At 44.0% G+C, this 130542-nt stretch overlaps 2 protein-coding genes across 4 annotated transcripts; one reads left to right on the top strand and one right to left on the bottom strand.

The window, feature by feature from the left end:
* The first annotated feature begins 29322 nt into the window (after positions 1-29322).
* On the top strand, positions 29323-91596 carry ABCG1 (ATP binding cassette subfamily G member 1). 3 transcript variants are annotated; one of them, XM_075431513.1, is made up of 15 exons: positions 29323-29406; positions 32500-32743; positions 65500-65617; positions 66384-66516; positions 67936-67986; positions 71637-71782; positions 72485-72608; positions 73690-73804; positions 74446-74594; positions 74778-74879; positions 77348-77516; positions 78273-78373; positions 78710-78868; positions 80270-80388; positions 83042-91596. In XM_075431513.1, exons 1-15 carry the CDS (start codon positions 29365-29367, stop codon positions 83268-83270), a joined length of 2001 nt encoding a protein of 666 aa, XP_075287628.1. In that variant the 5' UTR covers positions 29323-29364; the 3' UTR covers positions 83271-91596. The 3 variants fall into 3 exon arrangements, with proteins under 3 accessions (XP_075287628.1, XP_075287618.1, XP_075287637.1); XM_075431503.1 differs by lacking the exon at positions 29323-29406 and adding an exon at positions 29849-29927; XM_075431522.1 differs by lacking the exon at positions 29323-29406 and adding an exon at positions 29889-29927 and having other exon boundaries at positions 32673-32743.
* Positions 91597-98626: 7030 nt separating this feature from the next.
* LOC104327748 (uncharacterized) lies at positions 98627-103348 on the bottom strand. The gene is made up of 4 exons (XM_009932694.2): positions 103171-103348; positions 101923-102069; positions 100179-100328; positions 98627-98820 (listed from the first exon to the last, which is right to left on the bottom strand). Exons 1-4 carry the CDS (start codon positions 103346-103348, stop codon positions 98627-98629), a joined length of 669 nt encoding a protein of 222 aa, XP_009930996.2.
* Positions 103349-130542: the final 27194 nt, after the last annotated feature.

Here is a 130542-nt window from a genome sequence, read left to right as displayed (position 1 = left end):
TTCTGCTCTTGTGGGAGAATGGGGTGAAAGGCTGAAATCAGTCCTAAGAAAACTCACAAAGATTTCTCTTATTTTAATTTGTATTTTTTTTGCTTCAGTATTAAATGTGTCGAATTGCAGAAATGAAATGAAGTGCCCTCAGCTGCATGAAATTTTTTTGCTTTGCAGTGCCAGTGTCCATCGCAGTTTGGAATGTGACTGAGGAAGCAATACAATTCAGCTGGACTGGTGGCAGGAGAGGCAGCGTCTATACCATCTCCCTCATGGATGGAAACCAGGAGATAAATAAAACCACTACAAAAGAGACAAAGCATATGTTTAAACATTTACTTCCCGGTCATGTATACACAATATCTGTGGCAGTATTACCTTGCGCTGAGAATAGCCAGACTTCAGTCAGTGTCCGAACAGGTATTTCCTCAATCATCCTGTCATTTCTTTTTAAGGAATGTGCTCTTAGAATATCTTTCTACAATATGATTTGGATTTGATGTCATAGACTATGATTCCTGTAAGCCATCTTTATTTATCTGACTCATCCCTTTACTTGGATGGGACTACTTGGACTAAACAGGAGTTTGCAAATGTAAATGCTTATTCTATAAAATTTCTGACCATGCTGTATTGTTGAACCAGATAATTCTGCACAAAGTCAAGATATTTGGGTCGAAACTTTAACAATAAATATTCTGGCAATGTGCAGTTTAGGTTATACATGCTTTTGTGAATGCAGGCAGTCCTCAATTGTCATTGTTCTCTTTCTAATTTCATCCTAGTACATAGACATTAGGATGGACTCTTTAATTGTATCACTGTACTAAATTGTAAGTGGTAGAACATTTGCTATACGTTTTCTTAAAATTTCAGATACACCTGCGAAGTGTCTTTCAGGAAGTATATACTCCTGGATGCTTACATCCTTTCCCTCAGCCAAATTCTTTTGACTAAACTTTTCGTATCATGTACAGGGCCTCCCAGGTGACATTGCCTTCTTTACAAGCTATTTAGGGACTGTACATATAATCTGGATCCAACATTTCAGCATCCAGGGCACTCAATAGGACATTCTTAGTCAAAATGTCTGTGCGCTGATGGTCATCATGTCATGGGTACCTCTGCAAAAAATGTTGCAGGCAGAAAGGAACTTGTTTTTCTTGAAAGATCTTCCTCTGCCCAACTCTGACCACACAAAAGCAGTGTGGGGCCCGTAGAGTAGTGCTGAGCCTGAGATCCATATCTGCCTCTTAACAAGGTTTACAACAAGTGGTCTGTTAAGTGTAGCTCTGTAGTTACAAGGTAAAAACTATAGCAGGTTCTCATCAACTCGTTTAGAAGCCATCTTGAAAGGCCTTAGGCATTTTTCCTCAGCTATTCCAAATTGAAAACAGTTCCAGAATTGCATTACTCTGATATTTGGAAAACATTATCCATGGCCAGCCTGAAAGTATCCGTGGCAAATCCATATCCATTTGCTTTTGTGCCAACATTGCCCTCTAACTTAAACAGCTCCTTCTCTTCCTTTCCTCATATTGTGTTCTCCCTCCCCAATACAATTACAAACTTGTGCTGCAGACAGTGCTCTCAGCCTTTGTTAGACTAGCCAAGCTATTCTTTCCTAGTTTCCTTTCCAAAGAAGAATTCTTCTCTGCCTTGGAGGCCCCCATCACTCTTCATTTTTTTTGAAACACAAGTCACCTTCCTTGAATGTGGGTAACTGGGATTTCACACAGACATACAGGTAAGCTTGGGACCATTGTGCTCACCATATCATTAGCATATCATTGTGCTTACCATATCATTAGCATTCCTGTCTCTACTGGAAATGTGTTGAACGATGCATCATATGACTACAAAGGCTTTTTTCACAGCTGCATCAGAGCTGTGATGAGCTCAGGCATTGAAGTCCTTTTCTCTTCCATGCTTGCACTGCCAGGTTAGAGAAGAAATTTTTAGTATTTATCCCTAAACGCACAGCTTTCAGGAAATGTCATTCCAGAGCTGCTGCTCCAACCGTGGTTCCGTCCAATACTTTCTGGAAGATATCTCAATTCTCACATGTGGTAATGACACCTACCAACTTTCTACCATCAGCAAATTTTGTGAGCAAACTCCTGCATTTTCTGGTAAGATCTAGAATGGAAATGTTGGACAAGTTCTACACCCAGATTGATACGTAATGTCCCTCTAAGCAGGGTTTCTTCTTCTAAAGCTACCCATTGCCATCTCCCTGTTGGTCAATTCCTTTACACAAATCTTTTTCCACTAAAAAAATACTATTTGGCACTGTATAATACTGCTTTTCTGTCATTAGAAGAGATCTGAAAGTCAGCTTGTCGAAGGAAGCTACTAGGTTAATTTGGTATGATCCACTTTTAATAAAACTGTATTGCACTTCATCATACTTCTCTGTGGCTGAGAAGATTTTCATGATTTCTTTTGATATCCTTTGAAATATCTAACTTCACTTTTGACATTTGTTACTTTGAGAAAATTTTCATGATTTCTTTTGATATCCTTTGAAATATCTAACTTCACTTTTGGCATTTGTTACTTTTTGCCAGCATTTCTGGACCTCTAAAAGATAACTCTGTTGCAACCTTTTCTTCTGTTCTCTAGTGGATTGTATGATTATTCTCAAAATCCTTCTAGGGTAGTTATTCCAGCAGTTAAATGTGGGTTTCCTTCTGAAGGACTTATCCTCTGTCTTAGGCTTTAGAACCACAAAGCCAAGGAATTCTCATCGTAATTTCCATTCAAATCTTTCAATACTTCAGTCTAGTGGCCTTCATTTATTGCTTTCCCTATTTAAAAAAACCCAGTTGTTTCCTTCTGTAATCTGAAGCCATCTGCCCTACCAGAAAAGTGTTTGTGAGCTAATTAAAAAGAGCAACAAAGACCAAGTCATCTGGATTTTAAGTGGAGTTAAAGATTGTGTCCTATTCTGTGAGGAAAACTACAGCTATACGCAATGAGTTAGCCATACAAAAAACTGAAGTACCACCCTTTAATACTATTTTGACCCATTATAAACAGTTCAGATTAGCCAGTCCAGACAAGCATACTGAGGTTTTTGAAACTCCAGGATGCGTATTGTTTTCAAATGAAATTGCAGGTGACTTTTACTTCTGAAAACTCTGTCTAGTTTATCTGAGTTGTACAAGCACATATCAGCACAGCCTATATTTTTAACTCTCATAAGAAGTTAGAGTTCTTAGCATTACCTTGGTGAAATTCTCAAATAACCACCTGCCCACCCATGGCCTGCCTCTCTTCTGATATGCTCCATTTTTATAACCTGCAGATGTAAATTCTCACTGGGCAAAAGGAACTGCTGCTTAGGTGATTCTTTGGCCATGGTTAAATGCTTTCTCCTATTTCAGTATAGAAGTATGGTGCACTAGGTGGAGCACAAAGAGGGGTTTTTCACCCCATCATTTTCTTACTAGCAACAATCAGCATGCACAGAGGCAATTCTCTTGATTTTTTTAAATTTATTTTACAGATCCTGTTTCCTGTTTCAACAGAACTGAGTTTTGCTTACCACAAAACACTGGCTGTCCTGACTTAAAATATGTTGTATGCTCATGTAAGTTCTATAGAATTTTAAAATTAGTTTATTCATAACTATAGAGTGTCATTTCACACTATAGTATCTTTCATGAGTGTTTTGCTATCTTGCTTTATTATGTCACTTCACATAGCATCTGAAGTTCACACTTTTTGGATAAGGAAGCTGCCTTCATCAAATTTCAGTGTCAGCTTCCAGCTCTATTTTTAGTCTGGACTTTTCTATGTAAAGCTTATTTCTGTTGGCTTAGGGCTCATCCACCTGCTCGGGAGGATTGAAACACACTCAGTGTCTTGCAGAATCTAATAGAATCTTGCTTCTGCTCAAAACAGTGGGAGAGTGGCTGTTGATTTAGGGAGTAGGATGCACCTTGAATAATATAGGAATGACTAACAAGTTGTGAGAACTGTAATGGTCAACAAATTTGAAAAGGAAGAAATTTAACTCTTGAAGGTTCAGAAGCCAGTGTGTTAGATACAATGACATGATACACTTTCTTATTATTTGATTAGTTTCTGTTTTTATCAATTAGTATAAAAAATACATGGGATAATAAAATTCAAAAAGCAAGTGTGGAGTGACATCTTGGGATTCACCTAATTGTTTCACTTTTTTTTTCCAGATTACCAAGCATTTGCCTGCAGCGTTCTGTTAAAAAGCCAGACATTTAATTATACGCTATATAATTCTGATAGTAAAGGCTACAAAACAATGTCTGAAACTATCAAAACAGAAGTAAGTTGCTGTAATCTCCTTTGTCATTATGAATGAATTAAGAACAGTTTTGCAATTAGCAACATCAGCCTCCTAGCTTCGTTCTTAAATCAAGATTGCGACAGGACAAAACAGCATAGGAAGCACAAGAACTGTCTTGACCGAAGGACAGAAAACATGTTTTCCAGTGAGGAGGGGTATGTTCCCTAACTCATTCTCAGAAGAAAGAACTTTAGTGAAGGACACTTTAAATTATATTTTTAGAAGTATAAGGAACGTCCTATTCTGTTCGTTTTCTCCCACCTTACTAAGCAGATGCCTATGGAGATAGAAGAAGAATAGTACTCAGAAATAACATTTCAACACATACTTGGAAATATGGGACCTTGACAAGTTTGTACTGTTAGTCCAGATCATTGTGATTTTGCTTCATGGTAATGGTTCCTGAACTGGAGAAGGTACCAAGGGGACCATATCAGGGGCGAACTGAAGAGAGAACATGGAAGCTTAGAGACAGTGTATGAGCCTAGTAAAGCTGACATGAAGAAGCAGAAATCTGTCATTAGCAGGATGTTAAAGAAAAGGAGTAATAATTTACATGCCTTTCAGGAATCCTGATATACATGAGCCTGTTGAAAGGTAAAACTACTGTAAGATTAGAGCAGACCACTTTTAAATAACTAATTATTTTTAGTGTGATTATCATACCTTTTAGCTATGAGTCTCCATGGATTTCATCAGCGGTAATTAATTTGTTCTCACAACGCCAACTCCTTGTAACCTTGTCTTATGACTGCTGGCATCTCCATTTTATGGACAGAAAATTTGCTTCAATGAATTTAAAAGGCTTCCTCCAACCTGTCTGAAGGCAACAGGAGTCCCTTTACTGCCTTTTAATAAGCTTTCATGCAGCCCCTGTGCAACATGCCAGCATGACTGTTATCAAAATTTTCTTTAAAAATGGCAAATCCAAGGACAGGCTGTACTACATGACTGAAAATGTAACCAGTTTCTGTGCTGGATTTTTTTAAATTTTGAATATTGAACTATCTCTTTTGATTTCCACAGTACTATGACTCTGTAGTTGTAGTTTTGAGATTTTATAGTTTCACCTGCATAGGCCAGGTTTCCTATTTAGACCACTCACTGTGATGAGGAAAAGAAAAGCATTTTTGGAGTCTTCATCAGAGAACAAAATGTGACATGTAGTTTGGGGTGGGGTTTTATCCTAGAGAGAAAGACTGAGTTAGACAAGTAAGCAGTGATTCAGAACAGAGTTTCTTATCATCTATGAAAAATAGTAATCTTTCAGACTTTTCAGGTAAAATATCATATATTTCCATGGCAAGAAGATACATTCTTCTTAGTGGGAAATAAAACCCTCGATTTTCTGTAAAGATCAGTCCTGGCAGAAATGTTTTAACCAGCCTTACTTGGAAAGGAGGCCTGCTTGTTCTTGCCCTATAGCCACACGAAAGCACTAGGCAAGACTTGTGGAGATATCAGTGTAAACCTGAAATCATTCCAGTTGGTGTAATGGGATTACACTTAGTTGATGCCAGAACAACTGAGAGACAAATCAGACCCTTGACTCTCTTTGCATAGTTATTCTGTAGCCTCATGATTTTGATAATCTGGTGATAAAAATATTTTAGCTGTTCTAAACCTCTAGCATCAAGTTCTGCGCTGGTAGTGTGCGCATGACCTTGCTTGAAGTGTAGTTGTACGTGTTAAAAAAGCTAGGGGACATTGAGGATAACTTCAGAAATGTTAGGTGCACTTTGTATATTCCAAATTTTGTACAGTTGGCTTCCCATATGGTTATGTAGCCTGTGGAGGAGGACAACTAGTTTCAATGCAGTATCCATTGACAGCTAGCTAAAAAGATTACTGCTTTGGAAGTCAAACTTTGATTTCATATTCTCAGTCACAGACTGTGTGTTGTTCCAGTATCCTCCTTCAGTAAGATTTTTAGTGGTATAGACAAAATATACTGTCATTATTCAGTTATTTGTTATTCCAAAGACATTACCTTGAAGGAATAAGTGCAGAAAATGAACATCCTGGTGTGTGTATGATATGTGCGTTCCCGCTCTGCCTCAGTTGACTGACACATGGAACAAATATCAATTTTGATTTACACAGGTTGTTAGAGAAATGCGCATTAAACTGAAAGATGACCACTTCGATATCGTTATGCTTGGATTCAGACCTGGGAGTGTGATTGCTTATTTCATTTCTCTACTACAAAAACAAGAGCCCATCGATGTGAATGTTATGCAGGCATCCTTAAGTCAAATATTAAAAAGCAAGTTTGGTGACCAAACTGAAGTAACTGTACAACGTAAGTGATGCTGAAACAGCCTCTCTGTGGTGGTGTGGGGATTAAAAGGTCAGATCTCCCGCTCTTCACAAAAGCTGATAAACTAGCTTCTTTCTTTTAAGAGACTGAAGTATTTCAGATAACCTATTCAAGCATTCACAGAACACATACTCCAGATATCGTGTAGATTATCGGTCTGTTTTAAAGAGCCACTGCACATACCCAGTTCCAGACTCAAAGGACGGGCTCTCCTCATATAGAAGGTTTTGCAACACAGAGTGCTGCAGAGATGCAGATAGGCAGGGAGGGAAAGCGGAAATTGTGCAGGGTAGTAATCCAAAATACAGTGTCTGTCATGCTCGTGGTAGCGGCAATGTGCTTGCTGCCTTAGGCTGCTGTGAGCTGGGGGCTTTTCACACAACATAGATGCTCCTTCTGCCCCTGTTAATAGCCTCTCTTTGTAAAATGCTGGCTAGCACTATAATTTAATTTAACTATAATTTAATTTATGTGCCTGTCCACTGTTTCTACACACATCTTTACCACAGAGATGAGTTATGTGCTACAGGACTTTCCCTGCCTTTATCTGGCAATCAGGAAGTTTTCTGGTTTTGGTCCATCAGTTTAGTTTTGGTTTCAGCGGACCATCTTGTGGAGCAAGACATGGGTAGGTGTGAGTACAGCTGGCAGACCAGGTCCTGATAAATTTCACAGAGTTGTTTGTGCAAGTATAAGGATGACAGTGAGGGTTACATTATGTACATCTCCATTTCTAAGCCCTTTTTCACACCTTGGAATGTGAAAACCTCTTTGTTGAGATACAGACTGGAGTTCTCTCCTCCCAGAACGTTCCAGATACTTTCCACCAAGCAAATCCTCAGAGCTGCTGATTATGGATGTCACCAATAGGTCACAAGACCTTCAGAGAGAGAGGACTCCATAAAATTTTCTTGTTAACAAATCTTTACTACATACAAAAACATTTTTATTATTATTCCAAAGTTTCAAACGTGCCAAACAGTAAAATGCAGCTGTCACTTAGGGCTCCAAGCTTTCTTACACCTACTTTTTACTGTTTCTAGCTAAAATTTTAAATGTGTTTTAAATTTCCAGCTCTGTCTGCTCAGTCATCAACTGGAAATTGTTCCATGTGGAAAGTGGCAGTCATTGTCCTTGGAGTTTTACTTGGAGTTGCTTTAGTGCTGATTCTTCTGGTAACACTGGTTTACATCTATATGAAGAAAAAATCGGGTAAATACTTTGTTGAACCCACAGGACTCCTAGGAAATTTTGTCTACAAGCACTTATAAGCCATCGGTTTCATTTACTTATTTTGAGTAAGGGGAAAAATTAATGTATTTGTTTTAAAATTGTATGTTTTCATATTAACTTAAGATAACTCTGCCCTTTTCTTCCCAATGTCCATCACCAAATCCCTGAGCTCCTAACCAACTCTAATGAATCACCCTTTTAACACTGCTCTCAGGTATGGAGTGGGGAATTTTCCCCATCTTACACGTGGTAGAGTGCAGCACAGGGAAACTTGTGTTCAAACTATCCACTACAGGTGTTGCAATGATTCCTAACCATTGACTATAAAGAGAGACAGGATCTGCACTGCTCAATGCTTTCTTACATTTAGATGACACAGCAAATGGAATGATGGATCTTAGTAGCTACGGCAGGTCACCTGACTACACAGCTGAGCCCAGAGTCATCCTGTTGGACTTGATGCACTTGGCCAAGGGTGATTCACCTCACCTGAGATATTTATCACCATATGAAGATGTCCCTTTCTCTCCAGTGACAGCAGAATGAGCCCAGGGCAATTAGTGTTCTAGCATGTGCAGGTTGCTTAGGAGTCTGAAGGGAAGTGGAATAGATTTGGGCTATACAGACTTCCTATAGGAGTCTCTGGTGGAGCAGCAATTTGATCTGCAGGCTTCTAAATTCAAGGTTAATTTCTTTAATTGTTGGGCTATGAAGAAACAAATGCCTTTATGTGACACAATGCTAAATACAGGTGTGGTGTAATAGGAAATCGGTAACTGCATAGATTTGACATGTTACTATATGGGGGAAGGGATAGAAAGGGTTAATTTGAACTGAAGTATTTTACTTAATTATTTTTGCCTGTCAGAAATGGTTGATTGGGCAGGGATGTGTCATATAGTGCCATTTTGCCTTGTTCTTGATAATCCCAAAGTAGAGTCTGCTAAAAGCAACCTGAAGGATCCTGCGGCATGGACCAGACCTTGTGCTTCAGAGCAATGAAAAGAAATAGCCCTTATCTGTTTTCACCACTCTTAGCGGCAGTGGTGAAGGTATGGTCTGTTTCTCCTGTGGTGTATTCTTTCTGCTTGGAACACGTTGAACAAATGATAAAGGGCAGTATATCACTGTACATGTTTTCAGTAAGATTTATGTATTTCATCACAAACCAGTTCTCCTTGTGTCTGTGCATTATGTCTGTATGCCAATGCCCTGCGTTCCCGTGATGTTGAGGCCCTGGCTTATGCCTGCCAAACAGTTCAGGCCTTTTGTCTTTGCAGATTACATTATGGTTAGTTGGCGTGGGTAGGAGTAAGGAGGTGTCCAGAACTGTCACGTGTTGCGGGACACCAGCAGAGACAGGACCTCAGCAGAGCAGTGGTTCACAAGCAACTCTGCTGTCCTCTGGGTGCAGCCAGTGTTAGTTTTTTTATACCTCCTTTGCTGCGCTACATTATGGCTTCCGGAGGAACCTTGCCGAGGACCCTGGTTAAGCAGAAGGGTGAAGCCAACTTTTGTGCTGGCGTTACTGCAGAAAGGCTGATATAGTCCAGGCTGTATCACCACCCTGATGAGGGAAGTCATGTCCAGCCTTGCTCCTCTGCCCTTGGCTTAGCCTCAGTGTCACTGTGCGAGGCAAATGGGCTGTGCTGGTTGAGAAGGGCAGGCTGTGTGAGTACCTAGGGCATCTTTGCACACAAAGTTGTGTTGGCAGTTTATGTTCCTGTCTGGAATGTCATTTTCTTGTTTGCAGGGACCTATGCAAGAGGGGTCTTTCATGACTTGCTCTTTCTTTCCTTCCATGTTTGGCTGTCCTGCTCAGGTCTGGCGTATGGGGTCACAGCCCACCTCACTGATGGAAAGTCAGTGTGATTAATATTTGTTAAACATGTTCTATCTGGGTTTTAAACATAGCTAGCTCTGGTGTTATCTTCTCTGAGCAGTCACTTGACAATGTATACTGTCAGTGAAAATCAGTTCTCCAGTGAGCTGTGTTGAAAATACTAATGAGCGCTCTTGCTTACGTTGATACTGTTTTGGTTTTTTTAGGAGTCTACTTCGAATAGCAAACTCTCATTAGTAAACCTTTTTGATCCTGGCAAATAATGTTGAAATAAAGACCATGTACAGCAGGCTTGTACTATGGAATTGTGGGACTTTGTAATGCAAAATATGCTTAAACTCTCTGACGAAAAGTGGTATTTTATATGATTTTCTCAAAAATGCTTTACAAATAAAACCTCTATTTTTACAATTTTTCATTCTGAAGGTATCTGCTGTTCTTATTTTATCATGTAATTTGGAGCCTCTTCTAGCTGCAGGAGGGTGGCAAGCACTATCAATAACAGAGCTAACCTTGATCCAGTATACATTTATACAGAGGCACGATCTCCTTGAGCTAGGTTAAAGAAGGTCTAATGGATCTAGCCTTATTTTTTTCCCTGCTCCAATAAAAATCCCCCTATCACCATACTGTGGTGTCTAGACTCTGAGAACTGTCAGAAAATGAGAGCAGGAGTAGCCAGAGCTCCCCTTTCCACAGGGGACCGCTTCCTCGCTTCCAGGCAGCATTCAGACAGGCTCATACATGTTCCCTACTCAGAGAGATGCGGGCCCAGCAGTAGGACAGAGAGATAACTGGCCAACGGTAAGATACTCAGAGGTATCTAGGCAGCTGGATCCCGTTGATGCCAGTGGGATTTAAGCAGCCCCTACATCTTTGTGGGTCAGGGTCCATATGAGTGAGGAAAGGCACTTTGCCTGTTTCAGACTCAGTTTTTTTTTCCCTGGAACTGACTGTCATTATCACCCAGAACAACTTGAGCTTCTCTGGCTTCAAGAGCTAGGGATGAGCCGGTGCCTCAACAGCAGAACTACACAAGTCTGTTTCCCAGGGGTTGGCACCCTGCACGGTCTATACACTGTCATTTCAGTAAAGCACCTTCCCATCTCCATGACCCCTCCTGCCCCCAGTCCATGGTCATTCCACAGTGCCAGCTTTTCTCCCACGGTGCCTCTGGTCTTGCCTCCTCCCTCTCACCCTCTAGACCTGTGCAAGAGATGGCATAGTCTGGGTGATGTTTGAGCTTTCCCTTAGTGAAGCAATATTAAAAGCCTCTGGTGTTCACCATACTTCAGTGACCCCAGTATCCTTGAGACCTCTGAGCCTCTCTTTGAAGGCATCTACATGGTTTCAAGTTTAGTTGCAACTGGCCAACATTTGCAAAAGTTTTTTGGAAGGTCAACTGCTGAATAGACAGATGGGCTGGTAGACCGATTGTCAGCGCGGTCACACATGTCTTCTCTCCTTAGACATGTAGACTAATCAATATCTGCCTAAACATCAGTTTGGGAGTTACACAGTGCCCCAAAACTTTTCAAATGCATCTCCCATGCTGGGGATCTCTCAAGTGATTGGCAGCAGGGCTGCTGTGGAGCCTGCTGGGCAGCCTGGCCGTGAGAGGAACAGAGCCAACAAGGGTTAGTGGAGGCCATCATCTTCTGGGATGTAGCACCGTACTTGGCCCTCAGGTGCTGTTGTTTCCCATCTGAGAAGCGACCTGGAGCTCTCCTGCCTCATGTTGCTCTGAAGTCTGATGTAAGCGCCTCAGCCCTCTGCATGTGTTTTATCACTTCACTTTGATATAGGTAGTCAGAGTGTCTCACCAGTTATATGGTCTATCACGCAGGAGGAGAGAAAAGTGCTTTCAAATAGAAGAAATTCTGCAGATACTGATGCAGATGGGAGGAAGGTGCTGGCACAGCTCACCTGTGGGACTGATGGGATTTCCAGCCCAGGGGGATTCTCTACAAAACAGTAAAAATTAGAGGTAAATTGCTTAAGTTCATAAATGTGGAAGATAATAAACCAAGCAAGAAGTGGAAATTTAAAAATGTCAGAAAGTATACATTGTAGGATAGCATGAAATATGTTAGTCTGAAAGTAGAACACTGCGCAGCGCACACCAGCTGTAGCTTAATATACCACCCATTTTTTGTACAGACAGGAGGAATGTAGCCAGATAATAATATATTTTGCTCGTGTGAACCTCTGCAAGATATACCCTCTGAGCCTTTGAAATGGCATTCAGATGAGAGTATCAGATAAGATTCACCACATGTGTTAAACTTCTACTCTGTTTTGGAACAGTTCCAAGATTTTGATATTCTCTTTCTCAACAGCATTAGCTGTCTAGCCTCTGAAGAGGCTCATGGCGTGCTATTTTTCCCATGAGTATCTAAAGAAATATTTCAGCTTGCTATATAGAGAGTTGCTATGTCAGCTCAGAAGACAAGACCCACCCAACCCAGTATTCCAGCTCCATCTTTCAGATAACAGGCAATCTTTCTTTTTGGTGGGTCTCATCCTGCAGTGGGTGGTATGAGTCTCTGCTGTTCAAGTTCTTTGCTAGCTTCTAAATGCTAGTCACTTCAGCTACGCTAGGCAACCGAAGCTCTTTTGTGCTGTAGGGCCTGGGTCACATCTCTCTTCATGCATGTTGTGATCAAGGCCAAGGTCTTAGGAAATATTGTGTTCTGTTCTTATTGAAGCCAATAGCAATCTGCCAGCTGACTGCCTGGTGAGACTGAGGCCCCAGCCAGCCTCTGGCCTCTGTCCCGTCATGTGATGGCCCTAGAACTGCTTAGATGAGACTCAAGTCTTCTGCTGATCTTTAAATAATTTTGATTTTCCACAATTTATTATGCCAGTTGCTGTCAGTAACCAAAAGCTTTGCTCCAGCTTCATAGGTTATTAGAAGTTGTGATGAAAATGATGGTGTTATGGAATCAGGACCGTACCCATCTGTTGCACTGCATTCCATGGGCACAGGTGGTTCGGGACTGGATCTAGCCATGCCGTGGAAGAGCAGGCTGTGCAGCCACCGTCTTCTATCAGTTGGGATTATGTGGGCTAAATGCTAGGAATTTCCCTTACTGCCCTTGTCGTTGTAGACTTGTGATGGAAAGCGGGGCTGCCAGGTGCCAGAGGAATAGAAGGAACTGGCTGATGAACACAAGGAAATCACTGGGCCAGAAATTCGCACTGCAGAGAGCTGACTCTACAACATGCTGAAACAGACACTGAAGTGAGATGCTAAAGGATCTAAAGACACGAAATGGCAACAAGAGTGGGCAAAGCTGCACATGTTCTAAGCCAATAGTATGGCAATGTGTCTTATCTAAGCTTACCTGCTTTCTTACCTCTTCCCAAACAGCAAGAAAACACTAAGAATATCCTAAGTATAAGTTGACCTATAGACTAAGGAGTGCATGCATGCACTCAGCGTGGTCGGGAAAAATGAACTGCAGGAATTGGATCTGGGCAGGACCTTGGCAGCGGCTGTCAGGAAGCACACACACGGTGCAGAGGCATCAGACAGACAGTCCCTCCAGACCGCATTACCTGCACACGATATTGCCTGGCTTGACTGGGTCTGCAGCTAGTCCTGATGATTTACCTTGTAGTAAAGAACCTGCTCACATCTGCTTTAAAGTGTAATAGTGTAGAAATAATCTAGCAACAGAAACATTACCTTCACTAATCCAAGCAGACCTGCAACATTTTTGCTCATCTTTATGAGAGCTGGGTTGCCCCAGGACATTGCATTCTGGGGACCCAAATCAACATACTTGTTTAGCTACCATGGACTGACTCAAGCTGGGGCATCTGCCAGCTGGAAACCCAGTTTCCACTCTATGAGCAGAGCCAGGCAGCTCTGCTGCTAAAGAGGGGCTCGGTTTAAATGTTTTTGCTGTATAAACATGCCCATCTGCCAGTTGTTCCCAGTGTTGACTGGTTCTTTTAAGGACTCAGTTTCCAAACGTCTGAGAAATTTAGGGCTGTGGACAGCTTGTGGTTAGAAAGCTTGCAGTGAGTAACTGGGATCTGGCCAGCTCACGTCCACTTGGTTGTCTCATAGACCCAGTTAAAAGCCTGCCCTGGGCAACCGAAGCTCTTTTGTGCTGTAGGGCCTGGGTCACACCTCTCTTCACTTACTGTTGCTGTCTAGTGGACACCTGATCTTCGCATGGTCGGATACGTGTGAAACTGTGCTAGAAAATGTAGCAATAATAGATGTTTTAATTCACAGAAATGTAAGCTTTTGTTACTGGTGTTGTGAATGCCCTGTTTTAAGCTCACCATGATCCTGTGCTGGCAGAAACATTAGAGCAGGTTAGGCAGGATTATAGACAACTCAGAACGCTTTTAGGAAGTCTTCATCCCACCATGTGTTCAAGGTACATCCTATACGACCACTCAAGTCACTGAAGACAAGTTCAGCTTCCTTCTCTGCTGTTCTGTGCTCTTCCTGTTTGGTTCATGTTGTTGCAGTGAGTCAGTGCAGCTATGTGATCCCCCAGCAGATGTGCACAGTCAAGCCAAAAAATCTACAGGGTTAATTAGAAATGTGTGTGGGCAGACTTCAAAGCTATTCTAGTAGCAATTATTCCCTCTCCTACACATCCAACTTCATAAAAAAAAGGTGTTTTGTTTTGCTTTATGATGAGACTGGAGGAGCATAACATTACAACTGAGCTTCCAAAAAATCTTAGCAATACCTTAATTAGACATGGGTGGAAAACTACCTGTTCACAAAGGTATTAGAGCAAGAAAGTGCTGCACTGTGCAGCACAGCCACCAGATGGTGCTCCCCGTCCCCGTATCAGCTGCTCCAAGACCCGTTCGCACTAAAATCTTCAATAATTCATGAATTTTGGGGGCAGACTACGGGACGGGGCAGGCTGGAAGCTCACTTCCCTTTCAATGGCCTTTGCAATGCTTAAGGGCACTTGAGTCCTGCCTTCAAGCTGTCCAAGTGTCTTCTTTTCCAGCGTGTGACATAGATAGCATAACGGTTGAGAAATGAATACATTTCATCACTTTGAAGAGGTGACACAGAGCAAAGAGATGCTGGACAGGCCACTGGAGCTTCTGCTGCCTGCAGGTCACCTTGGCTGTGCCCTGGCAGCAGACTCTGTGGCCGTGTTGTCACAGGCACGAAGAGCCACGCAACTCTTCAGTTACACATGCAGTTAAGCTCAAGAAATCCCAGTGAAAAAAGGAAAGGGATAAAGGTGTCTGCGGGAATCTCAGTGTGATGCTACCTGTCTCTTTGAGTGCCTAAACACCAGTTTGAATCATAGTCCTGAACGCTGTGAAAACATTCAGAGAAAAAGGTTTTGATTTGTTTCCTCCAGGCATTCCTCTTCTGCTTGCTTTTTTATGTTCTGGGTCGATACGAGGTGAAGGGAGAACGGTGGGCAGCACGTCGGCAACGCATGACGGCAGCGGTCGGGGAGCAAGCAGCAGTCCCTTGCAGCCCGAGGCAGAGGTGTTTGCTGGGCTTTGCCAGTGCTGTTGTGCCAATGCAAATCACTAACTCATTGTCACTGTGGTCTGGTATCAATCGCAGCTCCTAAACTTTTATTTGTCTCATTGCAAAAATAAACCTCCTATTCTTCTGACTAAAAGCTTAAAAGTACATTCAAAAACTGAATTTGATTTCTCACATTCAGAAGGCTCTGCAGCGTATGTAATCTTCACCTTTTCAGCTGTTCCTCATGGAGATTTTTACATTGCACTCACTGAATCAGCAGCTTAACCAAATTAATATTAAAAAAGATAGAATTTTACGGGCACGGCCACATTATCTGTGTAAAAAACACCCTATGAATCAAAAATGTAATTAAATATTAGCTGTCAGCTAATTAAAATATGCAACATTCCAACTGTCATTTTCCATAACTATCACTAAGGTAATTTCACCTGTCTAATTATTCCTCTTGTCTAAGGAAATGGATAGCTGTGGAGTGCCAGCTATCAGTGAGCTTGCTTGCTCTTGAATATCACATACAAGAGCCTGAATATTGCGCCATTAGTTTTTAAATCCTAATTAGTGTTGAAGGAAAAGCTCCCTTTCCTTCACTTCTGCTAAACAGTGCCTAAATCCGTGACGGCTACTCGCTGCAGTCACCCCTGGAGCAAGGAGATGAGAACGCGTGATCGGCAATGTGTGGCAACAGGAGGCTCTCTGCCTGCCTCAGGTTTGTCACCGCTGTGTCACCCAGCCCACAGGGCAGCAATGTGCCACAAGCCCACAGCTGTGCGCTAGCGAACGGTGCTACGGGGCCAAAGGGATGGGCGGTGTGATCTCTCGGCTCTCCTTTCTGTCTTTCCAGAAGAAGTAGACTCAGGGAGAGCAGCTTGTCCTTGGCCAGGGGTGGGGACAGGGGGCTGCCACCTAGCAGGGCTGTCTGGGAGGAGTGAGCTTTGTCCCTCCCCAGAGATGCAGCTGTATTTGCTGTGTGATGTTGTGACAAGGATGAGGGCATTTGTCTTGCCTTGGGCTGGCTTCTTTTGTCAACGGAGAAAAATGAGCACCTTCAGGACATGATTCATCTGCCCTGTTTTAGCTGTCTACTTTAGATGAGATGGAATCACCCAGAAATATCTGTTTCTCTCCATTGACTCTGAAGGGAACCTAGAATAACACTAACTCATAAACACCTGCATCACAAAACAGTTGCAGGTGCTCAGACGGAAGCCCCCTCCCCAGCTTTCACCCCTTGGGAGAAGACACCAGCTCTGTCCATCACACCAACACCTGGTGGGGTGGGTCAGCAGCTGGGGTGGGTGTGGCATTATAGGCCTGGGCAGAGAGTTATATTGGGTCATGGAGAAAGACCAGCAATTTTTGCAAGCATGGGGAATGTTGTGACAGGACAAGGGGTAATGGTTTTAAACTAAGGGAGGGTAGACTAGACTGGATATAAGGAAGAAATTTTTTACAGTGAGGGTGATGAAACACTGGAATGGGTTCCCCAGCGTGGTGGTAGATGTCCCATCCCTGGAAACATTCCAGGCCAGGTTGGACGGGGCTCTGAGCAACCTGGTCTGGTTGGAGATGTCCCTGCTCACTGCAGGGGGTTGGGCTAGATGGCCTCTGAAGGTCTCTTCCAACCCAACCCATTCTATGATTCATTCTATGATTCTGTGAATTCAGCGGCAGCACCTAACTGGGAGCCTGTGGCTCTGCAGGGGCACAGCTGGCATAAGAATTTTTCTGTCTTCTCCCGGATTTTGCCAAAAACGGTCCACAGGGTCTACTTACCACAGCACCTTTCATGACTGGTGTCTTTTCTCCCTTTTTTGCTTCAAGTATAATTGGGATGGAGGTCTTACAAACGGGACTTTGGCCTTGGAGGAAGAAATGTGGGATAGGACATGCATCTCTCCTATCTTTCCATCCCATACCCCTCTCACCGCGCCTGTCAGGACGCATCTTGACCCAAATACAGACATGTCAGAGAAGATGTGCTGTGGCACCAGTGCACTATTGTGCGTACCCTTGTCTCCATCACAGCGCTGCAGCCTCCCATCCTATGCAGCCTGCATGTAGAGCTGCTGCCAAATCATCCGTATCAGCAAAGACTGGGCAAGCCAGAACCTAACAAAGGTATGTGTGTGTCTGGATTACGTGGGACGAGTGAGGGAGACAGAAAAAAAAGGATTAAAGCAAGGACAAGCTGAAAACTGCTTTACAGCTAACTCATCAGGATTTGTCAGTGCATACTGCTAGCGCCAAGGAAACTAGTTAAGGAGAGTTGTGACTGCTTTACTCCATCATGACAGATAGCTGCCCAGCCTTGCAAACTTGTGCTTCTGCATGGGGCCCCCAGCACAGCGAGGAAGCCGGGACGTGTTCTCACTGCGCAGGCCTGACAGGAGACGCCTGTTCTGGTTCTCGCTGTGTGCAACCTGCCTGCCTCAGGCAAGCAAAGCCTTGTGGCTGGCCTGTTGCTAATAACGAGTGTGGTCACGCTGCTCTGTGAACAACTCCCTCAATTCTAGCAAAAAGTGCTGAAAAACTCAGTTAGAAGAAAGAATGAATTTGCAGTTTATGCCATGCTTGAAAACTGCTTTTTCCTTGAGTTGTTCAGTGTCATGCCAGTAACTGGTTCCTGCTTCACTATAACAACTCGGTATTTGCTGGCTTGCCCTTAATGCCTTTTGCAACACGGTGCAAATGTATGCAAGATGTATTCACAGTTCACTTACAGGAAAATATGGTCTAGGCTGTCACTGCCAAAATAAAAAAAATCTAGCAAAGGAAGGGTCACTGTAAAGGGTAATCTGATTTTATTCTGCGTGTGCAATGTCAGAAATGATTGATATCTTAAATATGAGGAAATGGAGTTTCCTGCTTTGTCCTACAGCTTGTATTGCAATTGTCTCTGTCTCATTCTTTTCTATTAAATGATCTCTCCATGGGTAGCTGGGAACAGTCTCCCTTTTCATTCTCCACGGTGTAAAATGTAGTTTGTAAATATTTCATGATGACTTTAATCAGTTATTTTTTCACTAAGGTTACAAGCATCACATCTAATAATTTCTTTTTGTTGTTGACTACTCAGCTCTTAAAAGAGCTGGGGGAGTTGAGGGGCTTGAAAGAGAATAAAATGGCTATTCAATTTTGGAATTACCTCTGACACAGACTCAGAGTACACAACTGATTGTCATTTTTTCAGACCATTACACTGGAAAACTGCCGAAGTCAAATGGCTCTGCAGCGTCCTGCTTGTTTTCCTGTCAGCTTGCTCGGACTCTGGCTGGGGAGCTGTGGGTGCTGGCCTTCAATTCACCGCGCCAGCTAGGCTGGCGGGGAGATGGGCAGTGAAAACTTCCATCTATGACTTCCTCAAAGGTTCCTTCTTTCTCTAACTCTCTTCTCCTCTTCACCTTCCTCACCCAAAAAAAAAAGCTGCTACAAAACTGGAAGCGTGTCTTGAACAACATAATGCTGAGACATTTCCCCCCGCAGTGGGGTTATATTGCCATGTCCCTCGGGCCCATCCTCTTCAAGTCAGAGAAGATATCTGAGCTGAGATTGAGGAATTGCTGTGTTAGTTCAGGACGCTCAGGTCCCTGGTCTTGCCCTTAATGACACAGCCTGCTGCCACTGAGCATACGTTATACCATGACCATATGCAAGGAGCTTCTCACCAAGGGTGCTCTACATCTGGCAATTCCAGATGCTTACAGCACATGCACAGATGACGTGGAAAGCAGATCTGAATGGTGCAAAACAGAAAAAGAAAAGAGGGGTGTTTACTGTTTGTGTACTACACAGAGTGCACCTTGGTGGCAATAAAAGTAGAAAGATTTTAACATGGGAGATGTGCTGCATTCTGCAGCTGTCAGTAGTGAACCATTGCTGGAATTTTTAAAAGTACCAATCTGGTAACATTTACCAGCGTTGTGCCCAACACAGTGTAGCTAGTTACTTTCTGTCTCACTGGACTGGAAGCCAGTGGTTGCTGAGGGACCACTGATGCCAGTTTGCCCGTTTCCAAGCAAGGCAACAAGAGCAGGGTCCCAGAAGTGCTCTGTATACAGAACAGACCCATTGTGAACCTGACATGACTCATTACACTGCAGAAAATGGCAGAGTGATTTAATAAAATTTGGAAAGGAGCTGCTTGGTGTAAGTAAACCAGTGAAGACAAAGCAGTACTTTTGAGGCCCTTAGGATGGAAGATGATGCTACATAGCACTTTCTGGCACTAAACTTCTAAATCATTGGGCTGAATAGTTTACAGTTGTGATCCTAAAAATATCTCTACAGACAACCTTGATCACATTGAATAAAACTCGGAGTCCAAGGGAAACTTAATCATCCCTAAAAATGTTGCACCAGAATTCAGAAAAGCCTGGAGCAATGGCTGTATTAGGCTGGGGTCTGTGACACCAGCTCAAAGCAAAATAATAGAATGACTTTAATAATGAACTATAATATCAAACATGATGCATAGTGCCATGCGCTGAGAAGACTGTCCTTTTCTAGGTCTGCCCTAGCCAGATCAGCCCTTTTCTATGAGCAGGTACCAGCGTGATTTATGAAAATATATGCATGCTCACATGTGATATAGCTATATTCATTGATATAGCTGCTCATGCATACATTCATAGAGCTGCCCATGGTTTGGATGGGTGTACGCTTCACTGGATAAAGAACTGGCTGAATGGCTGAGCCCAGAGACTGTTGGGGAATGGAGTTAAATCTAGTTGGTGGCCGGTCACAAGCAGTATTCCCCAGGGCTCAGTTTTGGGGCCAGTCTTGTTGAACATCTTTATCAGTTATCTCGATGAGGGGATTGAGTGGTCCCTCAGTAAGTTTGCAGATCACACCAAGCTCGGCAGGAGTGTTGATCTGCTTGAGGGTAGGAAGACTCTGCAGAGGGATCTGGACAGGCTGGATCGATGGAGCGAGGCCAACTGTATTAGTTTCAACAAGTCCAACTGCCGGGTTCTGCCCTTGGGTCACAACAACCCCGTGCAATGCTACAGGCTTGGGGAAGAGTGGCTGGAAAGCTGTCCAGTGGAAAAGGACCTTGGGGTGTTGGTTGACAGCCGGCTGAACATGAGCCAGCAGTGTTCCCAGGTGGCCAACAAGGCCAACGACATCCTGGCTCGTGTCAGGAATAGTGTGGCCAGCAGGAGCAGAGAAGTGATTGTGCCCCTGTACTTGGCACTGGTGAGGCCGCACCTCGAGTACTGTGTTCAGTTTTGGGCCCCTCACTAAAAGCAGGGCATTGAGGTGCTGGAGAATGTCCAGAGAAGGGCAACGAGGCTGGTGAAGGGTCTGGAGAACAAGTCTTGTGAGAAGAGGCTGAGGGAGCTGGGCCTGTTTATTCTGGAGAAGAGGAGGCTGAGGGGGGGACCTTATTGCTCTCTACAACTGCCTGAAAGGACGTTGTAGTGAGGCAGGTCTTGGTCTCTTCTCCCAGGTAACTGGCGATAGGATTAGGGGCAATGGCCTCAAGTTGCGTCAGAGGAGGTTTAGATTAGATATAGGGAAAAATTTCTTAACTGAAAGAGCTGTCAGGCATTGGAACAGGCTGCCCAGGGAGGTGGTGGAGTCACCATCCCTGGAGGTGTTCAGAAAATGTGTAGATGTGGCACTTTAGGACATGGTTTAGCAGGCATGGTGATGTTGGGTTGACAGTTAGGCTTGATGATCTTAGAGGTCTTTTCCAATCCTACTGATTCTATGATTCTTGTGAGGTTTGACTTGGTATCCTACAACAACCTGTCCAACACCGTACAATCGCATAAAATAAGATAAACAGTTTAGCAACTGGTAAACTAACATACCTCAAGACAGTCATCACTAGGGAAGCTTCTAATGGGTGTGTTTTGATTAAGATTCCACTGGAGACAGTGTTAGGCCTGAAGTGATTAAATATTTGCATCGGTAATTCAGAAGTAAATATAACTCCTCTGCTGATTAAGGTGTGTGATTTATGCAGAATGGTAAACAAAGAGGGTAAAACTGTTGCATGCAACGATCTTGACTTCTTGATAAGCTTGACCCACTTAAGTGAAATGTATTTAAGTAGTTGACTGCACAGATACACTTTTTGGAATAAGGAATGAAGGTCATGCCTACAGAATAGGATGCTGTATCCCAGCAGGAATGGACTCAGACAAGAATTTGGCAATTGAAGGATAAGCAAATGAGCATAAGCTCCCACAGTTAAGCTGTGGCCAAAAAATGTTAATGGGATACTCGAATTAATAGCGCATAAGCAGGGCAGAAGTAAGGTAATGTTAACTCTGAACATGGTATCAGTAGGATCACAGCTGGAATGCTACAGCAAGTTTTGGCATCAACTGCTCTAAAGAGAGGCTGAAAAGGTATAAAAAAAGCCACAAATTATTAGATGGCAGGAGAAACTGCCTTATAGAAACCCCTAAAGAGTTCAGTGCATTTAGCTTATCAAAAAGAAGATTGGATACAACTTGATTATTATGCCTAAGCATCTACCTTCTTGGGACTGGGGGAGGGAAAAGTACCAAACTGTAAAGGGCTTTTTAACCTGGTTAATTACACATGTAAACAAATAGCTGAAAACTGGAGTAGACACATAAATACTGTACAAATTATTTTACAGTAAATGACTAACCGATGGAATAAACTATCCAAGGTAACTTTGCCCTTCTTTGATTTGGTACCTTCAGAAAAAATCCAGAATACCTGTCCAGAAGAGAGCTGAACTCCCATACAGGGTAACTGACCATGACTGAAGGACCAGTGGCATATGAGGCAGCAGACTAGCAGATGTGGCCTCTTAGTCTGAGATGTATCAGTCTATCAATGGCATAACATCTCTGAATGAGGAAAGGCTCATCATGAAAGGCTTTCATGTCAGGCCTGACCAAGGAAGCCAGGCACTACTGAGCACTATGGCTGCGAAGTTTGTGATGGTGCCAAATTATTTGCAGGGTTTCAAGTGCACCACTCTCAAGCCTCCATTAGCTGTGCCAGGGACTCCAGGGAGCTCATGTCTCCAAACTGACAGACCGTCATTCCGATAACCACGAAAAATTTGAGAGTAGTTCAGGGCCTGCAGTTTGGCTCCCTCACGGGTGATGACAGCTCTGCTTCCTTGGGAGGCTTCCTGGTGACCAGGCACCTTTTGCAGAGTGCACCACGCTCATTTCTTGTTTCTAGCTGTAATTTTGGACAAAAACATTACTAAGTACACGTAACAAGCAAACAAGCATGTACTAAGCTTACCAGCTCCTGCTAGACTCCTCTCTACACGTTGTCCTGGTAGGTGGCTGATACAAATGTGTTGGTGCCTTGTTCCCCTGTCAGTCTCATGCGGGCAACTGGAAGGAGCAGGTGGGACAACTTTTCCAAAGCCTTGTTGATAACTATACGGTTTTGAGGGATTTTGTAGCTCTATTCCGCTAAGCTAAAGCGGAACACGGAAGTTCTCTATGAGACTGAGACTCCAAACGATGGGGTTTGTTTCCTGGGAATCACGGTCATCATCTCTGTGCTGCAGGAAGTAAACGTATACATCTGCAGGGAGCGCGGAGGGAGGTGCATGTCCCTTATAAAATGATCTTTGCGATGTGCCAGACGGCACGTCCATGTGGAATAACTGAAGTTTCTCTTCTGAGCCTCAAAATGTCTCAGAAAGAGTCTAAAATCCCAAATCTTCTGTGCTTTCGCTGCCAAGCATGTACAAAACCACCTGAGGTGGACAGGGTTGGGAAAAGGACTGTTTTTCCTTATGAAGTGGACAGTTAGAGTGCTTTTTCTGCAGGCACAGTAACTGCTCCGCCTAACCTGCAGCAGGGGGTTTGAATCGGAGACTCCCGTCCTTTATAGCAGAGCTGCATATCCTGAGATGAAACTGCTGCCTGCATGAAGTTGTTCCGCTTCACACAGAAACCGAAGGGGAGGGTGAAATTCACATCCCTTCCGCAGTCGGCGTTTAACTGCATTTTCAAAGCAGAACAACTGCAATGGGAGAGATGCCCAATGCTTTCCCCACAGAATATTTAATCTCAGTGACTCAGACCTTGTCCTCTCCCAACGGGCCTGTCCAAAACCTTTCTTGAATCCGAGCAGAGACTGAATTGCAAATTTGCTTTTCAGCAACAGGATGAGTGCTCAGTAGCAGGGCTATTGGGTCTAATGGGATAGGCGTTATTTGCAGCCTTCTGTGAGAAAAATATGAGTTGGTGTCATAGCTGCGAATTCCCTTTGGAAACAGCTTTCAGGGACTAAGTCCAAGTCCTCCAGGCATGAGTCTTTCATGGCCATGTCCTTCTGCCTAACTTCTGCTGATGTCTGTGTATCCCTTTCCCAGGTGCTTGACTCTCTCCCTCGGCACCGTACAGGGAGCCTAAGCTGGCAAAGGATCTCAGAAGATTGGTGCCACATCTAATTTTCAAGTTGCCTTGTGAATTGAGACCACAGTCGTCTCATCACACTGCGAGAACATTTTCTTCATGTAACCTGCTCACAACAGGGTTGCTGAAGTTTTTCCCCTTGGCTGTCACTGTGTGAGTGGTATCGTTTGCTCCCTTCTGCCCAGACCCTGAAGCTACAGTCTGGGAAGGGGCAGTGTAGGGAGGCCTCATGCCCCAAACCCAGCCGCTCTTAGCCGCGATGTCCAGCCTTTAGTCTGAGGGCTGTGTCCACACGTCTGGTTATAACGATGGCAGTATGATTTGAGGGGGACTGCACTGTGGGAATGCAGAAATACGTCTGAAATAGCCTCTGTGCTGGGGACCTTCTCCCTAGAGCTCTTGTCTGCTTCCAGCATGATATATGGGTGACATCAAAATCTGCTATTTCTCCTTTCATGATAACTGAGGGAAAGTAAATCTACTGTGAGCGTGCTACGTTGACATCAATGGAAAGTAGCGAGTTCATATAAATTATGCTCAGTCTCTGACAAAATAACTCCATTTGTTTGAGGAAGAAGACTGACGATGTGTTTCCTTGCTCTCTCCTAGCATGTCTTGGGATGAGCTGGCAATGACAGCTGAGGGCTGCTTAGACACAGACTAACGGACCACCATCTCCTACAGAGCTGAGCTAACCCACTGCACCTACTATTATTTGTTTCCAGCGTTACCCGCCTCAGTTTGCTTGAGCCAGAACGCTCAGATAAATAACCTCGGTGTATCAAAGTGAGCACTGCACACCCTGCTGATTCCCATGAGTACAATAGAAAATAGCCATAGAAGTGAATTGCAGCTAAAACTGGTCAAAAATAGGTTGGTGTTTTGCTCTTGAATTTCTTGCCCTCGGATCTCAGAAGAGCGACATTTGAGTATCCAGATGTAAAAATACCGATAAAATCTCACGTAAAATAAGCGTGAAACTTTGTATTATTCCTGGAAATGCTAGCTGAAGACAAAAGTGGCGTAAAAACACACCTTAGGTGGTATGTGTCTCTATAACACCGGCCACGGCTATTCCAAGTTAGGTGTCTGGAGCCCTTCCCAGTTGATAGGAAAGCCAAGATGGATTCAGAATCCATTCCAAATCAAAGCAAATATTTAAGAAGGAAAGACTGAATTTACTTTTGGGGATGCCCTTTTCTCTCCACTGACTGAAAAAGTTTGCATGACTAGCTTAGATACCAATGTTCTAGGCAGCTAAAATTAGAGACAAATCCCACCCATCATACAGAGTATACCTAACCTGAAAGGAATGACTGATTATGTTCTTCAATATTAAATAGATCTGAAGGCAGATCTGTTTAAACTGACTGATCACATTCTTCTCAAATAGCATTATGTGAGTATTTCCAGTACAGATACGGAAGTATTAATGATATGTACAAAAAGACATGTCAAATTTGAGAGGGGTTATGACTGTTGTTCAATCAATATGGAAGGGGAACAACAGGAAGGGAGAAGAAAAATGTGCTCTAAGTCAGGGGTTTATTGTATTTTAGTAAGATGCTTTTTCAAATTTCCAGCCTGCTGCCAAAAAGTACAGGTGCCATCTTTTTAGTTAGAGACTGGGTGCAAAGCTGCTAAAAACTTCCCAGTAGTAAAGGAAAGCTTGATATGTCACTGATGGTTTGTTAGATGTATCACTTGAAAGCAATATGTATGTTGATGTCTTTCAAGTCCTAGTACGTGGGAACTTAAACAGAGAACAGTATCTCTTCAGTTAAAACAATTCTCTTCCGGTAAGACATTCGTCTTTTTTTCCCTGCTATGCTTTCCTTTCCTCTGTCCTTCATTTTTTTGAAGCACAATGAAGACTCATGGCTACTAGCTGCCAGAAACCCAGGCTCTCAGCCTTTCTCATGATCAGACCATGAGTTCTTCCTCGACTTCATCTTTAGGCTGTTTACTGATATTCTTTCCACTCTTATTTCACTAAACCTATGGAAATAAGTAGGTAGGACATAAGAAGAGACAAAGCATGTTTCAGAAACCATCCAAAATAGCATATATTTTCAAATGGCAAAGTGACACTCTGCCTGGGATAAACTGTTGTTGTTGGATTTTTATTTAGGTCAATAATTGCAAGAGCGCTTCACAGTGGGATGTTTCTTTGTGCTCTCAGCTCTTTTGACTTTTTAGGTAGATTTAGAAACATAATCCTGAAATGAAAACTCAAAATGTTTTTCTTTAATAAAAGTTAAAAAAAAAAAAGGACATTTTTCTCAAAAGCTCCTTAAATCTTTTCCATATAATTCCTTAAACTCTGCCTGAACCAGTTAAATTAACAGCAAGTTGGGAGTAGTTAACATCAAGGTATTTTTTAAATGAAAACTCCATCCACAATATTTTGCCTTTTACAGTTCATACTTTATTTAAATTTCTTTTATTTAGTTTAAATTAACAGCAAGTTGAAAGTAGTTAACATCAAGGTATTTTTTAAATGAAAACTCCATCCACAATATTTTGCCTTTTACAGTTAACACTTTCTTTTTCTCATCTGCCTCTTCCTCACTTCCCAGATGAACTTTCCCTACATGTTGTATCTCAGCAGCTAAGTCCATTCTGGCCTCTGTATTTCCCCAGGCTATACCACTGCTGTACGTGAACTAGTTCTTGTACAGAGACATCAGAGCTATCGGTGCTGCACTAAAATGCCTCCCAGGGCTGTACTGTAAATCTGCCCTCTCCTGACGTTCGTGTGTTTCCACTTTGCCCTGCCCTTCCCAGTGCATTCTGCTTGCGATGTCCTTTTTCTCTCCCGTGGGTTGCACCAGTCTGCTGTCGGTAATGCTCTACCCTGCTGTAAAGCCTGGAAGCTACTACTATTTCCTCATCTATTTTAGGAGTCAGAGTTTTGTCCCTGCCTGCTTGTCCTCACCTTCATTTGTAACTTCCTTTTTTTTTTGTCCTGGATTTTTTTTATCAAGGTTTTATATCTTTTTTTTTTTCTTTTTTCCCCACAGAGTTGTGCTCTTGATTTTTTTGTCTGCAGGGACCAGGGGATCACCTGTAAAGTTAATGGAAGAGTTAATGAGGGAACGTAGGAATGCAGGAGATTGCTATTTTTAGCATGCCTCATCTTATGTAATCATTTTTCCCTGTGTGGTATCAAAATAGATACCAAATAGAACTCAGTTTCTGAGAAACCTGTTTTATGTCTCAGTGTTTTACAAGAAGCTCCCTTAGATACTGATAACGCGGCCACCATGAAAAAAATAAGTCCTCAGGATACGACCATGTACTCTTGCTCAGGAAAAAGTCTCATGGGAGGTGACGGGAGCGGTGCTTAAGGCTGCAGGGTCGAGCCATCACTTGTCTTCGTATCATGCCTCTGTGCCACCTCAGTGGGTACCTCAGTAAGGGTAGTTTTCCTGTACACCAATAAAAGCCATATGGCAAATATGCAGTTGAGCTCACACTACTTCAGTCATAATATTGACAGAGAAGCCATCACTTTATTGATCAGGGGCATATAACGTCACACACACATGGTGCAATGCTACCCCTTACTCACTGCTGTCCTGTGCACGACGGGCAGTGACAGGACCTAGCTGGTGACGCAGGCGAGTCAACACAGATGGTGAAAGCCCTTAGGACCGTAAGCTGCTTACAAACGGGACTAAAACTTTTGCTTGTGCAGCAGATTTCAGTACTGTAAGTTTAAGTTTCGTTACAGCCTTTATGTTGATTTCCTTGCTTCCTCCAGAGCCTTTAAGAAGTTAAACCAGAGGAGAGTAAGCACTGTGCTGGGTCTGTATCACACACTCACTGCAGCCAGGGTATCTTCTGCTCCTTCTCTATTTCGTTCCTCCTTGCAGCTAAAATATGTGATGTCTTTATGCAGTTTGTTGTACCTGTTAAATGACTTAAACATACACAGCAGTATTTCACAGTCCTTTTCAGACCCTGCAGGGAGATAATACAGCCTCCTCAATGTTTCTAAGGGAAAATAAAGGAGACGAGCTTTAATAAATTTTAGGCACTATAGACACATGCTCCAAATCAAGTTAATTAAAACCCTGGACCCTCACTGGAAGAATGCTTCATAATTTCTCTTTATTTCTAACATTATTAGGTAATTGTATTATAAATTTCTTCTCAAACACAGTTCAAGCCTTCAATGAGGACTTCTGGATGGGCCCATCTGTGTTTGGTCTGCTTTTCCACAGCAGGTAGGCATTTGTTCCTCAACACATGAGTTATAAGTAAATAATTTTCCGCAACACCTACAGACTGAATCCAAGGTCAAGCTCAGTGACCCTCCACACTCTAGTCCTTGGCAATAGGATGCAGTGGATGGTAAAAGTTCGTATGTTTCCAAGGCAGAGTCTTCTCTCATTAAAGAGGTATCTACCGAAGGTTATTAGCACATTCAGGAGCGACAACCACATCAGGAAATCCTTGAGCCAAAAACGGCTGTAGGCTGGAAGAGAATCAGGGGACATCTGATACAAGCCAGCCCTTTGCTTAAGCTCTTTTTTGAGCATCCGTCTCCTGACCACTGCCAGGAGGGAGGGTACTGTGGCAGATGGGGCCCCATCTGACCTGGCACAGATGTTGTGTGCAGGAGTTCCCTCTCTGCAGTGCTGTGCCGCTGGCGGTAAATGCCCCTCCACAGCTCAGCAAGGATAAAATACTTACCTGCCTTCCAGGAGCTTTGTGAAGATTACCTCCATGTCTGTACAATGCTACATGAGCACCAAGCGTTATGGCATGCTCCCTGATTAGCAGATTCCTCAGAGATTATGAACTCCTGTATACAATGTTTCATAGATGCTCTGAATCCAATTCTCAGACCCCTGCTATAATTTATCCCTTCTTCCTGCTGCTTCCAGAGGAATAAAGAAGGAGTCCCAGCACATGCGTTAAACAGGCCCAGTGGGTACGCGACTGCAGAGCTGGTTGGTGGGTCTTCCAGCATCTGGCTTCTTGGTGAACTGGTTGGGCAGAACCCTCTGCCACCAGGCAGCATGGCTAATTAATTGGTGGGTCTTCCAGTCGCTGGCTTCTTGGTGAACTGGCTGGGCAGAGCTTTCTGCCACCGGGTAGCATGGCTAATGAATGTAACTCAGAACCTAGTCATGGATCTAGACTTGAGAAAAAACGAAGAAAGACGGGAACTCAGTGACAACCTTCCTTTCCCTCCAGTTCTCAACCACAACGCCTTGCTCAGCTTATAAATCGAGGGCGTGCGAGTCCCCGGGCCAGAAGAGCTGCCTCCTCCTCACACAGGCGGGAGGTCGCAAGGCCCAACAAGATGGTGCTTCCACTCCCCGCTCCCTCAGGGAACGCCATCCCTCGACCCCTCCAGGAGCTCACTCGGAAGCCGGACCCTGAGCTGTGGCAGTCGGGAGCGCGGAGCCAAGGCTCGGCAGCCCCCCTCAGCCATGCCCCCCGCGAGCGGCCTGCGGCCCCCAGCCCCCCGCGGAACGGCCTTGCCGCCCGCTTCCACGCAGGGAACGCCACGGCCGCCCGCGGGACGGGCTCCGGCCCGCAGCGGGACACGCTGCCCCGCGCCTCGCCACGTCCCCGGCCCCTCCGGCATCGCTCCGGCGGCGGGGGTGGCCCCAGCGCGGCGGGACACCGCCCCCCCCCACCGCCATAGACCCGCCCGCCTCCCGCAGCCAGTCCGGGCGGAGGGGCGGCACTCGAGGGCTCCGGGCGGCGCCGGCGGAGCGGGAGCGGCCGCCAGCAGCCGAGCGGGCAGCGGGGCACATGGCATGTCTGACGGCGGCTTTCTCCATGGGCACCGCTTTGGTGAGGCCGGGGGGCTGCGCGGCCGGGCAGGGCCAGGTGCCGTGCTGGGGCGGGGGGACGGGGACACGGACTGAGAGAGGGCTCCGCGGGGCGTCTGCCCGCTCTCCCTGAGAGAGAACCGGGGCCGGGCGGCGGGCCGGGGCTGCGTCCCGCCGGGGGCAGACGGGCAGGGGATGCGGGGCAGCCCCCGCTCGCCAGCGGGGTGTGCGTGAGGGGACGGCGGCGGATGGCGGGGCTTGACCGCTGGTTACCTCTAGCTAAGGCCGGGGGATTAGCGGCCGCTCCGAGCATGCTCCCTGCGCCGCTGCGCCCCGTCGTTCTCCAGACAGATTCGCGGAGGGACCGCAACCTTCGCGTAACGCCCGGGGCGAGCGGCACACGGGCGGGAGGCGGCCGGGGACGGGGCGGGCAGAGCCCGCGGGACCGTGGCGGTGGCGGGCAGAGCCCGGGAAGCGCTGCAGCTCCTGACGGGCGAGATGAAGCTGCGGGGGGAATTAAAGCTCCGCGAAGCCGGCCGAGACGTGAGCGCAGCCCCTGAGAGCGGGCGCTCTTCACTCCGGCGGGCGGGGGGTGGCGGCGGGCACGGCTGCGCGGCGGTCGGCGTGTGGAGGGGCGCAGGGTCGGCGGGCGTCCGCGGGGCTGGGAGGGGGCTTGAGGCGTGTTCGGGGGGCCGTTACGCGGGGCTCGGGGCGGGCCGTGGCCACGGGAGTTGCCCACCTCTTCGCAAGCGAAGGGGAACCCGCGGCTGGGAGCCGTGTGCAGCGCCCCGGGCGCTCCGGAGGGACCCTCGGCCACAGCAGGTAGTCCCTGGAGGGGGGGTCCCTACCCAGAGCAGGTGGTCACTGGGGGGGGACGACACCCTTGCCCACAGCAGGTGGTCCCGGGGGGGGGGGAATCCTCACCCACAGCCAGCGGTCCCCGGAGGAGGCAGGGGTGTGACTGAGGGCTGGCAGGACTCTGTCACCCTCTGCGGGTAACAGGCGTTTTGGTCCACTGGGTGATTGAAAATGGCTTTGCTTAGTGTCCCGGGAACAAAAGTCTCTGGCTTCGTGCTCGCAGATGATGAAGTAGGCAGAGGCAGGGAGCTTGTCCGAGGGGTGTTTCTCTCTGAATTGATCTGAACTCGAGAAGCTCTGGCCATCCCCTGAATACTCAAGGTGGCCTGCTCGTTGAATCTGATTTTTTGGATATTCCCTATGGTGTGTGAAGGTGCTCGGTGGTTTCTTCTTGTAAGTGCCAAAGGAAGCCTTGAAAACGTTCAGGAAAGAATATTGTTCTCTCGCCTTTTCTTGTTTTATAGGGAAGAGGTTCCCCTACTTCAATTGTTTGGTTCTAAGATGTTTCACATTACGCTTGTTATGTTCAAATTACACGCCATTACAGTCAGCTGCTTAAGAATTTGGGAGTAAGTGTTACTGGATACCTCACTTCTGAGTGAGTTGAGAACACAGTTAAAATAGCTTTCCTGAGAAAATGTGGTAAACGGAGCTGATTTTTACGTCCAGAACTTGGGGCTTGGGCTTGAAGGACCTGAAGGCACTATCTACATAGTGGTTATGTAGGACTTTTTTCTTTTAATGTTTTTCATCAGCGTTCATTGCAAGTGACTGATCTGAGCAGCACTGCTTTTGCAAGATGAATGGCAAGACCATTAATCACGGCAGCAAGGGTGAGAGTGGTGCAGTGAGGAGGTGGCAATGTGACTTCTTAGTTGCATTGGAGGACAAGTAGTGGGAGACAGCAGCATGACCTGCAGCTCATTAGTTGAGGGTGTTCAGCGCTGATGCCCTGAGTAGTGCAGCGCGTATGCTTTTCAAGGGATACCTTTGGGGAGATGTGAATTGTTGGGCATATGTGGCACCACGGAAAGACTAGCGCATAAGCCAGCTATAGAAGTCTTTTCCAAAACAGATCTGCATTAAAAATACTACATTTTCAAATAGACAGCTGTGCAGATGTTGGGTCCTGCTTATGACGTCCTCCAAACACCAGATGACAATGAACAGACTCTGAACTGTTCAAAATTCTGTTTATCTGAAGAAAATTAATGATTGTTTTACTTCTGGTCTTATACACATCCTGTTGACATTGGTGGAAGGTGGCCATGCAGGTAAAAGGAATGGAAAAGGTGCAGATTTTGTGCACATAATAAAAAAGAAGAGAAAGGCAGGTGGCAGGCCATTGTCGTCATCAGAAGAGGAGGGAAAAAAGATTCAGTCCAAAAAATGCCAAGTGGAATTGCACCGAGTGCTGTGATGGGTGAAGTGTAGTAAGAGTTACGCCTGTGAGCGTAAAGCATTGACCTTACAGTGTCAACAGTGAAAGTACTGGAGCAGGGTTTGATATGTTTATGTAGCTGAGAAGATTTCCATTAGGAATCACTGTCAAGCGAGGAAAGCGTGCAAGGATTTTGGGTGGAAAGCGCTGTGCTTTCCTAACAGACCTCTAGAAAAGAAGTTGTACTGTTCCAGGTTGCAAAGTCTCCACAACTATCTGTGCAGGAGCAAATAAGGCACAAAATAGTGCATTTCAAAATTCACAGAAATATAACTTGTGCAATTTCACATTCGCAGAAACATATTCTGATCCAGAGGAATAAGAGCTCTTAGACTTTTTGAGTGGTTGTCTTTTGAACTATCTGCAGAAATAGTAGTTCAGCCAGCTCCCTTCCCCCTTCAACTCTGTCCCAATACAAGCCCTGGAATCATAGTAACTAGAACCAAATTCTTTGAGTGCATGAGAAACCAAATACAATGGGGACTAAACTTACAAATGTTTTATGAATCTGGTGCAAGAGCTACTCTGTTCCAAAGATGCTAATGTGCTGTGTGTATGCCCACTGAGGGGAGACTGGTGCGAAAGGAGCTGTCCTTTGTGTGCTGAAGTGCAAGAGCTCTTTCATATCTTCTGTCAAGATGCTGGTAGAACAAACAAAAGATTGTTTTATTTTTTTCCCTTTTGCCTTTCAGTGCATTGCTGTGCTGGATTCTTGTGTTACTTAAATAATAATTCTTCTAATGCAGAAGGTTTTGAAACGTGTTCTTAAACAAAAGTCTGTGAACTTTGTCCTCTCTCCAACTTTTTTCCCATTAGAACGGCAGCAATTCTGCTTGCACCATGGCCGAGCCAAAGTCAGTGTGTGTTTCAGTGGATGAAGTGGTCTCAAATGGCACAGATAACCAAGATGTTCGACTGGTGAATGGACACTTAAAAAAGGTGGACAATACTCTCACAGAAGCTCACCGTTTCTCCTACCTACCCCGCAGGCCAGCTGTGAATATTGAGTTTAAAGAACTGTCCTACTCTGTCCAAGAAGGGCCGTGGTGGAGGAAGAAAGGTGAGAAAAACTCAATGTTTTGGCTAAAATACCAATGTTATTGCCAGTGTGGGACTCATTCAGGTGGAATGAGTCTGTTGTGGATGGCAAAGCAAAGGGAGCATATTTTCACAGTTGGGTTTTGCTTGGCTTCTTGATATACCCTCTGCTCCCCAGCGGGCACTGAGGAGCTTTCGTGGAGCCTCATGCAGTGGGGTGTACAGCCCCGTGTTCTCCTGAAACTGTAGATGGAGTAGTTCATACAACTGCTTGTTTTTGCCACCCAGTTCTAGAGTATCTGAAGTAAATGTAGTATTGATGTGCTGCCAAATATCTGTCCTGTGATCTTGCATGTCTACAATTTATTGTTCAGAGTGGGTAGAGCATGCGGTAGTGTAAAGATGGGGGTGGGGAGAAAGAGGATGCCTTTTTTACTTTTGCAATTGGCTGTTTTGTGAAATTTGTTATTTTTTTAGTACCCTTCCAGAACGGCAAGCATCTCAGAATTTCAGAAGGCATTTGAAACCAGGATAAAAATTATTCTCTTAAAGCGCTGTGTTTGGAATAGGAATGTCAGCCCATCCGTGTCTCTTGGTGTTCTACGATGGGTCTCTATAAGCTTATGGTTTCTTTTAACTGATGAAAACCCTGGCTCTTCTAAGGCTGAAGCCTGAGGTTTAGTCAAGGACCAGGATGCTCTTGCCAGCCACTTTGCTAATAATACACAGCAAAGAGTTCACAGCCTACAACACAGGGCACACCAAGAGGATACAGATACTGCATGTATCTCAGGCAAGTGAAGTGTTACCACTTTCCTCTCACAATCCAGTTTTACTTATAGCTGGCTCTGAGACAATTCTTCTGGTGCTGATTTACTGATAGGAGTAAGGAGGGCATATTCAGCTCTCTTCTTCATATGCTCTTGGTCTATTCCAGTTCTGAAAGGTGGGTGTAAGGTGGCTCTGTGCTTTTTCATCTGCTTTGCATTTGTTCTTTTTATACCTTCATCTGCTTTGTGTAGCCATGTGCCTCCTAGAGAGTTTTTGTTTTTTGTGTGTGTGTGACTAGTCATCTCTGAAAGAAAAACTAGGTCGTGCAGTAAATTCCTGATAGTGAAAAGAAGTAAGCCTGAGAGAAAATATTGACGTCTTCAGGAGAATTTTGTGTACTAAATGACATAATTGGTCTTCCTCAAGGAATTCTTTCTTAGTAACCTAAGTTGCTATGGTTGTGTGCTTTAGTTCTGTTGAAGAGATAAGCCCCTGCCAACTTGCCGCTCACCTGAGCCATACTTAATACCTGCACTTGCTCTGAGTCTATAAATCCAATGGCTTAAAGGTTGCACTTGAAATTGTTTCACAAAGTAAGTTGCTGTTGTCTGGAAGTTGTGTCATTATGACAACACAGAGGCTTTAATAGTCTAAAAATGTGTGGTATGAAAAACACAGGAGCTGTGGCTGTGGACGTGCTACTGTATATGGACAGCCTGTGCATACAATTATTCATTTGTTGAAGGATGTGCAAACTTGAGGCTTTAATGGTTTTCCAACATCAAAACTGTGTTTACACACACCTGCCTTTTTAAAATTATTTATTAAAATCCCATGTAGCCATACTGTCCATTGGAGAACAACAAACATTGGTTTGTCAGCAACTTCTGTACATTCAGAATTATTTTTCATCTTACCAGAGCAAACTCAAATGTTCAAGGTTCTTTTCCCCCCCAAAATGGAACTGTGCCAAAGTATCTCAAGTAAGATTTAAAAACTTGAGGTTTTGAACTGGATCTCTTTCTCATTGGCCAAAAATGATTGGGGCGTTCTAGACCAAGAATCTCTGTCCACATTTGCTGATGTGTCTGAGTGACTTGTCTTGAACAAGATGGTGCATCCTGGCAAAATGTCCTGCTGCTGAAAAGGACTGGTTGCAGCATTTAGCTCTAGAGCATTGCTATGACTGTGCCACTACACTGAGATTTGAAAGAGGGGTTTAAACTTTTCTGGCTATTTGTGAGCAGGAGTTCATCTTCTCCCTTCCTCACCTGGTCCTGCACCATATGCCTTTCCTCGGACCACTGAGGACAGCTTCTGAGGGGCTGTGAGGCTGCCAGCAGGTCTTGGCACGCTTCTGCTAGCCAAGGAACTAAAAAAGAGTCCGGAGGTGTGCGGTCGATGCCAAGCTGACTGTGAGCCAAAGTGTACTCTCACTGCAAGTAAGGGAAAACGTGTAATAAGCTACCTTTAGAGGACATGGCCAGATGGAGGAAAGTTGTTATCCATCTCATCTCAACATTGGTGAGAGCACAACTGCAATACTGTATCCAGTTTTGGGCCCTCCAGGTCAACAGAGATACTGGGAAGCTGGAAAAGGTCAGTCAGCAGGGTAGAAAATTGGTCAGGGGACCTGCAAAGAGAAGCTGAGGAAGCTGGGCTTGTTTGATCTGGTGAAGGGGAAGCTGAGCGATGATGCCATTCTGGTGCGTGCCTGGAGGGCTGTTACAAAGACAGTGGAGCCAAACTCCTGTCAGTAGTGCCAGCTGATACACAAGAGGCAGTGGCGACGTACTGCAGTTTGGGTGGCTTACGGTGGATGTTAGGAAATGTCCATTCACTGGGAGGCTGGTACAACACAGGGACAGGTCACCCGGCGACAATGCGCTTCCTCCATGCCAGAAGGTGTAGATTTGCCTGGGCAGAGCCACAGCTGACCTGATCTTGTGTTGCTGATTACCTTGCTTTGAGCCGAAGGCCGGACTGGGCAACCTCCAGAGGTCCCTTCCAAGCAACACCTCTCTGATTCAGTGAATTGCTAGCCAGAGTATAGAAACTGTCTATAAACAAACTTTCCTCCCAGCCATGTTCCCTACTGCAGAGGCTAACCCAATGTATTGGTTTTAATAACAGGGTTTTCTGTTAGAGAAATAGAAAACTGAATTGTCTAAATTGTCTCAAATGAAGGTAAGGACCAAACTGTCAGATTCCTTGAATTCTTTTAGTGGTTCTGTGGTAGAATTGTTCATGTGCAATTTGGGATATCTCTATTTTAAACCAGTGGGCTTGTAGATGAATACATTACGTGTAAAACTATTCTGATGCCTCTTACTGGCTTCTCCTCCAGTGGGAAACTGGGACTTTGCAGTAGGTTTTAATATGTCTCTGCTTAACAGAAGTGCAATATTGTGCCTTGAAACGCTGGTGGATGTTTTAGCTCTACGCTCCTTGTGGGTTCCCTGGGCCAAAAGGATCCATCATTGCTATGGTGTGAAATTTATAAATTCACTTTTTTATGAGAAGAACAGCAGAAAACATATTCCTGAAGGCACAAAATCCAGTGTAGGAAATGCAAATGATTTTTAAAAAACAATGAACTTGAATGCACACGCTGGAAAAAAAAAAGAAAAATTGGAGATACCTCTCAGTTCACATTATTCTTGAGTGCTGGTCATGGCAATGAGTGATAAGGGATGCTGTTATGAAAATGTGCCTTTTAAATTAATGGTGTTTCTATTCTGAAGCGGAGCTTGGAAAAAAATTCTGCTATTTCTACATCTTTCTTCATGGCTGTAGTGAATTAGTTAAAACCTTTCATGAGTGTTGGATCACAAAGGGAGAACTATAGTTTCCTCACAAAGACAATTTATGCCAGCATCCTGGAGAGAAATTCAGCTGAAGAGCAACAACAAAAAATGTACTCCCTTCATTAAAAATGGTATTGCAAAGTAACGTTAAGGTTAGGTTCTAAATTAACAAAAGGAGGAATAATTAGTAATGCTGCCATTGTGCTCTGTACTTAGCTGTGTTGTTCAGACAATGAAACTCATGGTATGTAACATCATTTACTTTTTATTAAGAGCACAAAGAAACATGAATTTGCATTGCTTGTCAACAACAAAGAAGCTAAATAAGCCATAGTAGACTTCAAATTAGAATTTTTCATTGATTTGTGTCTCAGCCTTAAAATGCCTAATTTATCTATTAAATCTCATTTTCTCTTTAAAAATAAGGAAGGGCGTTTTCGTTCTCAGATTTACATGATAAATGCTGTTCTACTCATTTTAATGAGGTTTTATCAGATTCATGGCAAAGACTGCTATGACTCTGGACCTGATTCATTCATGGTGTAATTCCTCTTGAAATCAGTGGTATTAACAGAGAAGGAATCTGGTAGGTGAGTCCTAGATGAAAGCGACTGTATCTGACCCATTCCGTTCAGTAGGAGTTCTTACCAGTGTGGGAATTTGGAAAAGGTTAGAGAGGTAGAAGTTTCAGAAGGTCTCGGGTGACTTTGGCGTTTACCCCATAAAGCTTTTAGGGCATTAGGCAACTGGTAGAATCAACTGTTTCTTCAGTTTTGAAGGAAAGAGGTTGATAACTGACTTAATCCAGGTCCTGTGAGGGTAAGGATCTTCCAGAATAAAAAATGTGTCTTGATCTTTGAATCCAGCTTTTGTTCAGGCGTGTCCCAGGGATCTCCTGCCGGTCAGCAAGGTTCCAGATTGGCATGAGAGAGCTGCAGGACTGCTGGAGCAGGGACAGTGTGTTGTAAGATTAAGATGAACTGGCAAAGCCAGAAAAAGGAAACTTCCACACACAAATAAATAATAGGTCTGCTTAAGTCCGAGAATGCCTTCTCCCTTCTTTTAGGAAGCGGGAGCCGGCTGACTTAGAGGGGAAGCCAAAGAGGAGAGTCCTCTGCTAGATCCAGTATGGGCTTCTTAAATGAAGAAGAGCAAGATCTGCAGAGCTTCAGAACAAGCTGTGGCAAAAATCTGAGTGTCTTGTCACAAAGCCATTTATATAAGGGTTGAAAAAGAGATCTGAAAGTAGATCTTATCTTGGCTGCTGAACTGTCTGTTTAAACTGCAGTTTGAAATGCAAACCACAGAAACAGATAATTGGTTTTACCAGTTTGTGGAAAAATTACAGGCGCGTAGGTTTTAATTCTGGGACTGCCTGAAAACTGTTTGCAAGAGGATTTCAGAGAAAAGTCAGTGCCTTAGCTTTCTGGCATTTTTGTTAAAAGTGCCATAAGGTAATCTGAATAGAATGAGTAGTTTGGGGATAAAATTATGGATAGTTGAAGTGTGAAGAGGGCATGGAAAGTACTTTGGAGCCTTCTGTCTTGGTCATATTCATTGGGTTTTACTTTGAAAAGGTACGTATGTTCTGTGTGCCCACCAAAGGACATTTGTCCTACTGTTTCTAGGTGTTTTTGTAATAATGTAGGATGGAAATGGAAATACTGTTCTTGCATAACTAGAGTGCATGCAGGAAGAAAGTAGTAATAAGTTGCCTATCAAAACTCCACAACAATTCAGGGATTACTTTTTTCCCCTCACACTTGTCAGTATTCATGGTTAATTAGGGAATGTTTTAGTTGGAAATTTCTCTGTTGTTATTTTTAGGACCATAATGACTCATTTGAGCTGCGTTTGAGTGTAAGTTCTGGTAGGATTTGGTCTTTAGTAACCTCTGAGGGAAAGGGCTCCAGCTGGTCAAAACACGGCTGGGTATTTTTATGAAGCGGCTTAGTAGCAACACAGAAATTTGTGCTCAGCAGAAAATGTGATATTTCTGTTATTTTGGGTTCGTTCTGATGGCTCAGACCCCGTGGAAACAATCAGCCAGAGAGGTGCTGTCGTTTCTCACAAGGTGGTTGCTTCACAGCTCTGAGATTCAGCACGTTGAACGGCAGGAGTGGAGGGAGGGGGGTGAAGGACCGGGCTTATTCTGGATGGCTCCGTCGTGTGCGGTGGGGAAACAGGGAGCCTTTGGCAGGTTGTTTGATATTCATGAAACACGAAAAGTGCCCGTGGCAGTCCGAGATAGTGTCGCCAGGACAGCTAGGTGCCTACATTGCAGCGGAGGGCTCTGTCTGTGGTGTTGGCACTGATCTCTGCAAAAGATGGGAACTTAACCCGCTGTCAAATCGTCAGCAGAGGTTTAAACAGGCTGGGTTTCGCTGATTTGCTTCGGTGCTCTGTTACGAATTAGTTCTGGTACGTGCTCTTGGGCAGACCTGTTTCTTTGCGTTTAGTGAGGCTTTTTTTGCCACATCCTTTCCGTGATTTCATTTAAAAGAGTTCACCAACACCCCCCCCCCCCGGAGATGATACCCAAAGACCCAAATGAAAAAGAGAAGGGTGGGGGGCAGGGAGGAGAGGATTTGCCCTCAATATTTGCTAATCCTGGCAGGAGGAGTCGTTAGAACCCAGCGCTGGTGGGCCGCAGGCGCGGTCGTGCTCGCGGTCTGTCCCGCTCGGCGCGGTTACTGGCGGGCAATGCCCTGCAGTAACCCGCGGCGGTGATGGAGCTCCCGCCGCCCGCGCCCTGGTTGGCTGCTCCGAGCGCTGTTGCTAAGGCGGGAGGGAAAGATGCAGAACGGTAAAGAGCAAAACCCACTTTCCCAGAGAGGGCTTGGGATTTGGGGTTTTATTTTTTTTCGCCTTTCTCTGACAGACGGGTTCTATTGTTTTCTTCCATTTTTGCTGGCTTTGTCTGAGAGCGTGTGTTCATCTCGGAGAGCGGGGTGTATGCAAATTAAGATGCATATGTTAGAAAGAATAAACAAGTTAAGCCGGTTGAAATGAACTGCGGTACTAGTAAAAAGCTCTTTAAGCAATTTTGTGGATTGTTTTTCAGTGACTCGAAATGTTAGTGAAATTAATGAAAACGAAACATGATTTTTACTAGAGGATTTCTAAATGCATGTTTCAACCTTGATAAAATCCATGCAGTTTTTCTTTTAACACTTAAGCTTTCTCAAGATGGTTAAAAATATACTGAGTAGTCACTGTTACTGGAATAGTTCACAGCGTTTTATTAAGTGATGTATAGCTCTTCCTAGCATCCTCTTGCATGGGTTGTATAAAACAGAGGTTATTGGGGACAAGTCTTGGTCACCCCCTCTGTCTGATTCTTCTACTGTTTCCCAGCTGAGTATGACCTTACTTCAGCATTACTTACTTTCCTCCATGTGGAACCCATTGATTTTGTTGTGGGTTTGTTTTGGGATTTTTTTTTGTACCTGGAGCTTTTTTTTTGGTAATGTATTTGTTTGACTCAGGGAGTTTTGATCACTGAGTCTTTGTGTGAGTAGAATATACTTTTCTTCTTTCTCTTGACCATATTGTTTATTAAAACTAAGCATTACAACGACCTGACTGTTTTTCATTCTAGCCAATATTTTAATACAATAAATTTTAATAGTTGCTGTTGTGGAAACTTGAGGCCAAGGGAGGAAGTTTTAGAGAGAGACCAATTAAAACATTTCACAATGAGTATGCCAGGGAAGTGGTGATGGCAGTAGTGATGATGAGTTGTTAGGTGTTTGAGCTATGGTCTCTCCTGTTCCCATCTCACAGTAAGCGTGTGTTGGGGGCTGGCTGTAACTCACCCTGACAGCCCTCCGCTACAACTTTTTGTACACTGAGTGGGATGTGATGAGATACTTTGCTGTCCTCTGCCTATATACAGTCATGTCTTGCTCAAGGTGTTGAGGAGGTAGAGGCAGCATGCACCATCATATGGGTGTACTTTTTTCACATTTCAAAGTAGAATTCGGTCCGTAGCCTGAAGGAAGATGAAGCAAGAGTCATTTTGCAATTGAAGGCTTCAGCCATCAGATAGTTGATCAGGATTCTCCATAACCACAGTAAAGGACAGAGAAATCACAAAAGCAACAACGAACAGAATCTAGCTCAAGAGTAAGAATGCTGTTAGAGTCCATTTTTACTTGTGTATTTATATGCCATTTTGGAAAGTGCCTTCTGGAAGCTCATGAGGTCTAAACTTACCTGCTTACTAAGGCAGGTCTTTTGTTCTCAGGGGATTTAATATCTCACAGTTCAGCTCTGTATTCTCTAAGAAGTTAGTTGCTTCACACTTGCCTGTTGCATTGTTCTTGTGGGTAAACTGGCTGGCTTTGGGAAGACAGAGTTCAGGGAACATGATACTACTCAAAATGAGGCAGATCCTCACAAGAAATACTCAACCGCATTGTAATTCACAACTGTACCCGTTAAACTGATGGCCAGCTTTGTCCTCTGCAGTGTCTGGTCTTACTATTAAAATTAACATCTCAAGACTTACTCCAAACAACACACAAGGAGAATCCCAGCAAAATTTATGTGATAGTTTAGCACATGGGAATGAACTGATTTAGATTTAAAATTAAAGCATTGCAAACTGGAGGGTGGGTGTTCAGTCTTAAGATGAAATGTCCTTGAGGCAATACCTGAGTGCATTAGCCGAAAATGCCATGCCTTATCCCCAGAACTTCTGTGACTTACACACGCTCGAGGTGCGTAAGGGTATACATCTATCATAAGACTGAGTTTTTGACAAAAGTAAGCTGGGAGTTTAGGTCAGCTTGCCATGATACGAAGTCAGAGAAGGTCCACCTGGCCCCATGTCCCTTCTCTGACAGCGAGCAGAGCTGGATGCTTGGGGAAGAGTTCAGGTGCAGGCAGGTGTGTAGTAGTGTTTCCCTGGGTTCTCGCAGCTTGCAGCTCAGAGGTTTCCTAAACTAGGTATAGTATCTTTGTGTTTACTAGCTCTGGATGGATTTTTATTTCATAAAATCGTTCACTTGCTCTGTGAACCTGAGCGGGCTTCTGGTGTTTGTGCTGTCACCTCACTATTTGCCTCCTTTTTCCAACCATTCAGCAGTAAAGTGAACAACAAGTAACCTGATAAAGATTACCTGAGACTCAAGGGTGAGGTTTCTTCATTGACTGACCACTGACTCCTACTCTTTTGTTTCCTGTTGCTTTATTTGCTTTCTCATTTATTTGAGAGGGAGCCATCTACCTTGTTGTCAGATTCATTTATTTAAGAGCTTAAGTAAAAGACTTCGTTGAAATGTGACATCCTGTTAAGATGACAAAATGGTCCTCTTTTTTTAGGTATTACTTCCAAGAGACATCACATGCAATTTATATTACCAAATCTTGTATCAGAGACTTTTGCGCAATATCTTTTTTTCTCTTTTAAAAGCATTGGGACAGTAACAAGCTGACATGCTAATGGTTCAGATTGCAACCTTTGAACCTAGAAGCTAGCAATTTTGTTTAATGCCGTTGGTACAGAGGACAGCAAAACCACCAGCTCTCACTGGGACTGCACCATGTAGAAAATTTAGTTCTCTAGTGTGAAGGTAGTTTACAAGCACAGCCTTGGTGCCTATGACTGACAAAGTCATCCTCATCAAGCCAGGCTGTAGCAGGCATCTTCTTCTTGATATCAAAGCCTGTTTTGATTAGGAAATGGAAAGACTGAGGGTCCCCAAAGCCATCCAAATGCAGTCACTTTTTCACCAACTTTCAAATACATGAAAAGAAGTTACGGTATAATAGGAATTACTGCCCTTTTCAACCAATTAACTTATTCATCCCCAAAACAACATGTTAAGTATGATGGAAAAGGGTCACGGTACAATAGGAGGACAAGCAATTTTGGTTGTTTTCAGTAACTATGTGACTCTCCATAGCTTCCTATAAGTAGAAGTTCTTATATATTTCATTTGTTCCTGAAATAATTATCAGGAGGCCTGCTAAAATATCCCATTGGTGATGATTCAGATATTTGAAAATGGCTCCCTTGTGAATTACGTGCTTTAGTGCAGATGTTTGAGTTTAATTTGGCCTTTGGATACTTGCTCTCTTGTAAGTGGTAGTATAAAATACAGAAAGATAGTGCTGTGTAAGTGTCTCTGGAATGAGGATAAAATAATTCTGTCTAGGAAATGGTGTGGCTGGAAACGCATGCTGCAATATGTCTTGAGTCACACTGCGGGAACCTTTGTAAGTGTGTTTCCCAACTGGACATTCTTGTTGCTGTTAGGCTTGTATTCTCATTTATAGTTCATTTAGACTTTCCTGATTTCAGGGGGAGAAACAGATGCACTCTGAAGACTTAATTCTCTTCAGAGAGGATAGGGATGAAGCCATCCAAATTCTTATCAGAAAGAAGTACGTGGAATTACATAATAGGTGAACTGAGTTAACTGCTTGTTTGTTCGTTTTTTGTTACATATGTGTTCCAGAGAAAAATAAATGTCAGAGACGTTGGCTTTTCAAGATAATTTACCATCTGCCTCGCATCTAGTATCTACACCCTATATCTTTTGTGTCAGAACCATGTTTCTTCCTGCTTTGCATGTACAGAGGAGTAACAAAAGTTGTTTATAATTGCAGTACATCTGCTACAGAAGAGAGGAGAAGATTGAACATAGCAGTGGTCAGGTTCCTGAGTAAATGAGAATGAGACCTGTGCTCTGTCTCTTGCTGATCTTCATAGGGTAGCCTTTTATGCTAGACAAGAGAAGAAAGGAATTTCAAATGAAGTGATGGATGCACCTAGTTAATATGAAATTTGAAGTAAAAAAAAATCTGAAGGTTTTAATATGCTTGTTAAGCGATGGAGTTAAATTCTGCCCTGTTGCATCTGTTTTGTGCTTGTGGAAGCAGTCAAGTGGATGAGGCTGCACCAACAGAGCATGGCTGGTATAATTTTTTTAGTCATGATCCAGTTACTACCTCAAGTCTTCAGAAATTAAACACTGTAATAGCACCAGCATAACAGGGCTAGAATTGGTAAATGAGTACACAGTTAAAAGGAAGGGTACTGAAGATAAACATATGCTGTTAGAAGAAGGGCAGTAATTTTGTCTGGGTCAAAAAGCCATGAACTTTAACCAGCTTTTTGAATATGAATATTGAGGCCTGACTGTTGAAAATAACTATTTGAGGCTCATAAAGCTGAAGCCTGTGGGTGGCTGTCGGGGACAGAGTTCCTCTTCCTTCTCCACTCGGAGAGGTGAAGGTCATATGCTGCCATCAGAGAAATATGAGAGTCAGAAAGACAAGGAAAAATGCGGAGGGATGCATCTGTGCACAGCTGGCCATGAAGTTACTCTCTTGGGTTTTGGTTTTGATTCTGAGTCTTGGAGAATTACTTGAAGGAGAATTTGCCCCAGAGGAGCCAACTGACAGTAAATAAATATTAAACATCCAGATGCTTGGTTAGAGACCTTTCTGAAAACCAGTTGGGTTAGATCTGATTCGTAATCAAAACTGAGAGTTCTTTACAAGAAGTTTGCAAGAGTTGCCAATTGTGGCGACTGTAAAACAAGACCACTGGTAGTAGTCGAATCTGATGGGGCTTCAGGACATGGGGGGATTCTTCCTGCCCCAGCCCAATTGGTACGTGGCAGGCTCGGTTCTGTGTTTACAGGTCCAGTCAGTAACAAGGCAGGGCACGTATTCCTTACAGGCACACACACACGTCCATGCATGCAATACACTCAGCCAGCCATATGGACCAGCACGAGGACAGAAGTGCCCTTACGGCGCCCACCTAAACACAGAGGACACTTGTGAAAACCTGACCACCGCTGATGGTTTGCTGCCGTTCTTCCCCGCTGGCTGCTTGGGGGTTGCAAACGCACACAAGGCAGGTCTCTCCACTGGTGCCTTTTGGACACTGTCAATCCAATCACTGGCTCAGACGTCGGCCTCCTCCAGTTGTTGGTACCTGGACCTACAAGCCCTCAGGTTTGCAGCCTCTCAGTCCAGTGGCTGACACTCAAAGTTCTGCTGCTCACCGGTGAGTCCACTGTGATATTTACTAGCATTCATGCACACAGGCTCATAGTAGAGAGTGCATTCGCACGGTAGATAGTTGGTAATAATGTTTAGCAGGAGTGTAGGTTGGACTGCAGTGATCAGGAGTGGGTGTACTGACTAGCTGCCTAATCACATGCATCTGGCCCCTTTAATCCCCTTTTCCATCCATTTTCACAGGCTTGTTTCTCCTTCGTCCTTGATCCATCCCTTTCCTTGACTTTGGCAATTCCCCTTAAACGTCCTGTGATAAGCATTTCTCACTCTCCATAATTCCTGTAGCCACCCTGTAGCTGGTTTTACACCATCCCAAACTTCTGTTGCCCCTGCATGAGGTGGTGAGTCCTATTCCACAGCAGGCCATCACTGCCTCTTGCTTGCACAGCGTTCCATGGAGAGTTTCCCTGTTAACTCATCTTGGTGGGCTTTCCTCCATGAACGGTGGTCCTGTTCATGGAGTGGACTAGATGACCCACAGAGGTCCCTTCCAACCCCTACCATTCTGTCCTTTTCCTTTGAGTGTCTTCAGAGTGGCCAATTCAGGGGGCTGCATTTGCATTGGGTAGGGTAGTAGGGTTGGTCCTCTGAGCCTTGACTCGATCTCTGTGCACAGTGTGACTGGCCTTTTATCATGTCACTGAGCAAAGACCATGTTTAGACCTGCTTGGCTGATTTGATTTTTCTCAGCTTTCTATTTAACAATAAATGAAATAATGTGGCTGGCCAGTCACTTGTTTAAGCCCATGGAAAGTTTCCCCATGATGTAAATCATCATTGAAGTGGAACTCACACGGGCACGTTTTTACCCTCACAAGTGAAAGTTTCAGGAAAGTTGTAACTGCAAAGAGGAATGGAGTTGCTGCCACTTGTGATTATAATAAATCAGGTTCTGCTGTCTTAAAGGCTGCATTATGACTATGTGTGCGAGCTACTATATCAAAAATGGTCAGAGGAGCTTGACAGACATTCCTGAAGAAAGTTGACTATTTGATTTCTTGTCTGAGAAAAAGACAGTGTAAACCTCAAGGAGAAATACGTTACCTGAACTAGTCAAAACTCCATGAACGCTGGCATTACTGTAAGACTAGGTGTTCACAGAGAGTGATTGCGTCTTTTCCAGTAATAGTATGACACCTGTGGATATCAAAAGAAAGATGAAACTTCAGAATATGCACAAGAACACGTAATATATTTACTCTTTCGCCTCCAAACAGAAGTATTAGCCTCAGTCTCCTGGATCCCATATACTCTAAATATGCCATTGTACACATTATGAAACCCCAAAAATAAAAAAAAATAAAGCAGGCCTTCCCATGCAAGGCATGGCTGTGGAATTTTAATACTCAGCATTTGATTCTTACCGACAGGTAGGAAAAATAAACTCCCCAAGCAAAGTGGATTGGGGCAAAAAGTGACACACATTCTTCAATAAATAAAACTTAACTTTGAAGCCAACCTACAACTCATCTCAGACATTCATACTATACAGCTTTAAAAGCACAGGGCCAAAAGAACCTGGAAATCACCGCAGTGGCATAACGGATAAGAGTTTATCTAAGGAACGTATGGACAGTATGCCAGGAGTGTAGTCTTATGATAGAACACTTTTGGACCAAATTCATCCCTGTTATAAATTAACTGAAATTAATAAAGCTAGCTGAAGGAAGAGCATGGCCCAATACCTAGGAGACAACTTTTCACTCATTAGTATGATTTACTACTAAAACTGCATTCTAAAAAATACAGAAGCTAATGCAATTCATGTGAAATGTCAGTGTTGAATGTCAACCAATATGCTGTTGCGGCCAAACGAGGCTTTTGACTACCAGGGTAATAAAGCAAAGGCCATATTTTTCCCACTTCCTCCCAGCACTCAGTTTAAACCTAAGAAAACTTGTACTGACTTGGATTCCAACTCCTGTCCAGATATTCAGCATTACAAATAAGAGAGTGCAAGGCATGTTTATGTGGTGGTGGAAATGTGTCGGCAGACATCATCCAGTATAGGCATGTCTCAAAGCATCAGAGGCCCCCCTTTCAGAGTGTAAAGAGTAATGTATTGCTTCTTGTCAAGATTTCTAACTTTTATTTTTAATAATCTATGAGTATATTGTATGTGCATTGTCTTTATATGTGTAGATACATATGTTCAATATTATGCATGTAGATAAATCTCATGTTTATATTGATATGTGTAAGTACAAATGTGTGAGTATATATACACATACATATTATCTCTATTTTCATGTATGTGTTTGTATATGCACATACGTCCGTACACTTGGGTATATCTATTTGTGTACAAAAACTGGCTGTGTATCACTATAACAAACATTTTGAAGATAACATTTTTATAGAGGTGTATATTTCTCTGCCTTTGTAGCGATAAGATGATATAATTACAGAAAAGCAGTAACAACCTGATATTTTTTTCTGAATGAAGAGCAAAAGAATATTGGTTGCTTAGAAGTGGTTCAAATCTGTTGCTACTGGATTAACAGCATAACAAGCTAAAATAGCAGGAAAAATGACTGTAAAATGGGACCTGTTTTATCCACCTGAATGCCAGTGGTGTAAAGAATGGTATAAAGAAAAGACAGCATGCTTTTCAACAGGGACTTACTGCATTACATAAGTTGAGTAATTTTCTGCTCTCAGTCATTTCTCTCATAATCAGATTGCTTGTGCTTTGTTCTTGTTTTCTTTAGAAGTTGTAAGAAAGAATGGGTTGGAGCTCTCGTTTGTATTAACAGTGCATCCAATTCATACATGTTTGGGCAATTTTGCGTGTTTATAACTGCTGACATCATTGTCTGAATTTCCTTCTTTATTAGCTGAGCATTATTGCAGCTCACTTTCCTGCTGGATGTAAAGGAGAGTATGCTTACGTGCCAGATGAACGCATGGTACTTCTGTTTGTTTGAATAGAAGTTTGATGGTGGCAGTAAACCGGAAGGTGTGTGTGTCTTGGGGTGCAGAAGGAAAATACCAAGGTTTTATGTAAACTAGTGGGAACATGTACTTTGATTTGCAAGAACTGCTGAGAGAGTGGTGCAAAGAACAGGAATCTGGTAGAGATGTTCTTCTGGATGATTTTCTTGGGGGCTAGAAATGCCCCTTGACTGCCCTGGGAAGGCAAATAACAGCACCCAAGATCCACAAATGGAGAGCACTTCCCAGAAACAGCTCTGTGGGTGTCCACGTTCACTTGTGGCTGCATTTGCCTTCCCTGCGCACCTCTGCTGTCAGGAAGGGAAGGGGCTGGTGAGGATATTGTCTGGTTGTGGTCAGCGTCAAGAGGATCCACAGTGTGTACTCCTTTCACCTGATATATATCTCAGAGGTGTGAGCAGGAGTGCTCCATGGTGTCTTCTTCACAGGGATGAGGGGAATGGGATAGGGGTGGTAAGAGCTGTGTTGTTGTCATCGTCTTTTTTGCTAGCCACATGGGCACTAATGTAGCTCAGGATTTCTCTGAATTGCCCAGTGCGTTTTAAAAGATTGCCTCTCCTGTCTCCTCTTCTCCAGCTCCCCTAATTATCCACGCTTGTAGCCATTCTGTGCAAGGGCTCACACTGAAACACATAGGAAGAAGTGGCTCCAAATGATTCCAGGGTGTTTACAACTGTGCACAAGGAAAGGAGATTGAAGATATAGTCAAGATTAACCTCTCGTTTTGTATCACAGTATCATTATCTAATTAGATCAGAAGCAAAGCCCTGCGGCTTAGTCAGTATTAGAGCGTAGGCACCCATTTCAGGAGGAAGCCTTTGAGAAGAGCAATCTTCAGCCGTCCACCTACACCATTTTCTGTACGGCTTTGCAAGATGGAAAAAGTGACAGATGTAAACCTCCCCAAAGGCAGCTACAGGTTCTCCTTCGTGCATTGCCTTTAAAGAGACTTCTGCACCTCTGAACCACTGACTCTTGGACGGTCCCCGACAGTGACCCTTGTCTTTGCTGTCCCTGGTCTGCCAGAGCAGAGACAGAACAGATCCATTGGAATTCAGTGGGTCAGACCCTGAGGAGAGGGTCTGCTGATTTTGAATTACCCATGCTATTTTATTACAGGCACAGGTAGCCTTTGTCAGGGAACTGGAACCATGATTCGGATAAGCTGGATGGAGGGGGCATAGAAGGGAGCGGGGAATTCTTCCCAGTTGCCAGAACAGGTCCTTTACCTGAACAAGGACTCTTGTCACTCAGTAGTCGCTCTGCCTTACTGTGGAAAGTGGCCAATATAGTTCAGATACATGGAGATACTGCAGCTGAGGCTGTTGCTACACAATTCATAGGTCCCATTCTTGGGGTTTATATGCGTTGGGACTCATGCCTGATTCTCTGATTTTGGTTCTGCATCAATTCCGAAATGACTTTATGGTTTAGGTTCAGCAAACATCCCTCTAGAAGAGCATGTCTTGTGCAGTTTCCCAAAGCTTTCTTCTAACATAGCAGATGGTGGGATTTTTGTGGACAAAGCCAAACTGGGGGTTTGATTAAACTTTGAATTTACCACTCTATGTGAAACTAATCCTGGTGTGACCTTCCCTTTATTGATGTATAAGGGTCTTAGAGCAGTGCTTTGGGTTCCTGTAGGAAAACATACTGTAGCAAACCATTTCATTATATTGGGACAATTTATCATCAGCAAATAAATGGAGAGCGTGGGAGAGAAGAGCAGAGTAGATGGCATTCTGTCCCCGCTCCAGGATCTTGATCTTAATATTTGATGTCAGTTAACTGAGAACAGGAGACCATGAGTCTGACCAAGGCAGCCTAATGTGCTGACAGTAATATTGACTGTAAAATACACAAGAACTCTTACAAATATTACAAATACAGAAGTGGAGACTCATCTGTTGGGGGCAGATAGCAGAGCTTAAGAGCAGTTTGTTGAGTTTCATTCAGGCCTTCGATGGAAGTGGAGTGGTGACTCAGTTTTTAACACGTACATACAGAAATTAAAAAAAATAGTAATATTTTGGAAATGTTGTGATCTGATGACAGAGCACTGTTCTGTGCTTGTGCCATTACCCGGGTTGTTGCAGCCCCTGTCAGCGTAATGAAATCTCACCTGTTGGCACAAAGACAAAAAAGACACAGGTGGTGGATTTGCCACTTGCAGGTAATGATCAAAAACATTTAGCTAGGACTGAAATGAAAACTAACAATGTTAGAGATGTGCTTATTTTTCCATTTGCACACATGCTACAGCTGTCATTATTTTCCTTTGTTCTGTCACATACATTTAGAAAAAATTGCGTGAAAATTTTGAACTTCTGCATCTCCTGTATGGCACTGAATGCACTGCCCATAGAAGGACTGTCTGTAGCCCAGCAGAGTGCAGTTGCTTTATCCCCGTGTGTGACCAAGCTGCTCATCTCACAATGAGATTTTAAATTATACTCAGGTATATCAGATATTTTTAAAAGCATGGGTTGCATGAGCGATTATCCCTAATAGATAAGTAGACTGTGTTTTCACTTGGGCATCTCACAGCAGTGAGAGACAGACTTGAGAGTCAGATTCATCTGAGTCCATGCACCTTTCTACTGTGTACGAGGCTGTGTCCAAGGTAGACAACAATCTGGGCTCTCTTTATAGACATAAGATTTCGTTGACGAGCAACGAAGTGCAAGTTACTATTCCTTTCATCCAAAACGAGCTGAACAAGCGACTCTCCACATTTACGAGGAGGAAGAACTGTGGTGGAGTGGCTCCAGCCAGCAGCTGGGCACCCACACAGCCGCTCTCTCAGTCCCCTCTGCCAGGGTAGGGGAGGGTCAGAAGAGCAAAAGCTGAAAACTCGTGGATCGAGATCAGGGCAGTTTATTAAGTGAAGCAAAGCTGTGCGCACAAGCAAAGCGAAATAAGGAGTTTTTTCACTGCTGCCCATTGGCAGGCAGATGTTTAGCCACTTTCTGAAAAGCAGGGTCTCAGCACATGAAAGGGTCACTTGGGAAGACAAACGCTGTAATTTCCCTCATTCCCCTAGCTTTTATTGCTGAACACAACGTCGTGTGGTATAGGATATCCCTTTGGTCATCTGTCCTGGCTGTGTCCCTTACCAGCTTTTTTGCGCACCCCAGCCTACTCAAAAAAAATAAAGCCTTGACTTTGTGCAAGCACTGCCCAGCAACACCCAAAACACAGTGTGTTATCAATTCTGTTTTAGTCACAAATCAAAACACAGCACCATAGGGGCTACTCTGAAGAAAATTTAACTCCGTCCCAGCCGGACCCAGTAGAATAGCCCACATGCTAAGGTTTACATTGTAGATGTTTGCAGCTGGTTAAAATAAATCCCATCTTGAGATCTGAGTTCCTGATGCATCGGTATTCCTATATGGAAGGTTTCCACCTTCCAGTCTTTGAATCTTGCAATATTGCTGTGTGCTTTTGATCCCCTAGCCTGTCAGCTACTGAACTAGCATAAACCTGTGCTGCTGTATTGATTTTAGCAGTGCTGTGTTGTTTTACAGGAACTGAGTCAGGAGAGTGCCTGTGGCTTTTAGGATCAAAGCATGTGTTTTGAGGTGATGTGGATATTGTTCTAATTGTGTCTCTTCGTTATTTCGTTTAAAGTGACAGTATTTGTAAGGAAAACCATGTAAACAGCCCAGACTCTTATCTCCTTTTTCTTTCCTGTGTGTACTGGTGTATTAATAGGTAGCATAGATAAATGACTTAAGGAAGTATGTTGTAGAAGTCATGCAGTATGAGAATAAAGAAACCTCAAGAGACAATTCAAGTTTAATTTTCTGGTAATGTGTCGAACTGGAATTTTTTTTGGAATGTCATCATCAGTTTACTTGGTGGTCAGGAAAAATTGTAAACATGTTGTCTTAACTTTGGAAAAAAGATGTCGTTTGGAGTATTGTTTACAGGGACATGTAATCAGAAGGATGTGAGAACAACCAACACTCTTTATGTGAATCTCTCTTACTAGTGATATACTTAAGTCTTCGGGGCATTAATATAACTAATTTATTTTGACAAGCTTCCAAGTTGTGGAGAAAGCAACTGCTTTCACTGCCAAATTTTTCCTGTCCCAATAGACCAGTTGGATCGGCCAACATTGAGCTTAAGTCTGTCTATAGCTTATCTCTTGCCTTTTCATTGAACAGCTGAATAACCTAACTGTAAAGAAGGACAAAAAGTGTCAAAAGAAGTTACAGGTGTTACTGGGAAATGAACCAATGCAGAGATGAAGTATAAGTGAAAGAACACAGAGGGTCTCTTAATGACCTTATGATAAAAATCTGTCTGGAAATTTTCAGTGTCCTCTTTTTGTTGGAAAGGGGTAGTGTGTCAGAGTAGAAACATGTTGTTTCTTCACTATATTTTTCTGACTATGTTTTCATGGAGATTTGTTAGGTCGAGGAGTTTCTAGTTAGGAAGAGAGAAAACTCAATCGAGCTGATGACCAGGGCACTTGAAAATGTAAGAGACCCAAGTTGGAGTTCTTGATCTGACTTAGACTTGGTTCACCCTCATCTCGGTGTTTTCCATTGGCCTCTGGAATGGCTTGCTACTGCTTTGTGAAAAACACAACCAAACAAAAAATCTACCACCAAAATTCAAAGTTGAGTTTTCTCTCTGCCTTAGAATAAGAACAAAATAGAAACTTGAGGTGGAGATCATGCTTTTGTGAATTACTGCCTCCCAACTTGCTTTACTGATAGCTTTATAGATCATTTAGAAAAGACAGGATTTCCGAAATGCTGAATGAATCTGATGCCTTATTTTATCATGTCCTGAAATTGTGAATTAAAGTTCATTAGCCTTTTTTTAAACTTCAAGTAATTTTGATGTGTAGATTTGAATTTTTTTAGTATGTGCAATAAATGTTAATCAATTTGATGATACTTATACTGCAATCAAAGTGCATCTGTCAAATGATTATTTCTATTTTGTGTGTGAAATGAAGCCTTTTCCTCTTGAGAACTCTCATCTTTACATGGGACATATTATTGATAAAACATTTAGTTGCTGAGGATATATGGTTAGCAGCAAGAGTCAAGCTTTGTTCAGGCTACTCAGCTTCAGCTAATCCATAATGTAAAATGTAGGCCAGCTGGAGCTTCTTAAAACAGATGGGAATTTAGTAGTTTATGGTAGTTCAATGGATGTATGTCCCCACAAGGCTGCCAACTTCTCCAGTTCTGAGTTGAGAAAAAAGCAGAAATCCGACTGCTGAAAGGCACTCATTCTAACTCATTTTCATTCCAGAAGCAGCAGTGCCCTGTGCAGTAGGTTTTGTTTGTAACATATTCAGCACTGGCATGCTACAGAAGATGATAATTGGTTCAGTGGTGTTTAGAGGATTTTATATTTAGTTTGCTGACAAGGAAAAGTATTTTAATTTGGGCAACTTCATTGGTGTAAATATTCAAGAAGAGAGATAAAAACACAGTTATTCTAAGTAAAATGCAAGAACCGGATGTAATTCAGGGTTTATTTCCACTCACACTTCAGGTTTTCCTTTATTTTTACATTCAGGATTGTAGGTTATATCTGTTACTAGATTAGTGCTAGAATAAAGTGAATCTATTATCCTATGTTTCTGTCTCATTAAAGTCTTGAGAACATTGCGGAGAAATGGGCATAATAAGTATGGCTATTTCTGAAAATAAAAGTCTCGCAGGACACACGCTCCAGCCATGCATATGGCTGGCCACAGGGATGTCCTGCTGCTGTAGGAGCTTCTTCAGCCTCAGCGTGCTTCTGAACACGCCTCCTGTCCTTATTCACTGAGCTCTATCAGTTTTGGAGGCCAGTTGCTGAAGTTTCTATCCATGTCTCTGCTCCTGGGTGTATACAGTAGAATTAAAGACTCAGTGCCTGAGTTTAAAATTTGCTTTTTAAAACACCTCTAATATTTTCCTCTGAGTGTGTTTCAAAGGGTCCTCCTGGCTCCAAGCGTTCCTCAGCCTGCTTGTGGGAGAGAATGGGATGGGAGCAGTGGGAATGTGAGGAGATGGAAGTGCTTGTTGCAGTTTGCAGTGCAGAATTGGTTTGAAAGGGTGGGAAGAGGCAGAAGGATGTGCAGCAGTTGTTCAGAAGATTGGATGAGTGAGGTTCGCAGCGGTTGCCTGTTGTTCAGAGAAAGTTTCTGCAGCAAACTGTCATTACTATTGCAGTTGGGTAAGGCTGCTGGGAAAAACTGTTTTTTGTTTGGAGTCAAATGTAATATTTTGAGTAATTGAAGGTGGACTGTGATTTTTTTTAAAGGTCAAACACTGTGGCAGCTTGTAAATTGCAGTCACCAGGACTGAAAACATTTTTCAAAATGCAAGAAATGTGGCTCCACATGTCTGTAAAGGCTAAGAACAAAATGTTGTCTTGTAAGCATGTAAATCATCATAGAAGTTCTGTGTTTTGAACAATGAGTCTTGTTTCTAATAGTCTAGGAAAAGGTACGTTTTTTTCTTCTGCAGTTTGAGGGAGACATTTCATCACATTCCAGTTTAACCTAGAGTCTGTGATAAAGATGCATGCAGAAGTATTAGGGAAAGCTTTTCTTTACACACCAAGCTCTTCAGACTGGATAGTGCCATCAGGCCCAGCTTGGAGGAAGGACGTGCTGCCTGACTTCAGCTGCTTCTGCTGTAACTCCAGAAAGCCCCAGGGCTTTCCTCTCTAGCCCTTATACAGGTGGGTAGGAGGAGAGAGGCGAAGTTTTACTTTTGCTTTTTTCCCTTCCTGCTCTCTTGCTCTGTGCATGCATGTGGGTGGGGAGAGGCTACGAGGAGGAAGGGAGAGAGCAGCAGTGAAAAATATAGTGACTCTGGCACACCAACACAGGAGACCCAAAGTAGTCTTCTCTGAGGGAGGAAGGGTTTCTGTCTCCCTTGTTGTGGAGTGACCCAGCTGGATCTGCACTTCGAAATGAAGGCAATGGGGCAGTTCAGTTCATAACAGCTGCTGGGCTATTTTGGAATATCTCCTGCTTGAAGATTTTTTTCAAAAGGGAAGGGATGGTAGGAAGGGTTCTGGTTTTATCTGTAAGACTGTGAATAATACTATTTGTACTTTGAGTTATAAAGGTACTGCAATTACAAGAAATTGCTTTCTGACTGACTGGCATACGTAAACAGCTTTCATCTCTAAATCTATGTATCAGGCTCGTGACTTCAGTTTGTCATTCGAGAGAATGTGTCAGCCTTTCATTTCAAATTGTGTTTACTCTTCTTTTGTCAGGAAAGACCTTTCTTGCACACTTAAGTAACAGAAACAAAGGCAATTAAAAAAAAGTAGCAAAAAGCAATCATCAGACAAGGATTAGGCTATGGATATTTCTTTGAAAAGACATTTCCACTAGATTCAGAAGAAAGATGAAGCTGTGCGTCATTCATACAAGATTTTTTTTTCCCCTTTCATGTTTCCTAAGGGTTGAAGAGAAATTAGGGTAGCTGTTTTCTGTGCAGGCAAAGTACAAGCTATGACCCAGATCTCCAAATGCTTCAACATGTAAATACTGATTCTGAAGCCATCAGGTCTTGCTGCAAGAACAGATTTATTTGCATTCGTGTTTGAAGGTTACTGTCGTTCATTGACCCATTTAATTGTCATTCTCTATCCTCAGTTGCAGACACATGGCTTCGTGTGCATGCGTATGGAAGACGAACAGCTTTAACTCTCTCAGGCGGAAACATTCAACAGAGAAACCGACAAGAACCGAATCTTGCCGTGCATGTATCTGATTAAAATTAATAGGCAGGACCCATATATAGTCGTAATCATCCTGTAAACCTCTGTAGAAGGCTGTAACCTTGCTGTAGGACGGGCTAAAGGGAGCTATACAGAAAAGGTGAATACAAGGAAAGGCGCAGAGCAGCTGTTCCAGTGGGACTAGTATCAACCAATATGAAATATTTCCTTAACAGGAAGGGTGTCTCATAGTTACCTGGGCCTGTTACTGGCTCAGGTTGCATCAAGGGGTTACTTACGTACTTCGGCTTTGCCCGGTCATAGCCGTAAAGAGCATAGACTTAAAGGGGGCTGGCACAAACCCCATTCATCTCACAGTGTGGTGGAGAGGTGTAATCAATAGTTGCAGGAGCGAGGAGGTGTGCCCACGGTGCTGCTGACTCCTGTTCTGCTCCTCCCTACTGTTGGAGGAATGCATGTTTCAAGAAAGTCTATAAATTCTGTGTCCACCTGCAAGCACTTCAGTCTCCTGTTACTTGGTGGCATGGATTCTGTGTACGTAAAACCCATCCTGTTTATAGACAAACATTGCCTGGCCAGGAGATGTGATACAGCCAGACAAGGTGAGGGAGGTTGTATAGTCTATTAAACCTTCAGACCCCAAATTAGGGGGTTGCAAAGCTTGCAGCCTAAAAGACGGTCATATCTAATTAGTTATTCTGAAGAAAAGCAGTATTCAGATGCTAAAATAGTGCGATGAGCAGCCTGCATAATAGAGAAGGAGCATGGTGCACACAACTCTTATTTCGAAGTTTTGTAAGAGTGAAATCTTTACATAGTCAGGGCTTTTTGTTTGACTGCACAGTGTGGACTGTCAAATCCAATGTCTTGCATAAGTTTAATATCTAGTCCAGGGATCTGAGAGAACAATGAAATTAAAGGGACTTTGCAGATTCTTTATTATCTACAGTTTGGTTTAAGATTCTTCCTCAGCTAGAGCTCAGTTTCTCATCTGGATTGCCGTCTTCTCATCAACGCATTCTGTTTTATTATACAACGTAGCTTACAGTAACTAGGGATTTCATGTCATGAATCTTGGCTTGGGGGTTCATGATCTCTCCTCAGGCTCCAGCTGACTTTGTATTTTACTGACTTGCCATAGAAGGAAGTTAGCTGGTAGGTTTAGCACAAAAGAAGTGCACTGACAGGATTAAAATCTTAGACACCCACACAAACAAAATTCAAAACTTCTTTGAAGTTTGTTCTCAAACATTTAGGTTTTGATTAATATGTGATCTTCCAAAGCACATTTGGATTTTTCAGCCTGTGAGATGTTCTGCTTAAGTTTGAACCAAGTGCTACCAATACAGCGCTGGGTTCTTCAGCTAGCGGATAGCTTGAAGCAAAAATTTGTCCCCAGTTATCAGAGTGTAAAGTAAGTGCTAATTCTAACGATAATGTAAAAATGCAACATGTGATAAGTTTGTACATGCTGAACATAGGCAGGATGCTTTTTCTTGATATGTTCATAGGAAGCATCTGAACAAATGGAGTGCCAGTCCAACTTGAAGATTTTGAGTGTGCGCTTTGTGTGCTTAATTACTGCAATCATGTAAGCAAATGAGGGACCATGATCAAATTGACATTTAAAAGCACAGAAGATTTCTTGATACCCATTTTATTTGTGATTGATGCTGAAATCAGCCATGATTTTGTTGGCAAAGAATGAGATTTGTCGCAGCATCTAGAGGTTTGGTGTCTAGTCTAAGCCAATTGTCCTGAACTCCCACTATAGTTAAGAGAAAGACGCACTTCTAAAGGGTTATTTATCCCTTCCCAGAACAGGAATGCAAAATAGTTAGAATTAATTACGTGGCAGGTGTGGCTGTTGCTCTCTGTTGGTAATTTATGGATCCTAAACAATGACTTTAGGTTAAGTGTCAAATTTTAATATGTATAAAATCAGGTAGATTGAACGCTACAAGGCTTGCTGTGAGCATGGGCTAAGCTCTCCATTTGAGTTACGAATAATCTGTTCCATGATCACTAAGTGGGAAATCAGCTGTGGATCAAGAGCAGTATGTTTAAGAAGGCCTAGTTGTGGGCTATATTAAGAAGTGCAGTTTAGTCCAGCACAAAAAGCAAGCTTTGCTGCCCAGGGGTGTTGTTGTTTTGGGGTCTTTTTTTTGTGTAAAACATGAAAGACATGTTTTTAGGTTGAGAGGAATGGATTCCTTATTTCCAAGTTGGAAAAGTCTTTGACGCAAAGGAATTTGATTTGATTACTTCAAGCACTTGCTTAGCTTTTCTGCCCTCTCTGCCCTGTTGTTTTGGTGCCTGGCATGCTGTTTTATAGAGATTTACATAACGAAGGTTGTTTCTCTGAGGCAAGATACAAGAATGCATTACAATTGTAAATTCCCTTCTTTGTCCTGAAGCAGGGCTCAGAGCTTAGACAATGGAAAATCCTATTGTTCTACGTCCCTGAGAGAGGTGTGAATGGAATAGAAATATATGGATGTGTGGATTCCAAAGCCAAAGTGGCAAAAAGATTCATAAAAAGGTTTATTCGCTTGTGATACACAGATGATGGTAGAAGACATGGACCAAAGACCTGTGAGTTTACATACCAGTTTTATTTGGTAGACAGTTACCTTAAACATGTTTATTTCAAGTGTGACTTTGCCCCCCAGGCTTTATAGAGGTAAAGTTCCCATTATTAAAACAATATGTTTTTCACTGTGTTTGTGTAGGAAAGCTGTTTCTGTCCCACGCATTTTCTGGGAGTTAAAAGATGCCTCTTCCCGAGTATCAGTACCGCTAATTCACCTTTTAACTTAAGCCTGTTTGAAGTCAGTGGAGAGCTGGGGAAAGAAATGTCTATTTAAATAATCCCCATCAAGAGTTTTTCAAAAATTAAATTATTTGAGTAGTTATCAACTGATATAGATAAACCCTGTCATCTGAGAATTTACAAATTCTTACTTGAACATTAATAAACTCTGTCCCTACCACTGAGAGGAAAGCATTCTGTACTCATGTAGTGAGTGTGGAACACGGTGTCCTGGAGGGTTAATAGAGGAATTAGAAATATATGGAAAACATCTCTGTGACGATATGCCAATTCATGGAAACACCCTGGCTTTGAACTATGATTTAGGTGAAAAGCCCCAAGTATCTTCACCTTATAGTTGGGAAATGATTTAATATTTTTAATACTAAAATAAAGCAAACAAGCAATCCCATTTGGAATTAAATGGTTTGAATGGCCTAGCATGAGTTATGCATAAAGGGTAATTTCATTTAACTGTAAATCCTGTTTGTGTTTCAGAATGGAAAAGAAAAGGTATGTCAAGAGATGGATTCCTGGGTAGCACAAACTGCTGGAAGGTCCCCAGCTGCTGGACAGGCTGTCACACCTCCCCGCCCTGCTTGTGAACCCTGCGGTCTTGTCCTGGCAGTGGCAGTCCTGCAGCCCATGCAGCTGGAAACAACCCCTCTTCATTCTTAATTTCCCAGGAACACTTTCCAGGTGGACGGGCTTGCTGTCCTTGCTGGTTGTGTAGGTGCACTTGAAAGGCAGCTCAGGGGAAGTGATGGGGGGGTGTCCTGGGGAGAGAGGGCAGAAGGACACTGCCCACTTCAGTGACAACATCATCTGCTGTTGCTGTGAGCTACTTCTGAAACTGTGTTCTCTGAATAGCCCAGACCCCCAGGCTGGGCCAGGACCTTGCAATGGCTACTAGTCATTCCATGCATCTTCTGGTGTATGTATGGCTATCATGTTTACATGCACAAACGAGATGGCTCTGTGACTGCTGAGTTGTAAAGTGGAACTGTAAATCATCAGGAACTAATTTACATGCACAATTATGTTATTTACGTGCAAAGAAGAGGAACCTGCACCTCTTTTCATGTGCAAATAGACTATGTGGTCGTGACTGTGCGCTCTGAAAGTAGCACAATAAATACGAGATATTTACTGTCACTGCCCTCAGTGCTTTGCCGCGCCAGCCTGCTGGTCTTCTGCAGGTGCATACTTGCTTCTGGTGTTGATGGAGGTGCGCACTCAGTGCAGGGGGGAACAGAGGAAGTAAAGCGTGAGGAGACTGAGAGACTCCGTAGCATGGCAGTATGGGGTAGTTTTCTCTAGGAACTTCACAAAAATCTCTGTGCTGCCTCTGTGCTTACCCCTGCCCCACAGGATTAAAACTCTGTTAGATGAAGCAGATTGGTGTATTCTCTACCAGTAAACATGTAGATGTTTTGCTATGACAGTGGCTTCTGCTCAGAAGTGAGAACAAGGGCTGAGATGCAGAAGGTAAATAATAGACTGAGAGGGAACAGACGAGGATTTTTTGTTGGCAAATTTACATCTAGATGTATAGAAAAGGCTTTTTGCTGATGTAAAAATGATAAAGAAATGTGTTTCCTAGCTAATGTTTTATTACTTCTGCAAATGTTTCTAGTGTAAATCTGGCCTTGAGCTGTTACCTCTGTGTGTGTGTGTTTCTCATCTTGTGTTTCTCTGCAGAGTTTCTGCTAGCATTCCCCAGCTGTTCAGTTTTCTGATATCAACCTAAAGAGTCTACAAATGAAATGTCTGCCAGATATCATGAGAATGTTTTCCACATCTGGGTGAACTCTTGCAAGCTCGTTCTTTCATCCCTGAGTCACTAATTTTCCCTTTAATATGATATGTGACCGGGTTAATCTGTTTTTCCCTTACTTGTGTTGCTGTGCAGTAGGTAATCCAGGGAATGATCTTTAGCCATTGAGGCATAGGTATGGCGGATCGCAGGGGCAGTGGCAAAGTCACAAATTTGCTGGGAGCCTTGTTCCACAATAGGAGGACTCCCTACTCCTGCCTCAGGGGGCAAGATGTGGATGTGACGTCTTGATTCCATGTTCCCGTATTCGGGTTTTGTGTTGGAGTGCCGAGTTTCAGCATCCGTGCAGGGACAGGAACGACTCTCACACATTGATGCAATGCACAGTCAGTTCACTTTATTGCTCTGCTTGCGTAGTTATATACATTTTTCATATCTGCACACGCAATCACGCTTATTCTTATAGGCTACAGACATAAATCACGCGCTGTTCACGCACCCCACGTTCCCTTATGATTGGTAACTATGCACTAACGCCAATAGCAACAGACTGTCTCCACGTCCTTGAACTCATCTTGTTTTTGCTAACCCACATCATGTGCACTATCAGAACTTTCTCAATTGTTATTCTTAGCTGTCCTTTCCAGCGGCCTGTTCAGTTATGCTAACTGTTTTGCTTAAGCGGCCTAGTCATGCTAACTCTCAAGCTACATCAACCCGAACATTGGAGAATTCCTTGGGCTTTGGCATAGTTGTTTTGACTGAAACAAGGAACTGAGATGAGGGTAAAATTGTAAATTTTAGAGTAGGAAATGGAATTTCTTTAATGGAACAGAGTCAGTATACAGTGCCAAGAAATGGCTGCAGTTTCTCTGTATGAGTTAACTAACAATTTGACTGATCGTACTGTGAAAGAACGAATTTGTGTATTAAAATTGCTGTTTAAAAAGTTTGTTGCTTGTTGAAGGAATTGAAGTAAGGCAGGTTAGTAATACAGTACTTGCCAGAAGTGTCTTCTGTATTCTAGCTAGATGTTTATGAGCAGGAATACATCACAACCAATCTAAAAAAGCACCACAAAAAGCTGTAGAAATATAGTCTTTGTATATATTTTTTTAAATAAAGAAATGGTGCACTTCTACCTGGCTGCAGGTAGGGAGTGTGGAAAGAGCAGGCTACGATGTCATTGGTTTTGACATTTAAAGTGCCAAAGGCTGTTTGTTTTGTGGCTCGGTTTTCAGTCGTTTGTGGTTTTGCCAGACTTGAACTGTTTGAATTGAAATTTCCTATGTTACCTGTTTGCTATAGTGAATTTTCTGAGAAACCTTTGAGCAGTTTCAGGCCAGTTGCAGGGTACCAACAGCTATTTCCTACCTTCAGAAGAGCTTGTGATGAAAGAGAAACAGTTCGGATATGTTGGGAAGGGCAAATCCTGCTCTAATTGCAGCGAGCAGGGAAAGCCTGCTGTGCTCACCTGGGACCCGAGACAGTCTCTTGGTGCTTATTGATGGTATCTAGAATTAGGCTACTGTGCCTAGAAACTTCTAGGAGTCTGTGTGACATTTCTCTGAGTAACAAATGAGTATATTACCAGCAATGAAATGCAAATGAATGAAGCATTTCAGTCAAAAGCCTGGAGACGGTATTTACCTGGGGAAATTCACTGTGTGGGTAGGAGTGAATTTTGGTTGTGGTTTTTTCTGGTGCTGGTGCAGACACATTCTGAAGCATGCGCTCCTACCTTAAGTATGAGGAGGAGACGTCTTGCTTCTTTCCAGATTAATCATAATTTGTATGAGAATGGTAAAACCAAATCTCCCCAGAAATCCTTGTAAAATCCATGAGGAAGCAGATAAAACCATCCACGTTTCTCCCTTGCATCTTGACCAGAGACAACAGGTCATCCTCTGTCAGCTCATTAAACAGGCGGTGGCTGTGGGCTTTGTGGTGTAGCCAGGCAGTGAGGGGAAATCTGCCTCTTGAATGGGGGTCTGTTCAGGCTGGTCATGTGTTTGTGGCTGCGAATCTGGTCTAGTATCACAGTGCCTGGAGTTGCCTTTCCGTGAGAAATCCTAACGTGGGAAAACAAAACACATTTCGCTTCTCAGGAGAAGCAGTTGAACTCTGGAATGTAATGTGAGGTGAAATTAAGACTGAAAAATTTTGCATCACTTGAATTTTCTGCTTCGGTGTTGATTTCTTACTTTTTGTATTCTCTTTTTAGTGGATTGGACTGAGAAATCTGTTTAGTGCTTGTTCTGGTTGATGGTGGTGTATTAGTGTCCTGTTGACAAATTTGTGTTTGAAGTAGTTCTTCAAAACTGGTATTTGGGGTTCCATGGACATCAGCCCCTAAATATATTTTTAAGAGTGAGGCTGCAGTAACTCCAGGAGCGGACACTGGAAAACTGAAAGGATCCAAGCTATTTTCCATTGGGAGGCAAAACAGTTTTAAGAGAAATACCTGCAAGTCATGATGCTAAACGCGGTCTTGGTGTAAGTCCAGTCCAAAAGGAGACAGCCACTGTGGTACTCGAACTGAATAGCCTGCAATATGCACCAATCTTGGGATCAGTTCGCTTTGAGGTTCAGCCTTTCATTAAACTCTGGGGTACCAAAACTCCTGGCTGCACGGATCATGCACTGGTCACCTGAGGAAAAGGAGGTAGTCCAGGTAAACCGGGATTGAAGGTGGTCAGAAATTCCTAATATACGGCAGATGGATATGCAACAGTCGCTGTACTGTGAGAAAACAATCCCCTCCAAATGCATAAATCTGTTTCTCGTGGAAGACATGTGGCCCAATATAGAAGTTTTAGGTCAACAGATTCAGTTAAAGATTAGCCTCAGTATTCTGAAAGAGAAGACTGTGGTTACTTAGAGACTTTAATTCCCTGTAAAGGATTATACTGGGCACCACGCTACTGCTGCAGCGTAAAATCTTTCTGTGGGTTCACTAAATTAACCTTTGTAATAGAAAGGCTTCTAACGTGCTTCCAGTCAAAAGAAGACATGGTTTTCAGTTTGTAACAGCTTAAAGTGCTAATGATTGGAATCCTGATCTAAAATTCGTAGTTTCTTCTATTTCTTCTTAAGTCATGTTCCTCTACTGTTTTGCAACTGAGTTTCAGAGGTGTGTCCTGGTCTGATTTAACGTAGTGTGCGGGATACTTAAAATGGATATTTCCATCAGAGGGGCAGAAACAAGTGCAGGTAATGAGAGGGAAGATAGTGCAATTGAAGGTAAACTGATTATCATTTGTGAAATTATGTTTGGAAAAGTGACTTTAATGGATGTAATGTTAAATCTTGTGGTCTTATGTAGTGAGAGGACAGGCTTCAATTTTAGGTAATGATGCATATATTGATAGATATTTTCAGATGGTGACTGTGTATTTTAGGTTGTACCTCCCTCAGTATTCATAGCTGTACATATTCTTTATGCTCCCCTGTAAGTTTGTGCAATGCTTACTGTCCTGATCTTGACACTCATGACGAACGGACTATTAAAAAACTCTGACAAGAACCCTTTACCCTGGAAATCTGGATCAGAACAAGCCCGTATCATAGAACTATTGTAATGGAGTTTCCATGTGATGTTGTGTCATGTTGGACTGCTTTGTGGGGCAGACAGGGGATAGAGACAGACACCAATGAGTACTTTCACCCATGCACTACACATGGGACCCAGTGAAGCAAATCCTATCCCAGTGGAAGTTAATGACAGGCCAACTTGGCTAGCTTTTGACCAGGGTGATAAAGAGTCTCCTAGTTGCGCATAACTTATGTGTGTGGTGGGTGGGTGCATAATACAAATATTTGGTGGTATAGTCTAATGTTTAAGTCCCTTACAAATTTAACAAGCCTTGGAGGTAGCTGGTTCTCATTACACTTAAGGGGTAGTATGAAGGGCTTTGTAGATCCCATTTAGTAAATACTGTCATGTTTGAAAGGTCTGATCTCTTCCTTGCCCTTTTCCTTCAAATTCTGATTTCCAGAAGGTGGTGACATTGGTATGAGGGACAGGCCTGTTAGACCATGTCGGGGTGCCATGCATTTCTGTCTTCGAAATAGCTCTTCCTTTTGATAGATTGTCTTCACTTTTGTTCTCAGGACTTGCTCCATAAACAGATGTGAATACACTGCTGTTTTCATACCCATGATACCTTGTCGCTTCCGAACAAGTCATTTCTTTCAGGTCCAGGACAAGATTTTGGAGTAAAAAATTACTGACCTGTTTAAAAAAGGTACTCAGGCAAACTGTTGTTTTGATACATTTGATCAGTTACGTTTTCTAGGGCATTTGCCATGAAAATGGTAGGATCAAATATTTCTAGAGAGACTTTTTGTGGATACTACTTTCCTCCCAGGTTGGGGTATGCTCAGAGAAGAGTATTGGCTGTGGATTTCGGAGACCCCATGGCAGCATGACATTAATGGTTTTGGTGCAAAAGTTTGCTCTCTGTGGCATTCAATGAGTGTGCACTGAGACTAAAGAGAAGAAGAAAATTTAAGGAGAATGCTGAGTGAGGATGAAAGGAAAACAAGAAATCATGGAGTCAGGAAGAAAGAGAAATCAGAAGAGCATAATCCACCCTTCATTTTCTAGGAGCTTGCAGACAATGTGATGTTTTTACAGCATTTCAACTTTCCAGCTACAGACGATGCTAATGATAATCACAGGACTGGGATAGTTTACATGTGGAATGTAAATGCTGCCTGCGTATGCACCATTATGGCAAAATGGATTGCCAAATCCCAACACTGCATGTAAATGGATCTTCCACCCTTCTGTTTTGGTTTTAATTTAATTACAGAAACATTTCCAACATATGAGATTGGTTTTGGACACCTAACATTTTTTTATTATTAAAAATTTTAACTAAAAGCATTGGTAATTAAAATAAGGTAAGCAAGCAAAAAAAGAAAAGAGAAAGTGATCCTGAAATGTTTAGATGCTGATTAGGGCTCTCTCCATCCTCCCCACCCAGTCCTTTTGCCTTAAAATGGGAATTGTGCAGGACAAGATGGATGCAACTAACTCCAAATGTGGATTTCTCATTGCAGTCCAGTTTGCTTACACCTACAGTAACATGGAGTTTGGGGATAAGGTGAGATATTGAAGTCGATGGTGTGGTTATTCTAGAACAACTTTGCCTGAGGATATACTCATGGCATGATCTTCTGAGGTGGATTAATCTAAATGAGAAAAAACCCCTTCATGTTCTTAATCTGAAATAAGCATTTCTGTAGGAATAATTTTTACAGATCTATTGTAGTCAGTCTCCCTGTCTAGACAAGCCTTTAGAGTTCTTGTGATAAGAGAGTCCTTATGGTAAGAGAATGAAGCCTGTGTGTCTCCTTTTGCTGTGTTTTTCGTCATACCTCTTTTAGCAGGGAACGAACAAAAGCATAGGGCTTTGCCTGTGAGATTGTGGCTATTACTCTCCGAGAAGTTGTTGTTCTGGTGAGAGAGCAGAGTTTTTGCATTGAAGATGCAGTGATTGGGGGATCTGCGCCAAGGCTGTGGAGTTACGTTAGCTGTGGAGTATTAGCTATGGTAGCGGAGACACCAGCATCCTAGTAAAATACTCTGACAAGACACTTAGCAAATGGCAGCAAGGCTTCTTAGCCCTGTTTGGAAATTTTCCTAGAGTGAATCAAGAGAGTGTGATCCCGTAATCCCACCATACTACTTGTTTAGTGGGAGGAGGCTGCTGCTGCTGCTGCTCAGAATTTAGCTTTTGGTAGTTACTGCAGTGTGCTGATCTCAGCATCAGCCTCTCAGTAGGTACCTGTTAATGCCAATTTGTCATCAGTATTTAAAAGAAAATCATTGCCCACCAGAAGTGATTGTGAATGGTTCAGTGAACTTTCCTTTCTTTTTTCAGGTTATAAGACCCTTTTGAAAGGAATTTCAGGGAAGTTCAGCAGTGGGGAACTTGTTGCAATTATGGGTCCTTCTGGAGCTGGGAAGTCAACGCTCATGAACATTCTGGCAGGATACAGGTCAGTAACAATGAAAATCGTAAGTAAGATAAGATCACCTACCCTGATGGCTCCTTGGACACAACAGCAGAAGATATCTTAGCCCAGTGTTTGTAGAAAACATGTATTTCACAGATTTTGAATTAGATTTTTACTGCTTATATTTTTTTCTGTTTCTTCTGTTCTGGTCACTTAGGATTTATCTATTAACGAGTCATCAAAAATAGGAAGCAATTTGAAGTCCAAAACACCAAAAAAATTTCTGCTTTCTAGCTGTGTAACAAATCTGACTCAGTGTCTTATGTTAGTGATATTTTTAAAACCACATTTTATAAACACTTGAAAAAAATGACCCTCCTTAGTTACCACTTTCATAATGTTGATGTTTTCTTGGCCGAACTGCAGTGTGTGAGGTGACTGGTTCATCTTGCTGAATCCCCTGTTGTATGTCCGAATACAAAGTGTCTCTGTGTTGTTGTTATTATGACGTGAGGAACAGGACAGAGAAACCTAGAAAAAATCACTTGAAAGGCTCAATATTTTTTCAGACATTCACATAAGACAGCACAGATTTTGTACTAACTTCGAGTAAAATTTTCAGCAACGTTGCATGAAGCCTCTTATGAGAGAGAGCATAATCATGAAATAAATTAGTTAGTATCCACTGTATCAGTTTTGTTCGTCCACATAGTGGGCAATAATTACCTAAGAATTCCGCATACTGAGTCCTGTGGCAGCACAAGTGAAGGCAAGATTCACCCCTGGTTATTTTCTTGGTTTGTTTCAGAGAGACGGGAATGAAAGGAGAAATCCTCATCAATGGGCAGCCTCGTGACCTGCGCTCTTTTCGCAAAGTCTCCTGCTACATCATGCAAGATGACATGCTCCTTCCTCATCTGACTGTCCAGGAAGCTATGATGGTGAGCTTTGTGTCTTGCTCTAATTTATTTGGTCAGGAGAAAGTGGAAAAGTCTTTGCGTTGTGCACATGTTCTTACTCCTGGTAATGCCACGAGCCATTATTTCTATTTCATCCCATTCAATGAAAGTGCTTAGACTTCGATGATGCCTTGAATTCCATTTCAGACTCATCCTTCTGGGGGCCATCTGAGCTTCTTTAGCTTTATGGTTTTCAATTTGTGGTCAGGCATTATGATTTGGAAGAAGATCTAAGGTTATACTCTTTAGACCTCCCAGAGAACGGAACCTGCAGTTCTGCACAGAATGAGCCTGTGTAGGCACCATCTTTTTTCCTGTGTGGTTGTTGAGTAACCTTGTCTCCCTTTCTCCCAATCTTCCATGTTCTAACTGCACAATGCTCTTTTGAGTTGACCATGGTCTCTCTGCTACTTCTACTCTTTTGTACCTTTTCTTTAAAGGCATTGTATAAAATCTCTTCCAGTTCTTCACAGGAAAACAACAGGAACAGAATAATTCCAAGACTCACAGGCAACGTAAATTCTTCTTACTGTTTTTCAGAGCATCAAGTTACTAATTGCCAGCTTGACCAATCAGTCTAGAAATGCCTGTTGCTCAGGTTGAGAAACAAGCCATTTTTCATCAGAGGATATTACCAGATAAGGCGAAGGTTGCTCATACTGTATGGCAGTATCAATTCACAAATTTTAAGGCCGGAAGAAATCACTATAGCTTTTATGTGGTTAATTTTCTGCAAAGGTTTTTCTCTGTGAGGAAATTTTCCTTCTCTTTTGTTACTTGAACATTGTAGTCAGAGTCCCATGGGACCACTTTTGTAGAATTGGGCCCAGATGATACCTGCTGTCTAAATTAATCAATCAAGGCTCTGACAAAAATAATTACTTAACAGTTTAATTGCTTCTAATACAGGTTAATCATAATGTCTTGTGGAGCTGCCTCTTAGGACAGCAGATGACATCTTTCAGAAATTTATTTCTTTCTGTGCTTATTTGTGCACATCCTGGAGAATGGCAGAGTTTTTTGGTTATCCTTATGATCTGGATGAAGCACAAATGAACTGTGATGCTAGCATTGCCTGAGAAGTTAGTGGCTATACAAAAAACATGACTGTCCCATCTTCCTCTCAAGCTCTTTGACTTGGAGAATGGCCTTTCTTTCTAATACGCTTTTTGTCAGATGCTCGAGTGATTGCATACGTCCGATTATACTCAGTTACCTACTGCACAGACAGACGTATGTGACACTTGTGATTTGAACATGGTAGTTCAGCTTAAACTTTCCTGGCTGGGTTGAAAGAAGTTGTTTAGGTGTTACATTGGGATATTGTGCTTGACACATCCACTTTAAGTGGTTGTTGTGCTTCAGACTGGTTCAAAATCAAATTTCATTGTTGCATTCCAGGTATCTGCTCATCTGAAACTTCAAGAGAAAGATGAAGGCAGGAGAGAAATGGTATGTCTGCTGTCCATCAGACCGAGAATTTTTGGGGATGCCAGAGGCCCGTGAAGTGCGCTCTGTAAAGCAGACATTTTTATCTAGCACTGAATTGCGTTGGACCTGTAATGATAGAATAAATCATAACCTCAAAGTTGACAGGTATCATTATGAGGGAATGTTTGCTGCAGTCTCCATGAAAATTGCTTTCAGCATCAGAATGAGTAGATAATTGTTAAAGATCTACTGAAATAAATTCACAGGTTTTGTAGGATTCCTGTTAATGTACCTTAGCACCTTAGATTCTCTCACATGCATGTCTGAGGGCTCAGGCATATTGTGTGTGTGGCGAGATAAATCAGTCATATCTGGCAATAGTGAGTGGAGGCCTTAATTTTTCCAAGGACTAATGAAAAACTCAGCAGTTCTTGAAACTGCTGCAGAATTTTCTGTGCTTGTATTTGAAAGCTGTGCTTGTGGGCATGTTTTTGCACTGGACAAGTTAATGCAGTTGCAGTTAAGATTTTGAAGCTGTGTCAGGTGACTGAGGTTTGGACAAGTAGGAAACCAGGCTAAAACATACACATATCTTCTTTAAAATGCTAGGAATGAGTTGCACACGTTACTTTTGTACATTTGCTGCATTGTCCTGCTTCTGCCTGCAGCGGACACATGGCTTTCCTGAGTGGGAGAGCGGTCCTGGTGTGGTTTTGCCCATGGAGACCTATAACCCAACTGGACCTGCACAGCAAGTGTGCTCCTCTCACCCATCTGATTGCCATGATTCCTCCCCATAGTTTTGCCTGACACAGGGCTTGTCCTTTTAAAGAAAATACCTTGGAGGTGTGTTACCAGACAAAATGTCTTCTGGCGTGTTAGCTTGTGCACGAGGCAGCTTTCTCAGTCTGACCCTGCATGTTCGTAAGGACATGCAGAGCTCAGGTGTCTCTCTGTGCTCGGGAGGAGTTACCAGAGCATGCCGAAGCCCAGGAGAGGAGCAGTTCAGTGCTGCACAGCGTGTTTCAAGGCCGTATGTGCCCAGGGAGGATAATGCCTGGAGCTAAACATAAACAAAACATGACAGCACTGGTGAAAGCCGCGATGGTTCAGGTTGTTGAGAGAGTTGTGAAAAGTGAAACAGTAGCTCAGAAAGTGTTCAGAGGTGTTTTGGCTGGCCTCAAGCTATGTTTGAGTCCAGCGTAAGACAGCACCAACAAGAAGATGGTATGATCTCTCATACAGTGCCTCCTTGAGGAGGAAGCCTCTGTTATCTGGGGGTTATGCTGAGGGCTAACGGGGCTCATGTGATAACATGGCCCCGTGGCTAACGTTGGGATTTACCTTCCAAGAAGGCCGACTGCTCCTTTTACCTTTGTTAAGGACATGTATGTTGCTCTGAACAAGTCTTCTAGTGGCTTAGCAATTCAGTTGTCCCACCAATGAAAAGAGAGTTACTGTTGGTATAGGACACTCCCAATGTTTTTGCTACACCTAGTCCTGTAAAATTCGTGTTTTGGGCTTTCCATGATGTTTCAGTGTTCTTTTTCATAAATAGAAAGAGGGGTGAGATTTTCATTTTGGTGTATTTTGTGCTCCCAAAGCCATGCGCTGAGGAGACCCTCTGTGGGTGAAGTAGGAAATCATGTGAGTGACTGGAAGAAGCCACCTTGCAGCACTCAACTGAAACAGAGTTGTGCAGGAGGAAGGAAGAGATGAGGGGTCACAGGAGTGGGAGTGGAGCATGGACATGAGAAAGTTGTGGCCTGCTGTCTCAGGAACATGAGAGGTTTCCTACTCTTTCCCAGATGCCAGTTTAATTCATTTTCTTAGTTGATGGAGGTCTGAACTTGACTTGTTGGACTTAACCATTTAAGGAGTCTCTTATTCTAGTAAAAGATGCCTCTGGCAGTAGCTGGCATGTGATTATTAAACAGAGGTTTGTAAAGGAGAAGGTAAAACTGCTTCTGACCCACCTGGTGAAAAGTGTACCCTTTGCGTGAAAGGTGAAAACTATGGCAACTTCAAAGGTAGAGAAGCCATTTTTGTGGCTGTTGTTTGTCAGCATTTGCTTCCGAATTGGAACATTTGGCATTTCTTCAATCTCAAAGACTCCTTGAAAATCAGAAAGAGCTCCACAGACAGAAACTTGCAGGAATCAACATATGTTTTGTAGCTTAAGATTGCTCTGATTCTCTCAAACACTTTTTTTTAAATAAGATAAATACAGGTTTTTTATTGGAAAATACATTTGTTTAGAAACAACTGTTGATTTTATTTGTACCTGGAAAGTCTTAATTCATTTACACTTTAGTAAGTTAGGACAAGGAAGTTAATTCACTTGTTCATACTGTCACTGTAATTACAAACAGCTCTTAGAGGAAAAATCTGTGCTGTATGCACTTACTCAACACGTATTAGAAGGGAAGTAATTTTCTGGGTAGTGTTACTGGCCTATGGTGGACTAGGTAATTAGTTTTATTGTTGTAAATTGTAAGGTAAACGTTTATCATAGATAAAGTTTGTGACTTTATGCACTTGCGTTAGCAAGATTATGGGTGCTTGTTTAAGACAGGGACAAGTGAAAAAGCTCCAGTGAACCATACTTTACGTTCCTAGTTGACCTAGCTTCTGCTGCCCGTGTCCCGTAGCATCCTTTGTAGAGATAAAGGGAAGGAGGTATTTGAATGCTTCTCTCGGAGAGCGAGGGTTGATGGGTTTTGTTTGTTTGTTTTCACCTCTGATTGAAAGAGGTAGCTAACAGATTTTTACCATGTTAACCAGCCTTTCTGGAAAACTGCCTCTATCCAAGCAACTATTACTTTATAAAATGACAGGCTCCTTTTCCTATATTTTAGTTCAAAGTTAAATGTCTGGGCTTCCTTTCTACGTTATGAAGTGGTTATTCTTCTGATTGCTGGAGTAGTGTAGCTTGGTTTCAGCTATTCTTATATTTGTGTTTTTACTGATGGCAGAGAGCTGTTTTCCTCATGGGCCACCAGGCTAGATCTACAGTCACTGAAACAGAAAAATTTGTAGCAGCTGGGATTGTTCTCCTTTTGCTCCAAAGACCCTGGGACAAGCTGTGCCCCTCCTGAGGCTGTGCCTTGAGGAAATTCCAAACATCTGAGAGTACATGTGACAACAGAATTGACTCTGAGGAGAATGAAAACAGTTAAAAGCAATGGCCATACTTGAAAGAGTAGACTGTGAAGAACAGATGAGATGGGAGCCGGTCAATGCTCTGTAGAAACCACTGATTTTTGTTGTGCAGTTCTCCAGTCACTTGCAAACAGAGCCTAGAAGTTCTGTTGAAAGAAACTTGTTGGTTTCACTGTGTGAAAACTCCTCACATGCTGCAAAGCTCTTTTGGTATCAGTGCCATATCCAAGGGGTGCCATTAGAAGAACTGATTGCCACTGCATTTTTGCAGGCAAGGCTTCCATACTGAGACAGAATTTGGGTCAAAATAGTAAATGGTAGGCTGTTAAGTCTCAGTGAACCTAATAAATGTTTAAGATCCGCCTTTCCTTCATTAGATGGAAAAAAGCTGAGGTGTATGGATGGTGAAACAAAGTCATGAGGTAGTTTACATTCTCCATGAAAATCAGTAAAGAGGCTTTTATTTTATGCTAACAAATCTAAATGACACATTGTTGTGTTTCCTCTAGGTAAAGGAAATATTGACAGCCCTCGGTTTGCTGACATGTGCCAATACAAGGACTGGGAGTCTTTCTGGAGGCCAGAGAAAGCGTCTTGCCATTGCTTTGGAGCTGGTGAACAATCCTCCTGTCATGTTTTTTGATGAACCAACCAGGTACTTCACGGCCAAAAATCAAAGATAGACAAATACTGCTTTGTATAGTAGAACAGTGCTGCAGAAAGGTTATTCACCTCTTAAGTCCTTGGAAGAGGCTCATTTTGTGTTGCCTCTAAATACTGAAGAAGGCCACAGGAAATAATTTGACTTGGGTACTGAGTGCCTTGGGTCACTGCTGTAACTGCCAAACCATGGGACTATAAATAATTTTTAAGGGAGACATGAACAGAAACAGGAAGGAAGAGAGAGGGAGGGAATTATTTTCAGACTGTGGCATGAGTTTTCTTTTTCGAGCAAAGATAGCATGAATATAAGCATTTTAAAGTGTGACTTTTAATAATGAATGTAGTATATTTAGAATCAAATTCTGTGATCAGTCTAGGAGGAGGCTTGGAGAACTATGAATATGTATCTATTCATTGAAGTTAGGAGCATTTAAATCTGCAGTCCTAAAATGTAGAAGTCCCTTAAGGCAGCTTTGAGAATACTCCTGTTTTTCATTCTCAGGCATGCTTGCAACTTAATTAAAAGACTGATAGAGAAATACAAGTGTAAGGTTGGCATATGATGAAATTAAACTGCTACAGAAGGAAATTCTAAAACGATAATGATGAGAGATCAAAATAGCAAATACATGTGCTAGTTTGAGTGGTGCCTATGAACTTGTGGATAACAAACTACTTCTTTCCTTTTATTCAGCGGCTTGGATAGTGCATCATGTTTTCAGGTTGTCTCTCTCATGAAGGCTTTAGCCCAGGGTGGCAGGTCCATCATCTGCACAATTCACCAGCCCAGTGCTAAACTGTTCGAGTTGTTTGATCAGGTATTATTCTCAAACTCTTTCTTTTTGTGTGTTCTTTAGGTAGGTTATGCTTTCAAGGCTACACTCTAAGTAAAAATGTGAATAATTCTAGTCGGTGGTTCCAAATCAAATGAAGTTAAATAAATAAGAGCAAAATATACTTTTTGATTGTGTTTTTTTCTTCTCTGACTGTTTCCAATATATACATGTAATGTTTTTAAAGAACCCAGTTGGTACGTTTGTGAAATCATGAATATTGCACTTGTGATTTTCATGCCTTCACCCACCACTGCTTCTGGGCACAGGGCTGTCAGTAAAGTAAATGAGAGGTTATTTAAGAGCAAGAGAGCTTTAGTGCCGATGTCTGCAGTGTTACTAGTACACATTTTCATCCTAGCTACACAGGTGTAAATTCAGAAGAGTTTATTAATGTGAAAGAATAATAATTGAAATTTAGTCAGTTGGAGATCTTTTCTCTAATGTAACAATGGGATGTGGACTGTGCATGTTTAAGTTAGATTTAAATTTACTTTAATCTTGTTAGGAGATTTAAATTAGACCTGTAAGAGCTAAGAGAAAACCCCCTACATCATGGGTGAACAAGCTCTTGCAGATTGCCAGTCTGGCAAGGAGGTTTATTAAAGTCAGTAGTGTGGCTAAAAGTAAGAATAATCAAGCTGTTTCCCATTGCTGTGCTGTTCCACTTCTCCTTTCATTCCTACATTCACCAGCCTTGTCTCCCAGTCCAAAATATCTGCAATGTGTGGAAATTAGATGGCTCCGCCGTACAGTTTCTTGCCTGTTTTCAGCATGTGTCTAAGGATGGAATTAGTCTGTTTCTGTGTTAATGTTCTTTGAGTCCTGGAGGGAATGTTTGCAGAATTCAAACATTAAACATTGATTTTCCATTAGTTGTAATTCCATGCAAAGGTAGTTCCAAGTGGCGACAAATCTTCCCAAAGTGTTTTTCCTGCAGGGACAAGAAGAGGTCATTAGGTTCATGGATTGCTGTCACACAGATAGCAGGTTCAAATATCTTGATAATAACTCAATTTTTTCTTTTTCCTTCCCCCCCCCCCCCCCCTTTGCATTTTTTTTCCAGCTCTATGTTTTAAGTCAAGGTCAATGCATTTATCGTGGGAAGGTATTAAACCTAGTCCCTTACTTGAGAGATTTGGGTTTGAATTGCCCAACCTACCATAATCCAGCAGATTTTGGTAAGGACAATTTCAGTAGTTCATTTAATTTACTTTGCATTTGATTAGCACCGTCAGGGTAATGGAGACCATGGTGTGTTTTATAGTTTTGTACATATGCTTGTGTACATACATGTACCAAAATTCAACATAAAATTGTTCAGATTTTTTGTAAGTAATTTGAATGCCATCTAGTGGTAAAATCTAGTGAATATTTCTCTCTGGTAGAAGTCCAGGTCCAGGAAATGAAAGATAAAGTGTACTGTTTAGTGTTGCATAGTAGTTAATCTTAATGGCTTTTCAGAGTGGCTCCAGCATTCTTTTTTTTTTTACCTGAACAATAGCAGTGTGGTATTGTACAGCTAATAGCATTGAGGGGTTTTTTGTTGTTGTTTCTTAATTCCAAAGAAACAGTAAGGACCACAAAAATAGACTTTTGTCATTTTTGGTTACCAGAACTATCACATATTCACTTTCTTTCTGCTAAAATGGTTCGTTGAGCTTCCAGGATTAAGAGAACCCTCTGAAGCTTTATAGACAGATACATTTAAATTGCATGTGTATACATATGAATTTGCATGAAGCATTTAGACCCTGTTTTAGACGAAGCCTTGTATCTAGTCAGTGGTGTAAACCAGTAACTTGCCTTCTGGTTTATGTAGTTATGGAAGTAGCATCTGGTGAATATGGAGACCAGAACGGCCGGCTGGTAAGGGCAGTACGGGAGAGGATATGTGACACAGACTACAAGAGAGATGTTGGTGGTGAGAATGAGCTGAATCCCTTCCTCTGGCACCGGCCCTCTGAAGAGGTATTTTGTATATCACAACTAACGGGCATGGCTTGAGGTTGGAGAGGGAGGAAGAGAATTTAAATCCTCAGTCAGTGGAGGAGGTTTCTGGGCACATTCAGCTGATGAGAGTGGGGTTTTGTGAATGAAAACTAAGCAAGATACTGCAAAGAAAGAAGTTTATTCTTTCATGTGTTTCCGCAGGATTCCTCCTCCACAGAAGGCTGCCACAGCTTCTCTGCCAGCTGCCTAACCCAGTTCTGTATCCTCTTCAAAAGAACTTTTCTCACCATCATGAGGGATTCGGTAAGACTGCCTTTATAATATCTTTTGTAGCCAAAAGGTCTATTCAGTTGATTGTGATGTACTGTAATACTCCTTAAAGGTCCTGTCCAATAGCCCGTGCATGAAGATTATCACAGAATTTCAAGGGAAAGAGACTGATCTTTCAGTCTTGCTATTAACTGCACCATCTTCATTGTGAACAGTAGTTTCCTTCACAGGAACTCAGAAGCATCCGGCCTAAAAGCCTAAAGCCTAAATCCCCTCTGTGCTGACAGGTCCCTTACACAGTTATTTATGCTACTGAAAAGTGACTGGGAAGTTGTACTGGTGTGTCACAAAATTTTTTTTTCCAGAAAATTCAGGGTGGCAGAGATAATAATTTCAGTGTGATGTAAGGTTAATACTTTAAATATTTATTTTTCCGTGCAATACAGAAAATTGGTAATTAAAAATTTTGCTTCCCTGAAATGGGAACATGTTTTCATACATTTAATATCAGGATGAAGTGGGTATCGTAATGAAACTCTTCGTTCCCCCCCAAAAAAATTTCTTTCATATTTTTTCTTAAAAATAAACAACCCCCTTCAAAATTCCAAACCCTGCAGTTTTCACATACGTTCATTAAACGTTTCGAGTGCCTAGTTTGCGTTAACAAAATGCAGTGGGACTTTGGTTTTTTACTCAGTAAAGTTTTTCTTATCTGTAAGTAGCTGAGTTGTTAGTGAATATGAGAGACAGGACATTTAAGAGATATTTACGTTGTCTGATTGATGCTTTGAAATGTCTTCTAGATAGGATTTCCCTTCATTAACAGGCATGAGTTAAGGAGATGAGCTTCCTCAACTAGACCTTACATGCACATTTGTCCAAGGAGCTCACCTGTGTACAGGATAATTGGTACTGGTTGGCCAAATGCTTTTCTCTGTGGCAAATTTGCAATTTGATAAATCTGAGGAGGGTTTGTCTGCTGCTTTTTCTGCATTTCGGAAGATTTTCAGTAGCTTAACGTGGGGCGGGAGGAGTACAATATATACATTATTATATATAATGCTGTATTAATTTGACATACCTGTCCTTAGAAAAGGGGAATGACAGACAATATATCTATACTGGTGGGCACATGGTGGATTCAGATGAGGTAGGTTGGAAATCAAAAGCAGTTGAGCCATGTGGAGCTCAGGAAGAGTGGGTTACCCTTGTGACAGGGTAAGCTGAGCTTCACTGAGCTGCAGATGCTGCAGCTATGGTGTTTTTGCCCTGCACCCAGGCAGGTATCTCTTTAGGACAGTACCATTTCCAATGTAGACATATCCACACAGAACTACAGGCCTGGAAGAAATCTACTGCACTGTGTGTCCAGGCCTCTCCTGTCAGATAACCACAGTATTCATTCCCTTTCAGAAAAGGAAACGCTATATTGAGTGCCATAGTAAAAGTAATCACCTGTTTTCCCCTCTGCTGTGGTTAGAAAGATATGTCAGAACCATCCTATTCTAGTGGTTAGGAAGCATCTTCTTATTTCCAGACCATCTGTATTATGCCTGTTTGTGGTTTTGCCAGCACATTTCTTTATCATACTTGTTGTTCTCCCTTGCTGTTCTACATTTTAGTGCATTTGTCATTCAAGGATGAATTAAGTTGGATTTTGCCTTCCTGCAATCTGGAATAGTTTCCATCTCTGGTCTAGTACCCAATATTTGGTGAAAAATAAATTGACATGCTCATATGGCAGGGTTCTTGTAATCCGAAGCGTACACAGAGCTTCACATTCTCCGTGTTGCTCAACTAGCTGATCAGAATGTCTCTGGTACACGTGGAGAGCATATCTCAGAGTTGTGCGAGCACTCATCATGGATCATAGTGTCCTCTCCTTGTGTACACCAAGGGGAAGCTGTAACTTATTTTCTGATGTATAGATTGAAGAACAGTGTTGATTTTAAGATTTTTTTTCCTGCTCAACTGTAAAGGCTTGCAGTTGTTCCAAGTTTTGTTATTTCTTTTGTTCTTCTGTACCTCTTGTAGGAATACTGTATTGCAGAGAAGATACAAAAGGCTAGTTTATGTCTGATTAAGTTAGTTTGGTCTATACAAGCCTGAAATACCTTTTCTGCCTCCCTCCTGCTCTGGGAAATTTATCTTTTAGTCAGAGACAAAGTCTGCTTCTCCTGATGAATGAGAGACAGTGACTCCGTGAAGTTCTCAGGCAGTAAGATTTCAGGATTCAGCATTTGCAGTTTCTGCCCGTGTTTACAGGACTAAATTTTTGGTCCTGTAATACCCATGTGTCCACTTGACACTGCAAAGCTCATTACTGTAAGTTTGCCTTAGCTGAAGCCCCATTTGCCAGTAGGAAATGAATGTTTCTATATAAGTTCTTCTGGACATAAGTACTTCTTGTCTGCAATCTGTATATCTGATTCCAGTCATGTTGCCAGTGTTTTTGAGCCCAGACTTTGTGATCAGAAATACTACTCCTTCCTTGCTTGTAGGTCCTGACGCACTTGCGTATCACCTCACACATTGGCATTGGACTGCTCATCGGCTTGCTCTACTTAGGCATTGGCAATGAAGCTAAGAAAGTCCTTAGCAACTCCGGCTTCCTCTTTTTTTCCATGTTGTTTCTTATGTTTGCTGCGCTCATGCCAACTGTCCTTACATGTGAGTACCAGTCATACTGTCACATCAGTGAACAAGGAGATTGCAGTAAGCTGGGAGGGTGTTGTAATGTATCTGTTTCGTATAAGATCACATTTGACTTGTGTTTCTACTTCTAAGACAGGTGTAGGGATAAATCTTGCACTCGCTAAACTGCTATGTAGAGGCAAACAGAGACAGGCTTGTCCAGCGGCACCACTCTCTCCCCAGTTTTGCCAGTGTTTCTCAACCTGGACAGCTCACCGTTACAGTCTTGGACTGAAATTTCCACTTGTGCTAGTCCATCTCAGCCATGCCATGAGCTTGTAGTTGGTCTGAAGAAAGATGTAATAATTTCTCTAGGACTTCTGACTCCTGCAGAAGGTCAGTGTATTGATGTGGTGTCAGAAGCAAACTCCTCCAGTATGGACTGTTCCACACTTCCTGTGGGAGCACTGTTATTTTGGATTCCCTGTTGGACCAAAAGGAATAACCAGGTTCTTTAAGTTTTGACAACATTTTTGATTCAAAAAGCCTCTTTAAGGGAGGTTCAGATCATCTGAGTAGACTGGTACACAGTCTAAACAATGAGCAACTCTCAGGGCTGACCTCTTACATTTCATTACAAATCATTGAGACTATTGCTGGTCTGTCAAAGGCCTCAGAGTTCCAGTCCCACTATGGGACTGCAGCAGTGCAGGATTAGAAATGGATAAATTATGTTATGTGCAACGGTATTGCACACTGACAACCTAACATATTAATTTGTGTTCTCTGTAGTTCCTCTTGAGATGGGAGTATTTCTTAGAGAGCATCTGAACTACTGGTACAGCCTGAAAGCCTACTATCTCGCCAAAACCATGGCTGATGTTCCTTTTCAGGTATATGCTCTACTTTTGAGTAAAACAAGAACCATTTAAGTTCATGGCTTTTTTTGTTTGTTTGTTTGTTTAGTAAAGAGATTGCCATCTTTGCTTTTTTGCAGGAGGGGAAGTGAAAAGGGCTGTAAGTGAGTGGGATCTGTTTTCTAATGCCCAAGTAGTAAGATAGATATCACAGTCTGTGGCAGATGTATTTATTCTCTTCAGCCATGCCTGCCATGTAGCGGCAAGGCTGAGAGCTGTGGACTAACTAGGACTCCCCATGTTTTTCTCTTATTCAGAGTAACAGTGAATGTTTGGCTTTAATGGACTAACTCCAAGTGCATCTCCTTGCAGATCATGTTTCCTGTGGCTTACTGCAGCATCGTGTACTGGATGACTTCACAGCCCTCTGATGCACTCCGATTTGTCCTCTTCGCAGCCTTGGGAACCATGACATCCCTGGTGGCTCAGTCACTGGGTCTTCTCATAGGTGCAGCCTCTACATCCCTCCAGGTACTGATGGTGTTTTGTGATCTCACAGGAACCCTGCTGTCTCATAACGCTGCCTGCTTAATGTGACTGCTGCAGTGTCCCCAAGACATTTGTTGAGATGACAAGCAAAATGTTCCCTTGGTGTGATGCAGCTACTTGATGCTTCCCATTAGCATCAACGTAAACAGCGTGTACACCCACTGAATGTGAAGCTGTGAAGTTACTTCCCCATCTGAATGGGTCTGTTCCTGACCCTGCTTGAGTGGATTGTCACTCTCTATTCACCCCAGGCTGAGGAGGTCCTAAAAACTGCAGGACTGATGCATTTCTATGCATCTACAAAGTGGACGCAGGCCATGAGCATCAGTAGCTCAGAACAGAGTTCTTCCATACAAACAAAAAGGTTTCAGGAGTCAAGGTAGAAAAAGGGTTGCCCAGAAACTGAACCTCTGCAGAGGGAGGGAGAGAAGCAGCTGTAGGTGTGGCTGCCACACTGGAAGCCAGCCATGTAACTCCATTCTGCTTCCTGCAGGAGGGATGCCGAGGTGACCGTTCCACAGCAGAACTGTTTTGTGCTGCTTGTGATAACAGATGATAATGGCATTAATATGCACTGATGCGGTCAAGATTTCTGCAGTAGGATGCTTGATCCCTCTCTCTGCCACCCTGTGGAGACCAGCATAGCCCTGTCGTATGACCCCTGGGCCTCTGCTCGCCCCAGAGATACTTGTATGGCACTTTGCCCTGGAGGGGATGTAGAGAGGAGAGTCTGGAGGTGGGCCAAGATCTGTATTCCCCACAAAAGCCAGTCAGATAGGGATGTTCCTTATCCTCTCCATCAAGTTTTAGGACCAGCTGAAGCTGCTGTTCATGTGGAACAAATGAGGAGGGATGTCTGTGTGACCCCAGGGGGTAGTAAGGAAGGATAATATTTAGGAAGAGGGGTCTCATACCCAGAGAAGCGAGGGTATCACAGTGCCCATCTTGCTCTGTGAACTTCTTTGTGCATTCAAATTGTTCAAAGGACAGATAGCAGCACAGCAGCGTGGTCATCTAGGAGCAGGGTTTAGGAAGAGGAGCAGGACGCCTTTTCCTGCATGAACAGTATCTAATGCCACTCTCACAAGAAACCTTGTCTAAAAAAATCTTGTGATTTCCTGGTACATGGAACTGTGGTAATTTTGGGAAGTAGTGTTACCAAAAGGACTTGAACGGCGTTGTCTCCCACTGCCTAAGAGAGGAGGTTTTCACTGCCTGTTTGAATTTGGCACAGAACAGAGAATTTGTTGTAAGGAAAGTCTGCTCTTTTAAAGGCTGGTTTCCTCACTAGAGGTCCAGACATCAAATGAAAGAGCAAGTCAATTTTTTTTTTTCCCCCCTCTGGCTGTCTGACAAGAGACTGTTTATTCCTTCTCTTCCCAGGTGGCCACTTTTGTGGGCCCAGTTACTGCCATCCCCGTGCTTCTGTTCTCTGGATTTTTTGTCAGCTTTGATACCATCCCAGCATACCTCCAGTGGATGTCCTACATTTCCTATGTCAGGTACTGCTAGGGAGGCCGTTAACCTCCCTTCTTGGAACTGCTGTTTGTTTGCCTTTGCTTGCTTGGTTGGTTATTTTGGGTGCCAAAGAGACTACTTTCATAGCACATTCTTACATGTGATATATACCACATCTCACTGCATTTTATGTTGTATACTGTGTGAAATAAATAGGAACATTCAGAGCAGATCATCGACCACAAGTCAGTGACAGTCCCCTTGAATACCATGGGATTGCACAGGACACAGATCTGCCTGGGTTTTGGAATAGTGGATTTCTGAAATAACAGGGACAGTATGCCCAAATGAGAAATTGATACCAGCACCTGATTTTGTAAGAAAATGTTGTAGAAGTCACTGCTGTATCCTAGCTGACTTGTTGGATAAAGACCTGTTTGTAAATTTTATGGTAGCACTGCCACGAGAGGCATGGGATTTGTGTCATCTCTAACCTAAACTAGTGGTTTAAGAACCGTAGGCATCTTATATCCTGTCTACGTCTGTCACTCTCGCTGTCTGAGACAGCTATCTTAAGACGGGATGATTGCCATCAGGAAACCTCTGGAGGCTAGCACAGAGAGCTAGTTTAGACTTCACACTTAAATGTTTATATCTGAAACTGGGTGAGGTGAATTTCCCTGCTGATGATGAGTGGTTTTCTGTGGATTGAAATGATCAGGAAGTGGACACTGCAGGGGGGAGCTGAATGGGTCCTTCTAAACAGTCCTTTAACCATCAATTTGTATATGGCTTGTGTACTTTTAGAGACTCTTTAGTAGGAGGAAATAGGTTTCTAGGTGGTTCCTCCTTTGCCCACCCCACTTTCCCACACCGTGCTCAAGCTGCACTGTTAGTGAGACAACCTAAGCTAAAATATTCTCTCATTTGGCAAATGAGATCTTACACAGAGACCTATCATAGAATCATAGAATGTTAGGGGTTGGAAGGGACCTCTGTAGGTCATCCAGTCCAACCCCCCTGTCGAAGCAGGGTCACCTACAGCAGACTGCACAGGACCACGTCCAGGCGGGTCTTGAATATCTCCAGAGAGGGAGACTCCACACACTCCCTGGGCAGCCTTTTCCAGTGCTCCATCACCCTCAGAGTGAAGAAGTTCTTCCTCTTGTTCAAACGGAACTTCCTATGCTTCAGTTTGTGCCCGTTGCCCCTTGTCCTGTTGCTGGGCACCACTGAAAAGAGTCCGGTCCCATCCTCCTGACACCCAGCCTTAAGATATTTATAGGCATTTATAAGGTCCCCTCTCAGTCTTCTCTTCTTCAGGCTAAACAAGCCCAGCTTCCTCAGCCTCTCCTCGTAGGAGAGATGCTCCAGTCCCCTCATCACCCTCGTAGCCCTCCGCTGGACTCTCTCCAGTAGCTCCTCATCTTTCTTGAACTGGGGAGCCCAGAACTGGACAGAGTACTCCAGATGGGGCCTCACTAGGGCAGAGTAGAGGGGAAGGAGAACCTCCATCGACCTGCTGGCCACACTCCTCTTGATGCACCCCAGGGTCGCACTGGCCTTCTTGGCAGCCAGGGCACACTGCTGGCTCATGGTCAACTTGTCGTCCATCAGGACACCCAGGTCCCTCTCCACAGAGCTGCTCTGCAGCAGGTCCGCCCCAAGCCTGTACTGGTGCATGGGGTTGTTCCTCCCCATGTGCAGGACCCAGCGCTTGCCCTTCTTGAACTTCATCAGGTTCCTCTCTGCTCAACTCTCCAGCCTATCCAGGTCTCGCTGAATGGCAGCACAACCTTCCAGTGTATCCACCACTCTTCCCAGTTTTGTGTCATCAACAAACTTGCTGAGGGTACACTCTAATTCTTCATCCAGGTCATTGATGAAGAAGTTTGAACAAGACTGGGCCCAGTACTGACCCCTGGGGGACACCACTAGTTACAGGCCTCCAACTAGACTCAGCGCCGCTGGTGACAACCCTCTGAGTTTGGCCATTCAGCCAGCTCTCTATCCACCTCACTGACCACTCATCCAGCCCACACTTCCTGAGCTTCCCTAGATTAAGAAATCACACCTCTGGATTAGTAGCTAGAATTCAAGATGAGGCCTTAAACCATTGTCTAGCCCATGTGGGTTTCCTTGATGCCAGAGGGTGCTGTCGTATGCATGGGATCCATGATGGTGTATCTGCTTGCAATGTCAAATCCTGAGTGCACCCAGTGCCAGGGGAGATGTGGGAACTCTGCACTGTCAGTGATACTATGATACGTGGAAGGAAAGAAAAGAGAAGTTCTAGATTTATGCCAGTTATATTTCTGACTTCTAATCATAATTGTTCTCTGTTGCTTAGTTTAAAAAAACTCAGTTTAATGAGGTCACTATTAAAAGGGGAATTTCTGAATATGATATTAGTCTGCTTTGTATTTAGACTTTTTTTTTTGGAGAAATTGCACTATACACTAACTGGAACCAGTTAAAGGCAAAACTTCTGTCTTTGTTCAGCCTTCCGTAAAATCCCAGTGACATGTCATTTGCTTGATTGTAACAGGGATAGAACTTGCACCAAGACACGTGTCAGAATGATACTGAACCCAAGGGTGTTTCCACATGAGCTCTCGTAGGGATTGTATTGCTGGTAGAGTACTTCTAAACAGATCATCAGGACTTTTTCTTGTAATCCGTCCTTCTTCTTTCCAGATACGGGTTCGAAGGAGTTATTCTCTCCATCTATGGACTGGATCGGGAAGATCTGCATTGTGACAAAGATGATACTTGCCATTTTCAAAAATCAGAGGCCATTCTGAAAGAACTGGATGTAGAAAATGCCAAACTTTACCTGGACTTCATTGTTCTTGGAATTTTCTTCTTCTCTCTGCGCGTAATTGCCTATTTTGTTCTCAGATACAAAATCCGAGCAGAGAGGTAAAGGAAATACAAGTAAAAGAATGTAGTAGGAAGATCTTTAGACATGCAGTAGAGGGCACTTGACATTGTCTCACTGTGGCAGGCCAGTCTCCAGTGCCCAGCTAGATGCTGTTACGACCTAGCCTGTAGGGAACCACAATGGGATAGTGGACATATAGTGTTAAGCAAATCAGTCCAGTTTGGTTGGGTCATGTTTTCATTACACTTTCTAGCTTTAACTAGGAAGAAGAAATAGAAGGGAATTTTACACCAGAGAATATCAATACTGAGGTAATGTAACTGTAATAAAATACCTGGCTGTAGGAACTTTCCTTATAAGAAACAGTTTTGTGGTAAGGTAATACTAGTCCTGGCAGCCAGAATAGTGTAATGTCATCTGTAGGTGACAAGGTAATGAGATGCAAAGAAAACAGGATTCTCTCATCTTTTTAAATTCAGAGTTTCATCTTTGCAGTTTTCTATGTATTATTTTGCAATTCTTTTCCACAGAATTACCCCTTCTGGCCAAAAGTCTGTAAACGTGTTAATTAAGAAGGTAAAGAGATCTTTTTAATATGGATACTTTTTTAAAACAAACCTAAAGTGATTCAAGTCATTATTTTTGTTTCTGTCTAAATTTAGAATTCTGGTGCTTTACTTGTTGAGCTGGTCTCATACCTGAAAATTGTAATGATAGGAGGAAAAGGCACATTCTGAGTCTGCACTCAACCTGTGGTCCGTCTTTGAAGCAACAATAGATAACACAGGCAGTCAGACATGTTCAAGCTGTTGCTGAATGATTGAAAAAATGTTCTTTTGCAGTGTCTTTTAAATCCTCAATATTTGTGATATTTAAAATACTAACTCTGCTCATTATATGTGTGATCTACCTCCTCTGAATGAAAAAATCAAAGCACTCCAAGGCTTATTTTTTCTTAAATTGTGAAAGCCTAAGCGATTGTTAAAGCCTGATGGAGTGCAAGAGCTATCCACAGCCCAAAGCTTGGGGTACTGTATTAAAACACTTGTGACTGCCTCATATGGCAGTGTTCAAAATATCTGTAACACACTATGTGTAGGAGTCTCCTTCAAATGTGCAAATGACCTTGTAATACTGCAGGTCTAATTATGCCAAGCAGTTCTGTTCTCATCCCGAAATCTACATGTGCAACATGGGAATTAATAGCTAATTGATCTAAACACCAGTGAAACCCTTAAAAGAAGCGTGCATTTGTCTTGCACATCTCACCTGCGTAAACTTGGCAGGAGGAATTCTGATTCTAAGTTGATGAGAATTTTGTCACCGATTTTCATGGGTTTGGGTTTTCAACTCAAAATGAAACTGTGGGGATCATACCCGTGTTGGACACCCCGGTGAACTTCTGCATGAATTCCACTACCTTTTTCTCTTACTGTGTGTTTCCCTTCATGTCACAGACCTCTGAGTCAGACCTACAATTTCTGTAAATGCGTTATTCCTATCGGGATGCTGAAGTCTTGCAGAGTGGAAGCAGCTCAATGTCAGCAAACCGTTCAGGGGCTCAGCAGCTCATCACAGTAGAGTAGATGAAGAGAGACCTTGTGCATCTGCTGGCCGCCAGCAGTCGCAATTCACAGACAGTTTTCGAAGACTCCATGGCTACGTCTATGCTGGTAAACTAAATAGTGCCGGGGCCAGCTCTGTTAGTCCTCAGACAACTGGGGCTAGTGGGAATGGTCCCTGTACTGTGCTAACTTCTAAACAGAGCCCAAACGTTGTCTGGAAAAGCTCTGGCTATGCTGGGCTGCAGCTCAGCCCCTTAGCAGTGAAGACAATTGTATCCCAGTTTTCCTGACCCGTGTCCAGGCTCTGTTTAATTTACTGATATGGTCATAGACCACATGTATCTGTTAAACTCAGGGTGCTTGAATTACGCCTGTGTTCTGGAAGACTTTAAGTCAAGTCACATGCTTTAAGAAGGTTAGCTGAACTTTCCCTAAAAATAAGATTGACCTGTGAAAGCAAGGTCAGTCTTTACTGTAGAAGAAAAAAAAAAACAACCTTACACAACCTCTTTGTATATTTCGTTGCTAGTTTTTCACAACAAGGTTTTATGCGGCTCTGCAGCTTTTCCAGGCATAATCACAAGCAGGTATGGACCTATATGGCTGTTGGATATGAGAAATTAAGAATTTTGGCTATTCTAAATAATATTCATAACCGTGAACAGTTTTTAAATGTCACAAGCTGAAATCCCTTGGCACAATGTGCCTTGATTATTTCAAGACTCTCAAAATACTAGTGAATGTTACAGGCAGTTCAGATGCTGTTTGCAAGCAGTCAAAAGACTACATGGGCCAAATTTCCGTTGCACACTGCTGGTCCAGCTGTAGGCTAGGCCGAGCACGAAAGCGTGTGATGTCCATGGCATTAAATACCTTCAGGGTTCGTGTTTTGTGTTTACCAACACCATTTACCAAATACCACGTTGAAAATCCGTTGCAGTGTACCAAATGAAGTAACTTTGATGACATTTCAACAATGTTAGCTTACACAATGGCACTGCTGTCTTCTCCCATCTAGACCAATTTAGCAGTATGAGTTCCTCGGATGCTGTCTGGTTATCTGTGCCTATTCCTCTGTTTGTAGACTTTCTTATTTTACCTCATTAGTCTGCAACATGTCCTCCTGCACTGTAACTTTGTATTGTATTGCGGTAGCCAAAAGTCTGGTCCTTCATGGGTGTTCCTAAGAAAATACACACTCTGGAATACTTTTTGTCACTCCTTTTTTGTTAGATACGTCTTTTCCCAGCCATCTGCTTGCAGAATTTAGCTGAAAGTTACTGTTCTAAGGAACATTTTTAGACTGTAGTATCCCGGTAAAGAAACAAATTAGTTCTCTTGAAACTCAGTGCTACACATAAATGAGATAATCATTCTTTCCTCCTTAGCTCTAAAATTAACTAATGATTTCTTGTATTTAAAGTCCATCTCAATTATGTTTTCATATACTGCAAAGATTTTTAACATAGTCTCAGCTTTGCTTTTTGCTTTTTTCTGTTTATGTGGAAATAAATTCTAGCAGACTGGTGTAAAACACATTCCCAGGTTAACGGACTGAGCATGCATGTGCTGTAGTGTTAAGCAAGCACATTGTGAAGCTCTGGAGGCTTCACACGGGAGAATAATGAGGCCAGCAAGATTCGAAAGACTTCAGATCCTCACTTTATGTAGCCATAGATAAATAGCCATTAACTAGTTGAAATCAATGCCATTACATTATTACCGTTCGAACCAGTCGCAGCCTGGGTGAAAGCTGCGTAGGAGGCTAAAGGTTTTTAAAGGTCTCTTGAAAACCGAACATAGGATTTCAGTTGGGACCGCAGGAAGACTTTAGTGTTCTTTTGGCCTCCTTGGCTTATTTTGACTTGTTTTGACATGTTGCTTTGGTTACTTTGTGCATCAGTTAAGACTTTCGGTGCTTCACATTTTTTTTTTTGTTTTTCTGTGCGGTAACTTGTATGTAATCTGAAAAACCCTGAAAGTTTTTGAAAAGAACTTAAAACATTATTATTTACAATTAAATAAAAGATTTGTAAAGCAAATCGTACTTAAGAGGCTGAGAAAATGTCTTTATAGATCAAAGGGAGTAGAATATCTGGTGCTGAAATCCTGTTAATATTTGAAGCCCAGGATAGCTTTTTTCCGCTAAAGGAGAGGAACATATATACACACGTATTAGGGAGAGCTGGTTGTGCAAGTGGGAGATGATCAAGAGTCCAAGTACTGGAGGTATCAGGTGACTGGCATTTTGATCTACTCTTTTGTGTCGAAGTCTATGTTGTCAACAGAAATGAATGTTTCATTAAACATTTGTTTCTGGAGAGAAGTGTGGTACCTACTGACCTGTACCACCCCGGTGATCCTCACAGAGGAGGTCCTGTCTGTCCTGTTTACTCAATGCTAGATGGATGGTTTTGACTCTAATGGGATCCTTTGAAGCCCTGTTCCAACAAAGTGCTGAAGTGTCTTAATAACTTCTCACATCTGCATTGTTTCATGTGAATCAGAAAACAACTACTGTCTTTAAAACAGAATCCAGGCTTAAGTGCTTTGCTGGGTGAGGGCTGTGTTGCACAGAAGGACTGAGCTGCTGGCTGTCTAAACAGACTCTGAGACTATACTGGAACATCTGTTTGCTTTGGGTTAGTTTCTAGGAGATTACAGCTTTACAGTGATCTTTAATTAATCTTTTTGAATCACAAAAATACTACTTTTGATTGGAAGAGGAGAATGAAAATCAAGCATGGAGATGAGTGTGTATTTTTCTGTATATTCACTGTTGCTTTGCCGAATTGCTTTTGTATCTGCATAGTTTGGGTAAGGAAAAATGAACTTTCTATTATTTTTTTTTATTTCTGTACCAGAAATGCCAATCCACTTGAACAGTATCAGCACTTATTTTTACTTTCCAAACTAAGCAGGAATGGATCTTAATTAATTATTTTTCAGTGTTAACTTTTACTGGAATATGATTTTGTTCTTATGTCTCCTGCTCAGTGACAATCATATTTGGGAAGAATAACAAAGGGCAGAGGGAGAGAGACTTAAGGTGCGATGATGACGTTTTCAAAGAGAGCTCCTCAGAAAATGTGCGTGAGGAGGGTGCAAATGGCACGTGTACCTCTTTCTGCAGCCTGCTGCACTACGTCGCCTTTGCTCATGGAGCTTTGGGTTTAGTCTCGTCTGGTGGCTGTGTGGGAGAGCGGGTCGTGGTGTTTGTCCTGTGTAACGTGGGAGAGCCCCCCAGCACTGCAAGGTTGGTTGTCAGCTCCTTCACCGGTGTCAGCTTAGTTCTGTGGGGAGTTGTTGATACCTGTGGGATCTGCTCTGATGCTCCTTGAGCTTAGTCTAGTGGAAGCTGGCTTGGAGTCTGCTTCGAGGGGACTGAGCACAGCATTTTCTGTCCCAATCTGGCACTGGCCCTGCTGTGGTGTGGGAATGCTTTCCCAAACAGAACAGTTCTCTTGACCTGTGTTTGTTTCGGGCCATGCTGTGTGAGTTAGCGTGAACACGGTTGCAAAGGACGTCAGCTACAGGAGTAGCAGCAAGGCCAAGCTTCCTTCTGAGTGCCCGAGCAGAGCTTGGGGTGTGGGCAGCCAGCCGCAGCATTGGGCTGCTGGCTGGGATCCAGGCGTGGAGTAAGAGGCAATTACATGCAGGTTGCTTTTAACTATGGATAGCGCGATTCGGCCGAGGAAATTCAACTCTTTCATTTTCATCAGTTGGAGAGTGGTTTTGGAGGTGGCTTATCTCACGGAAACATAGCTGTCTAAAAATGAGAGGCCCAGTCTAAGTTAATCATCTGTAATTTCTCTGGAATAAAAGGAGAGAAACGTCCATCTCCAGGACAGGTGGATCTGGGGTAATTCCGTAATTCCCTGAGGTCGATGTTTTTCCTAGTGACTTGAATTCTGGCCCTTCCAGTGAGTTTTATTGTAGCAGTTGCCACATTTGAAGTCACGCCTGTTCCCCTGGGGTGTTCAGGGCAATGTCAGCTGGAGCAGGACTGGATCCTCATTTTACCAGTGTGGTTCCAGTTTTTGTTAACAGCCCTGAAGGGGATAAATTGAAATGTTAGCGGTGTAATTCAGCATCCTGGACTTACCAAGCTGTAGTTTACACATTTCTTCTGATTTCCCAAGCTCCTTCTCTAGTTAATAGGGACTAGACAGGCAGCTACTGAGGCAGTTCTTCACACTGAACTTTGCATCTCCTTTGTGATCTTTCCAAGGCATGTGTTTTGGGCGCTGGCAGAAGATTTGGAATTAGGTAATGTGACAAAAAAGAGTGGTTTCCCCTCCGGAAGGTACATAACTCTTGCCCTGAGGTTTGAGGGAGCCTCAGAAGGTACCTTAGATAGTCTGCCTACCTGCTCTGGGTACATCAGGTTAGAGGAGATGAGCCCCTGTACACTGAAACTTTAGAGCTTAAAGCTTTGGAGCTCAGACTTTTGGAGCTGGACATTCTTGCTAAAATAGCAACTTGTTAAAACTGGTCTTGCATTGTGGGTCCCATAGCACGCTTAATGAGTAGATGGGTGTTTGAAGTTACCTGGTTTCTGTAGCCCTACTGAAAGTTAGAAAAGGTCTGGACTTCGCCCTGAGCTGGGTGGTTGTTCCCTTTAACATTCACACAGGGCAGCAAAGATCCCTGCCAAAAGCAGGAGTGCTAGAAAACATCTAGCTTGGTTTCGGCAGTAGCTGGCCTTAGGCTCCTCCAGAGCTGGTTGACTGGTAGATAATCAGTCTGTATTTCTTCAGAGGGAATCCCGGTGGTGGCTGCAGAGATGTTGTCCCACATTCTGTTCTTTTTTCTTTGACAAAATGATCTTCTCGTGTTTATCCATTTTCCTACCAGAACAACCTGGGAGGATGAAATTGCTCAGGAATTTCTTTCCTTTAGTTCTGTATGGAAAGCCATTTATAAAGTGTGATAATTTGAAAAGCTGTTGGGAACTAGAAGTAGGCAGAAAATGACACCGTGTCATGTCCTCTGTAACGCTTAGTGACAGGCTGGCCATTGCCGTGCCCCTGACACTGCCACCCGGCACGAGTGAGTGCGTAAATGAAGTGCTGAGTGTCACTGAAGTTAATCATGAGCTCTGCTCTTCGTAGACAGGAGCAGTAGCATTTACAGGGATCAACTCCAACCTGTTCTTAAATACTCGTTTTCATAATATATAAAGATATTGATGTAATGTATCCCACTGAGCAGTTTTTATAACCCCAGGTAGCATTCTGCGCATTAAGTTTCCGAAAGTTTCAGGTTGAGCTTGCAAGCATAGCAAGTTTCCTTTTAATTCTGTGCGTATGTCAGCGTAGTTCTGTTTCTGTACACATTTCACGTAGTTTGTGAAGGAGTGATGGTACTGTAGAGCACGAAATCTAGTTTCAGTGGTTTTATTATTTTGAAATCCTACAATGAGCCGTAACTTTATGCAGTTGTCAGCCATAGAAGCTTCCTTTAAGAGATTTAGATTTCTGTTGAGACCCATGGCCAGCACAGTAAAACAAAGGGTGACCAGTCAAAATATGTGTCCTTTGGCACAAGAAATCCCTGTGGCTCAGCCTGCCAGCCTGCATTCTCTGCGTTGTTTATGCCTTCAAGATACATCAAGGTGTTGTCGACCCGTTTTCTTTCTGGAGGCCTCCATGCAGCTCAGGCCATGCTTACCGATAGCTTGTGTCCTTGTTGCTAGATGTTCGTGGTTGCTGTCCACGTGGGGTGTGAAAAGGAGCTGCTTGAGAACGGTGCGATGTACTTAGAGGTGGAGGGGTGAATTTTAGAGTTCTTTGAGCTACCGAATGCCTAATGTGCTGGATCTGTGGTTGTGCTTTACTCTTTTAAGAAGAAAAAAAATCTAAAATGTCTTTTTAAGCAGATTGCAAGGCAACATGGAAAGCCTTACTTTTAAGGTTGATGGGGTTTTTTACTTCAGTGGCATCTGTGATGTCTTTTTTTCTGACCTGACTGTAGCTTGTTTTAGTAGCCCATTTAAAGTAATCATTATACAAACTCCTTTCTATTACTTCCAAAAACCAGCTTTCCTGGGCCTCAGTGATAATTGTACCAACATTTACAAATGTGAACTAGCTGTTGAGCAATTAAAAAAGAAAATTGAAAAAATGCTCTGAAATTACAGTAAAAATAAATGAAATTTAAGGAAAAAAATACATTCATATATCTGAAAAGAAGACAAGTCCTGCAGTGTAGCCCAGCCTTTACCTGTGTCAGTGAAGATTTGTGAAATACCTGATCTGAGTCAGTTGACCTTATTGTGATATACTGCCCTTGAATCTGTTACTGAATTATTTAACATTTGTTCTTTTGTTTTTAAAGCAAGAGTCAATGCAAGGTATCATTTAAAATCAGCGTGCTAAAGTGTGCATATTCAGTGTATCTAATATGTCATTGTTGTCTCTTGTTTCTGTAATGCATTTGCATTACTATGAATCAATTTTATTATGCTTCTCTAGAGACTATTGCTGCCTGCACGCTGTGATATATTTGCACTGTTGTAGATATATATATACACAGATATATATAATTATATTATATGAACCATGTCTTTTTCAGGTTGCTTGTTACCTTTGTAGTTTACGCTTACCGGTACAGTGGACCTGAGTAAAAATGTGGGATGTGGGGCATTCTGACAATATATTACAATAATAGAGAAATCTTTGTATATTTCTGTATACTTAATACCCATAAGAAGAGATTTGTATGTGCATTATTTTCCAAACTAGGGCTTTGTTTTCTGAGCATAGAGAACATTTATGATAATGTAACAAAAAAAAAATCAAATAAAGGGTTATTATTTTCAGACAAATGGCTTTGTCCCTGTTCTCTCTCAAAGGGAAGTGGCAGGTGCATCGGTAGTGATATGTTTTCACTGCCTGCTCCTAGATCCTGGCAACCAGCAAGGACATCAAATTGCCTGTTTGACATCTACATTGTCGTGGTTTCAGGTAACTCTCAATAGAGACAGGTTACAGAAATACCCAGTAAAAATTCTTACAAATGTAAGTGCAGTCGCATTGGCTCAGAACAGAGGTCTGTATTGTGAAGTACCTGGCAGTGAACAACATGTCACCGCACAGGGAGGAGTGCAGGAACAGGGCGGGCATCAGGGGGTGCTTCCCTGACAAACCCTACACAATTCTAGGACTTCCTGACCCGGTGCGATTATCTTTGTGTTTTCTTGCCCTTGACGGATTTTATTTCCACACACTTAGCTGCTCTCCATCTCTACCATGCTACCTGCAAGCCTCCACGGATGTTCCCCATGCTCTTGCATTACAGGAGGCGGTGAAGGATCATTCCTTCTTTACCTTCTGCTCAGCACTCTAGAATGCACAGATTTCCTCCTCCCTTGTTCCCAGCCAAAAAGAAACCATGCTTTATTCTGCCAGTCACACCTGTCTCTTCCCTGTTTTATTACAACACACCGTTCTCCCTCGTTCAGCCACAACACGTGCTCTGTTCCTCTACAGCCTTCTGTGCGTTTCTGTCATCATGAAAGGTCTCTTCAGCTAGTTTAAAAAGCCAGTATTTTTCCTCTTGTGTTTCTTCTGAAGATCCACATTGTCTAAGAAATGACATGCTTACTGTTTCTGCCATTCGGAACAGTCTCCCAAAAAATGGTCCATGAGACATTGGGACTGCTGCTTCCTGTTGCACTGGCAGGGAAACTCTTGGGCAGAAAACTCGACCTGTGCAAGGCCCCAAGAGCAGCAGTGCCAGAAGGAGGGTTTCAGTGTAGGTATCCCTTACTTTGCCATGTACTGTTTAGCTGGGTGGCTTTTCACAATGTTAAGCTGTCTGTTTGTGTACTGGACTTAAGGTCAAGCCTAGGCAACATCGCCATCCTTGTGCCGCCCTTCTTGACCACCACAGCAAGAAAATTACCTGCATTGGTCACCACTGTTGAAGGATAACAGCCGTAACCTTTACAAGTTAGTTAAGTGTCCAGTCCTACATAACATGAGCAGTGATACTTGAAGGATAAATTACCCTAAGGATGCAACAGGATTGCATTTTAAAAACTAATGGCAAGACAATATTCTAATGATGGCAGAGGAAACATACTTTACGTTGTTCTGTAGACCTGCAAATAATACTCGATTGAAGGAATTACGCTCCCGAAGACTAGATGCCTCCCCATGTCCATAAATCAAGAAGGGAAGAGGACGAACAGGAGTCCTTCGTAGCCTGAGTGGCAACATAAATGACTTTGTTTTATATTACAATTAATGCTATGAAATAAGCCAACCGTAAACTTCTCATCAGCAAAGCTGCAAAAATTAATATACCTCACGTGCAATTATCATCCACTGTGTACTCCAAATGGATTCATAAAATAAAGAGCTCTGGAAAAAAAAGGATACTTTATGTTGTATTTTTTAATAGCTATCCATTTAAAATCTGCTTTGTAATACAGGTTGAAAGGCATTCGAAGCCAGGGAAGCTGCTACGGTAAGGATGATCGCCTCTTTCAGCATGGGAGGATACAACAGGTGAGCAACGAGCAGGTGTCGTGTCGTCAGTCGCTAGCACTGACATCTTACCTTGGGAGAGCCTTAATAAAGGGCTTGGCCGGGAAGTGTATGTTGCAAGCTCTATTTAGGGCTGAAAAGCTGTCAAGGGCTGTCAAATTGGCACTCATTGCATCAATTTCTCTTTTATTTTAAACTTGATAGCCTCATTTGGTTTCTTTTATTTTTTTCTGTGCCTTGGAGATTTTTTCAAGATCTGTGATTCTTTTAATGCAATGTTAACTTTGTGCAATGGCATAGCTGGATGCCTGACATTTCAGTGTTGTGCCATGCCCACACACCAATAGGAAGGCTGAGAAGGAAGTCGATACTGGATCTCTTCCACAGATGGAAAATACTATCAAAACATCAAGCTGATCCACTGTCAGCCTCTGACTGCAAAAACACCCCTCAGTGTTGCACTATTTCCCTCTACTTCTTTCTAGCACGTATTATTCTCTTGTCCCACTGCCAGTTCACCTCCTCTGCTGGGCAGGTTGGATAAAGCTCCGCCTGTTCCCAGGACCTCCTTGCTCATCCCCACCGGCATCTGCAGAGTCAAATATGAAGTAGATTTCATGGCTTTATCAAGAGTCTTACAGGTGCATTTTGTCTTTCTCCTGTGTAAGAATCAGAAAGTGGCCCCAAGGTAGTTAGAGAAGAAACAAAAGCCACAGTAAAGCTTTGGATTTTGCTCCTTCTGTTTGTTGAAACCTGTATCCTAATTCCCGGTGAAACATCCTTTGGATGGGACATAATGCCAAGTCTGAAAAGGGGCAACAAGCAGAGGAAAGTGTCCTGTCTGGGTTTTACATACCACATTTACCTTTCCTGAAGCTTCCTGGAAACACCACAGACCAAAATCATCAAACAGATGACACCTGCTTTCAAACAGCCATCAGCCCACGCCTGTGTTTAGTCAGACCCAATTGACTTCCACGGGGTTTGAACCCTGGGAATTTCCTAGAGATTCCGCAACAAGTGCAGCAGTGAAGGTGTTTGGCTCAGCTGCAGTGAAATATTTTGATTTGAGACTTCCAGAGTTTCATTTCACTTGTGTTATTTCAGTATTAAATCCCTCAAAATTTCTGTTTTCCAAAACAACCCTTGTTACGCTCAGAGACGGAAGCGCGTGTTGAACAAAGCCTGGGAGACCTAACCTGGGGACAAGGAGCAAGACTCTGTCTTTGCCTATCATCTTCTCTGGGGGGAGTGTCTGGGGACCACAGTGGCTAGACAAAGGGTGCTCACACAGCACGAGAAGTTACTGCAGCTGGGTGAATAGGTACACTCGTCTCCAGCAGAAAAGTGCTTTGTTTTCTTACCCTGCTCACCTTGGATAGGCACACAGGAACTTTACCACTCGCTAGCAGGGGCAGTAGCATCCATGACTGCAAACTCTTGAACAAAACAGCATCCGCTTCGATAGCGTCTGTGAGTACTACTAGTTAGTTCTAGCTCTTGAGTGTGTTGCAGCACACGTGTTTAAAGCAAAGTCTGTCTGTTTGGCCATTGTCTTCCAGCACTGAGGGCACGTTGGTAGTCTCATCCTCCCATCGTGTACCTGATGGAGTGTACTGGGACAGGGACCCTGCATGCTCTCTGAGGTAGTCGGGCAGCTCACTGTTTTGTATACTGACACGGGCAGCTTTCAGATGCTTTAGAAGAAGGTTCAGAGAGGGAAAAAGTAGTCTACGGAGTAATAATGGACTGTTCTGCCCAAAGAGGACTTTTGTTTCTGGCAGAGAGCTGATTGGGAAACTCTCACCTGAGAGCTTTTGAAACTCTCACCTGAACTTGGCTCACAAGGAAGGTTTTGCAACCCTCGCCCCAGAGCAGTGAGTCCCCCCTTCTTGGACTCAGCCTGGCAGAAAGGGCAACCTCCTGGAAACCAAATCTGGGTCCTGAGACCATCATTCCGCCTGATTTTAACACAGGGCATTGCATTTGTGGCTTGTGCCTTACCCTCTGCTTTCCAAGCTGTTTAATGGCATCATGGTCAAGTTTTCAAGCTTCAGTGGAACCGGTAGCTCATTAGAGACTTGTGGCAGAATCGTGCGATTTAGCTGCTCTCATCAGACGAAGATTTCAGTTTCTGTATTCTTTTTTCCTTCAGTTTAGCACCTTGTCTGAAACCTTCCTTTTGAACGGGAGCTTTGCCAGCAGAAGTGTGTGATTCTAGCTGTAGCAGGAAGCATACCCTTTTCAGAGACGTTTGGGAACGGGATGTGAAGTAAGTGGGCATGTTAAAATACACATTTTTTTGAGGTGTTTTCAGTTATATCCCTTTTTCACATTGCTACAGGTTTGTTCTTTGTTGCTAGCACCCATCTGCTCTGAGCTCCTTGTCTGTCCTAGTTTTCTCCCCTGTTAATTCTCCATGTCAGCCAAATGCAGCTTTCCTGCATTGCTTCAAAATCAACAATTTCTGAGACCTTTTCCTTGGCTACAATTGCTTTAAAAAAACAGTCAAATATCCTCACTCACTGAAGAACCACACAGGCAATCAGTCTGCGATGTCAAACGTTTTCTATTCAGCCTTTATTAGAAGCTGAAGCATTTGCTGCACGCAGCTGTCATGATTGCAGACAGTTTAGGACTACCAGGCATTTGTGATTTTAAATCTCATTCACTGTCTGCGTAACAGCCTCATCAGCACAAATGCTTTGTGTCACAGAGAATTGATTCCTGTTATGGTAGCACGTTTGCTGACGAAAATTGTGTAGCTGACCTATTTTCCCCCCCTCCCCGGGAAAATATTCAGAACTTTGCTTACTTGTTCAGCGCTCGCTGTACAGCGACGTGAGTGTGCGAGCAGAGCTGCGGAGATACAAAGCGTAATTCTTCACTTGGGCTTCTCATATTTGCTTGTTAAAACTGATTATTCACGTTTGTGACAGTCCTGCGTTTTGGTAGAAGAGAAGCCTCGTTACGTGCTTATCCCGCACCTCTCCCCAGACAAGCCTTGCGGTCACCGACGGGCAGAGGGCTGGGTGAACATCTGAAATGACGCTGTGTGGCCACCCGTCAGTCTCCAGGCGCTGTGGGTGCACTCGGATTTCTTTCTATTGTACAGATTAATAGGGTAAAGTAACCAGCCTGAAACACTAAAAATGGTTTTAAAGTTTCTGTTTTAATTTCTCTTCCTAGTGCTGGATAGAGGTACATATAAGCAAAAACAAAACAAAACAAAAAAAGTTGAAGAAGGGACAGAAAAGGGCGGACTTCCTGCAGTTCAATAATGTGAAGCTATTTCAATCACATTAGCGAGTGAAGCTTGTCGATCTACTGACAAAATAAATGAGAGAACTGCGCATATCTACTTGTGTCTCTCTGCTGGCCAGACCGTGAGCTCCAAAAGGCAATCGATTCCCAGCAGCCAGGATGCCTCTGTTCCCATGCAGTGATTTGTCTTTCCTGGGACTCTGCCACCAGGTCGGCTAGGAAAGCTGGCATCAGGTCAGAAACCTGTGCCAGGGCAGTGGTGTTCCCTGTCTCTGTCTCCTGTCCCTTGGGTGTCTCTCTCCAGCATTAAGAGGCACCGATGGGGAAACCCAAGGAAGGAGAGCAGATACATAGAGCTGCTTGTCTTGCCACCCCATGGAGCTGGGCAGGAAGGAGGCCTTTCTGGGCAGTTCGGTCTGTCCTACTGTGGACATCTGAACTAGCCAGATGATTTCCAGCCCACAGGTGTCTTTTTCTCTCTGAGGGCTGTGAACAGGGCCCAAGGTGACTGATTCAGGTATGTGGAGCCCGCAGAGTGACGCTGAAGATGAGGAGAGGAAGGTCCCACCTTGTGTAGCCCCCACTCTGCAGGTCCTGCACACTCCTTTTTGGTGTACATTCTCATTCTGGGATCTCACTTTGCTCTACCTTGGCTCTGCCTGCCATCTTCATATTCTCAGTGGCTGTGGCTTTTATTCTGGTTTTGCCAGCTTGTTTTCTCACCAAAAATGTTAGTTTTAAGAATTCAAGGCATTTTTTTCAAGTGCGTTTGGGTGAGTGTGGATAACAGTCTACACAGAGAGACCTCAAGTACTTACTTCCTGTTAGATCCCAGGATAGCCGTCGTCCTTTAGGACTTACTGGTGATGACAGATCCTTAGGTCGTATTTCTTTGTGCTATGAGCAACTAACTGATTTACAACTTCAAAAGTCCGGAGCAGTTGCGTGACCCAGTGCCTTGGCTTAGCATGCTATTGGGAATGGTTTGCTGGTCAGCACACAGCAGGTGGTGGTTTTCACAGGGGACACCATGCCCAGGGACAGCAAGTGAGCAAGTTCATGCCTTTGTGCTTCATCCCTTTGGGGTTAGACTGCTGTCAGTGTGGCTTTCCCACGCCGTCACCTCTGTTTTTCTCTACACCAATGTGCAGACCATTTCAACGGAGAGGTCCAAGCAGTTCCCAGGAGTTTCAGCTGCTGTTCCTTGCCAGGCTGAGTCTCCTAATCAGGTTTTGCAGCAGTGGATGCCACAGTACCCACCACCCCCCTCACTAAGACGTGCCTGTTCATAATTTTTCTCACAAAGCCAAATCCAGCCCTGGTATGCTGTGGCTGGGGAAGCTCAGCAGGACCACGGACCTGCGCCCGTCTCGCTGGTACGGGGAGAGACCTGGGAGGTCTCAGTATCCAGAAGGGCGAGTGGCCCATGTGAAGCAAATGCAAGCAGTCACCTGCAAGTGTGAAGTGTAACCAACACAAAGAGGAGTCAGCAGTTCTCTGTCTGCACCTGTCCCGCCAAAATACCCCCGTGCCCCCTTGCACTCTGTGCTGCAGAAGGAAAAGCCTTTTGGTGAGCACACGTGGCTCGGTGAGAGCTCGGCCTGGGGAGAGCACTGACTCTGGCAGCCTAATTTCAGCCCCTGCAGATGGCCCCCCCAGCACTAATTAGGGTCACCCTTTTCAGTGTGGCTGCATTTTCGTTCTCCCAACGAGACTCCTGTGAAGGCCCCGTTACCTGGTGAGTTGTTGCACCGGGTTTCGCAGCGCGGTATGTTATCTTGCCTTCCAGATTCCCCCGGGCTACAGCGCCAAACCTTCCTCACCAAAGACCTTCAAAGACCTTCAGCAGGCTAGTCAGCTTATTGCTCACGATACAACCAATATCCTACTATATCCAAATAATATTACCTAGCCGATTGTAAGTGCGAGATAATGAAGTTTTATGAATGACTAATTTTTACTCGCTTGGATAAACTCATCACACAGGTGTGCTTGGAGAAATCTCTGAAGAGGCATGTGCCTCCACCATTTTCTCTCTCCTTGCAGCACAGCCCTGCCCAACCACTCTTTCCTGCTAAGCCCCGGGCACGGCTTGCTGCCGCAGCAGCCCCACGTTACCCATTTTGTTCCCAGCAGTGCTCTGAGAAGCTCTCTGCCGTGCTCTCACTCGGCTGAAGCACAGAAGCACTCGAGCTACAGTGCTGAGCGTCAAAGACACCCAGAAGAAAGCGGCCACGCTCACCTGGAGACCAGGAGCTTCTCCTGCATCTGGTGAGAGACAGCAGGCACCTTTTCAGGTACAGGTAAGGGCCAAGGGGACCGCTGTCTTGCTTGTAGTGTTGCAGTGACTTTTCCTGAGCGTGACCCATGGGACCTGCTTGTGGGGACGCTGGTTAGCAGTGAGAGTACCCGGTGATCCAGCTGCACGCTGTTCCATCAGCGGCTGGGGCCTGGGTTGGGTTGGGTCGGGTACCAGCTGGGTGCCCGCCTTCCTGCACTACCCCGAGCCCCACTGGCAGCGGCACCAAGGGATGGGCAGCACCAGAGACGAGGCGATGCAGGGAGCAGGAGGTGTCTGAGTCCAGCCAGCTCGGTGGTCAGCTAACAAAGGTACCCTTATCTATGTCTCGGAGGGGGAAACAAAAAAGCCCAAACCCACAACTGTAGCAATGTAAGGCGAAACACTGAATATTTTCAGTATCCAGAAGGGCGAGTGGCCCATGTGAAGCCATATGTCAGCTAACAAATGCAAGCAGTCACCTGCAAGTGTGAAGTGTAACCAACACAAAAAGCTGAGTGCCATGTTCCTTTCGAAAGTGTTAGTGACTACAGTCTCATCGGCAGGTTGCTAAGATGCTGAATTTCCTGGGAAACAGAGAAATACACGGCTCTAAAATAGAGACAGCAGGAAACTCACAAATTGTGTCTTAGTTCTTTTATTGCAGTGAAAACCTGCACAGTACTAGCCTACAGAAAGGATAAAAGCTACAAGTAACTTTTCATCAGAAAGGAGTCAATCCAAGGTAAAAATGACCTAGAAATCATAGCTGTTGCAAACAGTAAAGTCTGAGTTGGGACCTCCAGCTCTCGTTTCCCGTTGGAGTGGGTCCATAGATCACAGGGTTCTTGACGGAAGTTTCTCCTTTAACAAGCTGGGGAGGTGAAGAGGAGAAGCAGATGAAGGGACATGTTTTTTCCACGAATTACACAAGGTGCTGGGAAGTGTCTTGCCTGGATTCAGGACTTCAAAAAGTAATTTTTTAGCAATTGCTTTCCGCCCCCCACCCCTGCCTCAGTCCATACATGTGTTTTCTAACTATCATCCATATCAGAAAAAACAAGTTATGATGAATTGTTTCCAGTGCATATTACACTGCGGGGAGGGTTGGAATTGGCTGGGGCTACTGGTTATCTATGTTAGATAAGCTGAAAAGGTCAATCCTAATTAAAAAAACAGAAGTAGGGGATCAGAAATTTCTGTAAGTTTCATTCCACTTTTCTAAAGCAAAGCCTTTTATCTCTTGTGATAAAGTAGATGTGAGAGCGTGCCAAGCCCGGGCAGAGCAGGGACTCTGCCAGGAGCTGTGGTGTGTCCACAGGGACAACGTCTTTGTGCAGGACATTACCTTCCTCCACCGTGCGGTGGTAGAAGCACCAGGGGACACCGGCGGGATGTGCCCTGAAGCAGCAGCCCCTCCTTTCGCACTCCTTAGCCGTGATGCCCGGGAAGCCACAGTTTATCCTGCCACGAGAATCGTTGGGACACACTTTCCTGACTGTGTAAAGGAAGGAAGAAGGCCGTGTTACTTTATGCTCTGTTTAGCTGGCAGCATAATTCACAAATAGAAGGCAGGCCATGGAGGTGAGGTCAGTGAGCAGACCTGACAGCTATGATGACCTGCTCCATACCAATCTCAGGCAGCGGGCTCACCCAAATCCTTACCATGTCTGTTAGGGAACGCTAAATACCAAGGGGTGAGGAATTGCTGCTGTGCCCCCGGGGCCAAAGGTGGCAAAATTGGCCCCTAGAAGCAGCTGGTAGGCAGCAACCCAGCTTTACATTTCCTAGATCCAGCAATGGGGCAAAAAGCTGTGTGTCTCCCATAATGGTATCACAGACACTGGCCTTAGACCAGGGTATGTTTGTGACCTGACCCAATGCTAACCCCATCGCAGCCTGGCTAATGCAGGGAGAGGAAAATCCAGCCTCCTTTGCATGCCAGCTTGAGTTATGGAAAGGAGGCAGGTCATTTAGGACCTACCAGGTTCACAGGGAAACAGGTTATACCACCCGGCCTGAACAATTCAGTCTTCCTCTTCTGAAACGAGGAGAGGAAACTCCTCTGCTCAGAAAAGAAATTCTATGAAAAGAACACTGTAAGGTGCTGCCATTTGTTTTTCACGATTTTCATGAAATGCAAACAATGTTCAAAAGCAAAATATTTTTTTTTCCTCTGTCAATTCTGAACCCTGTTGACCAACCTTGATTCATATCAAGTTCTTTTATTGGGTAACACTGCCTTTGCACCCTTACTTCCTTTCATTTCACCTATGCAGCTGCTGAGATTGCCCTGAAGTTGTCCTAAGCAGGAGTCACGCGGTCAGCCCAGCAAATGCAGCTGACATTCAGCAGTTATGTCAAATATGCACCCAGTCCTTGATGGACTGGGAGAGCAGCTCTCACCCTCTCTAAGAAAAAAAAGACAAAAGATTGAAGCAGGACTTTTGAAGTTTTAGAAGGAAGAATCTAATAGAGAAAAGGATTTCACCTGGGATATTTTGGAGATTTCATGGAATGAAGAGTGGGAGCAAAAATGAAGAAAAGAGAAGAAGAGAGATAAAAGAACCATGAAATGGAGTTATGCTGGGAAATGGGCAGGAGAGGAAGGAAGCAGCAATTATCAAAACAGGCTGGAGAAAAGAGCAGAAAACCTAGAATTTACAGGATACCTGTAGTCTTTTGTATGGGTGTCAGAAAACAACAGAGGGACTTTTCTACTCAGGACTTTGACAGGCAGTGCTAAAGTCATCCTCAGCCACATAGAACACCCATTTAAATAAGTGCTGAGGATCCCTTGCTCTACTGATGAACAAGACCACAAATAGCAGTGAAATGTTTTTAAATAATCAGCATGGGTTATTTGCTTTCTAGAAGTCTGAAGGAAGAGAAATAATATTGTGTGAAAAGCATGAGACAAAAGGCTGATGGGTAAGCAAGGTTTGACACTGCATTTTACTACCTGTGGTCTTCTCATAGAGGTTTGTGCCCACTTCATCGGCCTAAGAAGAACAGCAGATCTGCTCCCCGGTTATACATATTTCTGCATATACAAACACGAGGTAAATCAGCATTTCTGACAAAGATATTACCTTTCTTTGCTTTAGGAGAAAAGCACCAGGGAACGCCGGCGACTGAAGCATTGAAACAGCACCCAGCTTTCCTGCACTCCGCTGCTGTGATTCCCGGGTAGCCGCAGTTCTTCCGCTCCTTGGGGCCCTGTTTGCACTGGCATTTTGCTGTTCAGCACAGAAATAGCAAGTTAATGGCTGTCAGTGTGCACACTCACCAGTGGACGTGCATTTATCAGATGTCCACTGGGAACAGTGATCTTTCGCTAGATTCTGTCCATCTTTGCAAGCGTACCTTTTCTGTCGCTTGCTAAGACCAGAACTCACGCGGGTTAAAAGCTGCTTTTAAAGTCCCACCAATTTCAGTAGGGTTTGTACTCCACCCTTTGAGAACCTGTGGTCTCACTTGCAGCCAAGCCAGCCCAGCACAGTTGGGTCTGTGGACTTCAAATAGACCACATCCAAACAGTAAAACCCCGTAACTTCAAATGTCACAGAATCACTGAATCACAGAATATTGGGGGTTGGCAGGGACCTCTGCGGGTCATCTAGTCCAACCCCTCTGCCGAAGCAGGGTCGCGTACAGCAGGCTGCACAGGACCTTGTCCTGCTAGTAGATGTTTGTTGCTTTGCCTATCTCATGTGAAGAAAGCAAGAGTTAAAGGTCCAGTGGATATTTAAACAGTTGTAAAGACACAAAATCTTTGCATGCTCATCAGAAGACTATAAAAACATAGGAATACATGCAAATAGTTGTGGCTATACTTTTAACATTTTAAGTCTACTGCACAGTCATCCGCAACCAAGAAATTCTGGAGATGTCCTTAGATGTCTGTCATTGAGTTACTCGCTTTCCACTTCTTATCTAAATGGCTTGTCTTTCATTGAGGAGGCAGACAGACTCCTTTGAAACTGTATTCGTGTAGCAAAGTAGCATAAAATAGGTGTCAGAAGACTATTTAGACAAAGCTAGCTCCTGTTCCAGTCCTGGTCCTGTGCTAGCGAGCCCCTGAGCAAGTCTGTCCCTCTGCTTTTGCAGCAGGTTGCTGGTTATTCCACCAACGCAAGAGTTCACCTGCGGTCTTTTCTCTTTTGCCATAGATTTCTCTGAAAAATTTATAAAGTACACTCCAACTTTGGTCATAGTACCAGAGCAAGACATTTGCTGTCTGGTACATAAACTGGAGACATGCTCTTGCTGCAGTTACAGTCAGGAGGATCAGGCCCACATACATACCTCTGAAGGCAACAGCAGATGAATGTACTTACTCAGTGATGCATTTCCCTCTGGCAAGGTGCTGAGGGCTACGACGAGGATGAAGGAGAGCGCACAGATTGCTTTGAGAACCATTGCTGTTGGAAGGTGGCTGTAGGAGAGGTGCCACTCTCCCTGGGAGCAGCTCGATTTATACGCTCCTTGTGTTTGCCCGGCGAGGTCTGATAACATTGTTCCATCTGATGCTTCACCCAGAGGTTGGGTTTTCTTTTGTTTAAGTAGGAAATGTTGCCATGCGTATTTTGATATCCGTGAGATAAATTTCTAGCCTCCCGTGAGCTATAGATCACGTATCCATTACATACCTATAGATACATATCTATTATGTGATCCCATAATCCATCAAATGGATGCTGCTGGGTGCCTCCGGCAGCCCCAGCTGATTCCATTGCCATTAGAGTATTTCAGAGCTCTGGGCAGCTCTAAATGGCTGCCACTACTGAAAAATATGTACATGTATTTCCTATCCAAGTGTATCTTTTCTGCCTCAATTTCCCCCTGGCCTTAGGGTTTTGGTTATGCTTACTCTGAAATGGGTAAGGCAGGAGGGCTGGAGGTCAGGCTCTGGAGCAGACCCCCTCCCAGCCTGAGGCTCCTGTCCCGGGGGGCTGCAGAAGGGGCAGCCCCCACCCCCGCTGCCCGGTCCCCAGAGCAGCGTATCACTTTGCAACATGTCCAAAACCACGGGCAAGTGATTTGCCAGGAACAAATTTCTAAAGCACCAGGCTTTACCTATTAATTTCCTGACTGCTTTTCTCCTGGTTTCAAAGATGGCCCCTAAGGCAGCCTTTGGGCTGTTTCAAGACAGCAGGCCTTGGGACTTGGACTGCTCGGTCAGGCTTTAATCTCACTTTCAGACATTCTTCTACCATTTACTGTCACATTTCTTAGCTTCTAGCTACTTCCCAAGGCTTGAACACAAGCAAAGTAGTGCCAGGGAGGGGGAGACAAGCAGTGGGATGGTGGGACTATCTCTGCACCCTCCCAAAAGAAGCACCTGCAGAGCGGGCAGGACCAGCCACAGTCCCCATGGTGCTCTGCAGCATCCCTTTCCCCATGGGAAACCCATCAGGAAATTCTTCCTATTAGTCACCAAAAAGGGGATTCAATACCGTTTTTTGACCTTTGGCAGAATTGTCTCTTCATGCCTTTGATTATTACATACAAGTTTCTTTTGTGCCTCTTTCCTAGCCAAAGATCAAAGTGAAAACTTTTAACTTCTATAGTTGCGTTTTGAAGGTAATTCATTTGTTGAAAAGTATTTTGAATCCCGTGGGAGAGATTGTGGTCTACAAGGGAAAAAATCATAGAGCTCATTTTCCTGCTGTTTAACTTATTTAATACTTTCTGGACTTTATTTATGTCCATCCCGATTGAATATATCAATGGCACTTCTCATTGAAAGTCTTGATTTGTAAACTAGACATTCTGTGTATCCTTCATTTCACAAGATACCAAGCTGCAGGCAGAAGAGGACTGTGTTCCAGCACTCAGCAGTGCTTATCACGCCTTTTACCTCCATCGCTGGGAGAAAACATCAGACTTCAAGCTCAAATATCCATTTTTCTCCTTGTGTGCAATGTCAACAGTTCTCCCAAAAGCCCATTGTGGTGCCTGTCCAAGCAAAGTCGTTAGTAATTTTTCCGTCAGCTTTCATCTCACGGTGCAGGGGGTGAGATTGGCTGAAACCCTGCCCGTGCACGAGAAGAAAGCAGCCATCCCAAGGGGGGAACCCCGCTGCTTTCAGACCTCCGTGGAGTTCTCAATTGATCGTCGGCCCATCGCGTGAGTCAGGTGAAACCGCTGATAACATTTGTCCCTCCGGCTTCTTACTGGACATTAATTAAGTCCTTATCTGTCAGCTGTCACCTCTTGGGCCCGATCCCAACTGCGTGCGCAAAGGCAAATCTACCACCGTTTTCTGCTGCGGAAAGAGGGTTTGATTGGCATCTTAAAGCAAACAAACTAAAAGAAATAAGCTTCTTGCTTTCTGCCAGCAGATTACTTTAAGATCTTTAATATGTTTATATAGAAAAGCGTTGAAAATTATCTGGGATTTCCCTGTAAATGTGTTTCCTTCCCCAAAGCTGGCACCTACCTAGACCTTTTGGTAGCTTGGTGTAGGGCATCCAGGCTCTGAGTGCCTGTGGCCAGAAGGGGCTTGGAGGGCTCCTTCCCTCCCTACAGCCTCCGTGTCCTCCCTCACCACCCTCCTCCAGTCCCACGAGGCTTTTAGCTGAACTGCAGTGCTCTGAGTTCCTTCCCAGCAGGGAAATGGAGAAATCACCACAGCTGGTACCTGCTACGGACCTTCTTGCTATGGGTCAGTAACAAGCTGCAACTTCTTATTCTGATATTGCAGAAGTTTTAAAGGCTGTGGGGTTTTTTCTTTTTCTTTTCACTTAAAAACAAAGAACCAGCAACCAACAGTACAACTTAGTTTTTCATCCTGAAGGGAGTTTTTCATCCTAAAGGGAATTTTCTTTAGTGGTAACTGTTAGTATGAGTGCTGACCTAAGAAATCTGTCATTGCGCCAACACCACTGCATGTGAGCCTGCAAAATAAATCCCAAGTTTTGAGTGCTCCCTGAAATAAATCATCATAAAAGAAAGAAAAAATCAGAAACAAAGGAGAGGGGAGTCTTCAGCAATTTTTCTCCTTCCAGCTGTGCGAGGGGTACTCAGCAGGAGGAGGGGCTCAGGAGCAGGGATAGTCCAAAACCACCACTTAGATGAACCTCACTACATGCCGCTCATTCACTGCAATACTGTTCTTTATCAGACTGTTTCTAGAAAACATAGCGATGAGTAGCACGCTCCTCCCTGATCATTAGGCTTATTCTTTTCCTTCCTTCATGATGGCCACTGGTGCCCTGCTTTACCTCTTTTCCTTCATCGTGTTTGGAGGTAGAAGGGGGTGGTGCGGGGATCAGGCAGCGCAGGTGCCTGCTCTCCCTCGTGGTATGGCCTGTAGGACCACAATATTGAAGGAGCGTATTTTTCAGGGTGTACTTCCCATGGGGCCTCTAGCACCATGTCGTGGGGCTGTTCTACCATGACAAGTTATATGGGCAGCTTCTGTACGTCACCAACACAAACCATTCGTGTGCAGGGGCAGCTGCTGCATCTGTGGCGAGCAGGGTCTGGGCTCCCGATGCGGGGACATTCGCCTCAGCGTGCATCTCTGGACAAAGTGCTGTGGCCGGAATTAGGGATGTATGTCTCTTCCAGCTACGGTCCTGCAGACCCTGGTGTTTTCAACAGGCACGCTCCCACGTGCTGCTTGTCCTTGCAAGGCATGGTACAGCCATAAGCTTCCTTGAGGCTCTTTTTAAAACCTAGGGAAAATTAAATAAAGACAAATAAAGCAGGGGGCAGATTTTGGAGTTGCATCTTTCTGCATGCAGCAGGGATCCTGGGCTAATGGCAGAAATCATTTCAGTCCTTTCCAGTCTCTGGTGTAAATTAGAGTTACCTGAGGCTGAAAAACTTGTAACAGAATTTTTAAGCAATGTTACAGTCAATTCCTAATGTTTCTTCTTGTTCTGACCCTGTAGTGATCTATTTCTGAGCCAAACACATCTGGGAATGAAAATTTTGAGAGGCCAGCAAGGTTGTTGGGATTGTGCAGGAGGGTGAGTTTGAACAGAAGCAAAAATACCAGGAAGAGATTCCCAGTAAGATTCACAGCTCAGCACCCGTTACAAGCATCATGGTCTCAGATTGGTATTGGGTTTCCCTAGTAGAGGGTTTTCTCCAGACTGCATGGGAAATCCCCATGTTTTTGAAGCTTAAAGTTCAATATTTTGAGTGTGTGTGTGTGTGTGAGGTATCTAACCGTGTTATTTTTACACAGAAGTCTGCTGTAAAACATGTTCAAAAATTTTATTTCCCACCAACAGGCAGGAGCTGTGCAGAGCGGTGGTACTTGTGCTTGGGCATGGACTGAGGCTGGCTTTCTCTTTTTCTTTCAAGGTGGCCCCCATTTCGGAAGCAATCAGCCAAGCAATGCTTCACAGGGACACTTAAAAATACCACATCTGGGTATATATAAAGCGCGTGAGACTCTAAAGCTTGAAACTCTGCATGTTGTTAAACATAGGCTGAAATACTGGACAGGTGAGATTTTTGGAAAAATCTAAACACAAATTTGTATATGTAAGCCCCTGAAGTCCAGCCAAAGGTTTTGCAGTGCTCTGGTTGTGTGGTTGCTGCCCAGCTTACTTTTGCAAGCTGTGCTACAGAGAGACTTGTTGCATAGAAGTGTCAGCCATCAGAGCAGGGACAGAGATGTGTCACTATGGAAAAGAGGGGAGGTACTGAGCCAGGGGAAACTGGATATGGAGAGGAACTCTGTGACCCTGAAGTACACCTAGGTTCGGATGTAGATTACTGCAGCAGGCAGCGTCCCACCACACTTCTTGTCACCCCAAGCTGCTAAACTCACCCTCAGCGGGACCAAAATCTGAACAGGTCTGCAGAAGGAACTACAGAAAGAGTAAGAAGCCTTCAGCTGTAAAGGAAAAATAAAGAAGAAAGTAGTAGGAATAAGAGGTACTGTACTACCTCTGATAACCAGTTGTGTGAGGTGTGTTGATCCATGCTGGGAGCAGTGGGAAACCCTGGCATTTCTGGTGTACATGAAGGAGACGGCTGTTAGCCTCCCACATATTTTAACTAGTTGAGTTTTAGCACACAAAAGCCCTCCATTCAGGATGTTATCTGCCTGCCTACCGAAAAACACTGTGGGTTCAAAAAATAAAGAGATAAAACCCTACATCTTAATTGTGGGAATGGACAGTTCAAAGTAACCATTGAGTTCCACCGCTTTGATAAACATACCTACCTAAGATATACGAACGCAGCTGTCAAAACCAGCTTTAGCTTGGTGTGTACAGACTCCTCATAGGGAATTTTGTAAAAGATGTTGTTTCTACAAACCAGAGACAGTGCTGGAGGAGGGCTTTTGTTGCATTCCTTCCACATCATTGTGCAAGGTAAACTGAAAAAAGTAATTACCTGAAGTTAATCAAATATGTAACTCTGAGCTGATTCAGACCCAAAACCCTGAATTTCAACATCCAATACACTGCAAAAAGTTTTGATTGCAACCGCAGAGCTCAGTGCCAATTTAGAAATACAGATACCAGCCTATTATTTTTCCTAATGCTTCTGGATTCTCCAAGCAGCACGTGATATCTACATTGGTGGCATTCGCTTTTTTTTTTGTGAGCAGCAAAGCAACACCAGAAAATGTTTATTGTTCCTAAGATGAGGTGAGGACCGTCCTGTGCAGGAAACGACACACTGGCTGTAACCAGCAAGGCAGAGAAAAATGCATTTTGTTGCTTTCTTAGACCCCATCAATCTTTGCAAGTGACCCAGAGAGGGCAAGAACCTCTTGAATTCGGCCTGAGAAATGCAGAAGATCTGGTTCAAGACATGGTCATTGAAAGGCTTCTTTATCATAGTAGTCGTCATGTATTCCAGTTTACCATGCTCCAAGCAAGAAGAAAGCCCAAATCATGCTCTATTACCTTCTAAAAAGGGAAACGTATAAACAAGGGAGACCTATTAAATAGAACTTGAAGGAAGAGTAAATGGGTGAAATGCTCGCCAACAGCAGGGTGCTATTTAAAGACACACATATAAAAGACTCTGAGTAAATATTTACCACCAAACAAAAAAATATGAAAAAGATGTCCTCAGGCACACATTTAGACCCAGAATAATTAAATGGCAGGGTAAAGGAAACTACTACAAGAAAAAGGTTTTTTTTTTTCAAAACCAAATAAAGAAAATAGAAAAAAAAAATCCACCCCTTACTGCAGGAAAGTAAAATTGTAAAGAGGTAAGCAAATAACTTCTTTTGAGATAGGAGGCAAAGGCCAGCTATCACCAGGCAGGGAAGAGGATTTTTGTTGTTCAACATACTCTTAAAAGATCAGGAAAGGTGGTTGAATAATGAGGTGATGAATATGCTGATGATTCAGAATTATTTTTCATATTTTTAATAAGTGCAGGTAACTGAAGAGTTGCAGAAATGTCCTACAAGGCTGAGTGACTCGGTGATAAATGACAGATGAAAGGCAGAGTGGGTAAGTGCAAAGCAAGGTGCATGGAGGAAGAGTAACCTAATTATATAAACACAAAGATGGGTTGCAAATTAGCTGTTGTCACTCAGAGAGCTCTTCATCACTGTGGATATGCCAACTGAATATTCAAAGTGTCAAAAAGGCAAATTGACTTTTAATAGTTATCAGCAAAGGGACTGAGTACAAAGTGGCAAATGTAATTTTGATAACACCACGATCCCTGCTGCTCCCATGCCTGCGATCACTTTGTGACGTTGTGGTTGCCCCAAGTTAAGAAGGAGAAAGTGTAATTAGAAGAGATGCTGAAAAAAGCCCTCTGGCTCATGTTAGCAATGAGCTGTGAAAAAAGATTTTGAAGAGTGTAAGGATCTTAGAAACTAAGTTGTCACAGGATCAAAGGGGAAGTTTTCTCCTGGATAAATAATGGGGTAACAAGCAGAGGGCGGGAGTCAGTGGATGGTTTTTCACTGTGAAGAGAGGTCACGAGGAGGCTCCTGTGGAGACGTACCCTGGGACCTTTGAAGCTTGACAAACTAGCAAATCATCTGGAAGAGGAGATGAGAGGGTAGAATTGTTGAAAACACTTAATTTCTGTGGTGATACAGATACGAGCCAATCGCTCAGATGGATTGTGCAAGTTTGAATGACTGCGGAATGAGATGGCACGTGATGCTTAATGTCCATAAACATGAAGTGATGCACACCTGGGAAAGGAGCAATCCTACCTTTTCAAATAAAGTGATGGGCCCTGAGCAGATTATGATCACTCGGGTACACGCAAGTGCGATGCAAGTATGACACGAGCATATGGAGGAGAACAGACAGTTCTATGAAAACACCAGCTCAGTGCCTAGCAACCATGAGAACAGCAAATGGCAGGTTAACAATTATTAGGGAAGGGACAGAGAATCGCATGGAGAACACTGTTACGCCATGTTACAAACCCACAGTATGTCCACTATTTTCATGCCATGTTCTCTATCTCCAGCCTGTAAAAGGTCCCATGATGAGGGTGGCGGTGTGGGCCAGCATCCACACCAGGAACGACCACATACACTAGGTCTCTCCAGTCTGCGAGGTCTGTACGGGTCACAGGAGGCAGAACACATTGTCCCATCTAGTACAAAAGTCTGACCTCCTGAGTGGCAGGTTTGAAGCATGTGAAGGAAGATGGTTCTTCACTGAGCATGTGGGTACAATGCAGTTCAGCTGCAGAGCTCCCTTCTGCAGGATGTGGATGCTACAACTTGACACAGGTCTGAAAAGCAATTGGATGAACTCATTGAAGAAAAATTGTTTGGGGCTATTAAATTCCCAAACTATACATCTATCTCAGGAAATGTCTAAGCTGTAGATCACTGGCGGTTGGAAGGGTGTTCTGCGAAAGTATCACTGCCCATGGCTGGCTGGCCTTTACCTAAAGTTGCTCATCATGTCTCACAGTACAACAATCAGAAGACATTCAATAAAATGATGAGGCAGGGGTAGTAAATGAGAAGAATGTGGGGTATAACTGTATTCTCTCTACTCCTTCTTTAAGTTTTCCTGTAAATACCTGTAACTGGCCATGTACGGCACGGGGAACTGGGCTAGGGATGGATTTAGCTTTGTCTGGCTGATCCTATGATGTTATCATTGCACCTTTTGATTTTCATCATTTTTAAGGAGCATTTTTTCACTCTCCTCAATTGATGAGTTTAATCACCTGGTGAAAGTTTCGAGCTCAAAACCAAGATAATCTAGTTTGGTTTTAAGACTGAATCTGGTAGAAATGTCCCACTTCAGAGAACGGAAAATGCTATGATGAGTGGACTTCCGTAGGTGCTTCTGAAACCCACCAAAACCTGGAGCAAACCCACCCCTGTGGACTGGTTATGATTACCAGAAGAAAGACCCAAATCTAGCACTGCTTGTTAGGTGGGGAGGGTTTTTGAATCACAGAATCACAGAATGGTAAGGGTTGGAAGGAACCTTAAAGATCATCTGGTTCCAACTCCCCTGCCATGAGAAGGGACACCTTCCACTAGACCAGGTTGCTCAGAGCTCCATCCAACCTAGCCATGAACACTGCCAGGGACAGGGCATCCACAGCTTCTCTGGGCAACCTGTTCCAGTGTTTCACCACCCTCATGGGGAAGGATTTCTTCCTAACATCTAATCTACATCTGCCCTCTTTTAGTTTAGAGCTGTTCCCCCTTGTCCTATCACTGCACACCCTTGTGAAAAGCCCATCTCCATCCTTCCTGTAGGCTCCCTTCAGGTACTGGAAGGCTGCTCTAAGGTCACCCCGGAGCCTTCTCTTCTCAAGAGCTAAGAGAGAGAAGCAAAAATGTCTGAAGATACCTACATACAACAGAATTCAGGGCATGCAAACACTGAGCTACAGAAAATACTTCTTGCTAGTGTCTCTGATTCCACATCACAGCAGAAAGCATAATGAAATTCAGGTGTGACTTGTTAACAGCAATGCAAAAATAGGGATGACAAGAAAGTACAGACATCTGCATGTGGAGCAGGGGGAACAAAGCCGGGTGTGCCTGGACAACACTGCACATAAAGCCATCCAGTAACAAGCGTGAAGTCAGGCCACCTGTGCAATCACACCACCTCAGCCCCCAACCTCTTCACAAAACCCAGCATCCTTTCAAACCTAACGTCTCGTATCTCTGTTGTCTTGTTTGGACTGCCTCACACTGTCATATAAATAAATCCACATACAGTCCATATCTTCTTCAAGGTTCCCAAAGTGCCGCCAATCCCAAGCAGACTAAGCATTAAGAAGCTCCTGAAGTTTACAGACTTCCAGACCTGGGACCACCATTATCCAAGCTACAGCCAAAAGCTGTTCAGCTCGTTTCCTGTAATCAAACGTATTCCCCAAGAATTACTCATACAGAATTTATAGCATCCTGATAATTCCCTAGCAATCCTCAGATACTGGCCAAGCACTAAAGTTGTGACCTAAGGAGACACAGAAATCACTGGGCCTGTGAGCTTACAGATTGGAGCCAGGAAGATATAAAGGCATCTAAGTTCAATTACCTCTCACACACTGCTCTGCACTGAGAATTATCAACCAAAAATGAAAACCAATACACACACATATTGTTTGTATCAAAAATTCTCTTTATCTCAAAGGGTGATTATTTAACCTTGATGCACTATCTGTTTAAGCTACCTCTAGGGAGATGCTTAGCAACATGCCTGAAGACAGATGCCTCTTGTTCCGTAACATACAATGCTACTATTAATAAACCACTCTCACCAAATAGCAAAAAGAAAAAATTAGACATAAAGAGAGGTCTCCTCTAGCCTAAGTAGTACTAGAAGTTTCAGGCTAACAAGTACTTCCTCATGTACCTACACAAGCAAAAGTAAAGCATGTGACCAGTGCTTTTAGAAATTGTACTATTTTAAAACCAGGATTGAGTGGACACAGAAAAATGGTGACAAAAAGCAAGCATTTACAGCCAAGTGCCATGCCACTGAGAAGCAGGCAAAGATCTGTAGCTGAGTCACATCTGTACAGACTCAAGTAAAGAATTTGTGAACAAGCACATGAATATGAAGAGAGCCAATGCAGCTCCTGTGAGGATAATTCTGCCTTAAAGACCTCAGTTCCTTCCCACGGTGACTGGCGGCAGGGAGGGAGGGAGAGAGGGATGCTCACCATGAAATCGCATAACCCCTGGTGTGGCCAGCAAGGGGTAGGAGCAGGCCAACACCTCTCACCTGCACCCGGGACAGGGAGGCACTGCGACCAGTCCTGAGGGCAATGGCATGGAGCAGCTGATAAATACTGCCCGTATTGTATCATTTAGCGTAATGCACTCATTAATGTCAGAGCAGGTGGTAACATAAATAGGAGCATGCAGGGGTTAGCAGCCATTAATCCTGGGAGCTAAAGGTAAATGTTCCCCTTTTAGTTTTCTTGCAGCTTCTTAGACCAGATTGTTAACTCTCTTTTTCGCCTTACATGTCAAGGACTGAATATTTTTCAGGACACAAGAGAAAGAAAAGAAAGTCCATAATTCTCATTTGCTGCTATGGCAACCGTGGGTGATCAAAACTTTGAAAACCAGACAATGCAGGCAAAGGGCTGTAAGGTTATTTCTGGCAGAAATAGCTAAAGAGATAAATACAAATGAGAAATTCCTGAAATAGGAGAAGCAGGAAACCTAGGAAATAATAAGTGAGCCTAAGACATCACGTGGGAGGAAAAGGTCATTTCAGAGAAGTTTTGCCCCAGCCGTTTCAAAAGCGGGTAGCAACAAGATACCGCCCAAACTGCTGTCTCCAGATAACGGTGAGGACTGGAGAAGGGTCAGAAGGAGGTACAGTGTGTCAGGGTCTGTAAAGCAATCAGAGGGCAGAAAGTGACCTGGACTGGCTCAGCCGAGGTGCTAGCAAATGTTACCTACACTGGTGGCAGAGTGGAGTCAAGACAATTGCTGTTTTGAGCAAGTTTCAGTTATCGCTCTTTTCATTGATGACAGTGAGTGGAGGAAATACTGGCCATGAAGTGTTTCTTCTGTACCAATTAAATGTGGTTAAAAATAGAGGGAGAAATCTTAAGCTCTAATGTTAGCAGTATATGAGGATTAATGGGTGAGCTACTTCAGGGCAAAACCGTCTCTCTACATAGTTAAATTCTTCAAAGGAGTTAACAAAATAATGAAAGAAAAAGAGTAGAAAGTAGAAAGAAAAAAGTAGAAATTTTGAAAGACAAAAGAAAGTTAGCTATAAAATTCCTTTGAAACCTTCCTTTTAAGGATTTGAAAGACTGAGCATATGAAGTGAACTGTAAAGTTTTGGAAAGAATCAGAAAAGGAAAAAAAATATTTTCCTCCTCTCAAAACCATAAAATCTCCATAAAAACACTTTTTCTTTACTGTGATTTTTTATGATATGTTACTGCAGGTGAGAACATTGCAGAAGGCACAAAGGTCTTCAGCTCAGGCCTGGATGAGCAGGTTGGCAGTCTCCAGCTGGGATGAAGGAAGCCACGGCAGATGAAATGGCACCTGAGGCTGCCCTTGCTGCATCCTGCTTACACGGTGTAACCTGACAAAAGACGATGCAACACACTGGGCTGTAGCTGAGGTCCAAGAAGTGGATCAAAGGTACCCAGCAGGGTTAAAACACTGCTCTTTAGAGTTGGCTGGGACTTTTTTCAACATAAAGTTTTGTCCGGATGAATAGATTGAAAGAGAAACTTCATGCCTGCAAGGATTGCATCAGCAAAACACTGCCATGACAGTTCTTCCCAGTCTGAAGGTGTTGTGGGATGGGACAGACAGTAAGAAAGACAGCTGTCTGTCAGCTCAGCAAAAAGTCATTTGCAACAGTTCCTGGACAGGAAAATCCATGTGAGCTTTTAAAAACCAAAAAATATCACAGTAGGTCCATGAATTCCCTGAGTCTGGAATACTCAGCAGCTATGCTTGCTCTCTTGTTGTGACCATGGAGGCTGGTGTCTAGGGCTGAAGGCAGCACAACTTTGCTCTTTCACAATTGTCAAGGAGGCAGCACCAGCTCAATCTTTTCCCCTTTCATATAAGGCACTGTCTCAGATCTGCTAGGCAATGTGAGAAAGCCAGAAAACCCCTTTAATAGTGAGAACATAAATCCATTTTGGTGCCAGTAGGAAAGCAATCAAATTTTGATGGCAAAAGAAATTGTTCAGATTTTCTGTAGAAGTCACACAGACAATACAGTAGCCCAAGAGGGCTCTCACGATGAATCACTGGATTAAATCTTTCATTTGTAGTACAATAAAATAAATTGTCCAACACATATCTGTCCACAGTAGCAAAACAGCAATTGATTAATGCCCATAAATACAGGGGGAAAAGTGTTAGTATTGGAGTAAATCAAGCAGTTTCTCTCTCTATCACATTTTGCTTTTCAGAAGCCTGAATTTTTACTGTGTCTCTGCTAATGGAAAAATGCTGAAACCTAATGAAAAAGTCTCTATTCAGTGGGCTGTGGAGAATTTATAGCAGCAAAATTCTCTGTGTCAGACAAATATGCTATTGATAGTCCTGTGGGAACGAATGATGAAGGGACTACAAACATGCACAGAGAGAGAACTTGGAAACAGGCAGTACGCTGGGCGCCGTTTCAGACAGCTGGGTGCTGGTGTGTGGGGAGGCCAAGGAAGGGAGAGGGCTGGGGCTATGCCGATGTCAGAGCTAGCAAATGCCGCTCTGGGAGAGATTTCAGTGGGAAAATCAGAGATGTCCTATGGGCTTCTACCTTTTCTGAAGGGATGGGTTGACTCTGTGGTTTTGGTTAACCAAAAGGGCAGTAAACCATCCCACCAGACATTGCTATCCGGTAACATCACAGACCCTTCTCAGAGGGTGGCGATAAATACTGAGGCACAGCACCAGACCATCCCGGACATTCTGCTACATCCAGTGACATCTGACTGCCCCAGCAGTCACCCAAGAGGTAGCTGTTTCCTGACAGCCCATGCCACGGCCTGGCTCAGCTCTAGCTCTGGAGAAGGCTTTTGAGGAGTTCAGGGGCTGCTGCTTCCCTGGGGCTACACCATGAGATGTGGATGCTGCGGGTGACCTGCACCCTGGGCTGTGGGAGGACATCCTTGTAGGTGGTGTGGACAATGCTGCTGGGATCAGCTGTGTGCAGAGCCCCATCCACTCCTGGCTTTCTCCTGTTGGTCTCCAGGACCTGTGGTATCTGTATTACACCTCTCAACTGCACCTTCCTCACAGGTGAAGGCACATTAACCACATCCAGGCTGGACAAGGAGTGCTGATGAGCTTCAGTGGCTGTTGTAACCACCATCGAGGCTTCTGGATGACCTTCTGCAGCGACAACGTCTGTGAAGTAATGTGTGTGCTGAGGGCAGGCTGAAGTTGACGCACTTCATGCAAACCCGACGGGCTTCAGGCTGAGTCCATGACATTTCTCATTTCACCAGCCAGAGATCAAAGACTGCTTTTCTCCCAAAGTGAAACCAGTTTTCCCAAGGCAGGAACAGGCTCTTGTCCAGCCGTTACAGGCACGTTCATGCCAGGCAGGTAACGAAAAGCAGCCCAGCCCTCCCACCAGTCCTGCCCCACTGAAAACGCTTCCTTGGTGGCAAATGTCCCCCTTCCACACCCCTTAGTTGCATCCTGAGCCAGTCACCGGTGCAGAGCTCAGGCCCACAGCACTTTGCAACTGAGAGCTTTGCAATGGCAGCACCCATTGCTGACGGGAGGGCCAGTGAGATGTAATTACATACAAACTGGACGATGAGTTTCTGGTTGCTGGAACCCGCTGTATCGCTGTTCTACAAATGCTGTTTCTGGGTTTTTAGTCTTGGGCTGACTGGACTTTGTTTGGAGAGGTTCAAAAAGTCTTTATTCACCTCCTCGATAACAAAGGAGAGATTCAGGAATGTGGAGAACATGAGGCCCCTATAAGAAAGGGCCTGACTTCTGAACAACAAGCCAGGTGCCCTTACCTTCCTGCCAAATGTCCTTCTCATTAGGCAATAGGATCAGCCACTTTCACCTAATGTGCATTTAATTGTTTACATTAAGAAGGGCCACCTGCAAAGGGAGAAACTGAGCGGGGAACTACGTGAGTCAGAACGAAGCCTCAGAAGTTGGAAGTCCTGGCCAGGTGCCCTCCCCTTAAGGTTTCAGGGTTGAAGTTTTTCCCCCCACTCTCTCCTCTAGCCTGGACTGAAGGGAAATTCCTGTCTCAGTCGCTTTGCCCCTTTAAAATACTTAGTGAAATTACATTAGTAGTAAGAAGAAGTTCTGCCAATAATTTAATTCATATTATTTGTTGCCACCTATACAGCCCCTGATGTTTGTGTTGGGATCTGTTCAGAATAATTATTATTTAGTAAATGCTTTGTTTGCCATTTGTAAGTGTAGCTTTATGCAAACTTTGACTAAACCATTCCCTGCCCAGTTACGGGAGCCAATGTGCTGGTCAGAAATTCTTAGTCAAAGGTTTTCCTCCCATGCTGTAACTAAAATTGAGCATTGCAACTGTGTGGTGTAACAAAATGATTGCAACTTTAAGGCCTAATTTGGTGATTTTTTTTGTATTACATTGGTCTCAGAGATTTTCTATGTTCAAGACAAGCAATCCCTATTGTTGGCCCTTGGGAAATGCCAGCCTAGAGGTGGTGCGAAGTGGTGACCCTGATGAGATACCCTCAGCTGAAATGCTCCTGAAAAAAACAACTTCCAAATAGACTTCAAGTGGGAGATGCCATCAGGATAGCTAGGAGGTCTTGCAGAGGGTGACCTTGGCAATGAGGCTTGCACCCTATCTGAAAGAGCCTGTCTGGCCAGGGAGGGAGCTGCAAAGGTGAACTTTGCTGGCTTTAGATGGCTCCAGGGTCAGGGCTTCAGCTCAGCATGAACATCGGGTTCCCATTCACATTAGGTGGGTCTTCCTAGTGCCAACAGGACTTTCTGGTACTGGCCTGACTTCATTCACTTCTTCTTTTAAAAGAAAGAAAGAAAACAAGTTCACATGTGCTGTTGAAGAGACCAGTTCTTGTGCTGTGGTCATAGCAAAATGGGTGGATGAGGACAGGATGAGGACAAATCGCTTTACACACTCCACCTGTCATCTTTATGATCCTCTATGACATAGAAATGTGAGTCATCTGTCTGTAGGACTGGTGGGGAGAAAAGAAACCCTGAAGTATTAATAATTCTCTCTCTTTCCTTTATTTTCTCTCTTTCTCTGCTTAGCTGGTTAAATCAAAGTGGCTCTGGGCATACAGACCTCTGTAAAGCAGAAGTGCTTTAAATCCTGTGCTTGGTTACACTAACTTTCGGGCCATCCCTGTCTTGAACTCATTACTCTCCCATGACATGGCTGGAAGGAGGAGGAGGTTTAGGAGAAGGAAATAGTTTTCTCTTAGTATCCTTTTACCTTTTTAGGCATTTTAAAAAAATGTATATATGCCATAGTGAATACTTGCTTTAACAGCTTCAGATTCCTGGTCACACTACAGGTTACCCCTCAGACTACATGTCACCTGAAGCTCAGTGTGGGCCAGCAATGGCTTCACAGGGCTTGATGTGACTGCACCTTGCCACTGGGGAAAACCTGAGAAAGACCAGCAGAAGGCTTATGCTAACATTGCAGGCTTATTCCTGCTTGGGCTGGTGGCTTTTAATCTGATGCACCCTGGGCTAGTGTTCAGATAAACGCTTCAGCAGCCCCATACTTGGAGGGCCAGTCACCTTTTCGCCTGCCCTCACAAACCAAGAGGCGGCAGGGGTGTTTCAAGCCCCGCCGTGCACCCTGGGTCAGTGCTCACTCCTGAAAAGGCAAGCTTGCACCTGCTGGGGCAGCCCTCTGCCCCGAGGTTCGGGTGCCAGCCTTTTCCCCGAGGTCTTGCCTGGCCCAATTTCCTCGATGGACACGGGCAGCAAGACCCTTCTGCAAGAAAGGAGCAGGAGGAAAGCGGAGTTCAGCAGGTCCTTTGCCTTACTCCCTTCCCATTCAGTTAAACTTAGAAGAGGTCTTTCCTCCCTGCTCCTCCGTAACAAGCTTCCTGGGCCTAAAATTTAGCAAAACTGTCTTTGAAATCCCCTTCCATAGGCTGTAGGGTAGAGTTAATTATTCAGAGTTTAAGTCACGGGAGCAAACCCCCTGTGAAACGCAATCCTTACGGGAGATGGAGGGAGATGGGGTCCCTGTGGTTGCGTTCAGCAGATTTAACCCTGCGCCGAGCACACGGCTCTACCTTTGCCTGCACCTGCGCCGTGGTGCCTGCAAGCACATCTGGGCTGCCCATTTGCTCCTTGTGCCGGCTGAGCCCTGTTTACCCCACTTCCCGTGAAATCGCTGGTGACCGTGGCTAAAGCGGCATAAGTTCAGCTTTAACCGAGCCACAGGGCGGGCAGAAACTGCGGCAGCCGTGCCTGCCTCCCTGCCTGCCCCTGCCTGTCCGTCCCTGCCCCTCCCTGCCCCTGCCTGTCCCTCCCTGCCCCTGCCTACCTCTCCCTGCCCCTGCCTGCCCCTGCCTGTCCCTGCCTGACCCGGCCCAGGGCCCCTCCGGGGAGCCGCTCCTGGGCTGGTGAGTGCAAACCCCATATTTTCCTCCTGCTTTTTCTTCTTCTTTAGTGATATTGGGAAAGCAAATGTGAAGGGACTAGTTGCTGGAGATCAAGGTCTTTTTATTTACAAAATGAGCATATCCGAACCTAGGAAGCACTGATCGTCCAAAGCACTGTGCCCTGCTTTGTGATTGGGCTTTGCACTCCCTTTTCTGCCATATGGACCGGGTGTGAAGGGGGAGGAAGAGGAGGGACGGTGGTGGTCGTCCCCTGCAGAAGGGTGCTGGCTGCTTGCGGGTGCTGGCAATGGGGTCCCTGCTTGCCCTGAGCCCCTCTCGGCCCTGCTGCACCTGCCCAGCTGTCCCCAGCCATCCTCACCCATGCGGAGGGGCTTCAGCTCGCCTCTGCAAGGGAAGCCACTTGCCTCGCTTTTGACAGGAGCCTCTTGCCCCAGCTGCCTGGATACAGACCCCAATCGGGGGAGTCTCCTTAAGCAGAACCCCCACGCTGTGGGTTGTGCTGGGGGCTTGCTACAGGGCACCCAACACCCAGGTGTGAGTGCCAAATCCAGCCTGCAGTCTCTTCCCTGTCATGGTTCCTGCGCTCAGGTGACCCAATGCTGCTTGTTCAAACAGTTCCCATAACCCGGGAGCCCGGGGTCCTGAAGGGTCATGCTCCTGCCACCCCCTTCCCCTCCCTCCCTCCCTCCCTCACCAGCTGAGCACACCCGTGCCTGAGCCGCCCCACAGCGCTCTGGTGTCCCTCAAGAGAAAGGAATCTATTGATTCTAGTTAGTGCAGGTACTTAATGGCTGCAAGACAGAATTGTTTCCCTTTGGCTCGGTCCAGTGTGTGAGTAACGCCAAGGTCTCCCTCACACTACCCAGCTGTGCTCGCTCAGCGGAGGGCATCCCTGCTATCAGCACGCAGCGGTGGTTGCCTCCCCGGTGTTCCCAAGTGCCCCTGCCCTGGTGGGTCAGGTGCCGAGGCTGCACCACGCCACAGGCGGTCTCCTCGGCAGGACCTGAAGGCTGTGTGTCACGGGGCCGTACCTGCCCCTGGGGTTCTGCACGTTGGCAGGCAGCCGGGCACACGTCCACACACCCTGTACTGCCTTGCTTCAGCCTGCGGTGTTGTGCTGTCGGCCAGAGAGCAACAGAGCTGCAGGTGGTGTGATGTTTAGTTGACCCTGGGATCCGTTCTGCGAGGTCCAGCGTGGATCTTCAAGTGGAGATGCACCAGTGCTGAGCCCTCAGCGTAGCGCAGGTCCGGGGGAAAGCCATGGGCAGAAAGGTCTGTTGTTAAAAACTGAGGAGAACTGGCAGTGCTTCTGGTGGATGCTCACTGCCTGGAGACAGGTCTGAAGAACCAGGGCACATCTGGGATGGTTGGCTCAAAGCAACACATCTGTAGTAAGCATTGCGGTGATGCTGTGATGCCTACAAACCTGTGGCTTTCCCCTGCTTTTGGGTGCACATCATATTGGTTAGAGTCTATCTAAGGAAAAGGATAAGGTAAACAATATGTGTGTGTGTGTATATATGCGCCACACAAACATATGCATGCACAGGCATACATACAGTAATTTATATAGGAATATATAAAAACATAGATTTATGCAAATATTTTTTCCCAACTGATCAGCGCAGCTACTCCAAGGTGGCATTTGGTATTTGACCTGCCTGGTCAAATATCAAAAAAAATCTGTGAACCTGGGGATGTGTTGCCTTCCACTATAAACAGGCCCAGCACAGGTCAATCCTTTAAGCAAAGGGCTGCTTGTTGGAGTAGGTTATGGTCTTGGCCTGCTATCAGAAGCAGAATATGCTGATCTTCACAGTTCAATAGTTTCTCCCTCTTCACTTTAGTCCCTAGCACCTATCTGTGCATACGGCCGTAACACTGCTGTGCAGACTGCTGTGCCTCTAAACGTCGCCCCGAGGAGCCTCCGAGGGGGTGACACTGCGCGGCTCTGCTTCCCCGTGGGAACAGCCTGCCGACAGTGGTGGCAAGCTGCGAATATCAGGCATTAAAAGCCGGTTAACATGAAACAGGGTATGACCTAGCTGTAACGTGAGAGTGATGCTGCCGGAACTGTGGGCAGTGTCTCGGGGACAGTCTGCGTGAAAAGCGAAGGGGGCTCGTGTGCACCAGCGATGATGGGCTCAGTCGGTGGGGTGCAGGTGTACTGCAGCCACCTGAGAGACCCTCTGCCTCACCCTGTGGCTCTTACACTCCTCTGCCAGTGGAGATGAAGGCGCCTGCATAAAGAACAGTTCCGAGCTCTATACAGCAAGGATTATACAAGAAGATGCTCTAGAAACTTATTTAAATAAACCTCACTTATATTATTAAAACTGGATTAACTAAACATTCAGAAAATCTCCTTTACTTCTGCATATTGGCTTATTTTTGGAGTTCATTTAACTTGAAGAATGAAAATTGATTAGACCTTTTGTAATATAATCCTTTCAAGATGTTCCCAATGCCACTTTGTTTTTCCTAATGTCACGTGCATAACAGGGTGAAGGGCACCCATACACAATCTGAAAGCTGATACACAGCTTCACTCCCTGAGCCTCTGACAGCAGAATGGGGCTGCTCCCTTTGAGCTGCTGAATAGTTTAAATCCAGAATTAAATCTGCTTTTCACTAACTCAAGAAAGAAAATGTATCTGCAGTGATTCCTGGTCAGATTCAGAAAAATATTAGCTTTGAGCTGCTCAGAAAGCAGTGCTGCTGGGAAAGGAAACCTGCTTGTGACTGCACTGCCACGGCTAAGAGAAACACAAATCACTGGTGTCCCCACCTCTCCCCTCCCTCCTTCTGACAGGAACACACTGAGAGTGTCTTCATTTGCTGTGTCCATCATCTCTTTCACGACCCCGGCCTGAATTATGTTTCACCTCTGCACATAGCTTTACAACTATGAGAATAATAGTCTCTCAATATTTAGTATTTCTTGATAATGAAGCAAGCCCCCTAAGAAAGATGTTACTTAGCAGCACCCCTAAATAGCATGAGGTTATTTCAGATGGCAGGCTTCAGGCAGAATGCATGTCCACAGAAGAAAGTCACTTATGAGGCTTTTATTTTATATCAGTTGTGTTTGTCCAAATACTCCCATTTACAGTAACCTGAGGAAGAGCTTTTTGGCTGATTTATTTTTTTTAATCACTCTGGATTAACCTGTTGTTGGCACATTTGGTGCCCCATAAACAGGCAGGTGGCTGATCCTGGGCAAAGGCTGGCAAAGATTCCCAATTCAGTGTCAGGTCTGTGTGGCAGGGAGGTTCGACCATCAGATTGCTCATTCTCACCCACGCTAGCCCAGTTCTCGTTTATCACTGAGTATTGCTCTGCCAGGTGCTAAAGAAGTTATCTTCAACACGGTGAATCACCAATTCAATGCTCTTAAGTGTGTGTACAGCAGTATTTTTTATTTACTTCTTAAATTATGGAGATGATTGGGAGCCTTCAGATAATGCTTGGTACAAAGCAAAGGGACAAAGTGAACAGGGCCTGCAAGTGCTGGGAAAAGAAGAAAGTGGCAAGTTCTGGTCTCTTCTCCCAGGTAACTAGCGATAGGACTAGAGGCAATGGCCTCAAGTTGCATCAGGGGAGGTTTAGATTGGATATTAGGAAAAATTTCTTTACTGAAAGAGTGGTCAGGCACTGGAACAGGCTGCCCAGGGAGGTGGTGCAGTCACCATCCCTGGAGGTGTTAAAAACATGTAGATATGGTGCTTCAGGATATGGTTTAGCAGGCATGGTGGTGTTGGGTGGATGGTTGGACTAGAAGATCTCAGAGGTCTTTTCCAACCTATGATTCTATGATAAGAAATGGGATTTCTTCTGTAGGGAGGCAGAGGAGCACAGAGCCAAATGTGAACAGATTTGGAGAGGGGCTTGTTATTATCCCTCCTTTCTTTTAACAGCATCTGGCAGATATGAAGTCCAAGGTAAATGGTGTGGGAGCAGTCGTGCAACCCCTCCACTCCCGGCTCTTACCACATTGCTGGATAGCATACAGATCTTGGCTGGGGAAAATTGGGACTATGGGTCAGGTGGAGCTGCACTTCTCTCCTTCATGCTGCAAAAACATCATTATCAGAACAGTCTGGAAGAAGTCAGGTTCCCTCATATGTCTCTGGTTTCTGTTGCTTCCCAGGAACTTCACCAGAGCCTAAAGTAAAGCCCTTAAAATATTACGCTCATTGCAGTTTCAGATGCTGTCCATAAGGGCTGATAAAGGCTCAGTCAACACCCCAGAGCTGCTGACGTCGGTGCGGTGGAAGAGGGGACCCTGCTGCCTGCCACGCAGCGTGGGTGGAGGGGTTATGCCAGGCAGGCACAAGACGGGTGCAGGCAGCCCTTGCGTGCAGGCAGCCTTCATAGGGCTACAGGAGACCTTCCTGGGAGAAGCTGAGGGTGCGGGCTGGGGGGTCTCCCCTGGCTCCAGGTGGGTGCTGGCCTCCTCCTGGGATGGCCCCGGCTCTGTCCCTTCTCTCTCTGTGTGTGTGTGATCTATGTGACTGTAGCGAGTGGCAAACCCCCGTGAGACGATGCAGGTCCCCGTAAGGATGGGTCCCACTGCAATGTCCCCGGTGCTTCCCAAAGGGGTGCTGGCAGCGCTCTGAGGGCTGCCGGGACCAGCCATTACCACTGTCCTCTCCAGCTCACCCATGTCTCGGGCAGGGATGAGCAGCTTTCAGGTCCCAGAGGAGTCAGCAGTCAGCATTTGCTTACTGTCCTACTGCAACGTGAAGGGGAATTAATTCGTCATCTGGAGCAGCATTTCTGAGTCTCCAGTCCCAGTCCGTTAGCGACCAATGGTGATCTGCACAGCACCTGTCAAAAAAATTATGGAAAAAATAATCTTTATGAACAAGAACACATGCCCATGCCGACGCATGGGTGAACAGAAAAAGGAAGCTAGCATAAATAAAGAAGTATCTCTGCTGTTAAATAAAAAATCATTTTGGTTGCATGGTGTAGGATGGTCCCTAGCTTTGTTTAAAATGGCTCTGTGGCTCTCAGGGTCAGCAAGGTGGGAAATGCTGATCCCAGTGCAGCACACATGCAGTATATCTGGCATTACACAGCAGGCAGGGCTGCCAGTGACAAAGACCTTGCATTTGGCAAAGTGCAAACTGGGATGCTCCCAGTTAGCTCTGCCTGCTGCTGGCAGGGAGGGCAGAGGCTCCGAGTCCCTCTGAGAGAGGCAGGAGCTCCACTGCTGGTGTCCTCACAGTGACCTGAGGCAGTGAGATGTCCTCTGTCTCTGCAGCCACTGATCTGGACTTGATTTTCCTCCATGGAGTCCGATCTCCACCAAACACACGCTTTGGGGTGCTCCTGGGCTGAGGGCGGCTGTGAACTGCGGGGGAGCAACAAGGTCCTGAAGGGATGCTGAAAATGAACCACAACCATAAAGCTCTTTAGCTTTTCAAAGTTTTTTGGGTTTTTTTTTCATTTCTTTGCTGCCTTATGTTTATTTTCAAGTTTATCTGCTTTTTTGAGGTTTCATTCTTTTCTCCGCTTGACCCAAGAAGAAAAACTCTGTGGGGGGCTGCATGTGGCCCCCTCCCTGTAGCAGGGGACCGGGCCCTGCCATGCAAGGCACCAGTGCGGAGGCAGCAGGAAAAGGACAAGGATGCTCAAGGACAGAGCAGGGCTGTCACAGGGGTGCAGGGGCAGCGGGACAAGAGGCTTTGGCCCAGGGGGGTGAGGACTTGAGTAGCAGGAGAGGCTGCTACCCGTGGGAGGGAATGAAGGCTTGAAGCTATTCCATGCCTTGAGGGATACCTGAGGGGTTTTACCTCGTTTTTTTGCAAGCAGGCAGCATGTCTACCCTCCTTCTGCCTGGCTTCCAGGTCCCCTAACAGCTCCTGAGCCTGTTGGATGTTTAAAATAAATTTCAGAGAAAAACTGGAGGAGAAAGTCTCGAAATAGTCATACCAGCTTCTCACAGGTTTTGTGCAAATTTGCAGCTGGGAGGAAGAAAGAGATCTGAAAGACTGTTCCCACCGAAGGGAAAGCAGGGAGGTTTCAGGCTTTGGTTTGGCACCAGTGGATCGGCTGCTGGGCTGACAGGCTAGCTGGTGCTTGTTCTGCCTCCTGCCCAGCCAGATGCCACAGGCAGGGGATGCGAGGGGCAGCTGGGAGAGGGAAGATGGGTATTTAACGATATGGAGGGGTGGGGAAAGCAAAGGGCTTGTGAGGCAAGTAAGAGGTCTTGAGAGGTGGAGAGGATCTAGGGATATTGCAGAGGAGGCACTATAAAAAGCAGGGATTATGGTGGTGTGGGTGGACGTGGGGCCACAGAGGCACAGAGGGGCAGGGACACAGAGCCTGGCCACAGCTGCCCGCTGACACGGCCGTGCCTTACTCCTCCCGCAGGGAGAAGCAGAGAAGGAGGTGAAGGAAACCTTAACTGGGTGACCATCTTTCCCTGCCCTCTCGCTGCAGCCACAGTGCTATGATGTAGTTTGTTCCTGGAGAAGCTTAGCTTCCATTTTCCTACTGGCTTTAAGGATTTCTTAAAATTAAGCTACCTAATGGGTATCCGCACATGGCTGTAAGTGTCCAGCACTGGGAACCTGTGCAGAAGTATTTGTCTGTGACAGTTATATTTTTGCCCCGACACCTGTAAGTTGCGTCACCATCCTTGTCCTAGTAAAAGTGCCAGTGAAAAGGAAGGTTGCTAAATGTCTACATAAACTTTTTTCTTTCTGCCATTGGTGAGTGACATAAAATAATTTGTAGGAAAAAAAATGTTCTTTTTTCACAGTTGTTGTCCAATTATAGCTTCAGTCTCAGATGGAAGTAGTCTAGCCAGGTGGTTGGGGAAGTGGATAATGTAGTGCTCGACAAATCTCTCTGGGTCAAACACAGCTCCGCAGTGGTATCTTACTGCTACTCCCCTGTAATTCTTTAATATTTTAAAAAATATCAAATATATCACTTTTAAATATATCAAAACATGAGAACGGCTGAGCCTGTGATTTCCAGGGCATCCTGTGGCATGAGGAGCCAGCAGCACTGACACACAGCACAGCCACGTGGTTTGGGGAGGCAGGGCCAGCACCCACTGGAGACCCAGGCAGGCGTGTGGATGCTCTGACCACGCTCTCAGGTGTCTGAGAGTCCCCTCCTCTGCTGAGGGAGCTGCATCTCCCCAGTAACCTCTCCTCAAACAGCCAAGAGTGCGATGGGGACCATAACTGTGTTCTCATTAGCCGCTTCTGGTGGCTGAGGCATGAACTGTGCAGTGTTTTATGTATTTTTTTTGAACAGAGGATGTAAGCAAAATTTTGATGTATGCTGCCATCTGCTGTGGGCTTAATACTATCATAAGCGTTTCAGATTTGTTTCTGATAGAGGTAATGCTACTGAAGGTAATGTTGCCCAAGTGTATCATACATGACAGTCATACCAGTTGTATAAAGAGTGTCTAAAATTCCCTTCTGCTTGACCCTCCATGCAAAATGTACTTCAAAAAGTGGGAAATCTGTAGGAAGGAATTACAATTTACTGGTGATTTTATTTTGAAGTGCAAATGATTTCCCCTATATGCTTTATGCTGTGGTGCTTCAAGACAGTCTTGTTCTTTACTCTTCCCTTCTCATTTTTCACTCCCCCACTGCCCTCGCTCTCTCACCTTGAAGGCTTCAGGGGAACCATATTTCTTTCAAGACCACACCTCAGAGAAGAAGGCCTCATTCCCACTATTGCCTTTGGGAGCCACTTTAATTTAGTGCAGCAAGAATTAAGTGAATGCTTTCCTGGGGAAGCCACAGGCGGTCACCCAGCCACTGGAGCCCCACCAGCCTGCCTGCACCAGGCTCAGCAGAGGACTGTCCTTGAAAAATGGGCACACAGGGTAGCACCCCACTTGCTGCAGCAGAGTTCCATTGATTTCGTCCTCTGTTAAAGGATTAAAGCCATTGCTTTGACCTTATCTTCTAAGGTAGCTTTTTGCCAAGCTTGTTTTGACTGTGCGGCCGTACCCAGGCCTGGCCGTGGGGACAGGCAGACGCTTGCTGGCAGCTGCAGAGCAGAAGTCTGTCGTGGGTGCCTGAGGCACGCCGGGCTCCTCGCTCACCTGCCAGGCATGTGCCTGCAGTTACCTCATGTAAACACACTCCAGTGTTAGGAGCTGGGGGAATGATGAATTTTTTTTCCTCATTGCGCTTTGCACATTCGTATTGCTCAGATTGGCAGCTGCCAAGGTGCTCTTCAGGAAAACAAATCAGTTATGAGTCAATCTTCTTTTAAGCATGAAAAATCAGTTTGACCACTTTGTGCCATCCACAAGGCTCCATTTCTACCTCTCCCCTGCTAACTTTTGAAGCAAACTGTTTGAAATCCTACCTCTCTAACCATCGCTGATGTTGGGGACACAACCTGGTGCCTTCTACTGGGGCAGCAGTTCCACCAGCAAGAAAACGTGTGACAGAAGCAGTAAAACAAACTCGTAAGACTCTGCTCATGTAAAATCAAAAAACCTCCAGAGATTAAAGGCAATGATTGTGTGTGCTCTTTCATTTCAGATAAGAAACACTTCCTTGTACTTTCCCTAAAGGTAAACAGCCACATTAAGCTCACTTTTTGCTGTGCTTAATGTAATCTCAGGCTCCTGCTGCCCACGGGTGTGATACTGCTTCTCACAGGGCTATTTGTTGAAGAAAACAAGTTTGATCTGCACATCTTAAAATAGCACTGCACTCGCAGAGATACTGGAGAATGAGTACCTCTCAGGGATCAAACTAGGTTTGTCACGAAAACCAGCAAGATTTACAGTGCAGCACTTGGAATATCAGATTTCAACCTGCCTTGTTTGGATGTTGAAGACAGATGAAAAATTGGATGAGCCAGGTCTATTTTTCTTTAAGTTCAATGTACCTTTCTTGAATTTGCATTTACAGACTTCCATGTATCTTGCCAGGGAGACAGCCCCTGCGAGCAGAGGTATGCAGCATCCCCACCTCTGTGCAGTGATTGCTTCCTGATGTTAGCATGTAAAAGCATGTCACCGCTCCGAAACCACTTTGGCTTTCTCAGACACCAAACTTCGGCATTTGTTTTTATGCCTATCTCTATATCTTTACAGACTTGCGCTTTTATTTGTACATCTCAAGTGAAAAAAATTAATTTCAGATTGGCCAGAGGAAAATCTATCTGTGTGAGGTTTTTCAGAGTGTCTGGGAAAACAGCATATTGAACTAAAGTCACAGCTTGTTCATCCAAACTTACCAACTTTGGCTCTGTTTCTAGACTTAACTATCGTGATGACAGGAAGAGGCGAGTAATGGCAAAGGAATTTTTCTTCACAGGCTGGACATTTATTAAGAAGTTATATATTGGATTCATTTTCTGAGGGTCTATCATGTGTTGATGCAAGTTTTCTTCACCGGCTGTGCATATAAGCAGGTTGTATATCTAAGGGATACTATGGCTGTAACATAATCCTATGTTAAAGAAACCATCTTAACCAGTGGTCTGAGTTCACAAGCTGGAAGCTGTTTCATCAGCCTCTTTAATAATGTAGCAGATATACACCTCTCTAGTATGAAGATCTTGAATACTTCCAAGGTGTTTACCACTAACTCCTAATCTGGATTAGTTAAACTAGAGCTGCCTTCAGCTCCACCTGGTTTGACAGGCTTTAGTACATGCACATGCGGTGTAGCTAATTAGTTTCATTGAACAGAGAGAAGAAAATCCAAGGAAAAGGAAAGGCTTGTTGTATCGTAAGTTGTGTTATCACCACTTTGAAAAGTTACCTTGCTGTCTGCCAGTTCATTCTAGCTGTAGTATTGAATCTCAGTGGAGGTGACCTCATCAGTCCTATTTCTCCAAATAAAATGCAGTGCCCATCTCTGTACAAAACCCTTCCCACAGCAAATATCCTAAAACTCTATGTATCTTCACCTGGATTAACACAAAGAAATATGCTAATATTATGATTATATTTATTTTTAAACCTCTGGCATGCATGTTAGTGACATAAATTGGAGGAGGATAATCCAGCTTTAGGGAGTGGCTATTCTGTATTCTGCCTGTATCTGAGACACCACGGCAAGGGGCATAACAGAAATTAGAAGAAAGATTTGCAGGCTCACTGGGCTAGGTCTTCCCATGAGTGACTGTCATTGATCTGGGGATCAATGTGTCTTCTTGCTGGGAAGACCTCACTAGCTTTCTACATTTTACATTGGATTTCTCTTTAATATAAAGGCAGACCACAATGGATACTTATTGTACAGTCTCTTTATGGACATTTGAGGTGTTCAAAAGGAATTTTCAGGGTTGTTTTCAAAAACATGAAGTAATAACTCTGGGAGGTCGGGGAGCAGCACCCTCTTCTCCAGACTGCTCATAATACCACAACATGAGGTACGCTGGTGCTGTGAAAATGTTGTGACAACAAACAGTGAACGTTAAAACTCTGGTTCTTTCAAGTTGAAATTTCCCATTTTCTCCTAGTTTTTGTGTCAGCTTTGCAATAATTCTTCCCTCTTCTTTTTAACCACGTGCCATTTCTGGAAGTCCTGTTTCCACTGCACTGCAGTTTCTTTAGCCAGGGTGAAAGGTATTGATGCAGTGTCCTCTGAGAGCGAAGTCTGTACCCACAGAACAATGTGGAGGTTGACGTTCATGCAGGTTTGCTGTTCTTTCTCGATTTTGACCCGATACGTTGCAGTGAGAATGCAGTTCCAAGTCCGCTGGCGCTTTCTTGCAGCAGTGGTGGATGACAGTGGTGATGCAGATACTGATTTAGAAGCATACAGACTGCACCTAAAACCACATTTCAAGCAGATCAGCAGCACTTGATTGGATGATATGATCGATTTTGGCTGATATTGAAAAGCACTGACAGTATTATCCATTACTCAGCCTACCTAGTCCCTGGCAAACAATTCTATAATGGACAACTTGCATCCCAGGATTTTTATGGACAAGTGCAAAACAATCAGGCATTTTCCAACCTAATAACACGAGGCTGTTGTATTAAAATGGCTTGTAAAACAGTAAACCACAGCAGAACTTCAGATATTTTGTCCCTTGCCTGGCTGGCACCAACTCATCCACACCACTAAAGTCACTAATAGACGCAAAGAGCGTGATATCTGTATTGCCGTGTCTGCAGAGCAAGGGAGGGAAAATGGGGAAGGCGACTGAACGTTGAGTGCCGTGGTGAGCTGCACTATGTAGTG

This window comes from Opisthocomus hoazin, chromosome 1, assembly GCF_030867145.1.
Source record: "Opisthocomus hoazin isolate bOpiHoa1 chromosome 1, bOpiHoa1.hap1, whole genome shotgun sequence".
Taxonomy (NCBI): domain Eukaryota; kingdom Metazoa; phylum Chordata; class Aves; order Opisthocomiformes; family Opisthocomidae; genus Opisthocomus; species Opisthocomus hoazin.
Note: the sequence above shows the minus strand (reverse complement) of the source record. Positions and strands in the feature narration are given on the sequence as shown.

What these genes read in the sequence shown, in the direction of transcription:
- LOC104327748 (XM_009932694.2), bottom strand. Translation starts at nt 103,348, where the DNA reads ATGTTATCAGACCTCGCCGGGCAAACACAAGGAGCGTATAAATCGAGC. An exon ending in AGAGGGAAATGCATCACTGA is followed by an intron (nt 102,070 to 103,170) that starts GTAAGTACATTC and finishes TGTGCTGAACAG; the next exon opens with CAAAATGCCAGTGCAAACAG. An exon ending in TTCTCCTAAAGCAAAGAAAG is followed by an intron (nt 100,329 to 101,922) that starts GTAATATCTTTG and finishes TCCTTTACACAG; the next exon opens with TCAGGAAAGTGTGTCCCAAC.
- ABCG1 (XM_075431503.1), top strand. Translation starts at nt 29,883, where the DNA reads ATGAAGCTGCGGGGGGAATTAAAGCTCCGCGAAGCCGGCCGAGAC. An exon ending in AACATTCTGGCAGGATACAG is followed by an intron (nt 65,618 to 66,383) that starts GTCAGTAACAAT and finishes GGTTTGTTTCAG; the next exon opens with AGAGACGGGAATGAAAGGAG. An exon ending in TTTTTTGATGAACCAACCAG is followed by an intron (nt 71,783 to 72,484) that starts GTACTTCACGGC and finishes CCTTTTATTCAG; the next exon opens with CGGCTTGGATAGTGCATCAT.